General features: G+C 37.5%; 7 protein-coding genes across 15 annotated transcripts; 3 read left to right on the top strand and 4 right to left on the bottom strand.

The window, feature by feature from the left end:
* Nucleotides 1-468: 468 nt before the first annotated feature.
* On the top strand, nt 469-66,085 carry nfatc3a (nuclear factor of activated T cells 3a). Of its 2 annotated transcripts, none has more exons than XM_032560462.1 (10): nt 469-1,083; nt 22,307-23,486; nt 29,188-29,350; nt 41,633-41,832; nt 42,332-42,504; nt 43,146-43,286; nt 46,842-46,897; nt 47,396-47,522; nt 50,467-51,537; nt 63,569-66,085. In XM_032560462.1, the coding sequence occupies exons 1-10, from the start codon at nt 993-995 to the stop codon at nt 63,643-63,645; spliced, it is 3,279 nt and encodes a 1,092-aa protein (XP_032416353.1). In that variant the 5' UTR covers nt 469-992; the 3' UTR covers nt 63,646-66,085. The 2 variants fall into 2 exon arrangements, with proteins under 2 accessions (XP_032416353.1, XP_032416354.1); XM_032560463.1 differs by lacking the exon at nt 469-1,083 and adding an exon at nt 8,669-8,759.
* Nucleotides 66,086-67,116: 1,031 nt separating this feature from the next.
* esrp2 (epithelial splicing regulatory protein 2) lies at nt 67,117-88,823 on the bottom strand. Of its 4 annotated transcripts, none has more exons than XR_004338932.1 (16): nt 88,713-88,823; nt 88,384-88,536; nt 87,785-87,913; nt 81,075-81,188; nt 80,463-80,577; nt 80,191-80,286; nt 79,860-79,914; nt 79,293-79,403; nt 78,410-78,542; nt 78,105-78,147; nt 75,765-76,066; nt 73,874-74,107; nt 73,522-73,720; nt 71,627-71,831; nt 70,295-71,534; nt 67,117-68,455 (listed from the first exon to the last, which is right to left on the bottom strand). XR_004338932.1 is itself a non-coding variant. In XM_032560415.1 (16 exons), exons 1-15 carry the CDS (start codon nt 88,513-88,515, stop codon nt 70,308-70,310), a joined length of 2,175 nt encoding a protein of 724 aa, XP_032416306.1. In that variant the 5' UTR covers nt 88,516-88,706; the 3' UTR covers nt 67,117-68,455; nt 70,295-70,307. The 4 variants fall into 4 exon arrangements, 2 of the variants coding, with proteins under 2 accessions (XP_032416306.1, XP_032416307.1); XR_004338933.1 differs by lacking the exon at nt 88,713-88,823 and having other exon boundaries at nt 70,295-70,990; nt 71,315-71,534; nt 88,384-88,706; XM_032560415.1 differs by lacking the exon at nt 88,713-88,823 and having other exon boundaries at nt 70,295-70,394; nt 71,315-71,534; nt 88,384-88,706.
* A 3,690-nt stretch (nt 88,824-92,513) lies between these two features.
* On the bottom strand, nt 92,514-94,798 carry LOC116719251 (leukotriene B4 receptor 1). Its single transcript, XM_032561733.1, has one exon. It carries the CDS (start codon nt 93,840-93,842, stop codon nt 92,784-92,786), a length of 1,059 nt encoding a protein of 352 aa, XP_032417624.1. The 5' UTR covers nt 93,843-94,798; the 3' UTR covers nt 92,514-92,783.
* Nucleotides 94,799-94,977: 179 nt separating this feature from the next.
* Nucleotides 94,978-98,372, bottom strand: LOC116719252 (leukotriene B4 receptor 1-like). Of its 2 annotated transcripts, none has more exons than XM_032561734.1 (2): nt 98,121-98,372; nt 94,978-96,910 (listed from the first exon to the last, which is right to left on the bottom strand). In XM_032561734.1, exon 2 carries the CDS (start codon nt 96,832-96,834, stop codon nt 95,824-95,826), a length of 1,011 nt encoding a protein of 336 aa, XP_032417625.1. In that variant the 5' UTR covers nt 96,835-96,910; nt 98,121-98,372; the 3' UTR covers nt 94,978-95,823. The 2 variants fall into 2 exon arrangements, with proteins under 2 accessions (XP_032417625.1, XP_032417626.1); XM_032561735.1 differs by lacking the exon at nt 98,121-98,372 and adding an exon at nt 97,245-97,435.
* Nucleotides 98,373-99,988: 1,616 nt separating this feature from the next.
* On the top strand, nt 99,989-109,795 carry LOC116718588 (E3 ubiquitin-protein ligase AMFR). Of its 3 annotated transcripts, none has more exons than XM_032560708.1 (14): nt 99,989-100,156; nt 100,667-100,973; nt 101,072-101,164; nt 101,629-101,793; nt 103,561-103,713; nt 104,292-104,332; nt 104,909-105,041; nt 105,344-105,477; nt 105,810-105,920; nt 106,081-106,277; nt 106,363-106,466; nt 107,289-107,369; nt 107,468-107,658; nt 107,912-109,795. In XM_032560708.1, the coding sequence occupies exons 2-14, from the start codon at nt 100,719-100,721 to the stop codon at nt 108,066-108,068; spliced, it is 1,815 nt and encodes a 604-aa protein (XP_032416599.1). In that variant the 5' UTR covers nt 99,989-100,156; nt 100,667-100,718; the 3' UTR covers nt 108,069-109,795. The 3 variants fall into 3 exon arrangements, with proteins under 3 accessions (XP_032416599.1, XP_032416597.1, XP_032416598.1); XM_032560706.1 differs by having other exon boundaries at nt 99,990-100,156; nt 107,235-107,369; XM_032560707.1 differs by lacking the exon at nt 99,989-100,156 and adding an exon at nt 100,234-100,252 and having other exon boundaries at nt 107,235-107,369.
* Nucleotides 109,796-110,725: 930 nt separating this feature from the next.
* Nucleotides 110,726-114,630, top strand: gnpnat1 (glucosamine-phosphate N-acetyltransferase 1). Of its 2 annotated transcripts, none has more exons than XM_032561234.1 (6): nt 110,726-110,856; nt 111,595-111,762; nt 111,892-111,954; nt 112,493-112,620; nt 112,871-112,932; nt 113,627-114,630. In XM_032561234.1, exons 2-6 carry the CDS (start codon nt 111,609-111,611, stop codon nt 113,772-113,774), a joined length of 555 nt encoding a protein of 184 aa, XP_032417125.1. In that variant the 5' UTR covers nt 110,726-110,856; nt 111,595-111,608; the 3' UTR covers nt 113,775-114,630. The 2 variants fall into 2 exon arrangements, with proteins under 2 accessions (XP_032417125.1, XP_032417126.1); XM_032561235.1 differs by having other exon boundaries at nt 110,746-110,829.
* A 464-nt stretch (nt 114,631-115,094) lies between these two features.
* On the bottom strand, nt 115,095-121,048 carry styx (serine/threonine/tyrosine interacting protein). Its single transcript, XM_032561232.1, has 11 exons — nt 120,838-121,048; nt 120,494-120,526; nt 118,554-118,607; nt 118,355-118,452; nt 118,213-118,273; nt 118,073-118,109; nt 117,958-117,997; nt 116,661-116,711; nt 116,462-116,534; nt 115,885-115,978; nt 115,095-115,669 (listed from the first exon to the last, which is right to left on the bottom strand). Exons 1-11 carry the CDS (start codon nt 120,895-120,897, stop codon nt 115,596-115,598), a joined length of 675 nt encoding a protein of 224 aa, XP_032417123.1. The 5' UTR covers nt 120,898-121,048; the 3' UTR covers nt 115,095-115,595.
* Between the last annotated feature and the right edge of the window lie 23,131 nt (nt 121,049-144,179).

Genomic DNA, 144,179 nt, shown 5'->3' on the forward strand with positions numbered 1-144,179 from the left:
AAATGTCTTTATTTTAAACATTAAATGAAAACCCAAATTAAAGGTTCTGCTCATCCATTTTTGGCAACATCAAAAAGAAAAAAAACTAACAAAAATTATAGGGCAATCTTTCAATGCAATACTTTATATATTGAAACAAACAAAATTACTACTTGTTTTCTGTTTTTCATCTCATAGGAACCTCTTTTTTTTTTTCAAAAACGTGCTAAAAGAAGCTCAAATTATTTTTGTATTCCAGTTTTCCAGAACAAGGAAACTGTGTTTTATTAAGAAGTTTTATTGACAATCTGATGTGATTAATTTATATTAAGGACGTATTATTGTATTTTTTTAATAGTACGACATTTAAACAAAGCTACATGTTTAGTTATGCTAAAGGTGTATTTGCAATTGTTTACTAATTTAATTGTTTATTAAGGCCGATTAAGCGAGCTCGTGTGCGTGTTGTGTTTGCTGACGTCAGCGCTGGAACTGCCTTGTCACGCGGGGTTAGTAAAAGTTGGGATCGGAGCTCCAGGGAGAGAGGCAGAGAAACAGACAGGAGGGAGAGGGGAAACGTACAATTACACGGGTGTTTCTGCAGCCTTACAGAGAGCGTTAAACAAGAGGGAAACGCGGGTTTATTGTTAAGCTTTGCGTGGAAGACAGAAGAAAGCAGACACGGAGAGGCAGAGGGGGCAGGCGGCTCTCTCTGAAAGTTCAAGCCAGAATTTCGCTCGTTAACTGCCGGAGGAAGAGACAGACAGAGAGAAAGAAAGAGAAGAGCCCTGTGAGCTGTTGTGTGTGTTTTTTTTTTTTTTTTTTTTTTGGATTTCGAGTTTAAAACGAGAGCGCGCGTGTTACAGAAAGCTGAGTTAAATGAACAAAAGTTTAAAGTTTTGGCGCCGTGGCAGTCGGTAAATGTTGTGACATTTTCGGACGGCGCAAATTGCTCCCAGCGGTCGTCGACGGTCGAGTGGTGGAGGGGGTGAGAACCCCAGCTGTCAAACCCGATGACTACTGCAAACTGCCCCGGCAATGAGGAGCTGGACTTCAGACTGATTTTCGGAGAGGACGGGCAGCAGCAGCCTTTAGGCCCCGCAGGTCAGTGCGTTTTCACTCTGCACACACACTCAACACTGTGTGTTTTAAGTGTGGGTAGTAAAGTTAGGGCTCAATATGTTATGTCATAACTTGCACATCTGTTTGTTGCCCTAGCTTTGTCCGGCAACTTTTGCTTGCGGTAACACAACAGAAAATAACCAGTCCTTGCGCCATACTGATTATTTATGATGTACACATTAAGTCATTTTATCTGACACTGTAAGACACGTCCACACTCCAGCTGTCATTAGCTTGCTATGCTAAGTTCACGTGTTAGCAAAAATGCACGATTTTGTCACTCAATGACAAAGTTAAGAGTTTTATCTGTTACAGACCTGTTAGTTGCAAAGGCGTTAATGCAAAGTGGTGGCGGGGAAAGCGTGGGAGGCATAACCCCTCTAACAGTCAAATCATGCTCCTTCCCCCACATTACACATTAATTGATCAGTTTACATTCTTCTTTAATAAATGTTGGCGCTTAAAATAGTTTCTTTAAAAACTCTACTAGTTTTTCTAAGACCGCTTTATGTATGCTGGAGATTGATATCCACACACAATGGGAAACTGCTAAGTAAATCTTTATAAAGTGATCAATTTGAAATAACTGATTATTGGATGGCATGTTTGCGTAATTTAATATGTCTTATTCAGAAAACCAAAGCCTAACGAAAAGATTATATTGTGCTCATTGTATGAGTTTGAGTCTGTAGGGGGGTTGCAAAAAATAATTATAATAATAAAAAAAATCCTTTTGGCATCATGTTGAGTTTTATTTTGAATTGTCATCTTTTGGCCATCCAGGCTCTTATACTAATCTAATCTAATCTTGCTGAAGTTAAAGTCATCGGCTGTGTTTTAGTTTGGTTGATGTGGCATATGTGAGGTATGCCTGAGCGGGAACAGCCTGAATGTCATTGTACCACATTTCTGCCTGGTAAGAGAGGCTCTTGTTGTCAAAACTTTTATTACCTTATTTACAAAATAAGTCAGGGCGAGAGCAGAAATGGAGTTGCAGTGTTTTTAAAAACAATTGTGCCTGGAATGGATAACTGCATGTGTGGTTTTCATGTATTTAAAACATTTCCATTGTACTTTTAATGACAAAGAATTTGTTTACATTTCTCAAAACTGTACAATGTTCCATAGCATGTGTAATTGCAAAGATCTAGAAGAGTTAAAAGAATAAACGACTTCAAGGAGAGCAAATTGTGCAGCATTGCATTTATATGTTGGAACTTGCAGAGTGTTAGCAGGTTGCATCTTTCTGTCTTGAAACAAAATGATGTAGCTTCAGTGAAAACCCATTAATTAAAAAAGAAGTCTGATGAAAACTACAATTCTGTTTTGATTTTTAATCAAATCCAAACAGATATTATAAATATGGGGCTATATGAGATTCTAACAGTATGATTACCTTGAGCAACTATATCGCATATAAACTGCACTACAACTGCACTAACCAAAAAATGTATAATATGAACTTATTGCTCTGAATTCAAAACAAAAACAACATGTTTCATACTGCTGCTAAAAAATATAGCAAGTCAGCTATTAACAGTTATAAATATGTTCAAATATTGTAACATTTTTGTTTTGGCATTTTGTCTATGATCGGCAGACTTGAGCAAAAACTATAGTATGAAGGAGATAACCTTTTAGAGTGATGGGGGGGCGTCTCTCAGTTGTCAAAACATGTCTTGTCCTGTGATTAGAAATATCTGGATAACTTTTTTGTGAGCATGAGAATAGTGTTGTAGCCAGTGCACAGCAACATGTAGGGGAGGGGTAGCACTGCATTGTTTTATACTACACAACCAGAAAAAAATTGCTGTACTCTTTCTGGCGTCTTAGAAGAAGTACTTTAAACCATAGGAATGGTGTCATGTAATTCTCTGTGGTTTTCAAACGGTAACATACTGCACGCCATACACTTTGGTATACTTTGATATCATTAAGCGGTCTGTGTTTTATTTCATGATGAGAATGCAAGTAATGAGGAGGCACACAACATAATACTATAACAAGTATAAGAAACATTCTTGTGTCACTTAATACCTCTTTTTATATTTATTATTTCTCCTGTTTGAACTATTAGAACTTTATTTGGAAATAATCTATATTTTATCAATAGTTTGTCGGCTCTACTGTGGTTGCAAGACATTCCATCATGTAGAACTTAATCACCATCACCACTTACTTTTTGTTAAGATTGCTTCCTGAATCTTTGAGTACTGTGCATATATTGTGATGTTTAACCATAATGTTAAAGATGCAAGTAAAATAATACTAGTTGTTTTAAACTGTAAAAATTTAAAACAAAAACTATACATTAAACTAAGCATATTGCTGTGGCAATTCAGTGGATCTCTACAGTTATTCAAAAATCTTCTTTACTTTTGATTTTGGCTCCCAGAGCTCACAAAGCTACTGCAAATGTTGAAAAACAATACAATGTTATTCAAAAAATGCCTCAAAACTTTGCATGTGATGTATTGAGAAAAATGGCATCTTGCCAATTATTATATGCAATTAATCCTCTGTTTTTTAATATTATTGTTATTTCAAATCAAAAACCATTACAAAGTCAGAATGCAGAAAAATATAAACAGAAGAAAACGGTTTTGGAAAATAATAAATTTCCATTTTAAGTTGAATTGATTCCACTTAAAATTTATAATGATGATTTCAGTTATGATCAAAATAATTGCAACTTTAAATGCATTACGTACACAAATCAAACCTCTCTGCACGTCTTTCATTTTATTACGTCTACACATTTTAATCCCTGTGTGTTTCTTTATAAGTGACACACAAATGGGTTAGGACAAAATTTGGACAGGGTGTTGCTCATTGTGACCCTCTTATTGTTTTGTTTTCCTACTTTTTGCACAGTGATTGCAGTACAGTCCACAAAGAATTTGTCCTTGTTATCGTCAACTTTGACCCCCTTTCTGCATCCATACTTTTCCAAACAGAATGGTCAGGGCACAATGGAGGCAAAACATTGTGGCTGTCAAAGTGCATTGTTGAAAGCCTATGATAGCAAGCTTGTCTCAGATGTCACAAGTGTACCATGCTAAAAAAGATGCTTTGGGTTAAAATCTAAATAAAGGTGAAACCATACCTTAAAGAGGAGCCTACAAGGGGAAATTTCTCCTGAAATTTCTCCTTTTTCTACCTAGTTTAATTATTTTGGAGGCCATGGTTGTATAGGTGATGGAAATATTTTACAGATTAATCATTATTTAAAGTAAACTAGCAACTTAGAAGTTATGGATGAAGTCAAACATCTCTGTTAGTTATTGAGCATTTCAGAGATCTACTGTGAAAGAAATCATATATAGACAGAAAAATTAGGATATCGGATGATTTTCCTAGCCAGTAACATTTGTGATACCTGTTTATATTAAATTACGCTGAAGATTAGTCTCAGAATTACTAGAAATTATGTTTAGCTAAAGTTTGCTGTTAGTTTATTATTCTTGAAACAGTTTTTTTTTTTCAGATTCTATGCAAAATTGTATGACTATATAGAAACATGTCATTATTGAAATCAGGATAACACCATAATTGTGAGTCAAATCTCATAAGTATTTTTATTTTAACATATTTTCAAGAGTAATGCCAAGACAAATCCAAAAAAAAAGACTTGTGTGAGTTATGGAGATGATTTCATACCCAGGATGTTTTAATGATGGCAGACAAGCACAAGAGAAAAGGTTCCTTAATTGTAGGATATCTTCAAATTATGAAAATACAAGTAAAAGAATCAAAACAATATGGAAACTTGTACTTTCAGATGACTATTTAAAAAACTATCCTGAGTCAGATGAGCACAGAGTTGCAGTGCATTTGCTTTAATTTAGTCGGAGAAGATTCTTGATTGACTTCTAAGAACATATTTATTAACATATTTATGCGGCCCACTGTCGAACCCGTGTCAGGTTATTTATCAGCACTAAGCTCAAACTTCATTTATTTCATCTGTGGTTTGAAACAAATGGAACAAGTGAATTCCCTGCCATAACCTTTTCATTAAACTTGGATCAAATAAAATAACTCCAAGGGTTTGGCTTTTGCAGTCTTAAATCAACTTTTCCTCTTGTTTTAAAAAAATGAAGTTTGAATTGGCATTGGGACGAGGAGGAAAAACTGCATTTGGAATATGCGTTGAAATAAAACCTCTGCTATGCAATTGGTTTTTGTCTGGTTTTGACTGTATTGCTCCGCCAAAAGTGGGAGTCGGGTGGGGGTGTTTGTCTGAATTAAAAACTGGATAACCCGAGCGCAGTAATGGGGAATTGCTCATTTCTGACTTAATCTCCTCCTGTGAAGGTAAATCTCATTTTCATAACAAATAGGGGGGAAATCTCATGAGAATAACTGACATTTCTATTTCCTTGAGTCACTCGTTAGTTGTTGGTCAAATAAGTTCAAGTCTTCACGACTTTTATTCAGTATACTTTCCAAAGAAGCATTTCCCTTCCTTCATTTTTAGTAGTCTGTTTTATGAATCTTGTTGTTGTTTTTTTTTTTTTTATTCTCAGTCTAAGCTTGTATTTAACACAGTGTCTTCCTACGCATATCTAGGAATGTACTGAACCTCAGAGTGATGGTAGAGTACTGTACACCACAATTGTCTGTTTATCTTTTATGTTTTCTTCTTTGTCTGCTTATGTGCGTGTCTTGCTCTGCGTTTTCTTATTGTTCAGGAAACTGCTTGTTCTTTGAGGATAAATATTCCACTCTTCAATTCACAGACACTGGGCAAACCTACTGTAAGGGATTTCCCCTGATATTTTGAGGCGAAATAAAAGAACACATTTGCCTATTTGATTCATCATTACTCTCTTTTTTTTTCTTTTACTAGTTCTGTAACGCTGCCCTGCAAAGATATCTTACAAAAACAGAAGTCACCATCATATATTAGAAAGTCAGCACAAAATGTCTGAATCTGCTAAATCTGTTACTGACAGGCTTCAATGGTCATTTGTTTTGCTTATGATTTATTAATTTTTTTGATAAGTTTGGTGCTGTAAAACATGATAAAGTTTATTTGCTCTATTATAAAATTTCACGAAGCAGGTTTGAGTTTAGCAGTGCTTTATTATTATTATTAGTTATACAGGTTAGCCTCATGGAGATCCACAATCTCATTTTCAAGACGGGTACAGAATATATCACACATGTATGGTCATCACAGTATCCGTGTACAATATTCGTATTGCAAAGGACTGTTTGAAGTACAATAATTGTTGTATTCCAAGTGTTGAGATGTAAAATGTAATAAAACATTTCTGGTAGGTGGAGTCTGATGGCAGCAGATGTTTACACTGGACACAAATTGCGTCATCCAAAATTCTAAACATCAGAGAGTGATGAAAGTCTAGATGAGAAGGGGAGGAAAGAAGAAAAAAGTAATCACACCTGATATCATCATACTATTGCAATCACAATATTGTCTAATACTGAAGTGAAGTGTTTTATTGGTAACAGAACATACAAGACATAAAGTGTCCATGCTGTCTCTCTTTACTTATTTTAAATATTCAAACACCATAAATAATTGCATATTGCACTCGGGTTTAAGAATACTTCAGATTTCTCTGCATTTCACTTTAATAGGTTCTTAAATGTCTTTCTTGTATTGAACTGAAATTCACTTTGAATTGGTAATTTATTTAAATTAACTCGTGAACTTAGGAATGTGAATCACATTAAATTATGGGTAGGCTAAAGATTGGCTCCCTTATTGTCTTGTTTTGAATGCTAACTTAGTTTTTCAGCCTCTGTCTTTTGGCCACAAACAGTTTTTGAAGAACTGATGACTGTTGAAACAAATAGTGACTCTACATGTGTCTCCTTTGCACAAACAGATGAAAACACTTACCAGGAATTTCACCCATTTATCCAGTCTGGGTTTAGGTGGAAGGACTGTGACTAACTTGTCAATCCCAAGGCTAGCGGAGGAACACATACAACTACAGTATTTACAGTATGTACCGCATGTGAACATAGGAGTTCAGAATGGATATTAACAGCCCACCTGTAGAAATAACATCAAGCACAAATTTTATTTACATTAGAATGCTTTTTGGGAAAAACAAAGACACTTTATGATTGTATTGTGAACCACATGTTCTTTTTGAAGCAGTCAGTGCTTGTTTTATTTTGACAATCTTTAGGAAAATATCCGAACGTCTTTCAACAACTTCAATCAGCAATACATAAAGACACAAGAAACAAAAGAATAATGGAAGAACAGTTAGACAAATATTTAGGATTGGAGAAAAAATCCTGACGAAAAATATAATCAATACATTTATATCTAAATTTCTTTAGGCTAGAGACTGATTTTAAAAAAAAAGGTAGACCACCTGCTGTGATCTTCCTTGATGAATGAAACCACTTGTTAGATGTGAGTCATATAGCATATGTGACTAACTGTAAAAATCAGTGTCGGTTGATGGCTCTTCACTTTGTAAATTTCTACTCTGTCATTGTAAAACAAATTCCTCTGAAAGTGGCAGCACCGATAACGGATGAGTGATGTTTTTACTTACTACAGACAACTTCAAAGTTGTGTTCTTTTCCTTTTTATTAACTGACATGTAATCTAAAGATGTATTTAAATTCCCAGAAGAAATTTCTAATTCTTGTCTTTAAGCTTTTTTGTTACTGTTGATGTACACTTGATGTTTTTCTTGAGGAGAGGAAAACATAATTGATTCAGTGCTGAAGTAGACAAACGTGGATACGGCAGGACAGGATTTTGTGGTGGACTAATTGGGGGTTAGAAATAAAGAAGGGGTGGGCCAGCAGTGCCGCTTATGGGTGACAGGGTAGTAGATCCGGTGTAGAGGTGTCTGGCTTTCTGCCCGATCATACCATGTGGGGTTCAGATGGTAGGGAGGAGTGATAGAAGTGGGGGGCACAGCATGTCTAGCTGGTGAGAGGAAGACAGACTGTTTTTGTTCTACTTAAGTAGCCTAATCTGTCTTTTTTCAAATTTCATATGTACTTACTATTGTTGCTGTCATACAGCTGGAAGTTCCCCCCAAACCCCCATTTATTGTTCGTATGGTAGCAAAAACAGAGTTGCAGACCTGCTACCAGGACGCCTCAGGCTTCTTTCCTCTTACGGCTCTCTCAGGATATGAAAGAAACCACAGGTGACATCAGAGAGGCTGATCTAAGCTAATGAAATATCCAGATGCCAACAGTCACCAAAACCACTCAGTGACTAGTCAGGTTTGATTTGCAACTGTTATTGAGCTGAGGCTTTTTTTTTTTATATACCAGCGCAGTTCTCGCTGTCATGTTTGGATGTAAAGAAATGTCAAGCAGATGATTTTATAACAGTGAAATGTTTAAACTGAGAACAAGTAACGGACAAAGCGCTTTTGCCCTTGTGCCTGTTATTGTCATTGCTTTACTCCTGTGAGCCAAGAGCACGATCCTCCTAGTCCTTGTCGTGGGAAAGACTGAAATTACATCGCTCTCATGGTGGACTATTTTGAGCTCCCAAAGAGAGTGGCAGAGGGCAGGCGGCAGGTTCTAGTGACTACTTTGTACTTAGAGCAGGAGAATCCCTGTTGTCCCAGCAAGTCTGCACTCTTCACCGTTTCATTGTAAGGAGGAGAAGAGTGGAAGTATGCTTTGCGCCACATCACCAGGTGAGTTTGGCGGCAGTCCTGTATTCTAGCCAGGTGTTGGTTTTATCAACAGGAGACAGATGAGTCTTCTAACAGCTGTTTAGTACAACACAACACATTCAGAAATGATCAAAAATTGTATCACATTTTCCTGAAACGACAAGAGAAAGCACTTTTTACGGACTATTTTCTTTTTAAATTTCTGATTCAGAAGTTTTTCTTCCTGGATTGAAATACTCTAAACATATTTTTATTCTCTCACTAAAAGTTTGATTTCAAAAGTTTTTATGTTCCCATTGCTTGTAGAGCAAAAACAATTAAGAATTTTATATAGAAAATTGAAATAATTAAGAAAGAAAAGCAAATTGTATTGATGAACAAATTTTAATAGAACTCAAGTTTTAACCAAGACTGGAGACAAGAGCTTATGAGCTTGCAGTTGTTGTATATCAATTTAAATGTAAACATAGTGAGGTCAAAGGTTGGACAGTATATGGTCAACATCTAGAGTTAGATCATCATGTGGCTACCCCTTAACCCCGCTGAAGTTAGGGGGTCCCGGCACCCAGCATGATGAATGAGACGTTTGTTTCCTGGGGTGAGGCATGAGTAACTATGCAAGGCATCTGTCTAGTTTAAATTTAGTGTAACTCAAGCTACTGTTGGCTGCGCTGCATCAACATGTCAGAGTTTGCATTACAGCAGAGTGAAATCTGTAAAACTTCTGCATCTAGGGATTTTTTTTTTCTTTCTGCATTCTGCCCTTTTTTAAAGTGAGGAAATGACTTTTAAATGTCAAAATGACTTCTTTAAACCACAGACTGTGTGGTTGAAGTATAAAACATGGCTAATGAGCTATTTTAATATTTGCAAGATGGCAACACAACTAGTCCCAACAACTATTCTATGTTTCTATCAATTTCAAGCTATGATTTCGTAATATTTTTCAACAAATTGATGAAACTAGTGTGTCTGTCTTATTTCCACAGGCCATTTCGAGACCCCTTATGTTTAGTCCACAGTGAGGGTCAACTCAAGTAATGGGAACCGATGTTTTTACACTCTCCAATAAATTCCTACATTTACATCTAAATTTGCCTTGTAACTGGCAGCACTGTTTTTGTTAGTTGAAACACCAGAGACATCAAGGAAAAAGTTGTGGAAAAGCTTACAGAAGGGGCGAGGTTATAAAACAATCGTTCAAGCTTTGAACATCTCACAGAACATTTCCTGATCTGTCAACAGAAATAAAAAAAGTTTGCCAGAACACTAATTCTACCAAGATTTTGCCATCCATGTAAACTTTGAAGAGAGAAAGGAGTCTATTAATCATAGGTGCATCCAAAATGACTATGCTAACTCTGGAGGAGCTACATGGAAACAAAACTAAAGTAGGACAACTATCTGTTCAGGGGGATACAGCAAATGTGCTGAGAAAGATGAATTCCTCAAATAAGACCATTGTGTAATTTTTTTGCCCCATATACAAAAAGCATTAAAAAAACAACTAACATTCCTCCTTACCTAAAGACACCATCCCTAGTGAGAAACATTGTGGTGGCAGCATTATGCTGTGGGAACACTTTTATTCAGCTGGGACAGGAATGATGCAGAAATGATGGAAGTAAGATGGATAGAAGTAAATAAAGGGCAATCCCAGAAGAAAAGCTATCCACACTTAAATTTAATTGACAGTCAGTGGCTTGAAAATTGATGCTGTCGATCCAGCTTGTGCTGTTTTGCAAGGAAGAATCTGCAAACTGTTTAGTCTCCAGAATACAGCAGAGACATCCTTCAAAACACTTGCCGTGAAAGGTGGTTCTTAAAATGAACCACCAATTGCAGTGAAAGGTGGTTCTTAAAATGTATGGTATCAGGGAGACTGGATACTAGTGCAGTATACAGTTTTTTCAGATTTTTGTTTGTTGATATAGAGTTTTATTCTCCTTCCTCTTCACAATACATATTACTATACTATACATACATTTTGTAGGCCTTTTGAATAAAAATCCCATTATGTTGAAGTTTAATGTTCAAGGGGTACTAATACTTTTTTAAGGGACTGTACTACTTGAATAATAGGCATTTGAACTCCACAATTCTTAGAACATTTGTGATATTTAGGCTTTTTACATTTCACTGTATTTTAAACTAAAGAAAATGCAACTATACATATTGAACGGTTCTCAAAGTATTTTATGCTTTCACAATAACATTTTAGTCAGAGCATGAGCACTTTTTAAAATAGTTTTCACACTGGAAGTGGGGAAATCCATTTTAAACCTGTTGCTTGATCGTGTCAAGCTGAGTCTTGTACACCAGCGGGTTGTTTCATATGATATGTGTTCATAGGCCAAAAAATCCTGCCTGAAAATGCATCTTCTTTCTCCTCTTTTGACTAAAGAAATATTTTGGAGATATTTCTAGAGACTCTCATGTATCATGTTTAAATATCAGATCCAGCCTCTGAGGTAGAACGATTTCCAAGTACAATTGATAAATGCAGCTACTTTTATTGGAGCCTTCTTCTGATTCAAACTCACTGCTGTTGATGCTAAAGTTATTTGAAGATTGGTTACAGGTTTTTATTGGTTAAGATACACACTGTCTTTTTGCATAGCTAAGGTACTGCCTATAATTAAAAAATAGCAACTATTTCCCTCTAATAAACAATGGATTTTGAATGCAAGTCCTCAGATCTCGGTGGGCTCATGATCTTTTTTTTTTTTCTTTAGCAGTCTTGCTCTTGCTCTTCTCTACATGTCAACAGAGTCAAACTGCTCTCTACTCAGTCTCAAGTAATCATTGACAAGTGCAGCTCCTGAAGTAGTTTGAAGTGTCCTGACTGATGGATATTGTGAGCCTTCTTCTTGCTGCGGCTCGCTCTTCCTCCTAAATGTGATCCCAGGCCCTCCCTTTGACAATCTAACAGATACACACTGCATTCAAGCTGCAGCTTGAAAAACTAGCTACTTCCCTTGGTCTCCCAGCAACCAGTGCCAAACTTGGGTGCAGTGCATACGTGCATGCCCTTCTCCCCTGCTCTGTACTCAACCCCGTATAATGAACTCAACATAACCCTTCCATGGCCCTTTTTAAAGCTTTATTTGTACATTTATCATGCTAAATCAATAAAAATGGTAAAATAATAACTTAAGCTTTAAAAAAGAAACTAATAAATAACCCTGAAGTTGTTATTTTATAGGGTGATAAAGCTGTGGAGTGGGTAAAAATAATCTTAAAGGCTATCTTTACTTAGTTATTGTCATAGAGCTTCCAGTTGTATTTTCTTTGAGTGGAAACTGCAGTCTTCCTGTTTGCGCCATAATTATTTCCTGCTTGTTTTTCTGTCTTTTTTTGGCCTGACTACTGAATGGGAAGTGCTTCTGTTCTGTTCCAGAAATGTTAATGTTTTTTCAAGAGGTGTTTGGCCTACAGGCTCTGATCGATGCATAGACTTCAGAATTTGTGTGCTTTTGTATAAACTGTGATGAAAAAATTAGGCGTACTAAAGCATTTATCAGTGGTCCGTGGATCAGCTGTAATTACTCTCCTTTCTTTAAGTCCCATTATTTTTAACTCTTGTCTCACTTTCCCTCTGATCTGTTTTTCTTCCGACACTTGTGCTCCCTTGCATTCTCTCTCACACAAAACAAAAGCACTATTTCTTTGTATGGCGCTCTGCCTTGCTCTGTCGCTCTCTTTCTCCCTCTTCCTGATTGACTTTTTCAGGCACGTGCACAGTCGGCTTCAACAGAATGTTTAAATGTCACTCCTGTTGGCAGTGGCCTCTGATGTTATGCATGTCCTCGCTGCAGTGACTGTTCTTCAAATGCGCAGATGCTTTCTTCTACTTTTCTACAAACCGATGGAGACATTTAGCAAGTCTTTCTGTTTAAAGTCAGATATTTCCAAGTTGGGCTGTGTGAAGAGTTTATGAACACTCAGTTTCTTACCAGCAGTGTCTTAACTCTCTAAAAATGCTCAGTTTGCAAAGAGGTCGAAGCAAACGTGTCCTCATAGTTGGCCCTGACAAAAAGCACTAAAATGTAGCGCTTTTTGTCGAGCGCTAAATTTTAGCGCTTGACAAAATTTAGTCAGTCAGTATTTACGCAGACTTGTGGGAGAGAGGCAATGCTGCATTACTCTTGGTTCAGGCAGTAGGAGAAAGTTGCTTTCCAATTTGTATTTAAGTGAGAAGGTTGTTATGGAGTTCGGAGAACCTCTGTTCTCATTGCAAATAACTACACTTATATAAATAACCAATTAATTAAACATGACAGTGGTTTAAACTATAAATTTCAGTAAGACTGAAGTTGTTTTTTGTTTTTTTTACCCCTCCAGGGGGTCTTTTGTGGGCTCTAGTGTCCCTTATATGACAGTAGGCTGACAGGAGAGGGGGGAAGACATGCGGCAAATATCGTCGGGTCCGGGAGTTGAACCCGCTATGGCCGTGTCGAGGACTCAAGGCCTCCAAATATTGGTCGCGCTATCCCTACGCCACCACGTAGGGATAAATCAACTTCAAGACTGAAGTTGATTTAAAAACTACAAAAATCCAAAGCAGAGTCTGGGCCCTGCTTCTGACTAGTTGTTAGCTTTAGCTTCAAGGCAAAAATAAATACTAGTTCAAACTGAAGACGCTCAAAGATGAACAGCTCCATGTAAAGTATTGACTATGGTTTCCTCTGTGTGCCTCATAATATAAAATGCAATGTGGCATATTCTTTTGATTTTATTTTACTTTTTTTTTGGTTTAGATGACTGAAAGTTGCATCAGTCTGGGTTTTAGACATGTAAAATAATGACTGCTCATAACCTTTCCACAGAACCAAACCTAGAGAAAAACCCTGTAGTATCCCTTGAAGAAGAAAACATTATTTTCATCATTCATAAAGCTGGGATTCTAAAAATGTCTTCCTGTTATGCTGCACGTAGGAGCACAAGCTCTTTGGTTTATTTTTCTTGCTTTGTGGGTGTCACTTATTGTGGGGGTGTATTTAACTTGAGACATGGTGTGGTTCACCTTTGAAAACAGACTTACAAAGGTCAGTCACTTTTTTGTTGTCTTTTGCGCTCAGAAAAAGCTATTTGACATCTTTCCTCGTTTCCCCTTGCATTAAAAATATAAAGTTGTGTTTTGCCTGAACAAAACTTGGCATTGCAGTGTCAAAGATGTCAAACAATTGTTTTTATGCAGTCATTTAGGATTGTAAGATACATAGTAAAAATCTGAATAGAGACCTTCTCAGACGATCACATTAATCTTTCTTAGATGGGTTGATACTGTTGAAAGATCTTTATCTGTTGGTAAATATTTGGTTCAGATGGTTACTTGGCACTCCGTTTATCCCATAATGTTATCACGGCATGAGATTGTTAATTAGGAGCTTAATTTAGCTGCCGGCATATGTTGGCATTGGCTTAGACTGACATTATTAAGTCTCTACTGGCTACTCAGTCTTAAGGCTTGTTATTATAAACCAAACATACCATTGCAGATTACAACCCCAAAAGGCACTTCTTCATTTGTCAGATTAATTTTGTGATGTATGTCTGCCATTTCTGTTATCCATTATTCTTTTATGTATCTTTTTTGCTGTACTTTTAACAAAAAGTTTATTTTGCCCACTTTTAATGATTATTTTAAGTTTTTTTTTTTTAGCTGGGGTCCCAGGCACATTTACATATAGGGATCAGCAGTGAGTTTGGCCCAAACCCAACCAACAAGGATTAGAGACACAGGTGTAGGCCAAGCCTTACAATACGTGTGTGCAAGTGCGTCACTGGGTCTGTGTTTAGAAATGCAGGGCACCAGCCAGACGCAGGGTTCTTGGAAAACCCTGGGTGATGGAATTAAATTTACCTTTGTGAGCTCTGCCGGTAATCACTGCATCTCTGGAAGCTTAGAGGTATACATCCATAGTAAAAATTTACAATGTTTTTGTAAATAATTTCATAGATAAATTAAAGCCTGTACCAGAGTCATGGGAAAACCTTTTATTATTGGTGAAAAGATTTATTAGTTCAGGGCACGCTGTTAACTTTTTAAAATTTATTTTCTGGTGAAAAAGCTTTTAGTGGTACACTTGCTAAAAAAAAAAAAAAGCTTTTAGTTTCTAACAGTTTTTTGGATTATGACATGAAAGAGGGAAGATAGACTTTCCTCTATGCTTTTCAAATCTGTTACTGTAATAATAGTGCAAAAATACAATCAGCCTTTTGTCAGGGGCAACACTTGGCAGTGGAACTGAATTGGCCAATTTTCAGGCTGACTGGTGAGGGACATTTAACACACCACAGCAGATAATTCACACTTACATTTACATGTGATTGTTGTGGATTTTTTTTTCCAGTAAAAAAGACCTAAATACAATTTTATAACCAACATGGTTCCATGACTTTAAATCAGCACAATCAGTTTTAGCTGCACATTTTTTCTCCTTTGGTGATAAATGAAAAAATGGCAAGGACATAAGTTGTACTTTGGGTGCAGACATATTGTTTTGTGGCTAATTGTTAAGAGGGTTATCATCCTAAATCTGTCTGCTTGGCAACAAGCCTCTGCAGTAGTGGTGTGATATGTTGTAGCTCTGCAGAATAATTTGTTGGGTTTTTAGTCATTTCCAATTTTAGCTTTTGAAACAAATCTACCAGATCAAATGTTTGCCAACACTAAATTAAATTAGCAGATCATTGATTCTTGCAGATGTTTGATAATAACATCTAGTAATTCCAGTTTAATTTGTTTTTTAATGAACAGCTTGTATGTACAGTACTTTATTGTTGCAAAATTAGTTTGAATTTATTGAAAGATTGTCTGTCTGGCCATGTCTTAAAACCAGATAGTTTTTGTTGCGTCGTTTCTTTTGGTATCAAGACTGAAACATTGATGAAAATTTCGTGAATGTTTTTTTGTTGTAATATTTTTTACAGATGTGTATAGGCCTACATATAAAAATTGTTTTACGTCTGTAAAATTTGTTCTCCATCTTGGGTAATTATAAAGATAATTATCCAAGAAAAATAATAATTGCTATTCAATAAAAGAATATAGTTGCCGTCGATGCTGCTTGATGTGTAGACAGACTTGAATTCTTGTGAAGTTAAACAAAACATGTTTTAATTTCTTTGTTTGCCAACCAGATTACTAAAAACCTCTGTCTCAAAACAAAGCAATGTATTATCTATCATATGTTCTGTATAACATACAGCATTTTTACCAGGATCCATGGTGCAAGGATTACTGGGACATTTATTTCTGTGCTCTGTTGACTAGCAGCTCTTGATGAGTGCTGAAAGAGGAGACTGACCAAAACACAAAGCCTTCCGTACAGGGGATGTAATCAGAGCCTTTCCTAATCAACCTGCCTGCCCACAAGAAAGGGAACCCTGGCTTAGATTACCACTCTGCTTCAGCACCACATGGTGTTAGGGCAGGTTGGTAACCTGAGACATTAATATGTTAAGAGCAGATGCACGTATGCATAAGCACACAGAAACAATTCTTTGGAAATTGACACACAGAAAGAGCTGGACTGTAATTTGGTAAATACCAAGTCCTGTAGTATCTAAAAGTAGCTCTGGTTTTTAAAAAAAATGTTTTTATTGTGCAACTTTTTCTATTCCCATTCTTGCTGTGTAGCACCACTCTTTACATGATAGGGTAGAGTTGTTAGAAAATTAAAGAACCCCCTATATAATAAATTAAGTTTCTGCAACAAAAAAAGATAAGGTTAACATATTTATAGCCTAATGAAGTAAAATATGTAACCCCAAATACTTTAAAACAAGAATATGGAATGTATATCTATACATTAATGCAGTAAATATTCACAATAGACCAGCATGAATTAAACTAGATGTAAAGGAGTAGAAAATTAGAAAGTAGAAGCAGAAACGTAAAGCAGTAACATTAGCATAGAAAACAGTGCAGTAGATCTATTAGCCACAAAGATGAGGATCTCTTTTCTAACGAGGTCTCTTTTGTGAGGGCAACAACCAAATCTTTGGATTAGATCTTTAGTACTACATGGATGTTTATAAGACTGATATGTCTCAGCAGGAGCACTAACAAAAAACGTGTTAGTGTTTTATTAATAACCAGGGCTTGAAAAACTCAATGCATAAAGGATTTGTATCTAGGACCTTGATACTGTAAGACAACAGTGCTCACAAGTGCATCTTCACACAACTTTTTTTTTAAATTTATTTTTAAATTATGACAAAAATGATGCATTCAGTAATGAATAGTTCATCTTATTTCGATACAAATCCTTCTTTATCCTTGTAGTAAACCAGAGTTTGTCAGAATGTAGGCCTGTGTGTCATTGCTGGTCACAGCACCCTAACACACTTTTTGTGTAGAGAGAATAGAAAGAGGGAGGAAGAGATTATCTTCCAAGTGAGAATCATCTGGCAGCGTGATGTTCAGCCAGGGACCTGTTGAGCTTTATGTCAAGGAGCTACGGTAAATGCCTCCATCAGCTGCGGATCAGGCTGTTCCCTGTGGTTACAGTGAGAACACAATGGTCTTGGTGGTGTGTCACAAACATCCACCAATCCTTCCTTCACTGAAGCATCTCCCAGTGAGGCGAAACTATTATTAGCTTAGGTACAGCAAAGCCTCTTAGAGATCTTTATTTAACCAGATTGGCTGTCTGATGTATGGACACTTGAGGAGTCTGTGACGCACAGGCCTTTCAGGAGCATTTGGTTTGCAACACTGGCCATTGATAAGGAAATAGTATTACATGGTCCAGTCTGACCTCCTTTCCTAAGGTGACTTTGGCTCCTACAAGGGGGTTTCCCACCACCCGCCCCTTTTCTTACACTGTGCAGTTTTAGGTAGCAACCTAATTTTAACTCTGAGCATGATGAGGGCTGTGAGCCAGGCGGCCTGGTCACCCCTAGTATGACTCCCATCTGTTTACTTGTTTGTCTATCTTCATCATCAAGTGGATAAAAAACATAAAATTAAAAGCTAACGGTTTTGTCATAACTAGTGTTTTGATGCCTAGTATTTATCTAATAGATTTGAAAATGACATGAATACTTTTTGGAAATCAAGACTTTATTAAAGATTTTCCATGATGATTTCAAGGAAGAATTACACCAGCTGGGCAATGTATTAGATATTGCTAGTATTGGGTTAGATTTGTTTTCTGTTCACAACTGTGGTATTGCTTGGTTGGAGCATCACACAGTTGCTCCATATTTGTTGGCTGCACATTAATTTTGACCTTTCCATTTGAATCCTGCAACTGAAACCGAGACTTGTTGGACAATGCAACATTTTTCTAAATCCTTATAGAAGAGTTAAAGTAGAGCAAACCGAACAGGTATAAAGGCGAGACAGAGCAGCTAAAATCTCGAGTAGGAAGTCAAAGAGAGACAATTAATTAGAGCTGCGTGTTAGATAATGCAAGACTCGCTGTCGAGCTCAAAAGTAATACACCTACCCTTACAGTATATAAATCCCTCCATATAATGCCCTGCGGTAATTCCCTACCCCCAACTCTCTCCACTTTAAGTCGTAAATTTCAGACTTTGTAGCTGCTGTTTGGTTTCTTTATTTTTTCGGCAATTTAAAGCTCTTAAGAAAAACATTCTAGTTCCCCTTAAAAAGGAGTAAGTCATTCTACACAGAAACATTACTCTGGAGCTGCCTGAAGTACCTTGTTCATAACTCAAACTCTTTTTCTTCACTCACCATGAAACATTATTTCTATACTTCCTAATTACTGATTATTTTTGCAACCCAATGCATCAGAAATGTTTCGTTGCTCTGAGATCTGTCTACTACTTGTCACAGTAGACTAGGCCTTTAGTAATGTGTGCCTCAGAGATTTACACAGGGCGTTGTACAGAAGGAAAGCTTGTTCAGAATGGGGGGGAAAAAAGCACATTTTTACCATGGTTCAACTGAGCTGTAATTCAAGTTTTAGAAGAAACTCTTCTACAAACAAAACAAATGTCAGTTATTTACAGCAAATAAAGCACACTTTTGTGTATATATAAATTCGTCTTGGCGAAATGTGTGTATGTACATTAAGTCAGCCATCATCATCTTTAACTTTTTATCTTTTTTTCAGCTGCTTTTTAAAAATTGTTTATTTTTTGCTTTCCCTTTTCTGCTTGTTGTTTCTCTTTTGCCCCGTGTCAGTTTGTCTAGCTGGCGGGGACACATTACTGTGTCTTGGGACAGACAAACGGGGCCAGTCAGAAACCGAGCAGCTATAAATATGTACAACTTGCTACTCCTACCCCTGTTGTTGCTACTGGACTGGCTGGAGAGTGGAGAGTACATACATCCTCTTCAAAATCTCTGAGACTTTTGTTTGCTTTTGTCTAAACTTAAATATTTTACCTGCATTCAGTCATATTAGCGATTAACTTTCTATCTAAAGTGAAAGGAAAAAATAGGTTTGTAAATGTCAGGAATACATAGAAGTGTTGTGTAAGGATTTCACAACCGTATCCTGTACAGGCTGCATTGTGGTTTTAGCCAAAACCAGATAATTTGTGCATACTCACTTGATACTCACATTTTTTGTTCTCCAAGGCTTGTTAGTCAATATATTTATGCTTCCTACCTTTAAATAAAATGACTGTACTTGTCAGCTTTTGATAGCTTAAGAGTGCTCAAGTTAGATGATGCCTTCAGTGTTGTGCTTCTGATGACTCTTCTTTTTGCTGTTGGTGAATGCAAAATTATTTTTTATAAGATACTTCATTGTGAAAGTATAATATTGAAGTATTTCTGTGCAATTAACATTTCACATATGAAAAATGTAGAACATGTGGGGATTACATTCCAGTGGGTGCAGCGAAGCATAACCAGTGAAAGTACATCAATAAACTCTCACTGAATAGTGCCAATGAACACAATGGACTCTTGTCTGTTTCAGTGAGTGTGTCTGTTTATACACATATATGCTGCCTGTGCTGAATGACCTTTGGTATAAATAGCCTCCTAGCGCTAGCTGTGATGACAGCCGACAGCACACATTGTTGTGTGAATTTGTTTCCTGAGAAGTGCTGTTAATCACTTATCCTTCCAGGAGCAATGCGTAGATGAGTTCCTGCAACTGAGAAATACCTTCGCCCCAAGTCTCAGGAAACTTGAGGCAAAATTGTGCAAATAAGTTACTGTAAATATAAGAAACAAAAGTTCAAATGTTGGTGATATGTAGAATGCATTCTAAGTAGAACGACATTATTGTTTAGTAAAAATAATAGATCAGTGGTTTCAAAAAAAATTTGGTTTATGATTATCCAAGTATAGAGTGGAAAATGATCATGGAAAAACATATTTATTATAGTACTTATAAATAGATAAAAACAGCAACTGTTGTTAAGGTTGCTGGTGTTGCCATTGCTCAGTCCAAATCCGTTTTTTACCCCAAGTTGCCATTTCATCCCTTCACACTTCCCTTCCGATAAACAAAGGGTTTCCTAACAATGTACTGAAACCTTTGCATATCACTTCTTTTTTGTAGTTAGGTTTCCACATAAAAAAAAAATTGAATTGACGTACAATTTAATTCAATTTTATAACTTTTTCTGTAAACATTACATAACAAGGGCTCCACAGTGGCATGGAGTTTGCATGTTCTCCCTGTGCATGCGTGGGTTCTCTCCGGGTACTCCGGCTTCCTCCCACAGTCCAAAAACATGACTGTTAGGTTAATTGGTCTATCTAAATTCTCCCTAGGGGTGTGTGTGTGTGTGAATGGTTGTTTGTCCTGTATGTCTTTGTGTTGCCCTGCGACAGACTGGCGACCTGTCCAGGGTGAACCCCGCCTCCCGCCTGGAACGTAGCTGGAGATAGGCACCAGCAACCCTCCCGACCCCATTAGGGACAAGGGTGAACAAAAAATGGATGGATGGCATTACATAACAATTTCCATTAATTTAGCTTCTGACCCCTGTTCGGACTAGTTGAACATGACAGATTATGCCCACCCTTAACCAATTTTACAATAACTTGTTTTTACATGTTTATTGGAGTCACATAACCACATTTCCTTAAAGTAGACTATGGGTAGCCAATAGAAGAATACTTTAAGTCATTCGTTACAAAACATCTCCGTGGTTGGTTTTTGCCACTTGCATACGGCTCCATTTTATACTTAGAAAAGTCAGCTACGAAACTACCTAAATTGCTGAGGGAAAAATGATTTATAGCTGACACCATTGTCTATCAAATGAAAATCAAATCAAATTTTATTTGTATAGCACCTTTTACTAACAAGGAATCTCAGAGTGCTTTACATCATAAAACACAAAAATAGAAAGTTATAGAACACAAAGTCAGCAATTGAAACATTATATTTTGGCATTGTTACACATTCAGATTGTTATATCCATTTTATTCACTTACTGCCTGTAAAGAAGCAAGTCAATACTTATTTGATCAAAACACCTGTGATTGTTTTAGTCACAAGTGTCTTCCATAAAGAATAAATATTTTGTAGGGGATGCTCTGATCATGCTTTTTGCTTCCGATTCCAATACCGATCATCCATGAGGTCAATCTCTTCTGATCACCGATAACTGCCGATCGCCTGAAATGGCTGTTAATTTTTCGCTTTAGGTATAAATGATACTATGTTATCTGGCAAAATGGAAAAATGATCTGGCAATAAATTCACCTACTTTAGACATACTTTAATACACATCAAAAATCTTTTTTTTTTTTTTTTTTAAATTTGCATGCTGCAGCTTTAAGCAGACTTTCGGTGTGAGAGTTCACTGTCTGGTGGAGGTTGACCAGCGCTACGTCTGTGAAATATTACTACCAGTAGCACGTAGCTGCGGTCCAAGAGTGAGAGCAGAACCAGCGTCTTACACCGCCTGCTCAAAGACTTAAATTATTTTTCTGGTTATTTGTTTAGCTTTCTGACCGTGATGCTAATCCGGGTGAGTGTTGGTAGCTGTGAGCTGCTTTACTATTATCTGGCCGCTCCGGATGTCCTTTTTTTCCTGCATTGAGTCTTGATATAGCCAAAATCCATCAAGTGCTAATCTTTTAAATGCCATATTAGATTCGTTGTGTTGATGCATTTTGATGTATTTCACCCCGAAGGTAATTTTATGCCGCAACACGCAAAGGTCCCCTTCCACTCTCAGAGCGTTACAGTTCCACACAACAGGATTTGTTGCCACGTGCTTGTGCAGTGTGAAGGAAAGAGGAGATCAACTGCACATGCAGGCTGCAAAGTGAGATAAATGTGATCGGTTTTGGTGATCGGCAACAAGAGACAGTGATCGGCAATCACTGATCATACACTTTTTCACGGAAATCATCTGATTATGATCGGTGGGCGATCGACCGGCACACCTCTAATATTTTGCAATCTCTACTTTTGCCTTTATAGACAAAACTGAGTTGTTAAGTTCCAGGGAAAATATATGCAGAAATACAGCAAGAATTTTCAGAAAGTGTAAAACATTAGTCTTTCAAATTGTATCAGATAGGTTACTTTGCATGAAGCTTGAGAAGCAATAATAGGTCTAAAATGTGTACAGTATGGTAATAATCCCTTTTTTTTTATCTACCGTAGATCTGGAGCCTGATGACAACACATCATTCTACATCCTAAATATGGGCCAGCCCCAGGCTATGGTCACGAACCACCAGTCTATTGGCTTGCCTCGTCATGGCATGCACACCCATCCTCAGGTCATCAGCACTTCACCGCGACTTCCATCACACAAAATAGGAACTGATCTCCTAAGTTACGAGGCACAAGGCTCTAAGTATGGCACCTCACCGTTGCTGCCCTCTGCTCCTGTGGAGGCACCAAAAGCCTTTGAGTGCCCCAGTATCCAGATCACCTCCATCTCCCCTAGTTGCCAGCAAGAGCTAGATGCCAGTGAGGGGGAGCTGACAGCCAATGGTCCTGATGGGGATTACCACGGCGACAGACCCTTGTCCAGAGACCATCTATATTTGCCACTGGACCACTCATACAGGGACTCTTCGCTCAGCCCTAGCCCCTGCAGCAGCCTCTCCTCTAGGAGCTGGTTCTCTGATGCTTCATCTTGTGAATCGTTTTCACATGTCTATGACGATGTTGACTCAGAGCTGAATGAAGCAGCTGCAAGGTTTAGTCTGGGCTCCCCTCTGACTTCTCCAGTTTGTGTGTCACCGCAGGCTGTTGGGGGAGTTCTAGAGGAGCAGTCCCCATGGCAGCACCATCATCCCCCCTTTGTGCATCACTCTCACTCCACTCTTTCTCCTCGACAGTCCCCCTGCCATTCACCACGCAATAGCGTCACTGATGAAAATTGGCTTAGTCCACGGTCTCCTTCCAGGCCCTCTTCGCGACCAACCTCACCCTGCGGGAAAAGGCGACACTCCAGTGCCGACATTTGCTATCCCGGTTCCCTGTCTCCTCATCACTCACCTACACCCACGCCAGGACATTCCCCCAGGGGGAGCGTGACAGAGGACACATGGGCTGGGAGTCCCACTATAGGCATGTCAGCTTTTCAATGCTGCCCATCTGAGACAGACATCCCATCAAAGACAAGGAAGACCTCACAGGACAGAACATCTCTGCAGACAGGGAAAGGAGAGCTGGCATTAGATGACCAGGAAAATCTGTCTTCTAACCTTGATTCTCCTCCAGACGACACGCTGCACAGCATGAAGAAAGATGGGCCTGCAGAACAGTTTCTGTCTGTGCCCTCGCACTTCTCATGGAATAAACCCAAGCCTGGTCATACACCTATTTTCAGGTAAGGTAGCTGATTTTGAAATGGAGAAGCAAAATTAATTGTAGGATAATTCCTCAAAGTATTAGGAACCTTTGAAAGGTATGAAGAAAATATTATGTAAGCATACTGTATTAAAGCATAGGCAGCAGATGACAAATTACAAGTTACCCAACTTGTAAAAAAAAAAAAGTCTACTTTAGTAGACTTGCCGTACTTTCATGAAGACCTTATGAATGTCTCCTAAGCTTTTTAGAGAACATTAGTAAACAATAAGCATAAAGACTAACGGTCCCACCTTACTCATACTTAGATCAAACCTCAGAGATAAAATTGAGGGAAAGTTTGAAGCAGCATTTGGTTATGAGCAAGGTTCTAATCATCATCCAAAAATGAAAAGAGTATGGCACAACTGCAAGCCCACTATGATATATTTGTCCACCTAAACTGACAGGTCAGGCAAGGACAGCATTATTACCTGGATGAATGAGGTGTACGCTCAACAAAGGGATTATTGAAAGTCCCATCTGCAGTTTGCCACAGGGCATCTAGGGTAAGCATGCAGGTAGAATAAGGTCTTGTTCAGATTAAACCAAAATTAAACTTTTTGGCACAGATTCAAATTGCTGAGTATGGTTAAAAAAAAAAAAAAACTAGCACTGCAGATCCTAATGACAACACCCTCCCAGTGGTGATGCATGATGGAGGAAGCATCATGCTGTGTGGGGTTGCTTTCAGGGCTAGGGAAGCTGGTCAGAGTTCATCTATCAACAAAACGGCCTGAAACATACAACTGTAAGCTACCATGGACTGGTTTAGATTAAAAAAAATGTCCATGTTATAGTCCAGACTTGAATTTAATTGAGAATCTGGGGTCCAATCTGACTGAGCCTAATCTATTTTGGAAAGAAGAATGAGCAACAACTTTCAATCTGTAAATATGCAAAAAATGTACTACTTTGTGTTCGCTTATCACATAAAATCCCCCAAAAATGCATAAAAATTGGACTTTTGACACTGCAGCAGTTTGTAACTAACCTGGAGACAAGGTGATTATTACTTAGTAGACAGACAGTCTAGGTCAAAGACTAAGATATTAATTGTGTTGAATTTGTTAATGAGTACTGTGACTCGCCATAAAGATAAAAAAAACACATCTCTTTTTGAAGAGTGAACATTTTATTCTAGTTAATGTGTATCAGTTACATTGTTGGGTAACATGTCTGTTCATTGTCTTTATTGTTCAGTTATGAGGGAACTTTGAGCTGCGTGTTAAAATTCAGGCTTATTAGTGTGAAGAAGAATGCACAAGAAAATTTACACACGCACACACACGCCAACAGGAGAGGAGGAGGAGTTGGCTGTCTGTTCTCCAATGTGTGTGGCAGATGAAGATGAGGCCTTGTTTGTGTGCACTGGCCCCTAGCGCTGTAAATCAGCACAGGGCACATATGGCAAAGAGGCAGCCGCATACACAGAGACAGACACGTCTGCAGACATAACACAAACACTTATTCACATAGACCTATCACCGTCCAGTCAAAAATGGGGTCACATCTATGATGAGTCACAATTTAAACTCAATTGCACCTTTGTTGGTAGGTGTATGTTCCCACAGCAGATGTTGCTTATACAGAGGAAAGTCGAGGGGCTTTCATGAAGCCATGAAATAGGATGTTGAGTTGCTTGCATGTGTGTCAGTCATGTTTTGAACAGATGGCTCAGGTGGAATGGGTGGGGTTGGGTGAGAGGGAACTGAGGAAAGAAATGGCTGGGATTGTCAGCTTCTTACTATGACACAAAATGTCCTATAGAGCTGTAAAAAGTGTTTGCCTCCTTTATATAGTAGATTTAAATTATCAAGGGATTAAACTACCTAAAGCAAACCTCGCCATGTGTTAAAATATACGGTAATATTTAATCATGAATTAACCGATTGACCTTTTTTTATTATTTTAATTACTGTCACTACAATCAGGAGTGACTAATGCCTGATGTTTAGAATTAAGAAATCACTTGAATTGAACTAGTCAGAAAACTTGAAATAGGCTAAAATATCTTGTTCCCTGATCTAAAGAAATTCAAGACAAGAAGAAAAACAAAGTCGTTGACATTTGTCAGTCTGGACAGGATTACAAACACATTTCCAAGGCTTTGAGACCCCAGCAAATCAGCACAAGCCATTATCCACAAAAGATGAGTGGTCAATCTTTCCAGGCGTGGCTATCAAATTTACCCCAAAAGCATAGCAACAAATCATTCAGAAGGTGATGAAAGAACCAAGACTAACATCTAAAGCTTAAGAACAGTGTTTATTGAGTGATAAGAAAGAGAACTGAGAAAAAAGAATCCATAGGAGAACCCTAAGGCAAAACCTTGCACTGTTGAAATATTTGCTAAAGCACATCTTGGTAATCCCCAAAACCTTGGAGTTAAATATTATGTGGAGATTGTCCAGCCATCAGTTCTTAAATTTAAACCTATAACTTGGGCTATAAAGCGAGACAATGATCCAAAGCGCACTAGCAAGGCCACCTCTGAATGGCTCATTTAAACAAAATTAAGAGTCTTTGGTCTGGGTAAAGTTTAAGTCATTGGAGATGCTGTGGCAAAAGGACTCACAGCCACTATTGTAAGCACTTTGTGGTGGATCAACCAGGTTGTAGGTTTAGGGGCAATTACTTTTTCTCGCAGGACCACATTGATTTAGAAAGTTTTTTATCCCTTAAATGAAGCCATCATACTTTATATGTATTATTTATACATTATTATGTTAATAACAGTTTGACTGTGATGGCTAGAGGACATGTCCAGTCATGTATCCAGCTGCCTCTCGTCCAGTGACCGACCGCTGGATAGGGACCAGTCCCCCAGGGAAAGCAGGTGTCGATAATAGTTGGATGGATTTTTCTCTGATTTTTGAGTGACAAAATAGAATCTGAATCAGAAAACAGAATCAGTGAAGGGAAAAAGCTTTTAGACCAGGGGTGTCAAACTCCAGTCCTCGTGGGCCGCAGACCTACAGTTTTTAGATGTGCCACAGGTACAAACCACTGGAATGAAATGGCTTAATTACTTCCTCCTTGTGTAGATCAGTTCTCCTAGTCTTGCTAATGACCTAATTATTCTATTCAGGTGGTGCAGCAGAGGCACATCTAAAAGTTGCAGGACTGCGGCCCTCGAGGACTGGGGTTTGACACCCCTGTTTTAGACTATGCTGTATTATCTTTTATAGCTTTTAAAAATGATGCATAGCTGGTATTAGTTGTGCATCAAAAACTGCATTGAAACAAAAGTAAATTTCACTTAGGAAATGTCAGATGTCTATACCTCAGGACTGTCAATAGGTTTTGTGCTACATTTTGACATTTAGTGGAAATGACAAAAAGGGAAATGCAAAACATAAATAGTATAACATTTAGAATGAAATATATACAGTATCTTCGTGTTGTGACCTCTGGAGTTGGTCTTATTGTTATGGTTCATGTTTGTGTTTTTAAAACTTAATTGTACTGAGTCACGTATAAATTATGAATGAATTTCCGTGATCCAGTTAAAAATATAATTGTAACACAACAGAAAAAAGCTGCAGTGCCCTCAACCTCGTTTATTAATTCATGAGTTTATGTTTTACAAAAACAGCGATAACAGTTTTACCTTGTTTTGTGGAACAAAACGTGTCAGAACATTAATTGAGCTAGGGGCAAGATGTAGAAATTTAATTGCAACTCAGACTGTAGGAAATCAAGGACCTGTGAATGCAGTTGGCTGGGTGCATCATGCATGTAATGGAGACATTTGAATAGGGTTATGCTTCGTGAGGACATGGTCCATCCCTCCTTCCCTCCCATCACAAGCTCATATTTCCTCTGTTCTCTGTTTTTGTTGCTATGGAGGCCATGTAACCACATGCTTCATTGGTGGTTATGTGATGACTTATGCCAGGAGTGGATGACTTAATACCTTGCCTGAGTGGTAGATCCTAATTGTTACCTGCTGTTAGAGAAAATTTTAATTATTTGATGATTGAGACTCAAAATTTGACATTTACAAGAACTGTGGGGCTGCCATAAGAAAGACAAAGGTTAACATTTCTGTTGGTTAGAACACATGTACTGTATGTAGTTGTAAATACTATTTTAAATGAATTGGATGTTCTTTTGATATGGAAGGGCATCTATCATAATTTTAAAAACTTTTTCTTTTAAGTCGTTTTCAGACTTGCAGGTTGGGATATTTCCATGTCTAAAGTCAAGAAATGTGTAAAATTGCAAAAAAGTGAGCACAAAGCCAAAATTGTAAAAGAGGGATGGCGTTACATTTTAAGTGCCAAACTCGGCCATCAATGCATAGCACAATGACTGTAGAAGAAATAAAGTAGTGATGGCAGTATTGATCTCAAATTAAAGTTAATAAAATAAAGATTTTAAATTGTGTTTCATGAGTGAGGAGCAGGCAACTGAGAGTCCCAACAAATACTTTGAAATGACAACATTGGACATGACTTCTTTGTCATCCAGATGTGGTAATGGCTACCTGTTGTAGCAGAAGTGACTCGAAGCTTCTTTTTGTAACTGAGAAGTGTGTTTTAGGATTACTTATGGACTTTGAATATCAATGTATAGGTGTAAGAAGAATTAATTGTCTTTGAAGATTTTATTTTGTTTTATAGCTCTATAATTTCACCATGTATATTTTTTTTACAGTTAAAGCTTCTACTATATGTTATACCCCATTTAATTCATTTGTAGTTTTTTCAGTCAATTATTATAATTTATTACCAAGTCTTATATCTGAGTTCAGAGAAATGAAAGAAAAAATCTTTTCCTGAAAAGTAGTGCCACACTTTAAGTAATGCCACACATAAATAAAGGTAATCCAGGAGGTAGGCCGTGAAACCAAAATGAAAAGGTTAAGGATCTGTTCATGGTTTGTTGATAAATTAATCTATTTCACTCAGGTGGATGGACTCAGTTTGTGTGTGGAGACCTCTATTCAGTGTTTTATATGTACAGCTGTTCAAATATGATTGTAGCCTACTCAGATAAAAAAGAGGCACTGAGGAAAAACACACAATGCCACCCCCTCTGGTGTCCTGGACATAAAACACGCTGTAGTACAGTATGCACACAGACTTAGATACTCATTTATGTACTGTCTAACTCACACCCTTGTCCTTCCACCCATTCTGACCTACACGTTAAAATGTTAAAGACTCAGATAAAAAAGTCCCACTTAGAAAATGATTCACACTTTGAGTCTCAACATGACCTATTACAAGGTTTATGCTTAAGAACTAAGCGAGCAGATGTGGGCATTCCAGTGATTCACTGTCTGATGGGAGAACAATGCATTATATATTACCATTTCTCACCGATTGCACCATGTCAGTCCTTGACAGGGGAATACCCATGTTTTAGACATTTTTTTCAGATAGCCAGTCACTAGTCAGGCAATGGCTTTTATGCATACATTTAAAATTTGGTAAAAAATTTTTATAAGTTTTTCTTCCACATTGATGAAGGTTATAATCAATACTACAGGTTCTATTCACTCTTAGTTTTTGTATTATCTCATGACACTCCTGACCTTTTTGCTAGGGTTGCCTTAGACGCGTTTGACCACATCTGTTTGACACAACTGTTGCACTTGTCGAGTTTACCAGAGGTCTAATTTCCTCTACCACTCTGTGTTAATCTGTATATTTGCGTTTGTGTCTCCTTAGGACAACCTCACTCCCTCCTTTAGACTGGCCGTTACCCAGCCAATTTGGCCAGTATGAGCTGAAGATAGAGGTGCAACCCAAAGCCCACCACCGTGCACACTATGAGACTGAAGGCAGCCGAGGAGCTGTCAAAGCAGCATCTGGTGGCCATCCAATTGTCAAGGTAACAATTTCCCCTCCTCGGTTCTGAGCCTCACATTGTTCACACTTCATTTCTTCTTTGTGGTTTTTAGATTTAATTTTTTCTCCAAGGTGTCTAATTATTTCAGTAGAACAAAATAATGTTTTGTGTTTAGGACTGAAATTGCTATTGTGGCCTACAGTAGTGGTTGTCATATGCTCCATTTAGAGGTGGAAGTAATGAATTAAAAATAAATAAAATTACAAATTTATTTCAGTAATTCAATTCTGAATGTTAAACTTATGTATTGATTAATTATCTAGACGGATACATTTTAAATGTTTATTTTTTTGTTAATTTTGGTTATTTTTCTTATAGCTAATGAAAACCAAAAATTCAGTTTCTCAGAAAATTTTAATGTTATATGAAATGAAAAAATAAAATAAAGAAATTTTAATCCTGTGATAAGTATATCCATACATTCAATAGTGTATGGACTCATCTTTTTGCACAAATTGTTGCATCAGTGCAATGTGGTAAGGAGGTGATCAGCTAGTTTCACTGCTGAGGTGTTAACAAGGCAATATTGCTTTAATGATCTTTTGTTCATCTGCATTGCTGGAACTGGTGTCTCATTTCCTCATGAGACACCTCATTTCCTCATTTCCAACCAATAGAATCCCTATGGTGTTTTATGGCTAAACAAGCACGGTGACATCATTGTCAGTAAATGAATTATTGGTGCATTGGCATCGTGGGTAGGTTCCAAGTCCTGCTGGAAAATAAATTAACTTCTCCATAAATATTGTGTTGTGGAAAGAATCAGAAGAGTCTGAATGAGAAGATTGTCAGTAGAGAAGGATGAAGTGCTCTAAATGTAAAGCTAAGATAACTGTTTTGACTTTGGGACACAGTGGACCAATACCTTCTGTTGACATGGCTCCCCAAATCATCTTAGACTCACTAGGAAACATTACACTAGATTGAAGCAATGTATAATGTAGAACCTGATGCGATGATTATTCTTCCAGTTTCTGGGACGTTAATTTGCAAATGTTGCTTTCATCTGAAAAGAGAATTTGGTAACACTTTATTTGACGGGTTGTGAATAAGACTGTCGTGACACAGTCATAAACATGACATAACACCTGTCATGAACATGAGTAAGTCTTCATGAATATTTATGACTGTTGTCATAAAGTGTCATTCGGTAAATCATGACACTTTTAGTACAGAGTTGACATTATTCAAAATGTCTTTATGACAACTTGTCATTAACCAAGAAATCATGAGCTGACATAAATTTGTGATAAAAGTATTGCTGATTAAATTTTAGCTTTAATAATATAAAGCTACATAATTTTTAAAGTTTAATCAGTAATACTTTTATCACAAATTTATGTCAGATCATAATTTCTTGGTTAATGTCAAGTTGCCATAACAAAGACATTTTGAATAATGTTTAACTTTGTGTTAATGACAGGTGTTATGTCATGTTTATGAATGTGTCATGACAGTCTTATTCACAACCCGTCAAAGTGTTACCAATGATTTTAAACCAATGAGCAGCAGTTCAGTTTGTAGAAGTGGAAGGTAACTGTACAAGTATTACATCTGCTGTCTCCTAGACAATTATTTATGGCGTAGAATAATGCTTCTGTACTAAAAATGTTTTTGTACTGGGGATATATTCTTGGAAACTGAATTTTTGGTTTTCAATAAGAAAAAAAACCCATCAAATGAATTGAAATAAATGTTTTGCATAAAATTATGCTGTAACTACAGTATATGATGTATAAGTTGATCTTTTGTACTGAATTACTGAGATAAATTAACCTTTTGAGTATATTCTATCTAATTTTGGGCCCCTTTAATATGTACAATCAGGGGTCATTATCTGACTGAAAATAGGTCAGTGTGCAACCTGTTGGTTCAAACTATCACTCACATCCCGTTCTACTATAAAACTCACAGTGAGCCTACTGATACGAGTAGTAAGACAGACAGGCACGATGGCATGAAGGGTGTGACAATACCCCAGTCAGCTAGTCTGTCATTTGATATGATGCGTAGATGAGAGATAAAGAGAGAGAAAAATACCAAGTAACAGAAGAAGTTTTCAGTCTAATTAATATTTTAAGAGCCTAGTGCCAAGCTTTTTTTTCACATGTGATTTAGGAAAGGTCTTTGTTCACCATTGTTGCAGAACTTTACAATGGTTGCAAAATAGTTTCCTTTGAAATCAGCTTTTCCATATTTTCCATACTCTGTTGTATTTTTTTCCCAAATTTTATTTTTAGCATTTTATTCTGAATTTCCCTTTTTACATTGTAACCACATTTACTAAATCCTCAAAACTTTATAAAAGTGGACTAAATTAATTTAGCAAATCAATAGTCAAAAGTCCACATTTACTGCTATTAAAGGTTCACAAATATTACAGTGCTGTGGTTTAAAAAAAAAGTGTTTAAAAGTATTTCCATGTCATTTTTTAAAGAACTAAAACATTATGTGCAAATCAAGGAATCAATTTTTTCACATTTTAAAAGAAAATCACCCTTTGAAGTACAGGACTTGCTTTATTCCTTTTTTTCTATGGAAATGCTTTGCACTAATGTTTAAATGTACATATGTTTTGGATATTTTTTACACTTGCTTACTTGTAATTTTCTATGTAAAAATATTTTTTCATTGGGTGGTGGTAAGATATGTTTTAGCTCTTGGTGTCTCCAGATTGGGAGTAAATAAACCACCGGGTGAACTCAGTTCACCACTAGTGATTATGCACATTATGCAAGATTTAACAAGTAAGACAAAATACAACACTTGAACAGCTGTGGACACAAAATTTCCTAAAACAACAAAGACATCCAGACTTCTGCCATTTGTTGCTTTAGAAACAGCCTATATCCTCCTATATTCAGTCATGCAGTCCCCTTCAGGCCAATCATTAACCATTTCCACCTCAGTTAGACCAAGATTCAATCCTGCCATATGTGACAATGCATAATTTAACTTTCAGATTTTTTTTAACCAAGCATTTGTCACTGTTGCCCTCTTTTCTCATCCTGAGGAAAAAATGTTTGGTATTGTTGCTTTATTTGATGTAGCTAGTAATTGAAGAAAATTGTCTTGGATCACAAAGTTATTTAGATGTTGATTTTAAACATCAAAACATGGTCAGTAATACCTTTAGATTTTTTGGCCTACAAGTCAGTTTAGTTGAATACATTTAATTTGACATACGTAGGCACAGTTTGTTAGGTTATTTATAATGCCTAGTGTTCCCTGTTTTAGCAAGAGGCTGTAAAAAGGCCACAATAGCACTGTTGTGATGAGCAAACCATGAACGAGGATAACGTCTATTTCTTCTTTAGATTAGCTGGGTTAACACAGTTTATTTTGTCATATGCATCTAAACCGGGAGGTGTTGCACTTTCTGAGTTACCACTCCAATATATCGGTCTGCAAGAACTACCAAAGATGAAAGAAAAATTGAAAAAGTTTTGACTGAATGCTTTCATAATCAAATTCATAAACTGGTGTGTGTTGTCACATACTGAGTTAGGAAAGTGGTTGAGAGAAGGGCAGATAGCATTTGCTTCTCATCAGCAGCGGTTTGCACGACTCTGCACAAAGAAAATGTGTGGGTGAATGAGGTATTGTGTAGGAACCAAAGTAGGTTGAGCACCAAGTTTGACAAACTTATTTTTTAACTCTTTAGAGATTTATATTTTTTTGCCTTTATATTAAATATTTATTCAATTTTTTTTTCAGGTATAAGAAACCTCTGCACATTTTCTGTGTAGTTCTGGCTTCTTTGCTGTTTAGGCATTGATGATGTCTAAAAGAGCCTCTAATTTGAGAATGAAAAACAGATTTTCTGTTTAGTTAATTAGTAGTAACTCGGCACACCATTAATAATATTACCTGGTATTTTAGAATAATTAAGACCGTTTAATGTAGAAAAAGCAAGGAAAGTAATCAAAGTGAATTGCAACAAATAAAATATGAATAAGAAAATATACAAGCTTTTTTGTAGGAAGTCATGCTGAAACCATTTGATAGGGGTCAAACTACCTGGAACATTTAAGAAGTTTTAGTATATCATACTTTCCAGGTATACTGATGGAAATTAATAAGCTGCTCTCTGAAGGCAGAATATTATAGCTATGTGTGATTGCAACCTTTCTGCTGCAAAATAGCAATTTCCACACTGGATATTTAAAAATGATTCATACAGCAAGAATTTTTGCAGTTGCCAAAGATAAATCTTTTGTGGCATGTTAAACTGTAAATAGTAAATTACTAGATATCTTAAAATTCTGTAAGTTTTTATCCAAAAATATTTGGATCTTAATTGCATTTTTTTTTTTTTTTTTTTTTTTACCCCTCCAGGGGGTCTTTTTGTGGGCTCTAGTGTCCCTTATACGACAGTAGGCTGACAGGAAACTGGGAAGGAGAGGGGGGAAGACATTCGGCAAATATCGTCTGGTCCGGGAGTCGAACCCGCTACGGCCGCGTCGAGGACTCCAAATATGGGTTGCGCTAACCACTACGCCACCATGGCACGCCGGCATTTTGTTTTTCTTTGGTAGTTTGTACATAGTTTGCCTGACAAACAATTATAGCAAACATCGCTTACAATGTGTCGTTTTGATTTAAAATTTTTAGATTTGAAAAATAGACTCCATATCCACTTCTCCACTTCCACTTCTTCTCCTTGAGTCTTGACTTCCAGTGATGTGATGTCACCAAATAACGTCATTGCTGCCATCTGGACCTGGAGATGACTTCCATTTTTTGACCAGGCCGTTGCCCATACCAGTACACTACTGAACTGCTTTGTCTACAGAAATCTAATGTAGCCTGTTTAGGTTGCAGAGCAAAAGTATTCAATCAGTTTTAGGATTCTGACATCTCTTTTATGTTCTTTTCAGAGTTGTCAGCTGCTTCCACATCTTTTTTCTTGTGTTTGAGAACAAAGGCTCACAATCCCTTGCTAGATATAACGTTTGATGAACAAAGTATTATTTTTATCATGCAGTATTGCAACAGCTTGTATTGACTCATCCAGATATTTAAAACTATACTTTATAATCTGTTTCTATGCTATGCAAGGCAGTTTAATGTTGTATGGATGTAGCGATAAGAAGATTTAGTGACATAGTTATTGTGTAGATATTCATCAGGGTTTCCAGTGCCATCACAGGTTTATTAAATTATATGTTGAAAATATGCTAGATGTATTATTGCAAGCTGAAATTGTGTAGCCAGTTAAATTAGTTTTCTTGCCCCATCCATCCACTCATCTATACATTTGATTATTTATATTTTTTTAATGGAAAAGTGTTTATTATTTCTATTATCTAGCTGCTAACAAATATGATTTTGGTTAAGGTCAATGAATATCCAACAATGTTTATTTATAAAAGCTGTTTAGTGGTGGTATTAGGTTTGTAATCCTAGTGTTGTTGCAGCACTACATGACACACAAATTCGGCACTCTCATTTGGATAACAAAACATGGCATTACAGTGAGTCAGGAGTTTGATATCAACTGTGTCTTTTTGTTAGTACAGCTCCTTGTTTCTGACCAGCTTTTGATTACTAATCTTAAGATTATTGTTCTGGTAGGAGTGGCTGATATAATAACATAAGATTATGAAAGATTAAAGGATGCTTTAGGAGTTGCCATAAGCAGAAATCATACATAAACATAAAAACTGTACTCTTTTGTGATTCCCAGTAATTATGTTTTTATTGCATGTTTTCTCGTAGGTGGTCTGGAGTAGTTAGTCTCTACATAGTGAAATGGTGTTAAAACGGTGATTATGATTTTCCTATCTTTTTTTTTTTCTTAATGACAGTAAATTTGTAATTACTTTGACAACAGTTATTGACACTGCTGGGTATTATACGGGATTCTGTTCATACACATTATAAATAATTTTGATAACTGGCCTTTTTACCTGGTTAGGAATAAGGATGGGTTTCTTCCTCCCATTTGTATTTTTTGCCATCTTCCAAAGCGTAACGCTCAACAAGGTAAACACATTTGTTGACATATACTTTTAATTAATTTTAACTTCTGGCTGCCATAAGAAAAAATAGCCGTTTGATAAATTAAGAACATTATAAAATGTGTGGAAGAAAATAGTTTTAGAAAATAGTACTTACATGTGTGTTTCAATTAATTTTATAGGTTAGGTTAAACTTTATTAATCCCATAGGGAAATTGAGGTTATCTCTAATGTCTAAAAATGTCTAAAAATACTCCTGTATTGCTTGTTAATTTTATCCTAAACCTTTTAATATGACTGTAAACTGAAATTTGGCTGCATGTGTGCATAGCTGTTTTAACCATTCCTCTGGGGCTAGCTGCAGACCTTAATCGGTACACCTGTTGCTAGGAGACATATAAGTCCAAAGCCTCTCTGGCTGAAGGCTGAGGTATCCTTGGGCATATTTAAAGAGCTTATTTGTGTGCTGCTGCACCCACACAAATATAAGGAGCCCCTCTGGTATTACCAATTTGGCTAGAAATAGGGACAGGCCGATGCTGCAGAAACAAGCTGACAGACAATGAATATGCTGTTGCACTCACACATGCAGCACACAGCATGACAGTAAATCTAAAGCATACAAATGTAATGGAAAGCTGTGAATTATGGAAAGATAATAGAGAAAAAACATGTATATTGGCGATACTATCATGAAATAACCTTGGATTAATTGCCACAATTTCATAGTATCGTGGTATTTACATGCAAATTTCTTTACCCTAACCCTGGTTTTATTTGAAACATTATTCTTCTTTCTACTAAAAATAACAAATTTATCATTTCAGATATAATAATATTGAGTACATATTATTATGCTGATTTCGATACATAACCTGGTAATTTGCTTATTTTTCAGGGAGCCAGTCTGGAGCTTTACACCATTGTGTTCTTTTAGTTTTATCACAATATCTACTTTTCAGGACCACTTCTCAACAATTTATTTCAACCAGAGAAAACCATTCTCTCAAAAACATTTAGGATTTTGTATGCATTTCCTTTGATCGTGTCCACTGTGAAACCCTTTTTATGTTTCAAATCTCAAGGGATATATTGTGTTTTGTTTATTGTTGAGAGAGTTTATAATTGTTGGGGCCCACAACTACATTCAGCTTGATTATTTTGTCTGACTTTGCAAAAACTTTGAACACACTTGAATTAAGTCATTCTACACTTTGTTTTAGCTGCTATGGTAAATACTGTAATCTTGTGAAATCATGTTGTTTTTACAAGGTCATCAAAGCATAAAAATTTCACACAAGCCCGTGCCTAGCGCATAGCCATGCAGTTTACACTTTATGGACTGGCTGGGACTACTGTTGCCTTGCCCCGGGGTTGTATTTGATGTAAACATATGAAAGGCTAGCTACTTAGTTTTTGTAATCAGGTTTAATACACTGCACAAAAAAAAACGTTGCCGAGAAGGGGGGAAAGAGAAAGAGTAGTGTGCTTAAGAGTGAGTGAAAGTGAGGGAGGACAAAATGGGAATAAAAGGAATTGAGCCTGGAAGTAGAACAGGGCCATATACAGGCCTCATGCTGTATACAGTAAACGTGTCTGCTGCGTGTGTCGGTTTGTGCATGCGCATGAGCGTGCACATGTATTGACCTTGTTTAAACAAACAGTCAACCAGCCCCCTGGCTCTCACTGCCCTCCCTGGTGTGCTGGGCAAACAGCAGGGGTGTGTGACTCTTTCTGTCTGCGTGTGTGTGTGCCAATAGATCCCATGGTGCCTCAGTGCCACACCAGGGAAACCACTGCCAGATAAAATGTGACCTTGCGTGACCTTGACCGCTGTATCTCCTGTTTTTACTTCTGTGGCGCACACACACTAACCAGACAGTTACACACACCATCTCCCTGTTTCCCAAACATTGCAGGCCTTTCCATAAAACACAGGTAGTGTGTTTAAATCCACATTTTTAATTTTTACATCCACTTTCCTAAACAAGCGTCAGGACTGTAGTTTACACCAGCATGGGTCTATGTAGCTGCTCACGCAAACGCACCCACACCGCTGCATACACACGGGGAGTCTCGCCATGGCAACAGCGGAGCAACACAGGGAAACAACTTAGTAGAGTCAGGCGGTCGCTGTGAGAAAGTGTCATGTTACGACAGAGGGCTGAGGCTGAGGAAGGTGAGAGGGTAGGACAGGGACAGAGAGGAGAGAGTGACACAAGGAGAAGTAGAAGGAAGAGTACCAATGACAAAAACAGACTGGGAGAATGATACAGTGAAGAGAAACTGTGAAAGAGACGAACACAGATAATGAAAGACAAAATATCTGTTAATCTGAAAATTGTTCAGTGAACAGGTGGTGTTTTACTGTTAATCTTCACCCAATGGCTGTATGCTGTTGTAAGTCTAAAAAGTCCTGGAGAAATTAGAAGTAATTTTAATTTTTTATGTTTGTCTTTTTGATCAAAAGTCAAAATGTTGTTAACTCTGTGTATGAATGTATGCAATGTTGGGACATGTTTTTCAACTTCAGCTTGCTCTCTTTATTACTGCCTCAGTGGAACAGATGAAGGCCAAAAATAAGTGGGGTCTTTATTTAGTAGAAGGTGAGTCTGTAACCATATCCTTCAGTTTTATTTTAAGGGAAAGGGTTTATCCTAAACTCGTTCCACAATCAAATGCTGGAAGTCAGAAGTTAGTTACGTGCCTCAGCGAACTTGGGCCTCGGGGTCTTGTGACTGCCATTAATGTCACTGTGGTTTAATATAACAACTGATTTCTATCAGGCCTGATTTACTCTCAAAGCTTTCAAATTGAGAGGAGGGAAGAAGTTTAAAAGTGCAGCAACCACCCTCCTGAAGTGTTTTACACTCATCCCTATGTTTAGTATGTGGTGGAAGTGTGGTTTAGGAATGTGGTATAACTCAAGAATGTGTGTTTTGTGCATTCATGTAGAAAAGCTTTCATTAACTTGATAATTCTGGAGCTCAATACATTCTTGTTTACATGTCCTTTGAAGTTTGCTTATACCTTTGATTATAAGAGTTATAGTAATATCTATTAGATTTAATTTGTTACATTTCACAGACGGGTAAATGGCTGCTTAGTCAAGTTATTTACCTGGGCTGTGAGCCTACAGCCGGCTGTTTTACAACATTAGCCAAAAGCAGTGATGGTTGCCTCTTTTTTGGTTTCCCCCCAGTAATGGTGCACAGGAACAGGTGGGGGAGGGGTAAAGCTGCCCTAATGTAGGATCTATAGAGCAATCGAAAACTCAATTTTGAAAACTGAATTGATTTTATTTAATACCAAATACCAGCTATTCTGCTTTGAAGCATTTGTTATAAAGCATGTTTGGTATGTAGAATCAAACTAAGCTAGCAAACAATACAAAGCAAAAACACACTTCAGTACATGCAATGCAATAAACTCTTGTTTATATCCCTGTAACAGTTTTGTTTTTACATCTGTCTGTCCACTTCAACAGATCTCAGCTTTCTTTTAATCCTGTCTGGAGCAGATATGACATTGTGAATAAACTTGTCTTCATTTAAAGCCATGCATATACACACCAAAACACATGATACGTAGTATAGACATGCATACATTCAAACACGAGTCAGGACTTTATGTTCTCACTCCAACAATATGCAGATGTGATTATAAAACAGGAATCAACAACTCAAAGGGCTGTTGATTCTTGCAACTTGTTATTTCTTTGAATCCAGATGTTTCATTTTGATGACCTGTGTGCTTCAAATTAGGTTGGTATGTTGATCTTAGGATTTATTACTTTGTCTGACATAGAAGCACACCCTAAATTAAGGAGATCTGCTACTCTGCTTAGTCATTCATGCCGATTGAACACTATGCTATTTTAAAACTCATTTGGAGTATGTTATAAAGGAGTGGCAGCATACCTCAATGCGCCAATGTTTTGCTTCAACAGGTTTAGTTAAGATTCCATTATAAAATTATAGTTTATACGTTTCATGTAATAATTTGTGAAGTTTGGCATTTCTACTATGATTTATTCCTTTCGGTTTATTTACATATTTCTCATTAATAAAAAGATTTGCAGGTTAATCCATTTTTAAGTACCGGTATGCTCTGAACATATTGTTTTTTTATAGTAGGATATAGGCACCCCCATGCTTAAACATTTACTTTTTTAGCACGTCAAACTGTTTTAGAAACTGTTCAGAAAAATGCAGCAAATAAGGAACACGAGCTACTAAATGTTGAAATTATGTTTGTGGTTTGGAACGCCAAACGACTTATTTCTAGCTCACCACCTTTCTGTCCTTTCATGCATCGATCATTTTCCACCCAACACTGACACCAGGGCGTGTGACGCAAACTGGCAGGAGTAAAACGCCAGCAGCCAGCTGTGGTGGGATTGAAGCTTGGCAGTTAAAAGTGGTGAAATAGCAATGAAAGGCCTTCTTCTTCTTCTCTGTTAGTGTCTATAAGCTACCCAGCATCTGACTGGGGGTGTGGTCACTTCAGAGCAATCCGGTGTGAGCGTGAATGAGGGGGGATGCCATCCTGCTGTCACAGAGTCTTCCAAGTACAACATTACAACAGTGGTGGGATTGTGTGCCTTGTGTGTTTGTTCTGTCCTTCTGTAGAAGAAAGGTCCTGTTCTTCTTTCTATTTTCCTTTAGTTTTTTACCCAACATGCAACGACTTTGCTCCATAAAAGATTTTATTCTCTGGAAAGCATCTAAAGCAGCTGCAGTCGGGGACAACTTGAGAGAGGAAAACTGCTGCTTGGTGCTCATTTTCCAACCATGTTGGCTAAAGTGAACCATTGGAAATCTTGATGACATTCTCACTGGCATCTTTGGTACCATACAAAGAAAAAAAAATCTTTTAAGTCAGACCTCACAGAATGAATTGAGGACCGTGTTTTTTTTCTATTAGATGACTTGATGAAGTACAACTTATTTTATATGTTATAGAGGTTCCCTTTCTCATTAAAAGAGTCAGACATCCATTCATTCAGACATCCATCCAGTCTCAGATGAGTCTTCTGCTCATCTGAGACTGGGTCGTGAGAGTAAGAGACGTCCCAAGGTGTTCCCTAGTCAGATGGGACACACAGTCCTTCCTGTGAGTTTTGCGCCTTTCCCAGGGTCTTCTCTGTGTGGAAATAGAAATTCCTTCTTGTTAGAAATGTTATAGCTCAAAAGTATCGTGCTGTCATGATGCTACTATTGCAAAGTACCACATCAAGTATTATAGCTTTTGATTCCCTAAAGCCATGTTTCTTGAACCTCAAGTAATACTTTGACCACCTTGAGTAGGAATTATTGATTTTGATAACTGATAGAAGCAGATTAGCTATAAGGTAGAGCTAATAAACCAGAACAGAACAGAAAGTCAAGCATATTAATCTTTGCTTCAAACACAGTTTCCATAGGAAGGAGGCTACAGCACAGTGGCCTCACTCCAATCCACAGTTGCATGAACACAGACTTGACTGGATCTTCAGCCAACTTGTTCTACCACCATAGCCACTGCCACCCATGCCTCAAACACAATACTCAAAAGGAAAGGGAAGTCGAGTATACAGACTGAGCTACTCATGCTGCTTTTTGTTTAGCTGTGAAGTCAACATAGGGACATCATTCTCAAAGTATCCTGGTTTTCCGACTTTATGTGCAAGTTGGAAAACCAGTGTGATTTGCTTTCTATTGTTGTACTAAGTGACCAGATTAATTACTATTAGCAATACAAAGTGATAACAATGTAACATTCTAAATTGTATTAATTTAGCACAGATGGACCATAAATATTTGTGTATGTGAAAATATTTTTAATGAAATACCAACTACCAGATATGCACTCAAATTGTTTGTTGTGGCAACTATTCCTATGTTTTAAATACACAAAGGACATACTGTTTTTTGAGTTTGTTGGAACTCAAAAAGTTCCAACAAACTCATCAGCTATTGTTCAAGTTTCTTTCCTTGTGGAATTCAAACTTCAAGGTTCCTTGCTTTTTATTTTTACAACGTAAAGATTTTACTTCAAATTGGCAGTTTAAATAAATATCATGACATATTTCTTTTTAGAAGCTATGTTATTGTAGTTTTAAAACATCGTGGCAGTGTGTTGGTACCTTGGAAATATGTTATTTAGGAAGGGGGTTCTTTCTATAAAAGGTTTGAGAACTTTTGTCCTAAAGTAGAGATATGTACAACATATGTGTATTCTTTCACATCTTTCGTGACGTCAAGTCCAAGGACTCACGTCTGTGTATTTTCTTTCTCTACCTCTGTCTGTTGTCGTTTAGCTCACTGGCTACAATGACAAGCCTGTGAATCTGCAGATGTTTATAGGAACCGCAGACGACCGCTACTTGAGGCCACATGCCTTTTACCAGGTGCATCGGATCACCGGGAAGACTGTAGCAACGGCCAGCCAAGAAATCCTGCTTTCCAGCACCAAAGTTCTTGAAATCCCTCTGCTTCCTGAAAACGGCATGTCAGCCAGGTACATGTCGGAAGTAAAAGTTGCATTATAAGGCTACATGGGCTTACCTCCCTGGAGAAAGGGCTAACCAAGGAAAAATAAACACCCATTTGGTTATAAATGTATGCAATGTCTTCCAAAGTATATTTTATAGATTTTCTTAATTTACACTAACGTAAGGGTTGGTTACACAAGGAAATTTACAGGATTTCCTGTGGAGCATAGAAATAATTTTTATTTATATAACTATGACCTGTTACAGCTAAATAATTATACTTTTTCTAGGATCTGGTTCCATTTACAGTGTGATTCATAGTATTTTTCATGGTATAGGATTTCTTATTTATAACTGTAATAAATTACCCTCGCAGGCAGTTTTAGATGCCAATCTCCTACTGGGTTTGCGGGCTATTTTATCACCCAAAGGCTTTTACGAGAACTAACTAAATATGCCTGAGATGCTTAACATCCTGATGGTGCTGTGCAGGGCCAACTGTTTCCCCCCCTCCTTTCCTTGCAGTATTGACTGTGCTGGCATACTGAAGCTGCGGAACTCGGACATCGAGCTGCGGAAGGGGGAGACGGATATAGGACGAAAAAACACACGGGTCCGCGTGGTTTTCCGAGTGCACATCCCTCAACCCAACGGGAAAGTGTTGTCCCTGCAAGCTGCCTCTATTCCTGTGGAGTGCTGTGAGTGTCCACTTTCTGTTATATTCAAACACACAACAATATTTATTTAGAAATTGTCTTGATTTAGAATGTCTAATACGAGACATTTTAGCCAATGGAAACTTAAATGTCATGTTCATTCAATCCATATTTAATTAAGATACTAAAGTTAAAAGCAGATACTTACTGGCACCATAAAAATAATCTATTTTTCCCACTGATTGTCAGACTAAAGGTTTCTTGTTTTTAGGTCAGCTAGGATTTCTTAAACCATTAATATTTACTAAATGCCAGAATGAAGCATTGTTTTGCCTTCTTCACATTCAGAAATATACAGAACACCACGCCTTAAAACAATAATGTTTGATCTGAGTCATACAGTTTAAAAGGCACATTTTACTAAATAATGAGGTAATGTATGTAATCTCTAAAATATTCTATTTCTCTCTGATCTGGCATTTAACAAATAGAAATAACTGTAGTAGTCCTTTCTGCCCTAGACTAAAATAGAAAACATTGAGTTTTATTTGATATCAGACAGTGAAAAAGAACAGTTATTTGTCATTTTTAACACAGTGTATGTAAACATCTGTTTTCACCGACATAGAAATTATAATGTGAAATTTCATCAGCTATTGTTCAACTTTCTGGATCTCTCCCAGCCCAGCGTTCAGCTCAGGAGCTGCCGCAGGTTGAGAAGTCCAGCCTCACCAGCTGTCTGGTCAGTGGGGGTGAGGAGATGGTGATCACTGGTTCCAACTTCTTCCCAGAGTCCAAGGTTATCTTCCTGGAGAAAGGCCCTGGTAAGAAGAGCCTGTGCAATATCTTTGGATACAGTGTAGTTCCAAGATGGATGGTCATGCTGAATTTTATGTTAGGAAATATTAGGTGCATACTGACCTTCACTAAATGCCTTAAATAAAATGTACGTTAGATAATGTTTGGTATTTTAAGACTGAAAAGTATTAATGGAAACGTTACCCCTGACTTGTTTTTGGCTCTTCATGTCTGACAGTTCGTGACTTGCTTAACAGATGAATAAAATTGTGTCTTTGATGTCACATTTTAATTTAAATAGTGCAGTGGTTTGTAATAATCAGTGTGCCTGGGGCTCTTCTGTGTGGAGTTCCCATGTTTTTTCCCTAAGCCTGCATGGGATTTTTTGTGGACGCTCCTTTTTCCTTAAGCAGTCAGGACATTTGAGGAAACAGAAAACAGGATGTACCAGATCAGAAATGAGCTATTACCTATTACAGTTAATTGACTATTGATGTGGGGTTTTTTTATCTGGTTGTTTGTTAGATTACCTAGAACAAAAATACAAAGGAGGGTTCATTAATTCCAAAAGTGTTTAAAATGTGGTCAGTAAGATTTGTGTTTTTCTCCTTAGTTTATAGAGGAAATATTTATAAATGTATATCAACTCTATTTTAAATGTTAGTGACATTTACACAGCACCTGTATGGGTACTTTAGTCATTTGTTATCCTTAAAAGCTGATTTTATCTGTTAACAAATACCCTAAGCTGAAGATTAGCTTAAATTCCTTGTAGTATTTAAAGATATTTTCTTTACCCATTCTTCTTTAAAAAAGGACGTGGAAGAGTTGGGTGGAAATTTTAAATGGATGACATTTGTTTAACCAGTCCCTACCTGCCCAAGGTACTTTTGTGAGACAAAGCAACAGATTCAAGTTTGCACATGGCAACAAGCTGAGTGGTGTTGCCTTTGTGAGCGAGTGCTGTACTTTAAAATCGTCTATTTAAAAGATCTGCCCTGAGGAATGTATTCAGGCCCTTTTCAGGAGGAGCAAGTGAAGCATGGCAGGCTAGAGTAGTGAGTGGAAACCTCTGAGCGGCGCTTCTTGGTTTGGCAGTAACTTGGGCCCCATATTGCATGAACTCATTGGACTGTGAAAGAGACAGGAAAATGTGAAAGTGGATGGAAATGTGATGTTGATTAGCACTGTGCAAATGGTTGTGCTCATTACCTTCTCTGCAGAAAGACACTGATTACCTTTGGTAAGAGAAGAAAAGAAAACAAAACTGACAGACTTTTTTCTCTACCAGCTTTGATAATGCAATGAAACCACATTAACAAAAAAAATCCAGTGATGATGGAGTGACATTAATTACTTCTTCTTAAATGCAGCACATAAACCCTCAAGTTAGATTTTAGTAAAGCAAATAGCTAGAGGTTTTTTTGTCAACAATTGTACGTCTACAGTGAAAAACAACTGGATATAGTATAGGATTTTGTAATGCATTTCACAAAATTACAACGTTTTTAAAACAATCACACAAATAAAACCCCACATAGTGACCATCCCGGTCACAATAGGTTATAAGAACTCATAATAAATGGCAAAAATAATTGTTGACAACAAGGATCAATGAGTTTTTGTGTGATTTGTTGGCTTTTAAATGAATGCTTATGCTGGATTAGCAGGCTTTGACTGATTCTGAATCTGTTTCATCTACTCTGATTAACTTTTTCTCCTGATGAACAATGCAAATTGAGGGCAATAAAGCAAATAGCACACAATAAAGAGTGTTCTGTTTGCAAGTTATTCAGCGATTTGCATATTTTTGAGCCAGAATGTGACTCTGGCTATCCACCAGCAATGATGGATGCTAACATAAATGTCAAGACTGAGGCAAATGGTGACAATGACAATGACGCAAGTATTGAATGCTATATTTACTAGGCAGATTCACTGCCAGTTGTCTAAAGGTGGTATAGTGCGATCTTTCTTGTATAGCTGAGTGAATCTGAAGTAAAACATGCTTTAACCATTTACTAGTCATAGCAGGTTTTTCAATCTTAACCCTTGAGTTTTTTTCTATCTGTAATTCATACTTCAATATTGTTGTTTGGGGGGATTAGAAAAAAGATGATTTAGTTTAAGGTTTTTCAAAGAAGTAATCAGACAGTGAAAAAGAATAAATCACATGGGAAAGGAAGATATGTGGTATTAGTATGAGGATTTAATGCTTGAGGGCCCAAATATAAACTGCCCCAACATTCATCCTTCTTTCTAGGGTGGATGAAAGAATTTCATTTAATTTTAACATTACTTAAAATGTTAGTCTTGAAAAAGATTACCATGCGAGTTACTTGACTTTGTGAAACTCTGAAATTAAAGTAAGTTCATAATTGGTATAGGTCTTTGACTTTTACAAGGATGGCTGTTTACAAAGAGTCTGACTTTAAAGGTTGACGGTGACTACCTTAAAGAGTGACTAATGCAGCAAGGGTGCTGGTCCTGTCTCATTATAAAACCTCTGCTATTATATATTTTACAACTATGTTTTCTCTAAGATTTGTTTGGATTTTTAGCACAATGGGGAGTACATTCTTTTCCCCAGAGAAATTGTAAGAACAGGGTGGTTCGACGATCCAGGTCATTGTTTTACTGTGGTATGAGGCTCCTGTTGGTGCTTGTTGTCTGACAGAACATGTGGGGCCCTTGCTGCTGCCTGTTGAATGTCAACAAGCTGTGGAGTAATAATGCATTGCTGTCAACTGTCAAGGTCATTGCTCACAGAAAGAAAAAAAAAAAAAAAACTGTCAACAAATTAAGATATAAGTTCTCAAACGAAATGATGTGTTTGAGGTTAGAACTACCTAAAGTGAGGAGATCACTACATCCAGGTTTAATTTTCAGGTAACATCAGAGCATCAGCTTAAATTTTGGAATTAGTGGTTCTTGTAGCTAGCTTAATGGCTTAAATACAACAGGCTTGCAGTTTGGGTGTGCATTGTTTAATCTACATTTAAACTAGGCGTCTCTGCAGAAATGTTGCAGATGCCTCACGGTGGTATTTGGGGGAATCCTTTTGGTTTTGTGGAACAGGCCATGCAGGTGCAGAATATGCATGGTGCAACCATGAAAAAAAGGGAAGCATCTGCAAGTTTATTTACTTCAGCTTAGAGACCAATCCGTCCTATTGCTGTCGAACTTTTTATTCCTCTCAAGGCTGCAATGACGGATTTCACACAGGAATCCTGTTAGTGTTTTCATCCCAGATGTTTCTCCAAATAATAATGTCCCTCAGAGGAAACCTTGCGTTTTTAAAGCACTTTTTATAAATATTCCATTGCTGACAACATTAAGTTAAACAGGCACAGCAAACAGTGGAATTTCTTTTGCCATTTGATTCGTATTAAATAGCTATTAAAGTTTCTCTCACTTACACGGTAAAAGACAGAAAAAATTAGAAGTTGTTTCTATTGTCTGTAATCAAATCGGAATATTTTTTCCAAAGAAACTGTTTAAAGTTAATAAAACTGTGATTTAACTTATTTTGACTGTATGGTGAAGGATTTTTAATTTTTCTGTTTTGTTGTTTATTTTAGATGGACGACCACAATGGGAAGTTGAAGCAAAAATAATTCGTGAGAAAACCCAAGGTGTAAGTATTTTTTCTTTACTTCTATGAATGTACATTGGGTTTCTTCAATCTGATGTTTTTTCTGATTTTACTATTAATATTATAAGTTGTTCAATAAGGAAGGTAAAAAATGGGATCATATGTACACAGTAATTATCTTTTTATTCAAACATAATTTCTACATGTCTTTGTAGATTTGATTTGTTTTTCCATTTTTACTGTACAGATTGTTTAATTACTTGTATTATATGTAAGTGCCAGAGAAAATTTATGGCATTTTTTTGTTTTTTACATTAACTGAGAATCTGCATCTTAATGTATGGGTCAGTACTTTAGTGGAACAGCCCAGTACCATATATGTACAGTACAGACCAAAAGTTTGGACACACTTTCTCATTGAATTCAATGAGAAAGTGTGTCCAAACTTTTGGTCTGTACTGTATGTTGAGATGTATACCGTGTTTCATGACTATAAAAATAAGTCATCAACTTGTTGTGTTTTTTGTACATCTCTTTTAGTCATGCATTGTCGTGGAAATCCCTCCATACCACAGTAAGACTGTGACTTCAGCTGTACAGGTGCAGTTTTATGTCTGCAATGGAAAACGGAAAAGGAGCCAATCACAACGCTTCACCTACCTTTCAGGTTGGTTTGGAGGAAGTAGACATGATTGAAATGAATTCGAATCTCGAAAGATTATGAAAATGATGAGCAAGCTGTTTGTAGGTGTTTGCGTTCTGTATCCGGCTGTACAGAAACTTCCAGGTTAATTTCAAAATGCGTGACTCAGAGCAGCGATAACATCATTGCCATGTTGCATACTTCTCCACATGGGTTTGTGAACCTCCTTTTTGCTTTGTATCGCCAACTAAAATACAAGTATAACTCAATAAAAAATTCAATTAAAAAAGTTAGTTTATCTGATCATGCACACAAAATGATTTATGTTATGCATCTATTTCTGTAGATTTTGATGATTGAGTTGATAAAAATCCAAAATACCAAGAAGAAAGAGTTTAAAAAAAAAATACAGATATGGGGGCCTTCTTCCAAAATAGATGGGGGTTCCTTCTGCATAAATTACTGCATCAGTGTAGTGGGGCATAGAGGGAATCAGCTTGTGGCAAGGCTGAGTTCAAGAATGGGAGCCATTACTTAGTCTTGACAATAACCCAAATGTGCTGTGAGTTTCCTGGTCAAATAAGCCCAGAGCCTCCACAGTCATTGAGCCAGATATTGGTATTTTATCCAGTGGATGTTCCAAATTCTGCTGGTTAAGGAAATCCACATCGGCATAAACACTGTCAGCAGAAGGAAGCACAAATTGCACTAAAATGTCCCGGTTGACGGCTGCTGTGAATTTACCCTACTTGTGTTTGATCATCTGTTGGACAACTCTCAACTCAGCAGTTTTCACCATAATTGGGCATGCCATAATGTATTGTATCATTTGTGTGTTTTAAAAATACTTTTTTCTTCTTTTTTTATGAAGTCATATTCTAAGTTTCAAAAAAGTAGATTTAGATCATATTAATCAAAATTAACAAACATGACATTCCATGTGTAGCGAATCTATGTAATATCAATGTTTTGCTTTTTGAATTCAATGAACTAAATTCTCTTTTTGATGATTTTTTAATTTATTAAGATGCACCTGTATTGTTGTGGTTTAGATGGGAACCCTCCACTAACAATAAGTTTAACACCTGACAACTGTTTATTTTCTGACACTCACAGTGGCATCTTGTTTTTGTTTCACATGCACCGCTGCATTTTGTTTTTGTTATCCAGGAATACTCCACTACACACAGAAAGTCTGTTGTGATCATTTTGCAAAGTAGGCTCAGCTTTGGGTACTTTGATGTGTGATTGAGCATCACTGATAATTTCACTGAAGCCAAACGAGTTCGTTCTTTTCTTTAATGTTGTTATTGTTTTTTTTCCTGTTATAACCAGTCAAACTGAAAACACTGTTGGCGGATTATATTGACATGTGAGCATTTTGTGCAACACATCCAAACCCTGACTTTTACCGCAACAGTGTGTGTATTGTGTGTGTGCATGTTTCGGTGTATGTGTACAAGCGGCCTTGCCCATCCACCCACCCAGCCTTTCTTTTTGCAAGCACGCCCACTCGTCACAGGCAGTTCCTGTTTTCCCCGCTGACAGATCAGTGCAGCCAATCAGAACATTGTAGATTAACGCTGCTCTGTCAGTCAAGCTGGGTCGCTTACACCGCCGGTGTCACCACGGACACCGCCTGCTTTATTGTGGCAGGAGAAAAAGAGAAAAAGAAAGTCAGCCAATCAGTGGTGTTTCATGTTTCATCATGGGTTCCACTACCAAGAGCCTGTTGCAAATAATGTCTATTTTTTAAGAAAATTGACCAAGAAAAAATCTAATATTTTTGCAAACAACCTATGTGTTTGTTTTGATTTTAATTGTTGCTTTGAGTTAAACTATGAATAGCCATACTTAAATTCAAAGTATCGCTCTTTTGCATTCTAATATCCCCAAGCCCTGTTTTCAGATTAAATAAATTGTGTTTAGCCTGACTGCGCCTCTTGTTTTCCTCGGTTCCTAAGGTCTGTCAGGGTGAGAAGAGGGCCCAGTCAGTGCACTCATTTGTTCGTTTCAGTGTGATCTTGGCTGGGGGGCATTCAGTTCCTCATCCCACACATTTCACATGATGGCAACCAGACTGACTACATATGCTCTCTTCTGATTCAGAGCTGGATAAAAATAAAACTTGTGGTCACAAGGCACCAGATTGGGAAATAGGTTACCGATTGGCATAGCAGTGCTCTAAGCTGTCACAGTAAAGAGGAATGCCCCATTTACAATGAAAATGTCAGTCTGTTCTTTCACCGGCTGTTTTAATCTGGAATGAGACCTATTTTGCTGTCACATATTTCAGAGACTCTCCTCACTGCATTGAGGTCCTTTTTTTAGGTTTTACTGCAGAGTTTTTCTATAATAAAATTGGAGTAAGGCAATCAGTGGAGGATGAAAGTCTCCCTTTCGTGTTGACTAAAATCAAAGAACTTGAAAGATTCATAGGTCATATTTCCTTATTTTATTCTTACAACATTGAAAGTATTTCACTTGCGGGTGTCTGTAATACTCTTGAAGTCTTGCACATGCAGACACTTCCTTTAAGAAATGACTTATTTGTACATTTGTTTGCTTCTCTGTTGGTTTTGTTCTATAATAAATATTCTTTTTTCATGTTTTTACATAAATTGCACATTTACTGTACTGTATATGTTCAGATTTTTTGGTCAGTGTTTTTGTTTCTTATTCCCTGACCAAAAATTTGTAATATTGTGCACAGGACTGTGAAATAATATTGAAGACTTCAGAGTCTACTTTGAACACTCCACACAGCCATGCACGCATTGAAGTTGTGCATCCTGCTCTTTTTGACACCACAGCCTCTCACATTGTCCTCCAGCTCACCCATGTTCTGAAGAAACTGCCTTTGTTTAAACATAAACTAGGAATGGATAGAGTGAATGCATACAATCCAATAAAAATACACTGTATGGTATGAATGATGTAAATGCAACTTTTTTTCCCTCCCTTTTAGTGATGGTGAAACAGGAACACAGAGACGAGCTGGACCTCACTGCCGTTCCTCCCATTTCCATGCCCTTGGCACATGCTCCCAGTCTGGTGCACCCTCAGCTGCCTTCTCCTGATCAGGGCCACCCATCGGACAACCTTATGTCCAGCTCTCTTCACAGCCTGGCCACGGGCTCCGGACCTGGCCTGCTACCTCTGCCGGGCCCCTGTTCCTCCCTGAGCTCCCCGCCTTTCCAGCACCTGCCTCACCTCCAGGGTCACAGTTTGCACCACCCCCCTGCAGACTGCCACATGACGTTCCACCAAGGCTCTGCTCCCGCTCCTCCCCGGCCCACCTACCAGCCTTTGCAGCACAGTCCGAGTCACAACCTGTCCTTCAATGGCCAGCCCAGCCTTTCTTCTCAGAGCTACGAGAGGATGCCCTTTCAGCAGAGCCCCACTGCGGCGTCACACCCAATAGGCCTGGGAATAGTTTACTCATCCAGTTGCTCCTCACCGTCTGCCCTTTCATCCTCACCCACCAACCCCATTGTTGGATCCCCTCAGAACCATCAGCCTATGCTGTCCCCCTCATCCCCACACCTCCACACACTCGGAGGCTTCCACTGCTCTCCGAATCCTAGCCAGGTTCCGTCTCAGGGAGGCCACCCCCTAAGTGGGCAGCACTCCTCGCAGCTGCAGAGAGGTCTGGGATACCACCCAGTAAGCCAAAGGTCAGCTTCTTGTCCCACACCGTCCACTGCCCCCCAACAACGGATGATCCCCTCTCCTCATTCTGGACCTTCTTCTCCTCAAGTCCACCCTTTGCCCTACCAGTCTCCCCCTTCATCCTCCCCCACTTCAGCTGGGAGTCCTCTGGGGCCCCTGCAGCAGCATTCAGGACAGCCGTCTCCACAGGCCACGAGTCCAGTCATGACCAGCCTGTCCCCTGCAGCTGTGGGGCCACTGGTTCATCCGCTAAGTCCTCAGGGGCCATTTCCCTCTGAAGGGGAGAGGCTGAATATTAAGCAAGAACCGGAGGAGAGGGAGCCCACCTTCCGCTCCATCGGCCTACAGGATATCACTCTGGATGACGGTAAGAGAAATGGTTTCTGAAAAAAAAAAGTTTTTACTCTGCCAAAATTAAACACCTTCACACACTGAGTTATTGTTAAAATTTCAAACATAAAGGCAGCTTTACATTATATCCACCACATTCACACACAAACTCTTAAGGCATTGGTACAAATTTTAAGACAGTCAATATTTTCTCTTTATTTAGATAATTTTAAGTTTTAGACGTCAGAGCCACTTTACATGCAAACACCATAACAAAATGTAATTTGACCAACCAAGTTTAAAAGGGCAGTGTTATGTAAAATAAACTTTTTTTGAACTTTACATCATGTTATGTTATTCCTTCATCAGAAACATACCTGGAGTGTTAAATGCTCGGGCATCGACTTATTTTGGGGGTGGGGGGTGGGAAATGAATCTACGTAGTTGAACGTCATCAACAACATTAGTAGCCTACAGGGTACTTGTTAACAAGCTTAAGGTGCTGTATTGGTATTAGCTAGTCAATATTTAGCTAATATTAGCTGTATGGAACAGCATTACTCAACTTAGTCGGTTAGTTTGGGAGGAAAACTGTAACAAGTTCTTTGCATTTTGCTGGTTTTCTGCCATGACTCTAACAAACACCTGCGCAGCTCTGCACAGCAACAGCAGGTCTCCGTCGCTCCCGCACAGGTGTAAACCCAGCGCGAGCGTCTCAGCGATCATGTTGTGTTTAAAGGCGGCTCGGAAAAACGGTACGACGTGTTATCAACGGATTAAACAGTTTTAACTGCTGAAAAATAAAGTGACGGAGGACACAGATATGGGAAGTGCAGAAGCCCTTATTGTATCAAATCGATATAGGAATAACAGAGAGTTGGCCACTTTAAGGTAAAAACAACAAACAGCTTCCAGTCCAAAGGGGGCACGGCTGAATCTGTGGGCGGGCAATGCCCCCCAATGCCCGCCCATGCCGCCGGGCCTGGTTGTGATGACGTACTGAAGGCAAAATGTTGCAAAGAGCAAGAGCTTCTTAAAAACAGAGGTCCAGTTTCAAGGTATTAAATTGCAGAATCTAATTTCTTTTAACTCATGATTGATATTTGCAGCATTTTATATCAATTGAAGTTAACATAGTTACTTGATTGTTCTATAAAATGGCACTATGTGCCTGTAGTACACATGGTACTGCCTCTTTAACACGATATGTTGCATGTCCAAATTTAATATAAGTATATCATTTTCTTTATGTGTAAGCTTCAACTTGTTGGCATGTGAATCAGTTACTATCGTTGTGTAAAATTATTGAATGGAAGGTGATTGGGCTCCTGTGGGTGTAGAAAAATCCCAAATATTCTTGGCACCACTATCTAGAATATGCATCTAGAGGTTTTATTGATTGTTCTTGCACTTTTTCTAGATTAACCCTAGAAAAAGTGAGTTAATCCAGTGTTTTACGAACTGCACTGTCATGAACTTTAACATAAGTTCATGATGAGGCCTGTGGGAAATAAATGTAGCTCTTGAGTGTTTTACACAGACCTCAGGGTAATCTTTCTTCCTGAAGATCAGTTACAGAACTGATATTTACCTCTTATACATAATCTATGGCTGTAGGCAGATGGTCAAGATTATTTTATAATCCTCTCCATCACTTCCCCCTTAGCATCTAGCAGAGGTTTTAGTAATACTTATCCCAGTTGTTAATCCGTATTTGCCACTTTGGATTGCATTGGGAAACATATTACAACTCTTGAACAAGTTCGGTTTTAGTCACCAAATTTTGGGCCAGGTTAAGAAACAGATGATTTTTCTGTTCAAACAACCAAAACACTTTGTATCACAATGTTATGTAGCTACTTACTGTCAAAAAGAGCAAGAGTTAGAGGTCACTGTTACAACAACAAAAACTCTTTCATAGCTAATTTAAGACTCAACCATTGGTCCAGCTTTTCACTTTGTCTTTCTGTCTCTGTTTTTAACTAATTCTGTTTGCTCTGCATAAACCTTTGGTTTGGCATTAGTTATTTTAAGCTCTGCCATCTGTGACAAACCATAATGTCTGTCTGAAGCAAGGGACCGCCAAGGGATTAGGTTTACTGTTCAATATGCGATACGTTGGATAAACATGGATCTGGTGTAAAACAATACAGAGAATCAGTTGTTGTGATTTCAGGGGACTGAAACCTTGATGTCTGATAGCAGTGATAACATTTGGACTGACGTTGCAGAGCATAGTTGTATTTCAAGCTTCATTACTGAGGGGCCTGTCACCTGGTATTGGGTATCATAGACACAAAGAGGAGGGATAACTGTAGTATTACATTAAATGGCTAATTGACATATGCCAGGATTTTGTATCTCTGGCAGCAATTTGATAATTAGTTACACTTTAAAACTTTGTTGGCTTCTTGGTTCCAGTGAAGGGAAGTGCATTGCATTATTTCTTGATACCTGCAAATATTGCAGTATTTACGTCATGTGAATGATCATGTTTATGTGCATGTGACTCCCATTTAGAACCCTAATTAGAATAGAACTTGGTGTTTCAAACGAGAAAAGTTGATTCAAAATGCTTTAAATATCAGCTTATGGTGTATTTTAATAAGAGTCTAGAAGATTAAACCTTAGTTAGTACCCTGGTGAGGCTTTGCAGTAGAGGGTGTTATTGTGTGTTAGCAGGGGTCAACCTAATGAACATAAATCTGCCAACAACAGGTCACATGTGAAGCACCAATGTTCAGTGGAGTGTATCTGCAGTCCCTTCATTTTTTTCTCAGTTTACCGCCACAGACAATCTATTTTGTTGAAATTTTAAATGAGACAATAGAAAGTGGTGCATAAAAGAAAAGGAATTGGAAAGTGATCTAGATTTTTTTTCTTTTTTTTACATTTCTTACAAATAAAATTATGAAAAGCTGGGCATGCATTTATTTGACCCCCTTTGCACTGTTACCCATTAATAAAATACAGTGCAACCAGTTGACTTAGTAAATGATGTCCTCCATCATCTAGAGGCACCTATTGTTTTAAGGTCTCCAAGGTCACCACACTTTTCAGTTTTATATATGTTAAAATGTGTAAAATAATATTTCATCTTCGTTCCACTTCACACTTCTGCAATGTTTTGTGTTAGTTTATCATAAATTGAAAAGGTGTAAACAATATTCTCTATTTAGAGTCACACAAGCCATAAGATTCATCAAGTGTGGCTTTCTCCACTCGCCCTCTTCTCCAGATAAAGTTTGCAACACAGTTCAGCTGGGAATGTAAGATCTCCCTTTGAGTCTTGAGCTAAAAATAGTTTTCTGTGCCAGTCCAGTTCCGTAGTCCAGATTTTTAACATAGCAACAGGAAGCTTTGCACAGCTCTGGGTTTTCGGAGGTTGTGGCAATCTCTCTTAATTAGATCACATTCACTCCAGTTTGGCAGAGAAACAGTTCAACAGCTACCTGAGTGCAAACTTGGAGGAAATATAAAGCAATTCTATAGTGACTAAAACCTTATATAGAATTATAGACATAAATCCATGCATTTAATCAATTTTAGAATAAAAAGAAAAACAGAATGCTAAATGTATTAGCACTCTGAATCTACTATCAGCTCACTAAAAAGTTTGGATGAGGGTTCAGGATCTTTGTCACATGATGTTCGAGACAGCGGCTCTTTAATGGTTCAGTTTCTGTCCAAGCTTATGTCAGATTTTCAGATAGGATGCTCCTTCTGCCCCAAGTGCTTTGGAAAATTTCCCTTTGAACATTTTTCTTAAATCAAACTCAAAACACAATTGCAGGCTCATGCCTGTGGTATGAGACCGAGCTCTACATTTAGTGTAGAAAGTGCTCTGGTTAGCAAGCAGATGGCCCTTGTGACGCACACCAAAGCATGCTTGAGATGTGTGTGCTAGTGTGTGTATGAGAGGGGTAAAAAAAAAAGGGTGTGTTCTCTGTGTGTCTGTTGATTTGATGTTTTCGAGGTTTGTGTGAGTCCGTGTGTGTTCCCAGGGCAGAGCACACAGGAGGTGAGAAGACAGACTGATAGACAGATGGATAGACAGGTTCAAAATCCAGTTCCGCTGCAGGGTCACTCTGCTGAGACAATCAGTCTGAAATGCACTTGGTGGTTAAAAGAAACATAAAATATATTTTTACTGTATGTCGGTTATGAATTAGAGAGATTAGTCTCAATTAAATAAAAATGAACAAGGTCGTGGATATTCTTCTTTGCTAAACTTCAGGTGGAGAACTTCATTTTCTTTATGTTCGACTCAAACTTATTGCGCTGCGTAACGGTTCCCAACAACTGCTGCCAGTTTCTGTTTTCATCTTTCTCTCTCGAGAAACTTGCACATGAGCACACCGCTTCATCTGATTGGAAATATAAATGAAGCAACACAGTGAAACATCAGAAATGTTGCTCGTCATACAGGCTAGTTTGTTGGTATCTTTATTTTTTTCTCCAAAGGAATACTTTCAGCAGTGCATTATTCTGTAGTTTTATTCTGGTGGGTCAGGCTTTTGGATGTTTTTTTTTAAATGATCCATTATTATAAAGCATAAAGGCAATATTTAAATAAAATATTTTGTGGTAATTTACTCTATTACTGCTTTGCCGTCTACAATAAAAGGAAAGGCCATCAACTGTCAGTTTCAATGAAAACAAATGATAAAATTTGAAAATATAGGTTGACTGTAGACCTGTTTATAGATATTGATCTTAGAATTATGAATTATATTTTTTTATTTTTTACCTCCTGGTTTTCTGTTTATTTGTGATGATGTTGCCTCCTCATAAACTAAACATGATTACTGTAAAATTAGTTAAGCAATAAGTGGTCAAAAGTTAAATAAAATATATCTTTATAAGTTAAATAAAGTATATATTTAGAAGACTTCGATATCTGATGATGTCAAATAAATTATTCAATTAATTTCTGAATGTGCAGAAAGATGGTAGTATTATTGGTACCGTGATACAGAAGCCTTTTTTTTTTATCAATATAAAGTTCTTATATTTAAAGGTAATGTTATTTATATAGTACATTTTCAGCAACAAGGCAATACAAAGTGCTTTATGTGTTTAAAGACTTAGAAAAAATAATAATCTGCTTGCAGGTCTCTTCGGTGTGATTATTTGTAATGCAGGAGATAAATCACTGGTTGTTTTGTTAATCTGCTCAAGTATGGGTGTTTGTGTGTGTGAGAGAGAAACCAGTAAGAGCAAGAGGCTTTGTGCGGCCATTAATCAACTAGACCAGTAATAACACCGAACTCCTCATTTGATGACAGAAGAAAAAAACTGTGGAAGGAAAATATGTTTCCATTAAGATTTGCCGCAGCTCTTTACAAAAAATGGCAAAAATTTCTGGTCTTTTTTCCCCTTTTTAACAAGTGGAAAACGATTTTTTGTCTCATGTTTCCACACAGTTTAAAATATATGTATTGCAGAGGTTTTCGCTGAATCCAAAAGGTTTGTGCAGAGAAGTTGCCAGAAGTTTTTTTTTGTTATTTTTTAGGCAGGAGAAGCCCAGAACTCCCTCTGTTTAGGTCAAAGTAATGCTTTAACATATTTTACACATTTTTCATAACAGAAATTAACTGAACAGTGTAATGAGAAGTAAATGTGTTTTCTTTGTTTATTTTTGCCTTATTTTAATGTTTTTGAATGTATAAATCAGTACAGTTTTAGTGATGTTTTAGTGCAGACTTGGCTCAGAGAACTGAAATGGATTTTGCTGTTGACATGTTTTTGTGTGTAAAAGTGAGTAACATTATTTTGCTCATTCGTAGAATCTTGTGGTTGTTTTTTGCCTCCGGTTTGGTTTTAACAAACCTAACAAGCCTGTTAAAAAAAAAAAGTAACGGAAAGGAAAATTCAAGCAGCTATAATTTTTTTCCTGGAAGATGAAACACTGGTGTTGATTTATAAGCAAAGTGTTACCTGTTAAACTTTCCAAAATATTTCAGCTTATAATCCCACCATATGCATTACTTAGTTTTTTGCTGTTCAGGCTCCAGACTTCCTTCTTAAAGTTTCGCCTTAACTGATCTTTCAGGGTGGAACAACTTTTGCGTCCCAGGCTGGGATTCTTGTGAATCGCTTACCGTCACTTTAAATGGGAACTCCACGAATGATTCAGAGATGAGTGACATTGAGAAACCGACTCTGTGATGAGCTTTTCTGCTGTGCTCTGCATATTCACCCACTCACCTTCTGAGCCCAACACTGGAATTAAAGTAAATAAATAATAATAAAAAAAAACAAGGAGAACACAAAGAACATAAGAAGAGACCACAGAATGAAGTTCAATTTATTTTCCAGATATTTCTAATGTGTGATTTCTTCAGAGGAAATGTGTGCATGTCATTACAGGAAGCTGCAATTGGAAAATGTTTTCTTTGGTATTCCCTCTTGCAAGGCAAACCCAGCCTTGCTTTTCCCTGTGCACAACGGTTTTCCATTGTGGCATGTTGTCTTCATTTGGTGGAGTCAAGAATCAGTCAGTCTTCAAGTTATTTGCTTAAACTGCTCTGCCAGAGTAATGTTATTATGCCTGGTTGAGGGAACTTTTTTCAGTGTGTCATAGAGGTTTATGGTAATTGCCCATTTTCCATTTCAACAGTAGACGTGTTTATTTTACTGGATGTCCGAATGTCTTTTTCACTTCTGTTTTGCATTAGGGAGATCTCTCCTGTGAGCCCCTTTGAGATGCTCTTTAGAAATGAAGGGGTGAAATTACTCATTTGCCGTGGTCTCCTTCTAGATGTGAAACTTTGGTTTGGGGAAATTAAAGGAACCCATTAAACTTCTCCTTTCACTCTGGGGAGATTTCTGGACATATTGGTTTCTAGTTTTAAAGATCTAAACTGACATTTTGCGAATGCAACCCGTTTTCCAGACTTGTTCCGGGATATGTCTTTATTATTCAGAATTTTGTTCCATGCTGCTTAACACTGCAGTTTATTCTTCCCTTACTCTCTGTGAAGAAAAAAAGGTCACTCCTGCTGCCAGTGAAAAATGCCTTGTGCATGTCAAGCCTTGCAAAAACCTTTTCCTATTTTATTACTTTGGAACCACTAGCTCATAGATATTATATTGACATTTATTGTCAAAGTATAACACAAACAAGTGAATACTTGTGAAGTAGATGCTAAATATATTTTATTTTTATCTTAAAAGTGTGGCATGCATATACATTCAGTCCCCATGAGTCAATACTTACAATTTTGAAGATCTGTAGACTTCTTTTTAAAATCAGTAAATCTCTGACAGATTCTTAATGAGATTTGTGTCTGTCATTTTAACACGTGAATAGACTTTGGTCTTAAACTGAAAAGCACCACCACAGCATGCCGCCGCCACCACCATGTTTCACGGGGGGGGGTAGTGTGTTTGTTTCTACAACATGTAGCATTTTGCCAAAAATTTGATTTGTGGTCTCATCTAGCTGCTTTCTTTGTTTGCTGTGTCCTCTACATGGGATTTCCTTAAGTAGCACAATTTACAGAATACATTTTACTTCTTCACACGTTTTGAGGGTTTTTTTTAAAAGATTTTTTTCAGCACTAGAGACCTTTATTGACAGTGACTAGACAGGAAATGAGTGGAAAGAAAAGAGCTTGGGGAGGAACATGCAGCAAAGGTGTCAGGGTGGGAATTGAACCCAGAACCTCTGTGTTTAGGACAATAGCTTCTGCATTTGGGGCATTTGCTCTATTTCTGCACCATCCCTGGCCTGTCTGGTGGTTTTCTTTGTCTTCATTTTGCTGTTTGTTCTCTGGTGTTCTCTAGTTACAGCATAACTTTAATGGCAGCTAATTACACAGAGTTATTATTCAAGGATGAAAGTGTTTTTAAAGCTTATGTTTTCCTTCCACTTCACTATTATACACTGCTTTGTCTTAAAGATGTAGTGAAAAAGTTCAATGGGTAATGCAGTTTTTGTTTTGTTTTTTTTACTCTTTTTTTTTTTTTTTTTTTTTTTTTCTTTCCCCAATCAGGCATTTTCAGTCTTGTGACACAAATGATAAACAGATTTTTTTTTTCTTTTAATCCAGAAAAGATTAGACATTTAGAAGTCCTTGGTTCACACTGAAAGGAGCAATCTGATGACAACCTACTAGCATATGTAGTAGTAGTAGTCATCGGGTGAATGTAGATGTATATATTTTGTGTAGGGAGCCCCCCTGCCAGTCATCTGCAGAGGATCTCCCTCCGGCTGAGACATTCAGAGCCACACTTACTACGACAGGCAGCGCTGAATCACTGGTTTTCTGTTGCACTGTCATGAACAATACCAGTAAACCCGAGAAAACTATCAGCATATGAAACCAGTCTAAAGCTGAACTCGACTCAAAGCTCTCTTTCACTTCTGGATTCCTGATGTGTGGAGCTCCACCTTATATTGAAGTGCAGAATATCTCTGTCACATTAACAAAAATATTCTTTATTGAGTAAAGAGTTATTTTCAGAGGGGACATTTTAAAAAATCAACATGTTTTAATTAAGGTAGCTTATTGTGAGGTGATGAGTTTTAGGTTTGGGTTTCACTGACAGGGAAAACTACGGAAGTATAAGAGATTAACATCCAGGCCTTTTTGGCTGCTTCAAGACTGAAATGAAAATTCGCCTCCTTTCTAACAGCCCCAAATCAGATCATCCAAATTTGCATTTAGCGCAGCTGAAATCTCGGGAGTGGAAGCGACGTGAAAAGGTTTCTGACAAATCATCTGCAGAACCTTCTCCCTGCAACTCGTTTTATGAGAAAAGCGAATGAATCAAATCGAGAGGAATTACTCTGAGGTTGCTGTTGATCGAGTCACTGGCTTTTGGTTTATTTAATGCCAATTGGTCTGACTTGGCCTTCTCTGAGTGACTTTGGGTTAATGTTTGCCTCTGCAATAATCTGATCAGTACTTTTACAGCGGAAAGTGATATGTTTTTGCAGACGCCCACTTAATGTCGGTCTGTCACACTCTGCTTCATGTCACTCATATTCCTGTGGTATTTCAGCTGATTGACTTTTATGGCCTGTTGTTGCGCAGTTTACCATGTTGCTCTTCAACAATGCAGAATACCTCTAAGGAGCCTTCAGGAACCAGAATTCTGATAGGTGCTGCATCGTATGGCACGTAAAGCATCACATTGTTCAAATTTTCTATTTTCACTCATCTCAGTTTGGGTAAATTGTATTAAATATGGCAGTATCCACCAGCCACTGCTGTATAAAGGGCTGCAACTAAAGAGGAGCCTAGATAAGAGAAGTGCAGCTCTTAATTTTTACAGATACAGCTGCTGTGTCGCTCGGCTGCACTTCTAACAGCTGTAAGATTTTGTTTATTTTGAGCCCAGCTGCACCAGTCGCCTTTCAAAAGGTCACGGCCTTTAAAGGAGATATGCGCTCCTCCATCACAGTTTTATTCTAACCCAGAGAATAGTGTGGCAAAGTGGAGTAGATTATATCCCCATGTTCGGCTGTGTATGTAGAGGTAAATGTTTGCTTCGATAGTTGCACGGTTGTCTCATAAGTGCGTGGTGGTTCTGCGAGTGTGACAGTGTGTGTGTGTGAACATGGTTGACATGGGAAAGGAAGAGCCTCCCACGCTAACAGGATGATGTGAGTGATGGTGGCCAGACACAAAAGCAAAGCACCAAGAAACATAAATAATGCACACTGAGGCGCTAAATAAAGAGTTGGATGCCTGAGCAAAGGCTTTAAAACTAATTTGAAAACTTGTTACAGTGATTTTCCGTTTAAGCACACAATGAAATGGTTTAACTCTGAATATGAAAATTACTGCCCTTTTAAAAGTCAATAAAGCCGTTCCACGTAGCTATTCGGTTTCTCATTTTGCCAGCGTTTTGCTTTGTAGTGTATATTTAAATATGACTTATTTTTCTTCTGGTTTCTCATCACTGAGTCACTCCCTGGTACTTTTTTTTTCAATTAAGTTACAGCAAGAGGTTTGTTTATAATAAAGAGAGGAATGTCTTAATTTTACGTCACAGCGGAGAGATTTACAGCTGCATGTTACCTGCCATGTCTAAACAAGTCTGCCTGCAAATCTCTCTGTGCCAAACTGGGCCAGAGGTCTATACTACACCCTCTCCAAACCAGTTTACCCTGTCTGATTTCTGCGCTGCGTGACTGACCTTTTATTGTCACACTTAAGGCTCTTGGGGAAACCACATGAAGAAGTCGCAGCATGAAAACTAAACACTTTACATGCTGTCACAGTGGAAGCGAGAAGATGTTTGCCATAGGTTTCAGCCAAATGGGATTCTTCTGTCTCAGTCCTCTTATCTTCTTTCCCACGTTAAAGTATTTGATGTTGATTTACTTCAAAGCTGTAGTTTTTTTTTTTAATTATTTTTTTATTAGCTGCCTGCTCTGTTTCTTGTGGTTCTGCTCTAAGCACCGAATGGAGGAAGCAGATGGAAAACAATCGCACATGCTGGCTAAAAAGCAGACAGCAGCACAGAGAAGGGCTTATTCGTTTTTTTTTTTGTTTTTTTTTTAATCGCTCACCGAGTCTGGAGTAATTAACCTCGCTGTGCCTGAGTGCCTCTCACATTAACGACATGTTTTTTACCAATGAGTAGGTTTCACACAGCTCCTCAGCTATGCTTGAAAACCCTATGAAAGGGTCTTGAGGAAATGCACCCAACCACTGTTAATGAAGTAATGAACAAGCCTGCTGCTCTGGCTGTTCTTTTAAGAGTCACTGGAATAACTTATCTAACAGGACTCTTGGACTCAATCAGTTATATGAGCTGGCTGGCACAGCCTGTGAATGGAATAGTTTGTGATTATATCTCACGTCATGGCAATTGACTTTGCGACCTCTGAGTTTGCCACTCTGTTGTAGTTTTCCCCCCCCATTTTTAGCACAGAGTTTTGATTCTGAAACAATTCTGGTGTGGAACTACACTGCCCTCTGGTGGAGAGAGACACTCGTAGCCAAAGGCTTTGCTTTGTTTGTGTGAAAACTACAAATGAATTTCAGTAAGAATGTCATCGTCATTTATTTCAGCAGTTTAATTATTTAAAGTGAAACTCTGAAGCATATATTGATATATTTCAGGTCTTTTATTTATTTTTTTAGAAATAGATATTTAATTCCATACATATCGATTAATGAGTTTATCTAAAGTTGATTGATCTTATCGACTTTAGATTGACAATCGGCTATTTTCTCATATGCTGAATTTAAAAAAGCACATCATTATATTTTAACTAATATTTTTTGTGTCAGCTGTGTTAAATATTGACTGAATAAACTTAGAGGTATTTATAAAAAATAACAAAACAGAAACTTGTTGGGTTGCTGGATAGAGAAATAAAAGAATAAAATAAACCATTAATCAGCATTTGATTGTAAGTAGATTAATTGTTTGCAATGATGTGACAACCACCTAGATAATTGACACCTTTCCAAAGGAGGGCAAAGGGGGTCAAAGGTCATTGCTAACGAAAGTGGCTGTATGTATACAGGTATTTTAATGGAGAGTTGAGTGGAGGGAAAAACTGGTAAACAAAAAAAGGTTACAAAAGCAGGAATTACAGCAGCATTAAGAGGATTGCAAATAATATCCTATTCTCTAGTTTGGGGAGTGTCACTAAGTATGGAAGCTTTTTCAAAGACCAATAAACTTTAATTTTATAAAAAATTCTTACTACTGGAACTGCAAGATAATTTAAATATCCAGAATAAAACCACAACAACCAAAACCAATAAATTAAACAGAAATGAAAAACCCCACTGACAACTAAAACATAAATAAAATCAATTATGAGGTATCTGTAAACAAAACACTTTAATCTTTAGAACAGAAATTATTTTAATCTATCATGTAGTTAACTGATAGTTGTTTATTGCGATACAACAATGTGTCACTCATGTTACCTGTTGGTTTATGACTTGTCTTAAAGTTTGTTTGTGAGCTAACATCAAAAATCCCCGTTCCAACGATAAATACCTTTCTGGCATCTTTAAACTGTATCTGAAGATGGCTTGGAGCGCTTCTAAATTGTTTCCGTCTTTCTGTTCTTGTTTCTCTCCCCACAGTAAATGAGATCATCGGCAGAGACATGTCCCAGTCCCCCAGCGCTCACGGCCCTCAGTCGGCGCACAACCATTCGTAGCTCAGATCTTTGCCTGAACCGTCACACGGTCTTTTTTTTTTTTTTTTTTTTTTTTGTGGCTCACGCAGCATCACCTCCAGCTGTTAAACCCTGCAAATGCTGACCTGGTGGAAGAAGACTGAAGACTGTGGTGAAGGGCAAAGCCACGTTTCTCTGTTTTCAGCCATGAGATCTCTGTTATAGATGGAAAAACACACAACTTCACACAGATGCAGAGCAGAGCCATGCTCAGGACAGAGCAGACATGCAGAGCGGGAGCAGTTTTTTTTTTGCTCTTCACAGCTGTGTGTAGGCTTGTGTTTGAACATCTGTCCATTCGCAGCTCTGCCGTCTTCCTGATGGTCCGCTTGAAGTTTTCAATCCTCTTCTCACCAGCATCAACTCGTGAATTAAAGATGCAGCTCAAAGCTGTGTTGCAGGGATCCAGGGCTGTGCATCCCACTTCTTCAGAAGATTTTTTTTTTAATCTGCGCAAACGTGGACACTTGCTAACGTCACTTAAAGAGAGAAAGAAATTTGAGACTTGATTTGCCATACAATTAATTCAAATCAAACCTTCCAGTAGTGTTAAGAAGAAGTTTCCTCCTAAAAGACGAATATGGTCACAGTGTTGGAGTTCAGCAGCTTGTTTTCCTTCTGCAAAATGCAACATTCCACATACTTGCAGCTGTGTAGGTATCTGTACAGTAATGAACCCCGTTTCTTCCGTTAGAGCTCTGTTTTTCCTTTGCTTCTTTGAACAAATGCCTTATTAATGTTTAGCAAATCTGAACTGTAGCACAAGCTTTTCTTTTTTTTTCTCACCAGACTTTAAGACTGAAGAGTGCTTGTTTTAGAAACAGATGTGCTTCTTTTGGATTTATAATTTCACAGTAAGATTATTTAGTGTTTTACTTTTTTTTGACAATTCATAGAGGGTTTCTAGTTGGTCCTCAGAAATGGAGCTCTCTGCCACTAAAACTATTTTCCTCTCAAATGTGCCTTTGATTTCCTAACGCACCATGCTTTCAAATGACAGCTGACTCAGGCTTCGATGGAAAATGTTCTGACAAAAATTGTGAAAGTATTTTATATATAAAGTGGTCTGTATGTTGTATTTATGTAATGTCCTCATTTGTAAAGAACAATGAAAAATCCTAGAATCCAGACAGCAAAATCTGGACATTTTGGGGTCTTCCAAACCTTTTCTGCTTGCAACAATCGACGTCTGCTGTCTACAATCAGAGTTCTCTTAAATTGTTTCCAGAATGCTCAATGATTTGTTCCTGTATTTTTCCCCCGGCTCGCGCAAATGTGCAGTGGCTGCACTGCAGCAATAAGTCATCCTCCAGGGAAGAGCAGACTGACTGATCCAGGTGCTGGTTTGATGATTTCCACTGACTTTTATTTTTTTGCCTTAAGATTGATGGTGGTTTGAAGTCATTTTCCAGGTGAAAATTATTCTGCTATGCATTGATATTCTGCTTAATGCCTTTAAAAATAACAAAAAAAGACAAAAAAAAATTACCTTGATGCCTCTAGAAGTAGATTGTAGACTCAGTAGACTCATAGATGCTTGAATGGAGGACACAGCATAAGCATCTTAATTCAGTTGTATTTGAGGATGGATGGTAGCTGCTTGAACCAAATTTCTTGTATATATGACAACTTTTCAACAACAAAAGCACACAGGTTTAGGCTATGCACACAACAGCAGCAAATGAGAGGTAAAGGTCTTGTAAAGAATGTTTTTGGACTTCACGTAGAAGAACAGAAACTCTCAGAAGAGAATATCATGTCGCATGAACTATGTAGGATGCCTTAACTCCTCTTTGTGAACCAGTTGGTTTGAGTTTTTCCCCCTTTTCTTCTCCAAAATGACAGAGACTGATCAATAACAGTTATCAATGTTGTACATTTCAGGTTCACAGGGTCAACCAAACAGGGTGGGTGGGAGAACAGAGAAATGTTTGCATTAAAGTCAATTTTGCAGCTTGAGAGACCGGAGTCCACAACACAAACGAAACAAAACCAGCATCGACAATAAACTGAACTCCGGCTGCTGTCCTTTTCTGCCACAACCAAAGATCGAACAATTTGTTCCTACTTTAGATAAGGCTGCAAAGACTGTACAACTCTATTTTTGATACTTTCAAATGGATATGGATGTCATTCCTAAGAGGTTAAGGACATTAACAGGTGTCTGTTGAAACGATATATATATAAATATATCAAATATATTTATATATATATACACAACTTTGTAAAATAAAAGGGAAATACAGGTTTTAGCTGATGTTTACCAAGCCTTGTATTGTCATTTCTTGTATATTTTGTATGTTAAATGTTTTGTAATTTTTAAGACTGCAGTGCTTTTTTTCTGAAATTATTCAAAGGGAATGATACCTTGCATCATACTGTAGGCTCTAACGTAGTGTATCTCAATAAAACTGAAAACTCACTCATGGCTTCGCATTACTGTTTTCCTGAAAGCAGATTTTGTTTCATCCTTTCTTGTCTTTAGCACAATTTCTTCTTCCTGATTTTGTAGATTTAGAATTATTTGTATAATTTTTATTTTAGTCTTTAAAATACCAGAATTTGCACATAACTGTATTTTTGTCTGATGGCATTATTTTTAAACATTAAATTGGATTTTATGATCAGTTATTCAGTAAGTAGGTCACTTTTCTTTTTTTTTTTTTTTTTTACCAAATATTATTTTACTCTAGTAATTTCTTCATTGGCTACTTATTGGCTTGAGTAAAAATGTTAGTGTTCTTTTGGGTTCTCTATCCGCCTCTGCTAAAAAACTAGTGCAAATTTGATTCACAACTTTTTAATTCTTGCTCGACAGAAAAAACTTGCCTGAACAAAATTTATAGATTTACTGACACTGAAAACTACTTTCTCAGAAAATTGGAAAAGTTTATAATGCAGAAGTATTTTATCATCATGGGAAAGACTGCTGACCTGGCAGTAGTCCAGCAGAGTCGTTTTGACATGTTCTACAAGTAGTCTGAAAATGTCATTGCTGGTTGTTCAGAGTGCTTAATCCCAGTGAATTAATGTAAAGTTGAGTGGAGGGAAAAAATGTAGGAATAACTGCACAAACAACAAATACCAATATGTTAGAAAAGAAAAAACAAGCTGACAAACACAATGAGATGACATAACTTTCACATTCCTTGTCCTAAATTGTTCCTGAGCCAGATTCTTCCAGGTAAGAATGAAAAGCATCTTACCTGGATAAAAAGGTAACTTAAGTGCTTTTTTTTTCAGATTAAATCTAATTTTGGAAATCAAGGTCCCAGAATGTGAGTTGTGCTCACTGTTTTCTCAAACCCAAAGTCAGCACCTGGACAGCCACATACCTGTAAAGTTTGCAACGCTTCCTTTTGCTGACAAGCTTTATGAAGATGCTGAAATAATTTTCCAGCAGGACTTTGAATAGTTTAGTGTCCCCAATACAGTAAACGACTGATACATGGATATTTGTTGATATTTTTATTGTTTACATTTTATACATAGACCTAAATTCATGCATCTTTACATCGCAACAAAACAAATCTGCCACCAGAGGCTCCTATGCCTCCTGTGGGCCAGTATTGCACTCTGGGTAATGTAGGCTTGGTGAAGAGAAAAAACTAAGACAATTCAGTAGGCCTCTCACAGGAAGGAAGAAAAAAAGGCTCCTGCAGTTTTACACGTCTCTCTGGTTGTTCACAGGAACTGAATCATGGTGCAGACTGGCTGTTTTAGTCAGAAAACAAAAACCAAAGAAGCAGCTGCTCCGGGTCAATCAATATGCAAGACTGCAGGAAAAAAACCTAAGTAATTTTTACATTTAATAAAGTCTCAGCTTTTGTAAATAAGTGTCAATGAAACTAGAATTAATTTACTGTTAAAGATGTTCAGCGTAGTGTCTCTGCGAGTGGAGCAACCCAAAACATCTGTAGTGCTTAGAAAATACTTAGAGGTTTAGACATGCTGGTGGTCACAAAATAAATGCTTTTTAAAAAAAGTCACAGATTAATTCATACACTGACACAGATGTGCTACACAGTAGTATAAACTAGTATTCCCTGAAGCTTAAAGTCACTTACTAGCTACAATTTAAATCATGACAGTTTTAGCATGCTGATTGACTTTGTTTCAGAAATATAAAGTAGTCCTTATGGCTTAGACATTTTCATCATCATAACTAAACTGCTGGAGAATATTTAGCCTCCAAACATTTCTTTCTGCAGCTAACAAAAATGTTCATAAACACAAAACTCTAAATCTGTAAGTGGTTAAAGTTCAGAAATATAAAGACAAACGTGTATAAATGCATATACAGCCTCAAGCATTTCAGGAGACAGGTCTGTACAGTTTCGAAGAGAATACATTTATCTCCAAGTTTGGCTTTGCAGAGTGGCTGCATGCTCTGTCCAGGCTTCACGCTAATCCTGCCCCACCAGCAGGAGCAAAGTCACAAAGTCCAGCGTCAAGCTGCTTCGTCTGTGGAAGGCCCGACTCCAGCAGCAGCTTTAGGAGTGTGAGGACCAGCGGAGAGGTGTGTGGTCAAAATACAGATCATACAGAGAGGGAAGAGTTCGGCAGGTTCTCTGTAAAGAGTTTGGAGGCGTTTCTATTAGAAAGGGGATGAAAGATGGAGAGCTGGTGGTCAGTTACAGAAAACCAAGTGGATCAGCTGGCCGTAGAAAGGTTGGCCTGAGAACTCGGCTATGGCGCGCCGGGCAATGCCCTCGTTGGGGAAGGTGATCAGGGCTTCGCCGCTGCACTGACCGCTGAAGTTATACAAGATAAGTACGGCGTCTGGTTGGAGCTGCAGGAGGAGAGAAAAAAAAAAGATGCAGTGAGTTTCTTCAGTGTCCCACAAGTGACGGAAAAACCACCAGAGGGCGCCCACAGTGAGCTAAGGAGGAATCACGTTTGATGGGCTCATCAAACTGGTCCAGTTACCAAAGCAGAAAGATTAAAGAGCAGAGAATGAAAACAGAGGACATGCTGTTCTCACACACCTGAAACCAACAAGACCGGCAGAGATGACACACACAAAAAGCAGCTGTTAGTTCACATGCACTGATGTCTTTTACCAAGATCAAATTCAAACAACAAACATACACAAGTCATTTAACAAAACATTTCAAAAAAAGGATAAAGCGGTAAAATCCAAGAAGACGGGGAGTAAAAGGGAAGCATCAGACATTCGACATAAATAGTCAACATCCGTGCTCCTGAGTAAGAAAAGGCTTGAGTGAAATATCGTGATTTTTCACTTCTGGGAACTGAAATCTGGTACTTTAACAGGACCGCTACCGATGTGAAGCTAAAAGATGGCAGGACCCCAATTCAATTAAAATAATGTGTCGACTTCAAATCTGTACTTCACGTCTGATAAACCTTTCAAACATTTAGCAACTTACTAAATCAGGTGGTTGAATCTACATTTCCATGCCAGGAAATGCGATCGAAGCTTTACAAAGAATTCAACCATCACTGCACAAAGCAAACACCTGGACATCTTCACTATTTTTGTGACACAGCTGTCACTAAGGGGATGTGGGTATAAAAATGACAAAGTGAGAATAAAATAGCTAGAAAATGGAATTGATATTTTACATTTCAAAACATGGCAGGAATTGGGAATCTGGTTCAAACCAGGACTGAGGCACATTATTGGCTGTTAATGATTTGATTAAATATTAGATGTACGTCTTCAATAAAGATGTGTTAGTAAAAAGGAGGAAGTTAAAATGAAATGACTAAATATTAAATAAAGAATTCTGAGGTTTGATCATTGAAACTAAGTCAGTGCTCAGGCAAATCAGACAAAGAGCTACGGATGAAAATGGAATCAAAACATTTATTAATGGGGCACAAAGCAAAGCTCCAAGGGATTTAGAAAGCATGCAGGACTGCAAATCACTGAACAGATTAGATGTGTAAAGGGAATTGCAAAAGTATTCAAAACCTCATTTATTTTTACATTTTGTCATGTCAGTCACAAACTTCAATGTATTTTTAAAATAATTTTATGTAGGGGAGGGTTATCGAACCCTGACCTTACCCTAAAGAGTGTACAATTGTGATATCTAAAATTTAATACCCACTTTGCTTTGCAAAAATATTTTTTCAATAGTATTAGAAGGTCTGGAATATGAACCGACAAACTTTCCTCTTCCTGCTAAAGAAAAACAACTTCTGAGCATGATGAGCGAACTAAAGGCTCCGAAAAGCCGTATGGGGAGAAGAAAACAATAAATCCAATGCCTTCAAACAAAATTGACCCTGATCTGATATTGAATTTATATTGCAACTAAATACTATTCCAGTCACTTCTTTAGATGTTTTACAAACTTTATGATTTTCTAAGGCAACTATAGGTAATTGCACTATATAAAAAAAGATAAAAATCAAAGATAAACAATTCATAGTTTCACTCGTGAATGTTTTATTTTTGTCCCACGTTACAAGCATATGCTGCTTTGTGTTAGTTTATCACAATAAAAAAAACACTAAAGTTTGTGGCTCAAACTCGATTTCCAGGTGTATGAACACTTTTGCAAAGTTCTGTAGATTAAATGATGATTAGTGGTTATGCGCTAGGATTTTCTGAGCTGAGGAAGCGCCCCGTCTCCGTCTGCCTCGCTGCTCCTCTTACCTTGGGGTGAGCCCTAAAGGCAGAGCCATTCTTTGGGCTGAATCAGACTCCTGGCCTGTTCGTTCATCTGAACCAAGCCGCTGTACTCGTCAGGGGCGTACTACAGATACAGTACAACGATGAACACACAGTCAGGCTGGAGGGACCTCAACATTGGGTTAGACATCACAATGCACGTTTTTTACACTCACACAAAAGATACAGATGGGTAGAAAGATGACCAAAAAAAAAAAAAACAAACTCAAAATAAAACCACACTGAAACAAAAGAGAAATTCACCAAATACTGGTCACATTTAAAAACAGATAAGAGTATTGAAAGTTTGAGGATCTCTACAAAGAGACAGTTTTCTTTCTCAGGACCTGTGTGTGGGAAATCATACTGGAGCCAGAAAACACACATATCACCTACAGAATCTAGAAAACAACAAATTCATTAAACAGTGACACTCAGCTTTCAAAAAAAAAAAAACACATACACACAAAGCGTACCTACATTTCTCCAAAACTTAAACTTAAAATTGCTTCCTTGTTGGTGTGAATGAACGAAAGAAAGACCAGCAGCAGAGCCAAGATATCTGCCCCAATGAAAAACAGCAGCACCAGAACCTGCCCCCTGCCTCAAACCCACCGCTTTCCTACGTGAAAACATCTGTCATGATTCATACCTGCATCAGCGGACTCCACCTAATTCAGGCTGGCAGCAATAAGTATTGCAGCAAAGAGGAGCAGGAGAGCACAAGTGAACACATGTAACTTAATTAAAACAGTGCAGTTTGCAACACTCCACTGCATGTTGTTGCAAAGTGCGTGAAAAGTTCAGTATTTGGGAAAATAAAAATAAAAATCACTTAAAGTTTTGTGGTGCAGCAGAAATAGGATGCAAAATAAATTATCAACCAAATGAACTAATCAGTTGTCTTTTTTTTCAGGTTCTAAAACTGTAGGATTCTGATTTAAAATAAAAATTGCTGAGCATGAATTTTAAACAAGGAATTTCTGTTAATGCCTTTGTTCTCACCTGATAACCCTGGAAGAAGCTGAGGATGTCTTTGACTCCGGTGTTGTACGGCAGACCCTGCATCCTGACCAGGGCGCCCGGCTGCGGCAGGACGGAGGAGGCAGCGGCCGCAGCCGGGTGGGCCGACGCCGCAACCGGGTGGGCTCCGGCCGCCACTGCAGCCGCCATGGCGCCTGGTGGAGCCGCAAAGTAGCTGACAGCGGAGGGAGAAACCGGGGGGCTGGAGGGAGAACAGAGGCGTCAGATAAACGGGGTGTTGCTTACTTCATGTGCTTTGTTTGAATATGCTTTGTTTTTTTGTTTTTTTTTTACCTGGGGTAGTAAGCAGTGTAATTCATGTTCATGTTCATATAGAGATGGGGCTGAGGGGGGTAGTAGGCCAGAGCGTGAGCAGGGCTGTGCATGGTGGTCGGAGGGCCCCGGGGAGCCGCCAGCAGGGGAGGCTGGTACAGGGCCGCTTCAGAGAGGATGGTAGGTGGAGTGGGGAAGGCAGCATAAGCTGTAGGAGGCGACAGACCTAAAGGAGGACGGACATGGACAGGACAGCTTAGAGACAACCCCGCAGAGCAGTACAGTTTGTGAAAACACTGCTTCACCAGAGACAGAAGAGTATTTCAGTATTTCTGTTCTTTCCTGTTCTTCATTTGTCTTTACTAGAGCAGAATGCTTGTTAAGCAAGCAGACAATCCTCTTTACATCGAGTTAGGTGGAACCACACCCAAGTTTCACCACTTTACTGATTGTTTGAGATTACAAAAAGAGAACTCTGCTGCTGCCCTTTATCTTTTTTCTGCACTTTTTGTCCAAACTTAAAAATCCCTTATGTTTGAAAAGATCTCTGACACATGAGGACAGAACCAAGATTAACAACTAGGACAACTAGCTTAGAGTTTGAATTTCTTGTTGTTACTGCTTCAAAAACAGATATTTCTTCACAGTCTCTTAGTTCAGAGACTGATTATAAAAAGGAAGTTCAACAAGTTGCGGTATGTTTCAAGATCTTTGACACTGTACGTCAATGGTAATTTAACACATTTTTTTTTTTTTGCTTCAGAGATATTTGCTCTGTATTCACTATAAATTCAATGAATGCTGGAACTTCACATCCGTGTAGAACTGTATTTACAACACTAACAGTGTCCTTTCAGCTCTTATACTTGCAATATAAACAGATAAGTGAAGGTATTGACACATTTACATAGCCTCTGCTTGAGGCTGTATGCTGGTCACTGACCCTGTGAAGGCCGAAGCGATTCTAGGTATGCTAAGACAAAATCTACTTTAAAAGAAAAATGACTTAAATTCCAATTGTAAGCAATAATATAGAAAGGTAGAAGAGCTAAACCTCTTAAGCAGCTTTAAATGGTAGCTTATTATCAAGAAACAAGCAAAAGAAAAGTTGTCTTTTTGGTTTCCAATCTAATCTCTTACAGCAAAGGCAGATATGAGTCACAACCGAGCAAAGTACAGTTAGCTGCTTTCAGCTTCATCAAAATCACATTATTGTTTAAGCGGTAAACAAGTTTCTACCAGCAGGCTACAGTGATGTGATGCACTCTTTATATTTGTCTGCAAAACACCATCAAAACAGTCAAACTCCAGGAACACGACTCATAACACATAAGTGTGAGGTCATGTCAGCTTGCTGTAAAAACACCAGTCTCTGTGGTATTAATCTATATAATGTGTTTAATTTGTGAGACAAGTTACGGAAGTACATGAACTTTTCATCAATATTCTAATTTATTGAATACGAGTATGGTTGATGAACTCATAAACATTTAGCTACCTCTTTCATTCAGGCAGGTAGTAGGAAAGGACAGAAGTGAAAATAAATTGTAACATCTGAAATTCTGTTTTTCACAATTGGAGACAAGTTAAGTCTTGAAAGATCCTTTCTGAAAAGCTAAACATGCAAAAAGTTTCATTTAAAACCTTCATTTGACAGAGAGATTGTTATTTTTTTAAGCAAGCTTCAATTTTGTTTGAATCCAATACAACTTGGTGCATATTTTGTATTGTTATTTTCTAACTCACTGAGAATTAGTAAGGAATCAAATTGATATGCGAGCGATAAAGGAATCGGAATTGCTGAAATCTTATCAGTTCCTTTCCCTATGAATTACACATAATTAATAAAATGCTGCAATTCGCAAAGGAAAAAAAAAAGATGGTTGATTGTAAAACAAAGTTGGGGAGGAACTCACAGGGCAGTTTGCAGGGTGGAGGAGAGAGGCCGCTGCGGTTCAGCGTTCCTCCCATCAGAACAATGCTCATCTCCTCTGTGGAGCACTGGAAGACCTCAACATAACGGTCCTTCATTGTCTTTTTGTGGCACTTTTGGGCCACCAAGAACGCTTTGTCAGGTGACTTCATTTGGATGAAGGCATCGCCAGAGGGTCGGCCCTGTATAGGAGAAAATCACCAAAACCATCAGTACAACGCAGAAGGCAGAGAGAGATAAACCTGTCTGCCTTTAAAAAAAAAAAAAAAAAAAAGCACTTGACTTTGTGATACCACAGCTTTAAAGGTTTTTCATGTGCGTCACAAAACTCTGACCTGCTGGTTAAGGACCATGTGGACTCCATGAGTCTTGATGTCAACCGTATGGTCGCCCATGAACTCCAGGATGTCCTCGATGCCGGCGGTGTACGGCAGCCCGCGGAGCCGCACGCAGTCGCGCGTGCTGCTAGCCGTCGGCAGAAAGGGAGGCGTGGAGAGGACTGGAAGCGGTACGATGGGTGATGGAGGCAGCGTGGAGATCAGAGGTGTGGACATGTAACGATTCAGAACCTGACAAACACAAGATCATTCAAAAATAACCCTTCAGTGAGAAGAAAATAAAGTCTTAACTACAGACAAACACTCCAATTAATGAGATTAAAAAGGCAGCACTTTTTTTTTTTTCTTTACACAAGAAATTGGCATGTTTTGGGATGTTTTGTCACTTCTCCCTGTTCCCATGACATCAACTGAGGAAGCAGCTGCTGAACACTGGTTTCACATAGACTCCTCCCAGCTGAAGCCATGGACAACGAGCATGTTTGAATATAAAAACAGAAGAAAACCTGAAAGTTTCACTTCATGTGGTACTCCCAGTAAAATGCTATTATTAGAAACCAATTTAACCGAAAACAATTCTTCCATTTGAAGGGCAGCCTACTCTACAATGTGGCCACCAACAGCAGTCAGATTGAACCTCAAATTTATAGTCTCTTCAAAGAACCTCAAAAATATCCTGGATGGATTCCTTAGATTAGTGATAACCTTTTTTCCCCTCTCAGACGGGATCCTGAACCTTAAAACGCATGAATGTTATGACCCTAATAACTACGTGCAAAATGACGCCTGTGAGTACCTGCCAATAAATCTCTTTTATGCCTGATCTCTTTTTTTCTTTTGTGCTAAAAACTTTTAAAAATTAGCATAAATGAGCCTGTTGGTGGTTAAATACAGTTAAAGCTCCCAAGTTGCCTCGATGTGTTAAAAAAACTGCAATTGGTTCACCACGAAACGGAACATGCATAAAGTTCAAAATGCTGCCGTTCATTTCCTTCTTGCCACATTTCTGCATTCAGTTACAGTAACTGTGTGTGTGAACTAAGTAATGAACAGCATTTACAATTGTCTGTTTTTGCTCATAAGATCATAGCAAATGGTGAGTCTTTATTTATACACTTTTAGGAGGCACCGTCTCTCATTAACTTAAGATCCTCTTCTTTCCTTTACACAGGAGTTTTGACTGCACAAAATAAAAGATACATGAAAACATGGATGCTTGCATCCATTTGCATTTGCTGGTGTTTTAAGGGATGAGTTTGACTTTTCCTCATGTCTACTCAATTTCACATCAATTAGGATGTACAAAGCGAATTATTTCAATGTCATTGTACCCATGCAGCATGTTTTAGTACAAAATCCATGCAAGGCTGTAAGTAAGACCTTGGATATCCAGGAAACTTCGAATGCCTTGTTTTTCTTTATTTCCAGAACATTCAGTATTACTAAGACATGTGACAACTATGGTTTCTTGATGTTAGCCTCTCAAGAGGCTAACATCCCAGGATTTTTGTTTTGTCTACCATTTACCATACACTGGAGTGTATTTACACGGTGGGCTCTAAAACAAGTCTGTTAACATAAAGTAAACCCCCTTGTGCTGAGGGACAGATCTTCCTTCTGTGGTGATCTAGGAACAGATTTCCTCCCTCCATAACAGCAGAATGTGAATGAAATCCCTGCCATCCCACCACAATGCTCCACTTTTAGTTCAGGATCAATCAAGGCAACATTCCAAGTGTGTTTATGATGAGGACATAACATTATAGCATGGCATAAAGCTCAAAAAAGTTGATTTTTATATAACATTGCCCATTTGAGAGTGTACATTTCACAACCCCCCCCCCCCCCCCCCCCCCCCCCCACACACACAGAAACAAAAAGAAGCTACCTGTTGCACCTCGGCTGCAGTGCTCCGAAACAACTCGATATACCGCTTCCCCAGAATCTGTTTGTGCTTCTTCAGAGCGTTCTGAGCGTATTCCTCACAGGAGAAAAGCACGAAGGCATCACCAGTGGGCCGTCCGTCGGGGTATTTGACAAAGAGGAGCCCCTCTGGGCCGTCCGTGACGGGACTCTCAGGACCGAGGAAGGACAGCACTTCCTGTGTCGTCGCCGTGAACGGTAACCCACGCATTCGTATGATCACCTGGTTCTCTTTAGACAGGAACTGGGCCACCTCATTGGACGTCCCTAAAGTAACACATGATACATGAATTATAATGCAGATACTTATTAAAAATGCTCATTTTTATGTTAATGTTACCAATTTGCTTGGACAGGCACACCACTTTAAGTGACCTATTAGGATTCAACTTATCTTTTACAGCAAAATGTATATGTCGTTTGGTTTTTTTTTTAAATTAACTCCAATATAAATGTAATGTCTAGGAAAAATATAATACCCCAACATGTTTTGTCATAAGTATAAACTAATTAAGTACATTTTAAATGAATAAAAACAATATCATGTTGTTAGTTAGGTTTTGTATGCCAATGTTTCTCTCGTGTTTATTCTAGTCTATTTTTAGCTTTTATCATCTGTATTATTTTTAGGTTTTTCGACCTCTACAAGTACATACAGAAATTTCATTTGACTTTATTATGTACTTTGAAAGCACTATATTACGATGATTATGATTATTGTAGATCTTTAATGCCTACAAAGTATATTTTTCCTTTAACCAACAACAACAAAAAAGATTCCCCATTCTTCACAATAAGGGGCAATCTGAAATTCCACTGAGAGTAACAAACAAGTTAAGAACAGAAGTAAGCCTCTTGCTGCATGTACCCATTCAGCACACACCGGTACCATAATTAAACGATTGTAAATCAGTCCCAATTCACTCAAATACACAGATTTTCACTTCACAATTTACGAAAAGTTCATTTTATTCCCGTTTTGTTAAACATAATGTTTATTTATATACTTTTAATGGCGTTGTGAACTCTGTAGCAAAATTAAAAGTCACCATCTAGTGCAACAGCAAACCAGTGGTTAAGATGTAAAGTGGTGTTTAGTTACAAGGAAACTGGCAGCTGTCCATAAAAGCTTGCAGCAGGCTGAACCACTTCAGATCCGTCACACTGCTTTATTCACTGACCCTCATCAGAAAGTCATTTACATTTGGGTGGCAATTTATTTCCTTTAGGTCATGTTCCTCTTTACTTTGATTCAGTGCAAAAAATATATATTTTAGGTTTTAGGCCAAATAAATAAATAAATAAACTGACCACTCAACCAAAGATTACAAAATTTAAAACTTTTGACAAATAAGATTTTTGTATCAAAAGAAAATGAACCCATGTTGGAAGTCACATGACCAGCTGGAGTATTGTTAAACAAGATCTACACAACAAGAATTAAACTTTAAATTATCACTTAGTAGCACCATAATGCAAATTGTCTTTTAGTTTACACAAAAGGCTTGCACACTCTGATGTGACAAACGTAACTTAAAAATATTTCAGAAATCCTCTAACCAATAACATAAATTATTTACTTTTCAAGTTATAAAAAATGTTAGGAAATGTTAAGGATCACATACTGTTCTTTCATGTTTATAGCTTTCACTTAGCCTGAAGAAAAGGTCTCTATGTTGTCTGATTTATTTGCTTAAAGTCTTGCGTGCTTTTGATCTGTATTGATCCTTACTCATAAGTGTAAAGTCCAGGTCCTGACTAGCAGCCACTGTAAGCTATCTGTTGAGAGCTAGTGTGTCTGTTATCTCTGTCGTGTATAATTGTTGGCTGCTGTTCAATGGTCAAGAGGCCCCAGGTTCTGCTTTTGTCTTTTCACACCCTGTTTGTAACAACAGAGAGTTTGTCCTTTCACCGTACACCCGCCCTCTCTGCCTCTCGGGAATCAAACTAGAGGCTGAATAGGTGAGCCGCTCAGAGCCTAGAATGACATTTCTCTGCAACTGGCCTCAGAGGGCTTGGTGATAGTGGGTATGGGGGTGTACCGCTCACAAAGTGCCTTTTATTAGATAGAGAGCAGCTGCCGGAGAATCAGTGGATTGAAGCAAAAAAAACAAGTAATCGGAGAAAGAGCTACTACGCGCTAAGGAGCTGCAACTTTACACACACGTGTGCTTGGGGGTGAGGATAGGAAAGTATGAGAAACCACAAAATAAACTCTTATATAAACAAAACATGTTTGACCAAATTTTTATGCAACTATGTGCACAGAGATGAAAGGAATTTTTAAAAAAATCTGAAATCTGACCTCCAGCAATTTTGAGAAATTCTTCTCCCGTCGCTTTGTAGACCTGAACAATTAAAAAAAGAAGGAGAAAAAGACAAAAACAATATATTCATAAGTGCTAAGTCACATGACTCTGATAAATAACAGTAAAACAACTTGGATACTACAAGTTATTCAGGGTTTTCACTGCATCTGTGTATTTTTGATTGACAGATTCAAACCAAGACTTCCCACACTGAAGATACGGGATCAATGCTCAGTTGAATAGATATAAAATAAGTAATTGGTAACTAAAACCTAAAGAAGCATAAGTTAGCAGGACTAACTTCAATATATCTGCTGCCCATGTGATGTTTGTGGCGCTCCAGAGCCAGGTCTCTGTGCTCTGCGTTGATGAACCGAACCAAGGCTTCCCCGTTCCTCCGGCCCTGAGCGTTCAGACAGAGGGCCACGCCGCCCCTGAAACACACAAAACAGGTATCTCAATAAACATAACTACACAACAAATATCAAAAAGATTCTAAGCTTTCATTTTTTGCAAAGAACAGTACTTCAACATCTTTGCCATCATTGACAAGTGATGATTTTGTAACTTCCACATTTCACCACATATTAACCAATAACTATTACGTCAATAAACATGTTTTTAGTCCACCATTGATCGATTTACTCTTTTACAGTGCTAAAGCTACTCTGGATCAATCATCCTCAGTAAGTTAGAATATTTAATTGTTAAAGCTAATAACGCTTTTCTGTAAAATCTAACAGACTCTCTTTAGATGTGGTTTACCATCTGACTTGAGTTTTTCCTATTTTTTCCCCAAAGCTGCCATGCACACATCTCTGATGACATCACAGGAATGATAAGGCAACTGATCAAAGTGCCTTTGGCATTTCTACTGGCATTTTTCTGCATTTCTACTTCAAAGGGTGTTAATAGGCATTCAGTACAGCTGCCACAAAACACCTGATGTGTATGTTGATAGTGGATTTCTATTTTGCAGTGAAAAACTGCTATGTTTTTATTATCATAATATTAAAAAAAACACCACCGGATCATTGAATTATTAAAATATATTTTGTGGAAGCTCTGACAAAAATAAATCCATCAGCTCCTCTTTGTCACCATTTCAGTTTTAGTAACATGAATTTAAATAATTTATTCATTGTAACAGAGGTTTTAGATAAAAGCAGTGAAGTTGAACATACTTGGCAATATTGAGTCCCTTAAAGAAACGAGCAATATCCTGGTCTGAGGACTGCCATGGAAGGCCCCTTGCTCTGATCACCGTCTCGCTGTCCACCGGCTCCATCTTACTGCTGCAAGAAAAAAAGACATTTGAGAAACTTGAGCAACACAACTAAGAGCTGATATTCTTGGTGCTTTTGCACATGACTGAGATTTCTCCCCAGTCTTGTTCAGTTTGAACTAATTGCCCACAGACGGCAGAAACAGGGCCCTCTCCCAGTAAGTGCCGAACACAGTGACGCTCTTTTGGTTAAATGTCAGAGGGTTGAAGTGATAGCTCTTGGCTGCCTGAAAAGAGCAGGATCTACTGCTTAGCTACTGAATATCCAGCTAAGCACTTGATGGCAAAGTTGGACTGCTCTAATGACACACTTGTGTTTTCCTTGTTGCTGTAATTAATGCTCTCGGACCAAGGTTTGAGATTTGAACACGATTGGAGAGTTTGGAGGTTGCTGGTCTTTAAGCAACAGTGCACTTGAAAAATGTGAAATATATGCACAATTGAGAAACAAAAAAGGTTTACTTACCATGTGCCAGAGTCAAACTTGGTATTCACAGTTTCAGCACAGTAGAATTTGTGATCTAGGGGGAAAAATATATATATTTTAATACACTAAACAAGCTGAAGATAATGTCCTATTTGGCTGTGAATAAGAGATAAAGTCTTGATAGCACACATTGGGTTATAGTTTGAATTATCTCTATATAGAAACACATCTAACATCTTTCTTCAGTTCATTCTGTCATGAGCTGGCTTATTCCTTCCTTTTTCAGAGAATGCTACAGCCAGCTATTTTAAGGATCTAATATTACTGCATTGTAGACTTATTCTGTGTACCAACACTGGTAGTTACTTACTGTATGGCTCATCCAGGATGCAGAGCGTCAGCTGCACCATGCTGTTCACCTCCCTCACACCTATCATCTGCTCTGACACCGCAGGGAGACCAACATCTGTGCCCGCTGTTAAGGCCGTCAACTTTCAGCAGGTTTTAAAATCACGTTCTTTAGCTCAAGATGTTTCTCACTTTTATCTTTAAGTTAAAAGTAAACATTTCAAACAGTGTGATATGTTTGCCCTGTATGCTGTTTTTTTTAATCCCCAAAATGGAAACGAGAACAAAGGATACAATCCAACATGGAGGAGAGTGTGAGCTTCTGCACAGAGCTGGCATTCGGGCAGCATTTGAGAAACTCTTTCCGCAGGTCCACAAATGAAAAGAAACACTCTGGTAGTACAAGATTCTGGACAGAAAATAAAAAGTTAAAGAAGAATAAAGGAATTAATCTTGACGAAAGCATCAATACATGGGTTACAACAAGAATATGTTCCAATCTTCATGTATTATGAGAGACTCAGGAGCCCCAAAATAGGTTTATTCTAAGAAAAACTCTAAGAAAATATAGTGTGAGCACATTCCCAGCTCCTAACCTATTCTTCATGCTTTTAAGTTGTTTCTAACACATCCTTATACAACTGGTTGAGTTAAATTAGTGATATTTCATGACATAACAAGATATATATGACAACCAAAAACATGTAATAAGTACTTACTTCAAGCAGAACCATAAACCATTTTCTAAATATATGACTTTATAAGTTTAAAGCCCCTTAACGCTCACCCCCAGAAAATACAATGAAGGTTAAGGAGATTAAGTTGCAGGTTAAGGGATTACAATAATGTCCTTTTAAATAAACACACACAAAAATAAGACCTAGACAGATTTTTTTCTAACTTTACCTTTTTGGAGGCTTCTGGGTGGAGGGCCTGTCGAATTATTAGAGGACCGTTCACAAAGAGTGTGTACGAACTTCTGCCGAGGCATTTTACTTCTGATGTCACAGACTGCTGAATCTACATGGGAAAACATGGAAAGGACAAACAAGTGTGGGTTACTTTTTATTCATTACATGGGAAACCATTAATTAAACGTGCTTAGCCAAATATATTAAATAAATAAAAAAGAGGTGTCCCATTTTCTGAACACAAATTTGCAGTCAATGTTTTAGATTTATATAATCTGGTAAGAGTTTAAACCAAACAGGGAAATTGGAATTTAAAATGCACATAAGTGAATGCGTTTACGTGCTTGTTATTTGATTTTTTTTTTTTTTTTTTATCTCTGTCTCTCGTCAAGAAAGAGGCATGTCTAACAGGTTTCGTTGTTTGCCGCGAGAGGGGAGGGAGGAAACAGAGGGAAGGAATGATCACACCACTAATCATTAGGATCACAGATTCTCTTTACACAACCTTCAGCCGTTGTCATGAGGAGGAAAAAAAACAAAAGCAAGTCTAACCGGCTCTGATGGCGACAGCAACCAGGCCTGAATGCCAGCACACAATCATGTTTATTTATAACACAGAGCTGCATCAGTCTGTTGTCACGTCTGTAACAGAGAGGTCAAATCTTCAATAGCCAATAGTTTTTACTTTATGTAGTTCTTAGGTTTATCAAAAATTGTGACTCAAATCAACCCTGCTTGTCTTACCAAAATGTGCTAGTAATAATTTTAGAGACTTGAGATTTCAGAGAGTCTACATCACTGATTCATAGACAGAGGACAAAATATCAGGAACAAAGGCCATGGCATAGTCTTCTAAAATCTTTCTGGAGTTTCATGCTTTATGACTTAACAAGCTGAAGATCAGCTACTGCATATTTTGGGCGATTTGCATCTAACACAGTCCCGTGTGAAGAAGCATTTAGACCATCTGGATGTGGAACCACCTTCAACTCAGCGACTGACTGGTTCACATGGCCCCTGGCGATCTATGGCAGGTTTTTAGGCAGTGGTAGAGTATTACAGATCCATGTTGGGGCATGTTTCATAACATGTCTGATTATTTGACAGCTTCAAGTACAGACTAACAAGACCAAAACATGCTGTAGGGTTAAAACGGCTGGACAGAAACTCTCAAAAAGCAGAAAAGGTCAGACTGCTTGTCTACTTACAGCAACCCCTTTAAACATTTGGCATGGTTGCAGGTTTTAAGGTATGCCAATGTTTAGGAAAACAAAAGTTATACTTTCAAAAGCCTTAAAGGTTCCCCTGAAAGTGCCAGGCTGCAGTTTTCTACAGGTGTGTGGAAAATAAAGTAGTGCAATGCTCCCCCTGCCCCTACTTGCTTCTACACACTGCAGGTCTGCTGCCCCTCAATGCTCCCTTGCTTAAAACAATGACAAATTCAGCTGTTTGGAAATATTTCAAGTCAAGAAAAACTCAGTCTAGAGACTAACAGCCTCTTTAAAACTATACCTGGAAAGCCACAAGCAGAATTCTGTTCAGCTTATACTGTATGTAGTTTTTAAATTTGTCTCAATGTTTAAAAAGCACAACAGCATAAATATATGATAATGAACAAGATATATTTGTAAAAAAAATTAGCTTTTTAAAACTACTATTAAATTCAGCAGGTGTTCAGGTCAAATGTTTGCTTTAGCTTATGCATAAAATCTAAATAAATTTATAGATAAAACCTTTAGAGTTGATATAATGGAGGTCATAATTAAAATGTGCAAATGTCATCAAGATGACGTAGAAATGATGTTACAACAACAAAGACAGTACTGTAACCAGTGGCCAGAATTAGATAAATACCAAAGTTGGTAAAATACCAAAGCCTCAGGATCAATGGGACATAGACTTGCTGTGAACATTTTTATTGGTCTCCCAGGAAAATGGAAGATAAGCAGTTCAAACAGAAAGACTAACTGCATGCCATTTGCAAAGCATGGACAACAAAAAAATTTGATCTAAAATCAACCCACTTCTTTTAATTTCCTTGATCTGTGTTTACATAAAATGTTAAGCAAATCATGTCACAAAAGGTAATTTGTCCTCATAAATAAGGTCAAACGTTCATCTTAATTTCTGAGGTTTTTATTGTCCAAACAGTAAACTCAAAGAAAAAAAAACACCAAACAAATCATGAGACGGAAGTTTCTTAGATTAACTAAGCTGCACATTTTAAGTTTGGCAAAGCTGAACGATTTCTTATTTACAGTGATAACAAGAGTGAGCTTCGCTCATACCTGAGCATACAGCCCTGCCTTAGACCATTACTAAAGCTGGATTACTGAGAGAAAAGCAAATGTTAAAGAAAAGGTGGAGACACACCCTCTACTTTTCTCTTCAACTTTAACAAAGAACACAAAGTAAATATGCTTAACATCATACAAATCCCTCACTGATAACCAGCGCAAACCAAACCAATAAACTGACCACATAACTCATTTTACTGTCTCGATACTTTCACTGCACGTTATTGATTGTACACTGAATATGAAAAAGTCTTGTTGAAGTCAAAAATCCAACACTCCCTTGTACAAAAATGCACCAACAATTAAACAGGATAGCGAAATCCCTTTCTGAAGGGCGAATCCAAAGGTGAGGGGGAGGAAGTGGCCTTTGCACATGGTTCTGTGTAGAGTTTACTCTCCACTGAGGCTGGACTGCTTGTATGCAGAGGTGAGGTAAGATGGAGGTGGCTAGAAAAAAATACTCCGATAAGAGAAGCAGGGAGTGTCCTGACAAGCCATGTGGGCAACTGTTTAAACACACACTTGCACCAGCAAAGCTACTGACACAAAGACTGCTCGAGACTGGGTCAAAATCATAGCAGAAATGTGTTGCCTATAATTATCTCAAATATTTGATTTAAAAATAGCTTATAAATATGAAAAATCCAGTCAATCAATATGCATGTTGTTGTCCAATGTTTTTAATGTCTGAAATCTTGAATTTAATTTGTACTCTACATGTAAAAGGTAGTGCTGTTTTGGTGCCAGAAATCTTTACAGCACAGAATCACTTCCAACTATCTGCTATATACCCTGCCATAATACCAGCAAATAAATCAATAAATAAAAAAAAATCATACTTAGCCAACATCATCTGTGACTAAGATACGAAACAGTTGAATCTGAAGTGAGCTCTGAAACTCAATGTTTCACAACAATGTCTGCAAAATCTAAGATAATGTGCAATCTGCACGCTGCAACATGTTGACGTCTGACTGAAAACCCAGCCTGTCAAGTCAGCAGCGGTTCAGCTCAGTTTTTTGTTTGTAGCAACTAAAATAACTTGGCTTTTCTTTGCTCAGAGTAGACAACAAAAGCTGAAATCTTTCAGTTGGAAATAAAGTTAATTGAATCAAAAGATGTCGCAATGACATTTTAGATAAATATATGATCCTTGTTGAATCATCAGCCGTGTGATCAGCAGTAAGGCCTGAATCAAACAGAGAAATAAAAAGATTATCCTCATTTATGCATAAAAGCATTTGTCCCTGCCTTTTATCCGTTTGACATTCAATGTTAAAACATTTCGTCAATATATATGCTGTTTTATGCAGTTAGAGACTGAAAATGTTGAGTTTAAGATGCATTTCATAAATTGATGCTTGATCTGAGCCAATCAAGTGGAAAATTATTATCTTTGCTTCTCTATTTAAAATCGATAAAAGCCACCAACCAAGCTACTATTCACCCAATATTGAAATACAAGTGAAACTAGCAAAAACCCAAGTGATCAATCACACTAGTTTTCACTACATTAATAAATCGTTCACCTAACAGATGCCCTTGGGCCTGTGACTACACACCTCAATATAAAAAGCCCACCTAAAGTGAGGAAATACCTTTTTATATTAATGAACATGTAGACAAATGAAATAATATTCAAAACATCTGCCCCAGACCTCTATGCAGCAAAGGTGTTCAGAATTTTCAAATACCAGGAAAAACTGTAATTTTCTTCTCTTCCTTAAATAAACAAAGTAATCTCAGAATGACCTACAGGGAAGGAAAGTAGCCGGTCACACAGAGGTATGAAAAGGACAAACTGAGTGTTTGGGTTAATATTTGAAGGTTCAGCACACAGTCTCACCTAAATGAGATAAAGCCTTACTCAGTCTATAATCATGACATAATTTCACCGACTTTGATAAAAAAAAAAAAAGCTTTGTCTTTTAGAAACTGCATCAGCAGTAAAACTGAGGGAAAATGGATTGACCAAAACTGGTTTGGTAACGCTTAGTTTATTAATATATCTACTAAAAGAGTGACAAATATCTGCTTAGTCCAAACAAGCAATCCTAACGTTTAGCAACATTTCCAATTATGTAAAGACAAGCCCCTAACAGAGATGACCACAAAAGCAAAAACATTTCTTGCAAGAATGACTTCATGAAGTGCTGCAGGAATAGATTTGCACACATCACACACACTGTGGTAATAAGTTTGCAACGCTAAAGAGGAATCAGGACTAGGGTGCTGACACACCCTGTTACAAGGCAGAGTTGCTGAAGCAGCAAGTTGTTTTAAAAACTGGGCTCCATTAGGAAACGTCCCACAACATTGGGTCATTTGAATCTTCTTTTAAAACAGGTCAGTTTATACCTACAACTGATAGACTACCAATTTTATCAAACATTAAAGCATGGCCTTTTTATTTTTGAGCTTTTTCCAGTCTAACCATGGTGCAGTTACAGAAAGAGCAGCCTAAACTAGGTAAGTCAACACAGCAAACAAACTAGTAGCAGTGTGCCCCTCATGTCCTGCAGCCTAAAACTGAGGTGCAGTCACAGGTAAACACGCTAGCTTCCAGATGTCTGCTGTATGCATTAGACCAAGGCAAGACCAGGCCTGTGATTCCAACTTATCTCCTCACACCGCAGGCTCTGCCCATCCCTCCTGAGCTTCAAGCTGTCAGCGCAGTTCAACTGTCATGGCCAATGACATCTCATGCAGGTGGAGGACAATTTTTCTGAGAGTCAATGCAGGAAATCTGACACTCCTTACATTAGCTTACAGCTTAATACCCAAATCAGGCTTGTTCTGTCACATCTTGCCCTGGGCAAAATGTGTCAGAGGAACGTTTTGGGTTTATTAACCGGCAGACTTTCTCATGCTCTCATGGACTGTTTGAAAAGTTGCTGCGGTTTTCCTTTTGAATGATGTTGGGCGGGTTACTGGTATGAAGGGTTTAAATCATTATGACTTAAAAGCAGCAACATTTTCTCAAAAGGCAAGAAAAACCGCTGGAGTGACTAGAGTGTTACCTGGGCATTTGTATTTAATAAAAACTGTTGAATCTTATTATACGTTTTTGCTTTAAATTATTTTGTAATTACTGTAATATGATGAGGCACTAAAAATTATAATTACCAAAGAATATAATAGAAAGTATGTTACTATTGGTGAGCTTTTGCTGCCATTTGGGTTCTAATCACTTTATCGGTAGTTATTATACAACTGGCTCCATTGTCCCCTCAAAATCATTTTATTAATACTATTTTTGGTTGGATTATCAGGAATTTCAACTGACAAAATAGACGAGCCTACCCTGACAAAATGGAAACAAACCCAGAATATCTTTCATTTTCTCCCCATTCCTGTAAGCAATGTATCTGAGAGAGGAGAGGGTGAATTTTCCTGATTTCCTGACATGATTTATATATCAGAGATCAGCTCAGAGATTATTATCTGGCAAATTTCAAATGAGTCAACTGGGCCAAAGGGGAAGCATGGTCATAACAGGGCATAATGTATAGTCTTCAAATATAGCATATAATTACATTAAACTAAAACAATTTGAACATTGTTATTATCCATGTCCATAATTTATGAAAATTAAGCAATGCTTTAGATAGACAGGTGTAGTAGACCCAGATCCAGCAGGTTTTCTTGGTTAGTCGAACAGGTATCTATCAGTAATGTACTTCGATGTAATAGTAAGGAAAACATATTACTTGAAAAAACTGTTACAATTGGCTTTGCTCTGACCAACATGGCTTCAGCGAAGTTAAAGCAATTGAAATTGGAGTGTATACAAATAAATAATAATGTTATTTTCACTCTTTTCTTCTACATTCAGTTAAGTTTCCACAAAAACAGTCCAACAAGAACTAATAGCTGTGTTTGATTTGTTTCTTACACACTTGTAAGCAAATACCATGTTTTCAACAATGTCAAGAAAACTGTTGGGATTAGAGCTGCAGTTTCACCCTTTAGATGGAATCTGATCCTGATCCAACCCATTTAAACGCCTCATTTTGGCATGACAATAAGCTGAGGTTCCTGTCAACAATTTCTGACATAAATAAAATCCATTCTTTGAGTTCTCTCTTCAAAGTTTCTATGTTCCCTCCCAATCTCCATCTCTCCCCTCGACCAGAGCCAATATACAGCTTTGTAGTGGAGCTGACAAGTAGTTGTCAAGTGCAAAGAAAATGTACTGTGACGTTAAGTACTTGACCACTAACAATAGAAAAAATGGGTGGTGCTGTGTTTTCTGAGACCATAAATTTCCAAAATGGTAAATTTGTTCTACCTGTAGCCCCTGTTGGAAGCATAATGCGGGCCAGCTGACTGACAAAACACAGCAAGGTATGGCAGGGAGGGACAGAGTCTTAATCACAATCATTTTAATGTGACCTGTTTGACTCACCTGTTCCAGAACTTTGTCCAGGGGCTCAGCATCAACGATGTCCTCCAACGTCAACCCAGTCTCTTCTTTACACTGATCTGTCAGCTCCAAAGTGTCTGGCTTGACGAAACATTTATGAAGCTTCCCAACCTGTGAAAGGAGTTTAGGGGTTTCATGTAGCAGAACAGAGCGTGGATGGAGACATAAAACGGCAGCAAAAAGCCAAATTATGGCAAAAGCCCATCACATCATACAAAAAGTGAACTCTTTTCAAAAAAGGTCAGACAATTGACAATGTAGTTGCAGAAGCAGTTAATTGTCAATTAAGTCAAGAAGCTTACATGCTAAACCAAAAAGGTGTGTTTTCTCCATTACGTGAAATTCCACCTTTGACAAGTAGGAAACAAAATTTGATCACCTGTTAAAAGGTGAACTTGTAGCGTTAGCATTATGAGAGCCCCAGAGAGCACTGCAGGCGGTAACAGAAAGCACACCGTGTTGATTTAAAATGACAAACTGTTCAACTACCAGGTGGACACTGCGCCACAAACACTCTGAGCTACACACACAAGAAACCATATAACTGACGAACGAGGTGGAGGGGTCAGAAAGGTCCGTACCTTTTTCTCATGTAGATCCACAATTTGCCACACCAAGAGAATTATTTCCCTTTCATCCGAACCCAGTTTACCCCCATTTGCACCAGCTGTTGCCCCAAAGAACACCACCAGAGTATCACTGTGCGAAGCCATCAGGGACCACAAGGGTAAAAACTACAATTAGAGCAAAGATTAAAATAAAAAAATAACACGAGGGTTCACCTTTTCCAAGTGATAAGGAGAGCGAACAAAAGGGCTGGAAAGTCAATTGAGATACACGCAGAAAGAAGGAAGAGTGGGGAGATTACTTTCAGAGGAGCCACGGAAGAGTTTGCGGTCAGAGACTCTACCTGTTGCTGTACTTGAGCGTGTACTATCCAGAGATACTGGTTTGACTGGTAAAGAAGGGTGGAAATCCGTGTTTCCTTCACACGAACTCCATAACAAGCCCTGAAGGTTTTTTTTCCTCCACTCCCATTTTTTTCCCGAGTTACCTGTGTGGCTCTGCCTCTCAACGAAGAGACAGGCCTCGCCTATTGGCTGGATTACAAAGGTGAGGGCGGGACCTCATGATGAATACTGGAATATCATTGGATGGCTACTTCCTGTTAAGGAAGTAGGTATAGCACAAAGGCTCATCCATGAAGCCTTCCGATGTTCAACACTGATAGAGAAGGCAAAGTGCAGGTAAATGAGGAACATACGCTTAGCTACTCCATAAGGTGGCTTTTGAATATTGTTAAAGTTTATACGTGTGTAGATAATTTGCATTAAACAAAAATATACAAAATACTACCCCGAATCAAACTTACCCTGAAAAAAAGTATTTCAGAATTTCAATATAGAGACACAAAAAGTGATGTATTTAGTGACAAACATGTATTAGAGTATTTTCACTGCGTTCGTTTTCATTATTATTTCTTACAGTAAATAAAACTCAAACTTATGTTTTTCAGAGATTCTAAATAAAACACAAGTGCAATAAAGAAATTATTTTTAATACATTAATATCATTTTATGTCATTGTATAAAATTACCTCCATGTACTGAACAGTATATGCACTTTGGTTTCTTTATGAATTACACTATCAATGATGTGTGGCATGGAGGCCATACCTGCAGCACTATTGATGGCTCAGGTTGAATTGTATTGAATTGATTTTATTTCAATGCGACAATTCATATTAATGAATGTACAATATTGCCATCCATACACCAGATTCAGCAATTTCTAATTTCCATCCATAGTTTCATTGCTTTAATAAGAGGCCTTCAGCTTGTCTTAATTGTTCGGTCATCTTTCTCGAGACGAACTCAGTATTTTAAAGTTTATTTATTTGTAATTTAACCTCCATACTATAACAATCTGAGTGACCTAAAGGCTTCCTGCTAGTTGACTGGAGTTTTTCTGGTTCTCTCCATGTCGCTGCTGCCGACACGCCTTCCCCCTCTCTTCCTTTATCTCATTTAAATCCCTGGTCTCATATTTTTTGTGTCTCATCCTGTGTGTGTGGATTCATCATTTCTAGTCAAACCAGTCTGATCACCTGAGGCACACATACGGAGGCTGCCAAGCTGAACGCCCATGTTAGATAGTAATTTTTACTGTCATGCAGTCATAAAGTGAGCAAGCTCAAGCCCTGATTGTGATATAAGGCGACAAGTATAGTCTTTGGTTCAGTAGGTGCAATTGACAGAAATGATAATTTAAGACCAAGTAGTAGCTTTATAATGCAAATAAATGTAGTCTATATCTTGTATATCTTTGTCCTGACTGTGTCATATATGCACTACATGCTGCTTCCTATTTTAAGAAAATACCTTATGTTCCTTTTTCTATTCTCTTCTTTTCATGAGAAAATGCCCTATATGTGTCCCTCATCTTTTGGCTTTGTGTGATTTCATGTTTCTCACACCCCTTAACTTGCTGTGATTTGCCATTGCTATAGTGAAAAATATCTTTACTCACCAATAATCAGTGAGTAAAGAATTTAGGTGCATATTTTACATTTTACCAATATTTCATTAAAAGTTCAAAATCATACATGTTAATAAATTGAGTATCTGCATGGTTGTTTGTCATGTGTTCAGGATGTAGGATTGAAGGACTTATTTTATATGACGTATGTGACTACATTTTCGTTTATAAGTCGTGTGTTAAACCTTATGTTTATAAAATTAGTAGAAAAAGTAAAAGAATTATGGTTTATTGCAGCTGATCCTGACCTGCAGTGATCTTCTTTACTGTGTAGGTGTGGTTGACAGAGCTTAAATATGCTTAGCCTTTTTCTGCTGCATGAATAAAAAACAGAAAATAGTTCTTCTACATTTTAACCTGGACATGGGAAGAACAAGCAATTTGTGTTCAGCAGGTCTCAGTGACCTAAATAATCTATAGAGTTAAAAGATCAGTGAGGTAATGAAGTTAAGCAGTTGTAAAATGTAAAGCTTTTTTTTTTTTTTAATATTCATTTATTTTAGAGCAAGATGTAGTTTTTTTCCCCCATTATATTTCAGTATTTAATAAACTTGTGTGTTCTGTGTAGCTTTAGCCTGGATGCTTCAGGTCGTTGACTTGCTGGAAAATAAATGTTCTCTGTTTCTGTAGTTCTATGGCAGATTGAATCTAATTGTCCTCCAGGATTTTCCTATATTTGGTTGCATTCATTTTACCTTTAACTTTTACAAGCCCTCTAAGGCCTTCTGCCACCATGGTTCACTGTGGCGATGGTATGTTGGAGGTGACGTGTAGTGTTTGTTGTCTGATGGCCAAAAAGCTTGATTTCGGTCTCATCAGACCAAAGAACTTCCTTGAACCTGAGCACAGAGTCTCCCATATGCCATGTGATTTTTTTGTATCCATCCCCTGACTTATGCTTTTCACTAACCTTTTCTCTGATTTGCTTTGAGTGTCCTTTTGTTTTCATGTTGTAATGGCAGCCAGGGATACTGATACCAGTGAATGAACCATCCAAAGTCCGGTGTCTGTACACTACAATCACTTGAAACACACTTACTGCACTCAGGTGATCTCCATTCCAGTCATTGTGAGACTACCAGCACCGATTGGCTGGGCTTCTATTGATTTCAGTCAATCACTTCAAAGAGGGTGAAAATTTATTCAGTCATTTATTCCATGTTAAAAAAAAATCATTCTTATTATTTTTGTTTAAATCAGTTTTTAATTTGACCTTTAAGGTGTTATTTTAATTTCTTTTGTCAAAAAAGCAAAATTTTGTTGATTATTATTAATTACTAAAAGCACTGGAAAGGGGCAAACCTCCAGGGGGTTTAATACTTTTCATAAGCACTGTATAATGTAACTATAATGACAAATTAAAAAGACAGTGTTAAACTTAAACATGTTTGTGTCTCCCCAAAGGCATTAGTGCCATCTACAGGTTTATTCACTTATGTTGGAAAAAAAATGGAGCTAAAAAGATACAGTGTATGTTATTTGCATTACTGACATCAGACCAATATACTTTGTAAAATAGATATGTGATTCTAAATAGCTGAAAATATAAGTGCAAAGTAGAGATTATATTTCCTTGTCCAAAGTTCATTTTTGGGTTTATAAGCTAAGGACCAACTTTAGGTCACTATTCCTCTTTTTGCATGTCAACAAAGGAAACATGCAGTTTTTCATTTGGCAATCTTTTCAGTGAGGGGAAGTTAAAAGCATGACTGCATTGTGGGACACAAGAACAAAAGTGTTGCTTTTTCGTAAAAAAGAAACAAAAAAAAACCCCGTTCATGAAAGCAGTGTAACATGACATACATAAAAAGCTAAATTAATTACAAATATTTTGAAGACTAACTAATTATATTTTTAAAGACAGGTAAGGTGCGGAGAAAATAAAGAAGTGTCAAACCAAATTGTGAGAACAGATACTCAACAAACTCAGTCTATAAAACTAATTTATAGTCAGTGCTGTATGAAGCTATAGACTAATCTAGAAAGTGAAACAACTTGAATTGTTTTGTTTCCCACAGCATTCAGTAACAGCATACAACCACATCTTAATTTGCATCAGCAGCAACCACAAGATTACTAACTTTAAAAAAAAAACGAGCATTAGCCAATCTAGTTCCCAAAGTGAAGTACCATTTTATTTCAATTTAATAAAAATTAAACAAAAGGAAACACCTCATTTAAAAAACGTTTTAATTCATTTTCGTTCATATATAAATGTATTGCTTTTTATGATAAAAGATATTTGCACAAGGGATACAGCATACATAATACTTAAAGTTTCATAAATAAATTAAGAGCAGAAAGAAATGTAAATGCACTGGATAGATCAACAGAGACATGTTGTTTATCTGTTGTTTTTTACCTGTTGAGGGTTTGTTTAAAAGAGGGTTTAATGCAAAACACCTCACACATTTCATTGGAAAATGATTATTTACACACAACTTCAAGACATATTAGTATCGTCTTTTGACTCTGTCATAAGCTGAGAGCAGTTCGTCTGATTGCTTTGTCTCCTCGACACAAAGGATATCTCCCTGTTTCCCTCACCCGGCGAGGTGCTGGAGATGTGGCGGAAGAGTTTCTGGATGCCGGTGTCACGTAGCGACTCCCTGAAGGAGCGGGCCGCAAACATGTACAGGACAGGATTAATGCTGCTGCTGATAAAGACCATTGCTCCCGCTACAAATGCCATGGTTTGTCTAGCAGCTTCCAGGTTAAGTGCTATATTACTCTTTGAGTCATCAATGGCCAGAATAACGATGGAGATGATGTTTCCTATATGATGTGGTGTCCAGCAAATGGCAAACGCAACCACTACGCTTGCAATCAAGACAGTGGACTTGCGTTTGGACCTGAAGTTCATCTGAGTTATACGACTGCACAAACACCCATAACAGACCACAAGAATGGAGAAGGGCAGCATGTATCCCACCACCGTCTCTAGCAACAAACACACCAGCTCTTGAGTGTCAGAAGTATACTCGCGATACAGGCAATGCGTCTTACCATCGTCCACCCCGATAGTTTGAGTCGGAATAATAGGTATGCTGAACAGGAACCCTGCTGACCACAGGGCAAGGAGGACTTTATTCAAGGCTTGTTTCTTCTTCCAAACTACAGAGACGAAGGGATAACGCACGGCGACGAAACGCTCCACACTCATGAGCGTGATGAGGAAAACGCTGCTGTACATACAGGCGTTGATCACGAACACCATGGCTTTGCAGCATGTCACTCCGAAGACCCAGGACTGTGCGAGGGAGTAGATCCACAGAGGGAGTGTAATGAGGACCACCAGATCTGCCGCCGCGAGGTGCAAGATGAGAACCACTGTGTGTGAGCGCTTCTTCACATGCTTCAGGATGGTCCAGATCACAAGCAGGTTGCCAGGAGCACCAACCAAGAAGGACAGACCCAGGATCACACACGCCACCACTGTTCCACCATCAAATTCCTCAAGGGCCATTTCCTCCAACGGAGACCGTGTATGTGAGATGTTCATTCTGCCAAAGTATGTGTGCTGACTGTGGTGTCTGGGTGCAAAAAAACCCTAAAGTTTTCACTTCCTCTTTATGGAAGGACTGCACAGGAACAAAGTTTACTGACATGGCTTTTTAAGACACAGAATGTGACTCACACATGTCATCAAAATTATGGTAAAAGATAAAGAGTAAATCATTAGGAAATCATACATTTAAATGAAATTACTTAATTCTTTGTAGACAAGTTGCTGTATAGCTTCACTAAAAGGAAAGACAGATGAAAACCTTAAAGCTGTTTACCTTTTTTTTTAAAGAAATTCAGTCAAACTTACAGTATATATGCAGTACTGGAAAAGTATTTTCTTTTTTGCTTGGTTACCCTCTCACCCCGTCTAAATTTTCCAGATCTTCAAAGACATGTTTGTATCAAACAAAAATACCCTGAATAAATACAAAAAGCAGTCTTCAAAGTTCATTAATTTATTTAATGTGCTAAAAGAGAAATCCTAAACAATTTGGCTCTACACCTGCAACTTATGGCCCTCTTAGTGGCACAAAATAACATGAAGTATTTTGTTTTACTACAGGCAACACTTCAGACATTGCTGTGTAGGAATCTTGGCCCACTTGTCCTGACTGGAGTAATTTTAGTCAGCTGCCCGCGCTTTATTTTCTGTATTTGTTCATAATGGCTCTCAGTGATTTGCTAGATTCCCAAACGTGATAGATATGATTGATAGATATGAATAACTTTTGTTTCTTATTAAATTCTTAAATTTAATTGGATTGGAACTTAATGTATTGATTGATTGTCACAACTCTTTCTTTCTAGAGTTGTGACAGTAACTTTATATAGCAAATTTGGGAATCACATTTAATGAAATATTTATTAAAAGGGTGATTAGGTGATTTTTGGCTGACATTCAAAATAGTTTGATGTGCCAAAATCATTATAGTAAATGCTCCAAAAAACCCCAACAAAAAGAAAACAAAACAAAAAAAAAAAAACCCTCGTCCCCTCGTCCCCACACACACCCACAAACGTACACACAAAATAATAGAACAATTCTGAAAGAGGAGAAATAAGTTTTCACTCTATTGTATTGTGGGTTGTCACCAAGAAAAACATGCCAGGGTCAGTTTTTCTCTTCCTGCTGCAGTTTTATTATGAATCTTTATTTAGTCATAACACAATACAAACAATACATCTCAAAAATAAGCTTTCAAATGCATCTGCGTCTGGTGACATCAAGAAAGGTTTAAGCAAGGTTGCAACTCAAACCACAGTGTTTGCTAATATGGGGCGGTCAGCTTAATTCCCATGCTTCTTCTGATGTCTTCAACAAGGGAATAAAAAAAGCAGAATTCAGGGTTGTTGCTTTTTTTCTGTACTTCTGCACTCTGTATGTTGTGAAATCTTACTTTTGTGCCCAATGTACATTTTAGTGGCAAAAAATATACAACTTGATAATATCTTTATTCACAATAACTGAAGCATCTCAGGCAGGAATAAAATAACATACTTTGTTATGCAAGACATTTCCTGTTTCTAAAATGGAATAATACATTTTTGATACGTCACCAAAGTTATAAAACAGTAACAAACTGCTGTCCTTGTTGAGTTTCATTTGCTTTTAAACTACATATAAGCAATCTGGTGATAAGTAAGCAAATTGTTTTTGTTTTTTTGTTTGTTTGTTTTTTTTACTATGAAAACACAATATATATATAACAGAAAATAATGATAAATTTAGAATTTCACAATATATTCTTCAGCAACAACCATAAGTTCTTCTAAACATTTCTAACATATAGTAAGAAGTTCTATTGTTTTGACTGAATCTCAATTAAATCAAGGGCACAGCCATGTGGTAGTAAAGAGAAGTGCAACTCAATATTATCGTCAAACTTCTTAGATCACATTTGGTGTCAGTACTACAGAAAACATTCACTTCTCAGTCCAGTTTTCCCATAGCTGGAGTACTACCCCCAACAACATTTTTATTTGAAAGTTGTAGACGTGAGCTCTGTTTCTGCTGATCTCTGGTCCTTTTGCTGCTGTAATGCGAGGTCCTTGAGTCGATTTGTGTTTGAGGCCAGTTCCTGAAACAGTTTGACCAGACCAGACTCTCCAAGACTGCCTCTGAAGTTCCTGGCGAAGAAGGCGTATAATACAGGGTTCACTGAGCTGCTGATAAAAACCAGGGCTCCAGAGCTGAAGACAAAACTTTCCGGCACGCAGCCATGCCCTGTGTCTGTCCCAAAAATGCAAACTACATCAATAATATTAATAACGTGGTAGGGTAACCAGCACAGGAGGAAAACAAGCACTACAGTGTGAATGAGAACTTTGGATTTCTGTTTTGAATGAAATCTCATTTTCTTGAGCTGCGCAGCCACAAGACAGTAACAGATGCTTAGTGTAATGAAAGGCAGCACAAAGCCCAGCAACGTCTGCAGGCATAAAAAGACAATTTCTAGAGTATCGCTGTTGAAGTCTCTGACGAAGCACTGCTCGTTTTGCTCGCTTCCAGCCAAGGTCTGGGTTAAAACATCAGACAGTCCAAGAAGAAGCGCAAGAAGCCACAAAAATGCAATACATCCATTCATATTCTTTTCAGTCTTCCAGCGCATCATTAGAAATGGATGGCAGATGGCTAGATAGCGTTCCACGCTCATAAGAGTGATGAAGAAGATGCTGCTAAACATGCACACAGTGACAACACAGATTAAGATATTGCAAACTACCAATCCAAACTCAAAAGTGTGCACCAGGGAGTAGATCCAGGCAGGCAGAGTGATGAGGACCATCGTATCTGCCACTGCCAGATGAAGGATGAGGACCACAGTGTGAAAGCGCTGCTTGACGTGCCTCAGGATAGTCCAGATTACTAGCAGGTTCCCTGGAACTCCAACCAGGAAGGAAAGACCCAGTATAACACACGCCACTGTTGTCCCGCTGTCTAACTCCTCCGGGGCTTCTGAAGGTAACATCTTGATGGAGGGGTCCATGTCGGGAATGTGTTTTTGCGGCAGAGTTTGCACAAAAGAATTTAACTGCTGTTCAAGCAAGGCTCCACTTCCCTTTCTGAACAAATTGAAGAGAATGCAGATTTTAGCATGAGAAACAAATAAGGAATTTGTGCAAAGTTCCGTCCCTAATGTTGAAACTTCAGACATGTGATCTGTCTGACTTTAAAATTACGAATGCAAAGTGATGGTTGATTTTTGATTAAATTAATTTATTTGAAGTTATTCAATTTCAAGAATTTACATACTAAGATCACTTTCTCCACTTTTATGTTCTTTGTTTTGTTCTCTTTATTCCTGAATGAGATATGAATGCAAAAAGCATTAAAAAAGGTTGTGACAAAATAAATATAACAGCCATAATAGTTACAAATAAACCAAATAAAACTTACTATTAGAAAAGTTTAATAATAATAATAATAATAATAATACATTTTATTTGAAAGGCGCCTTTCTGGCACTCAAGGACACCGTACAGAGAACGAAAAATAGCAAAAACAATAAAATATAGCAATTAAAAATGGGTAGAATAAATACACAACAATGTATCTATATAAAATCTATATGTAAATCTATGTAAAAATCTATATAAAAATCTATGTAAAAAATCTATATAAAAATTAAGCAAACCAATTGTGTCATGTTGAAAAGGCAGATCTAAAAAGGTGTGTTTTAAGTTCGGTTTTAAATTTAGGGAATGACTTTATGTTTCTAAGGTGAGGTGGTAATGAGTTCCAGAGAATGCGATGACAGTCCCCGCTGTTGCGGTAGAAAATAAAAGGGAAGCTGGATTTGCTTTAAATTTCTCCCAACAAGTTTAACATTGGGATTTGTTACATCATGACCAAAGACTTTAACTTTGGACTCTGTCAACTTCATTTGTTGAATTTATATTTATCTGAAGAGTTAATTATTACCTTTAGCTACTGGGTATATTCCTCAAACAGGAAAATCTACACAAACTTGGGAATTAAATCAAATTTAGTCTCGAATACAAATATCTTATCATTAAGTTATCATATAAATATTTAAATGATAATTGTTTTTGATATACAATTGCTACAACACATATTACACAAGCACAATTAACTAGACTACATCCTTTAATTGTTTAGGGACTGAATTTTAAGTACATTTTAGTGGTATGTCTGGGTTTTATGTTATTTTCTTCTCTCTCCTCTCACCTGGGTTTCATCTGACAGTCTTCATACCTGCCCTAATTATGCTGTTTATCCCTTATTGTACATTTAGTTATAATATTCTCTTACCTCTGTGTCTTGATTGTTGCACTTACACTTGGTTTCTGTGGAAGGATTTCTCATTTCAGCTTTTGGTTTTGCTTTAGTTTCTTTAAAGGTTACTTTCTGACCTAAGCTGCATGACTCCCTTATTCACTCCTGCAATCAGTTTCTTTTCAGTGATTGCAGGAGTTGGCTGTGTCACATTGACACACCCAAAGTGACATCATAAAGTCTCCCTAATGTTTTTACATTGTGATATAGATGATTAATAGAGAAAATATGTACTACTATTATTTTAGACACATTGCTTCAACTATTTACAAAATTATCAAGCTTAGATTTGGGGTGGCTTCTAGGACTTTTCAGATGATAGACTGAATTAGGAAGACATTCGAAATTCCAGCTTTTACCTTGGTTGGGAACCACTAGATGAAGTATCTGGAGGACGCAGTATTTGGTTTTTACATAAGTATTGATTTGGATCCTGATCAGACAGGTTTAAACCCAGCAAAGGCCTACAATTTATTTAAGAAATTAAAACAGACAACTGATTAATGTGTGCAAAACACAAATATTAGAAGGTGGAAAGGAAAGCACAAATATTCAGATACACTAAATTACTGGTTGTCTTTTCAATACTACTGCCTAAGTACCTTGGTGCATACTTTGGTTTGCTTTGTAACTGTGTTACATAACTAATTATTTTTTTTAATATTGACCTGTTGTCCAATAGATATAGTTAATATGTTAGTATTTAACTAACAAACACTGACATTTCCTCTGAAACCCACTATAAGCAACTGTAGTACCACCAGCAATATGTGAAGAAAGACTCTACGAGGAAAACACTTAAAACTTGAGGAATTACTGTTATGTAACAAAAGGACATTTAGAAGTATGTAAGTATAATCCAAAATATGTAATCAAACTATTTCTCCATGCATTCTTTGTAATCCATGCCTTCAGATTTCTTCATACTTTAAAAGAATTCAGCATTTTAGCTGTATTTTAACTCCTCTTATCTAAAAGCTTGGAGATTTTTAGACATTCAAACCTTCATGGTGTCATTCAAATCTTGGGATGTGAATAGCTAAATCACTTGATCACATTTTTATCTTTACTCATCACAAATCACAAGTGATTTTCATCCCTCAGATATCTCAGTAACTATCTTAAACCATTACTGTTCTTTAAATGTATATAATTAGCCAACTCAACGCATGTGTTGTTTGCGGTAGCGGAAATAGGTCACTCTTTTAAAAAATGTGAACATTCCTCTAGAATTAGGTTGCTTATGTTGCAGAGCTTGTCCTGTAGGTTTTTTCCCCTAAAGAAATGACCCATCCTTTATTGTCAGAGGCTTGTTGTCAGTGTGTTTGCAAAGAAAACACAGTCAAATGTTCTACATATATTCTCGGTGTATTTTGTATTTTTTAAATAATGCAAAAGAATGAACTCCATTAAAATCATGCTCTATTTTGTATGATATCGCCCCCCTCAGAAAACCTTGAAATAATTGTAATCAGTTCAATTCAATATACCACAGCAATATGTCCTGGATAACATCATAATTTGTTGCCAAGCACTTCTAATCCATTTCACTTGCTTTCCCTTCTCCTCTTTAAATCTCTTTGTGGCCATATGGTTATATAACCGGGCAGTTTATAATCCAGATTAAATGTATCCACATTTTCTTTTCGTCATTTTGCAAAACAAAACACTTTTGAAGGAAATGTGGTGTATTGCTTCTTTTTTTTTTTTTTGGAGAATCTGTGTGAAGCTTATTTTTCGGGAAATTGTTCAAAATGTGTTTTCGTACTGTTAAACAGCCATTGAATTAATATTTAAAATGACACAGTGAGAGCGGTAGGTATTTTCCATTACTACGGCTTTAAAATCGTCCTGATGACGCTTGCTGGTCTTCTTCGTCCAGCTTCAGCCAGTGCTCCGTGGAATAAACACGACGATGTTGTTGACTGCTGTGTTCTTTGTCAACTGAAAGAACGGCTCAGTTGAGAATAAATAATCCTGGATTTCACGTCTAATTAAGCTGGAGACGAATTGTAAGTGACTGTTTGAGTGTTGTTTTGACGTTTGCGCACACTGCGAAACTACGTAGCTAATATTACAGTAAGCTAGTATGGGGTAACGTCAGCCAGGTAAATAACCCATGATCAGGGCGTTAGCATCTGTTATTTAACGTTTCATCTGCTGTAGTATTTTCGTTAGAATTATTGGAGATTGTAATCGTATTCTCGTTGTTTTTATGGTCTGTCGTCGAGTGAAAATGAATGGTTACACTTCATTTATAAGGGAAGTGTTGATGCTTTGCTAGGTGGAAGCTAGCTTCGTTTGGTAGCGCTAGCTACTGTATTTTTATTTTTTGGCTTATTCTTTTATCAACATTTTGCGCTATGTGTGTCACACTTGAATGTTGCATTATGTTTTATTGTTGATATAGAAGCAGGCGTGAAATTAGCACAGCAGTTTGATAGGTGGTGTGATTATGTAATATTTTCGCTTAGCTCTTTTAAGTTGAGCTAACGCTAGCCGTCTTGTTTGTGCTTTTACAGGCTGGTGGACGCTCGATTTTTACAGCTAAAGAAGTGGACCGGAGACCACGAAATGCCTCTGCTGTTTCTGGAGAGGTTTCCCTGGCCCAGCCTGCAGACCTACACTGCACTGAGTGTGGCTTTGCTGGCTGGCAGCATCTTCAGTGCCTATACTACTGTCACTGACCCAGGGTTTGGGGCCTTGGAAACTGATGACACGCCAGCTCCCTCTGATGTTGATCTTGAACATCTGAGCAATGCAGTTGGTAACACAGAACTGGCCAGAACTGTCTTGTGGTATCTAATTACAGACAGTCTGTTTGTATGGGTGAGTATCATCCACTTTGCAACTTTGCTATATTGTAGTAGCATGTTTGTTTATGATCAAAATTAATGGGGACTTCATTTTTTTTTCTGTCCTGACAGGTGCTAGTGAACACATTTTGCTGCTCTTTGATGTTAATTGCAAAAATGATCCAGTATGTGGTTTTTGGGCCCCTCAGAGTCAGTGAGAAGCAGGTGAGTTTTGTGTTGCCGTGGTCCAGTGTATTGTGTTTTTCAACATTGCAATTTTGCAACGCAAATGTTTTCAATCAGTACAACTCCTATGTTTGAAAGTTAATTTAAGAAGATGTCAGAGAAAGTATTCGGGTTTTAGTAAAACACGGGTAGACAAAATACAAATATTAAACAAGCCTCACCCATTTCTCTGTTTAAGATTTGCTATTTTTAAAACCAAAGTTTGTATGCGGATCTGCCATAAAGAAGTTAATGTTTTGGTTGAATCGTTTTTGACAACATTAATAATCAATATAGAATATTTGCACAACCATAAATTATGTACAAGTATTATGAATAGTTTCCTTCCAGTGCATTATATTTTGAGAATCGCATACTGACCTATTCATGGTTTTGTAGATCACAATAAACATTTGGGAATGGGAATCAGGACCTAATCTGTGTCTTGTCTTTTTGTGTATCAGCATCTTAAGGATAAATTCTGGAACTTCATCTTCTACAAGTTCATTTTCATATTTGGAGTGTTGAATGTGCAAACCGTAGAAGAAGTGGTCATGTGGTGTTTGTGGTTCTCAGCCTTGGTCTTTCTCCATCTCATGGTTCAGCTCTGCAAAGATCGCTTTGATTATGTAAGTATGTTCAAATGTATATGTTTTCACTACGTGACTGGTTGCGTTTGAATTTCCCAGGGTTTTGACAGATTAAGGCAAAGTAGTATTTTTTTTTTTTACCATACAGAATGACCTCGGAATAATTTACAGAAAGTTTTTATAACATTGTATTGTGTTGTAAAAACTAACCCTGGTCAGGAAAATTATCATGACTGTTGGCAAATAACTACATGTATTACTGGGGCCCTGTGACTGTGCTGTGGTTCATTTCAATGCTATTGCTTGTAGAAAAACGCCACAAAAAAGACAGCTGCTTATTAAAATGCCATTTGTGTAGATGTCACTAATTTGTGTATTTCAGTGATGATTTGAATATGCAAAAGCAATGCACATCCCTAAAATCTAATTTGAAAACATTTAGCACAGGTTAGCAAAAGGATTTACATTGAGATTTTCTTTCATTATGTGTACATATCAGTAATGTTTGTTGCCAAATATAGTAATGAAACCACAAGACCGTTTGGTTGCATGGTGTATCACTATCATGTATTACGTTTCAAAAGGTTCTAACTGTGAGGAAAACTGTCTGGCAGATGGGGGACAGGCTGTCTAATAAATTAGACTAAAGAACTCGGGTGACAGTCATTCACCGTACAATGGGTTTAGAGATTGGTACTCTACAAACCTTCACATTACTCTAAGTTGTTGTTTTTAAAGGTTTACAGAAACTCTCCATGTAGATGTTTGTACTCTAGATCTATTAATAGCTCAAAGCTCTGGCCTGTTTGCTTACTGATACAGTTTCAGTCCCAACATTGACTTGTCCTGTACTAGTTTGTGCTGTCCAGGTTTAAGGGGGTATCAGATGTAATTCCCTACTAGCATGACATTTTATACAGAGTTTTTAATTGATATTGTACATACAATGGCAAGTTGACTGGCTTGGTATGTTAGAAAAGTAGTTTATTCCACCAGTTCTTATCGTGTAATTACGGTAAATGTCTTGCATGAACATATTTTGCTTTGTATGCATACATTTACCCATCCCTCATCTTTTGGGTTTTATTGTAGACTTGCTTTTACTCATAATGGTTTTAGCCTAAAGCTACTCTCTTGTTGTCACACACAGATGCTTTTCTGTTTTTCTCTTCATGTACGTTTTCAGTAAAGATCAAACATTCAGGTTAAACAGCTGTAGACCAAAGATAAGAACGTTTAAGTCGTGTGAGAAAATATTGTAACCCACAAGACACCTGTGTACTTTCATGTAACTGAGCTGTTACAATATGCAGAAACTGATCCACTTTTGCCTTCCATGCGTAACAGATATTTAGATTAAGCTTACAGTTGTATAAGCAATGTGGACCTTGAAACATTTCAGGACTGCATGGCCTGTGGGAAACCAGCCACGATGAGCTGAAATGAGCACACATAAAATTGTGAGGTTTTTAGTTCTGATGAGCCAGAATTACTTGTGTTTTTAAAATTCTTTAACATGGTGGGCTGCTGGTGGACTGCCCTAGCGCCCCCACCACTGGGCATAGCAGGTTTTCTGGGGGAAACCCTGACCTGACTGCAGTCGTTACTATTACAGTGGTCTGACCAGGTTATTACTTTTAGGGGAAATTTGTTTTTCACATTGGGTTAAGCTAGCCTAGAAAATCAAATAATTTGAAATCTCAATTTTGTGTTGACATTAGTTTGAAATGAGTGACCTAAAAACACTAGCTAAAAAGAAAAAAAAAATCCCAACATAGTAATGCTTTTTGTTTTTCTTCTCTGTAGCTTTCTTTCTCCCCATCAACCCCGATGAACAGCCATGTGAGAGTGCTGTGCCTGCTGGTCTCCCTGCTCCTGGACTGCTGTGGCCTGGCTGTGGTCTGTGGCCTGCTGGGAGCCTCCCATGGCATGCACACACTCTCCTTTATGGCTGCAGAGGTAATGGCCTTCAGTTACACCCCATTTAAAACATGGGAGATCTGCTTTTTTAACATTGGAGAGCACGCTTTGTTTATTTTGCAAATCATTTTTATCAATCTATATTGATCATATTCAGAGTTTTTCTTTTGCAGTGTCTGGTAATTTGACAATATATATTTTGATTAATCAGTTAATGTTTGATTAAAATATTTTGCATGCGCTCAATCAATACATTTAATTGTTTAATCAATTCGTAACGCCGTGAGATAGAGGGGCCTGTCATTTGAATAAATGAACTTGTTCCAGCTGTTCCTCAACTATGTGTTGCAATACCCTGGGGAAATTAGTGCTATTTTTATTGGTTATTAATATCTAAATCAAAGGTGACATCATGGAAAATATCTTATCTGTAAATAATCTCATTAGCTCCCCCTACTCTCTCTTGATTTACCTGGCCCCAAATTTTATGAACATTTCTGAATATTTTCTCGCAGTTTGTTTGAAAGGCAAAATGCAGTTGTAAGATTTGTAGTAGATTAGAATGGAAAGTGATTTACAAGAAATTACATTGTTGAAATTTATATTTTTTTTCTCAGTGTCTGTTGGTGACGGTTCGCACTGGACATGTCATTATGAGGTAAGTCTGTTTAAAACCCTGACAGTCAGCCGCCTCCTCATGGGAGCAGCACCGATGAAGCCCAGCTCAAATTTAGAAATGGGCTAAACTTAGCAACCATGTTTATTTTCTTCTGGTTCTGTTAGTACCTGAAGACATTCAGCAGAAACTCTGACATAACTTTTAAATTTAGCAATTTCCTTTCTTGCATTTAAATATCATTCAGACCTGTGCATGATTTTGAAGTGGAACGAAAGGAATAAATGAGCTTAAGGTTATTTTTGCTTGTTTTTGGTTTTTTTTTTTTAGCAAATATAAATCTGAAAAATGTGGGTTGCCCTGGCATTGAGTATCTTTTTACTCTGACAGCCTTAATTCAAATTATTATTATTAAATTAAAATCCAGTATAATTGAATGCCTTAATAGGTTTCCTCATTTGTGAATAGAGTTCCTGTGTATGTAATTTAAGCTTTATCTCGGAAGAGCTGAATACAAATGCCCACAACAGATTCAGATTATTTTTGAAAATATAAAACATTTTTTAACAAAGTCAGTGAATACCTTGTATGATTTTAACAGTTGTGTTTTATCCTCAGGTACTCCATCCATCTGTGGGATCTGAACCATCCAGGAACCTGGGAGAGCAAAGGCACATACGTCTACTACACAGACTTCATCATGGAGCTGGCTATGCTCTTTCTGGATCTGATGCATCATATCCATATGCTGGTAAGGCAGGACATCAAACCAGTTTCTGAGCTAGAAATGAGAGTCTTGAACAGCCAACTAAGAGATCAACTGTAAGAATAGAGGCATTCACTGCATGTTGAGTCATACAACCCTCCAGGTGCATTTACACACCAGGATCACATGTTCAAATGGAAAACTGCAGAAAACAACAAGTGTTCATTATGTGCTTTACTTTCACATTCAACATTTTGTACCCAATACAGTTCAAAAATGTAATTTAAAACATTGTTCTACTGTTTGTCTACCTTACCTATCTACAGTATATGTTCATCTTGTTACAGCTGTTTGGTAACATCTGGCTGTCCATGGCGAGCTTGGTTATCTTTATGCAGTTGCGATATCTGTTCCATGAGGTCCAGCGGCGCATTCGCAGACACAAGAACTACCTTCGAGTCATCAACAACATGGAGGCCAGGTACTGAATCAAATGATGCTCTCTTTATTGATCCCGTTATTTAACTTGTATATTTCAAATGTCCTTAAGATTTAACAAAAGGTGTTGGCAAAAGCATGGCAAAGCTGTGTTTTTGATTTTTCTGTCAATAAGTTTTTATACTTTTTAAAAATATTTTTGTTTTGTGGATTGTAAAGAGATCTCTCAACTATGCTTTCCTTTTCTAAAATCCAGTACTTTAAAAAGTCTTAGTGCTAAAACTGTAATCATGTGATTGTTAATCCTTTATCTACAGTAATTCCCATTAATACTTGCCCTTACAAATATTTGCGTATAAATTGCATTTTGTGCAGGTTTGCAATTGCTACTGCAGAGGAACTGGCTGCAAATGATGACGACTGCGCCATCTGCTGGGACACCATGCTAACAGCACGCAAACTGCCCTGTGGCCATCTTTTCCACAAGTAAACAAGCCAGTGTTTCTGTCTTTTACATTTGTTTTTAAACCCTGTTTTGGACCAGGAGATTAAACCTTTGGGATGAAGTCTTTAACAAAGATGTGCTGGCCAAAACAGGTCTTATGCAATAAGTAAATGTAGTAATATCTGCATGATGGCTTTACAGCTCTTGCTTGCGTTCGTGGCTTGAGCAGGACACGTCATGTCCCACATGTCGAACATCCCTGAACATTAATGGGGACGGAGCTCCGGGTGGAAACCAGCAGCAGGGTCCTGGGTTGGAAGACAACATTGGCCCAGTAGGTGCTGCTCCAGAAACTCGGCCACACATCAACCAACACAATCACTTCTTCCACTTTGATGGTAAGTCTGCCAGACACAGATCCAGCAGTGAGTTGTGGAGGAAACCAAGACTCAGCTGTTGTTTTCTGTCTACGTGTTCTTGCAGGATCTCGCATTGCCAGCTGGCTGCCCAGTTTTTCTGTTGAAGTAATGCATACTACTAATATCTTGGGCATGGCTCAGGCTAACAACTCCCAGCTTATGGCCATGGTAAGTCCTAATTTATAATCACATGTACTTTAACTGAGGACAGTCTATTGTCACTTTGGCCTATCTTCAACCCTTGTTGAAACATTTTCTTAATTTGATGCAAATGTATCGGATGTTGGATAGCAACGGTTAAACACTAATATCATAAGGGCATTTTTGTATTAATTATTTGTGAGATATTTCTGAACAAAATAACTGCTGTAGAACTCCTAAGCTTGAACTTTGGAGGAAAAATATTTTGTAGTCATATTGATCCTTGTGCTTCACTTGAAACGTCTAAAAGGAGAAAAAGAATTGAGAAATTGTCCAGAACCTGTTTTTTTCCCCCCCATTTGGTAGAACAAAAATAGTGCAACCATTTTTGGTTGTGGCAAGTAAAAGACTTGCAAGGTTCATCGCCCTCCGTTCACATGCTACGCATTGCAACCACCAGCTTAGACAGTATCTGTCATTCTTCTGTTTGTATGAGCTACCTGGACATTGTTAGAAAATAAATCACTGAACTATCTGTTAATCTATCTTTCTAATCATCCATTATTAGCATTTCTTACTTCCTTACAGTCTGAATTTTTTTGTTCCATTTACAAAACCTGAAGACTGTAGAAATATTTGCATAATAGTGAACTTTTGTATTTAATACAACTTGTTAGGAAACTTTGGAAATTTGTTTCTGAAAAAGTATGATTTTTTATATTATATATTCTAACACACCTGAATAAAATAAATAGCTCAACAAAAAACCAAAATAATGTGTTTCTGGTTCAAAAGGCCCATCAGATTCAGGAGATGTTCCCTCAGGTGCCCTCCTACCTTGTTATTCAGGACCTGCAGCTGACCCGTTCCGTTGAGGTCACTACAGACAACATTTTGGAAGGACGAATCCAGGTGCCTTTCCCTGCACAGGTTAGCGAAGCCATATTTCATGTTGAGCTTTCCATATGAACACACAGGTTTGCTTTGTAGATATTCTCCTCTTGTTCTTATTTTCCTCTTGTTGTTAGGCCATAGAGCGCGGTCCGCTCCAGGGGGGCCAAGCAGAAGATGAGCAGCCAGGTCCCAGCGGAGAAGCAGAGCAGAACCCCAGTGAGTCAGATAACATGGAAGCCAGAGGCGGCCGCTTCTCCAAGTCTGCCGAGGAGAGGCAGAAGATGCTAAAGCTGAGAAAAGAAGAAATGCTCCAGCAAGCGCGCAGGTTGGCTTTATTACATTTGAGTAGAGATGCACTGAAGTTCAAATCCGATCCAATTTGTTTTGATGTTGAAATGCATTTAGTGGAAGTAAAATAGTAAAAAAGTGATTATAAAACATTTATCGCATGTTTAATTTCTTTTATTTTAAAAAGTCAGATCTACATGAGATGTCTTAGGTTTGTGCCATGACGGTCACCTTTTTCATGTTAAATTTGCTTTCATAACGGTTCTTCCTGGCTCTCCTCCTCCACCTAGGAGATTTCTAAACAAGGGTGAAGAAGATAATGAGGAGGACTTGCCCAGACTGGAAGAGGACTCACTCACACAACTGGACTCCACTGTGCTGAGGCGTAGAACCATGGCAGCAGCTGCAGAGAGACGCATGCAACACCAAGAGGAACCTGCGCCCTGAAACACGTGAAGGACTTGAACAAGAAAGTATACCATTTCATCATCCTAAGAGGCAACAAGACCTATTTCAGCCTTTCCCCATTTGGTCTAGTCAATAGTTATCACCTTTGTAAAACTCTTAATTAAAAAGCATTGCAAATATGGCCTGTGGACTGTTCTGGGCAGCCTGAAGAAGGTGAGACTATTGAAAGTGGCCTCTGCTATTCTATCCTGAATATTTGGAGCATAATAGAAAGTGATGGGTTGTGGCAAGTAAAAGACTTACAAGGTTGCATCGCCCTCCGTTCACATGCTACGCATTGCAACCACCAGCTTAGACAGTATCTGTCAATATTTGGACTCTGTCAAAAACGAGCACATTTTGCATTCAGACACAATTACAAGAACATATTTTTTGAGCGTTGTCAGAAAGTGTAATTTCTAGATGAAGCTCCTACGAGTCTTTTTATTACTTTTGGTCTCTTGCTTTGCTTATGGCAGAAACACCATATTCCTGATGAAGAAATTCATCTGATCTATTTGTGTGTACATTTTAATAGTTTCAACTGTGAAATAAGTAGCAAAGCTTTTATTTCTTACCTTGGAGTAAGAGAATGTCACTTTAATATTGGTCAGCCTTTCAGTCAACCATGAATGTTTCTATCAAAAGAAATGCTGCAAAGTGTTTTTGTTTTGACCCGCAAGGGTTGTTCTGTGTTACGTGTTATATCACCCATTGTAAACAGTTTGCATTTTGTTATTTAACAAGATGGGGAAAGTTTGGCATGTAAATCTTTTTCTGATACTGATTTTCAGCAAATGGGGACAGATAACATTTTTTGTGCAAGTACACTGGGTATTTTCCTCTCTTTTAAAAATGACCCTCAACTGATGAGCAGGTAAATGTTTTCAGCTGAGTGTGGGGTTGTAAGTGATATTTGTAGGGTTTAAAGTTGTTTAATCTGCAGCAGCTGCACTTGCTGCATGTTCCTGGTGGATGTTAAGCCACTCGTGAGAATCTTGAATACCTTACCTATAAAAAATTATTTTAGTACCTCAGCAAATTACTGGACCTAAAATGTTGTGCTTGTTTAACTTCTATAAATGGATTGAATTAAGATCTATAAAGAGACTTCTGGGTAACTCATTTGAGCTGCCATTGTGTAATCTGCAAACTAAAAAGGAAAACTTTAAAAGCCACTAACTTCATTTGTTTCAAAAGTACACCAATGGAGAAACTTTGTCTCTTGAACAAAGTTTGTCGCTTGAATGCGTTCCTGATTGAGACATATCAGTAGACAAAGGAGTGGAGATTGTGGATCACTGCAGTGTATTAAAAAAGACAGTTTCAAAATGCATGAAATGTTGACAAGCCATTTTGTGTCCATACACCAAAGATCAGCCATAAAGCTTACACTAGAAGTTAAAGTGTTGTAATTCTTTATTTTGTATTAATTTTAGTTCCCTTGGTCAGGAGTGCTATATAAATATATAATCCAGAAACTGGAATTTTTTTCAGTTTTTTACTTAGCAACTTTAAAAGCCCATTACTTTTACCTGCTCATGGTTTCCTTCCATAACTATTACTAATTTAATCAAGAATCAGATTTTTTTTCTTTTTTTTGGATTGAGCTTTCCCATATTTTGTGCCTAAATCAAGGATGGTTTAGTTAATTTCTGTAAATCTAGTTTTTGTAAAATATGTTGATATGGAAGACTCAATAAACAGAGCTACAGCTTTTCAAGAAATGTGTATTTCTTTCTTTTTCTGTTTTAAAGAGCATGGTATTGTAAAATGAAATTCCTTCAAATGCATTTTGCATGTACAGTACAGACCAAAAGTTTGGACACACCTTCTAATTCAATGGGTTTTCTTTATTTTCATGACTATTTATAAGGCAAGAAATCCCACTTATTAACCTGACAGGGCACACCTATGAAGTGAAAACCATTTCAGGTGACTACCTCTTGAAGCTCATCAAGAAAATGCAGAGTGTGTGCAAAGCAGTAATCACAGCAAAAGGTTGCTACTTTGAAGAAACTAGAATATAAGGGGTATTTTCAGTTGTTTTACACTTTTTTGTTTAGTGCATATTTCCACATGTGTTATTCATAGTTTGATGCCTTCAGTGTGATTCTACAATGTCAATAGTCATGAAAATAAAGGAAACTCATTGAATTAAAAGGTGTGTCCAAACTTTTGGTCTGTACTGTATGTACATCACCTTTGGGTTTATGGCTCCAACAAAATTGATTGATGGATGCCAAAGTTCCTGAGGGCCGACTCATAAAAGGACACAGGACTACTGTAGTATCTATTTAGATTGCCATAGTTGGATTGTTTCTTATGTCACTGGACTGCACCCTTAAACTCATAAAGATGTGTTGGTCATGACTGATCCAACTCAATGTGCCAGCTCAAAATCGTTTACGATGTTAAACAATTCCTTCACTCCATAGTAATTTTATTGAGATGCCACAGTGCACAGATCATTTAGAAGTCCTAATTTTGCGAATCTATGTATTCGTGACAAAGCATGGCTAGATGTTGACCCACGATGAAAGGAGAACTGACTGTGAGCGAGCCTTCGTTTGAGCCAAATGATGCGGATCCCAAACGAAGAGCCGCAATTCTCATCACCTCAACATCTATGCCACGTCATACGCTGTTGGGCGGAAGCGGCAGCCACAACACCCACGGTGCTCTGCGTAAGTATGAAGCCCAGCCTCATTCAGAACTAACGCGGATCCCTGTTCATTATATCCGTGTGGGAATTCAGCTGGACAGTATCTCACTGGGGTTTTCACTGGTAAGCTAACAGTTCTGCTCGGTTATAAACATTTAGTTGTAGTTGTATTTTGTACACTGGGAAGTAGAAGTTCCTGGAAACGGCTCGGTTAGGTCTGTTTGCTTGAGTTAAAGTGGCCTCGTGTAGGACAAAAGTCATTGAAAGCTAACAAATTTTACTTTTTTAATATTTATGTCAATGAAGGCGTTGTGTTGTCAAGGATATTTATTTTACAATGCGCTACTGGTAGACTCGCTTTCAGTTATTGATTTACACAGTACATCCTTGTGTACTGTGTATTCTGGCTCATAGATGGGTTAAGAGCAATAAAGTGTAAAACTACATTATTATTATTATTATTTTTATACATTATTAACATGGAAACTCAACTTAAGGTAGGGCTAAATCGGGAAAAGAGATGAACCACTTAAGATTGCACATTGTGGACTGTGCCTGGCCTCATCCTGGAAACTTAGAATCATGAATGGAGCGTCATACTGTCAAAGGATGTGTGTTAGTTGTAGGTGCGACTGTAATCTCGTTCAACTTGTTTCGTAATCTTCAGGGCCTGAAAATGTTTCACAGAAGGAAGCTATAGTGGTCAGGTCAAAGTTTTGTGTCACCGAGCAAATATATTCACTCTCTGGACTGAACAAGTTGACATGTATGTGTTTTACAATTAAACTGAAGAAAACTGTATAAAGGTTTTGTGTCTTAAAATACCACTATTTTTAATTTGATGTCTTGTGTGTCTTCTAGACAGAGATTGTGGAATGCTGCTGGACGAGTCTCCACTTTTTGATCCCTCTTTGCTTCAGGAGTTGGACTGGAACAGCAACACCGTGTCCTTCTCTCCCCCCATCTCACCAACCAACCCAGGAGATGACCTGGAGCTCAGGCCGCTGTGCACAGCAGATTTTAATAAAGGTCAGTCAGGATTACTTATTTCAGATCTCTATATATACCTAAAAATCTGAATACTTCATTAGACACGAATCGTATTTTCAATTTGACAGGGAGATGTAATCGACTTCCTTTGTTGCTTTTGTTTTCCAGGATTCTTTGAAGTTTTAGCTCAACTTACCAAGACAGGCGATGTCACGGAAGAGCAGTTTGTTAGTAAGTGGCACTTAATGCTGCAAAATAATTAATCTCTTAATAATTTTACCATCAGTTTTTTCAAAGTCTTTGACTGCAAATCTTGCTACCACTTTTAAATTCATTAAAACCTACATCTGCAACATTGCCACACACATGAGCAATTAGGTTAAAAAAATGTTACTTGTCATTTAATTCAACCATATATATTCATATACTTTATGGACTCATTACACACAGAATTCTATATTTCAGCAACAAGTGAGAAAAACCAGGTAAGGCTAGACGAAACTATACTGTAGTCAAAACTCAGACATAACACAGAATGATATGTTTCTGAGAAAAAAAATCAAACTTCCTCCTGTGCACAAACTAGTTCCAGTTCTCCTGAGAAGGTACACCACAATAGACCATACACACTGAGAAGGGGTGGAAAAGGCCTTGGGGCAGTCACAATATAAACATCATAGCACACATTGTAGAAAACACACTAGATGGAAAACATTAATAAAAAAAGGTTTGTCTTTTAGAAAGGTGTTCTGTTTTCTGTTTGTTCTAGGTAAGTTCAAGCACATGAAGACAACAGGAAACTACTATGTCGTCGTCGTCGAGGATAAAAACCTGGGACAAATTATCGCCACAGCCACGCTGATCATTGAACACAAATTTATTCATTCCTGTGCCAAGGTACAGCACACTGATCAGGAAGCTTGGGTAGTCCAGAGCAAAGAGCCATGATCTCTTTCGATTCTCCCTATCACCACTTATTAGTTACACATTAATGCACTGATTAGAACCCTAATATTCAGTTTTTTTTCTTTCTTTTGTTACATATACATTGCTTTTCTAAAATCAAGACAAATAAATTTCACCTTGTAAAAACAACAGATTCTGAAAATGAACAAAATGAAGATCTGCTGCTTTACTTTATTTGTAGAGAGGCCGGGTGGAGGAGGTGGTTGTCAGTGATATATGCAGAGGAAAGCAGCTCGGGAAACTGTGAGTAGGCCTGTGCAAACCTGACAGCCCATATAGTTTTTATACTTATGAAAGAGATAAAGGGTAAATATTTGCTTTACTGCTGCAGTAGCATTTAGTCAGAGTAAATGTGTAAGAAAGTACAAAATTGATGAAAACTTTACTGGCTTTCAAAAGTATGCACAATCCTTGTAAAATGCCATGTTTTCATCATGTGAAATAGTGAGATCAGGATAAATCATTTTAAAGTTTTTTCCTCATGTAGTGTGATGTCAATTTAATTATAAACTGAAGAAGGCATTCTAAAAATTTAATGTTTTTCCCAAAACTTTAAAAGATCAGATACAGAATTGTTAGGGAGCTTCCCAAAAATTTCTAGCAAGTACTGGTTATGTTTAACATACAAGAGCAATCTCCTGTACCCTGTCTGGATCAATAAATTGAATATATCCACATGAATATCTCATGTGGAAGGATGTATTTATAGTCTGATGAAACTAAACTTTGTGCCACAGTTAGAAAATGTTTGACAGAAACATAACCAAAAGTACCATTCCCGGAGTTGAAACATGGTGGTGGCAGCATCATAAAACAGGGAGACTGTTTTTTAATTAGTTGCAGTCTCATTACATCACAAGACCTGGTATATTTTAAGAGGTATTTTGACCTTTGACAAATGCTGTACATAAAATAGTTTGTCTCTTTCTTCTTGCAGGTTAATGTCAACGCTTACTCTTCTCAGCAAAAAACTTAACTGCTACAAAATCACTCTGGAATGTGCGCCCAAAAACGTGGCTTTCTACCAAAAATTCGGATATGCCTCCTCGGATGAAACTTACATGCAGTGCAGATTCTTCGACTGAGGAGAGCTGCAGCTTTAACCACCTCAGTTTTTGGGGCTTGGACCATTTTTACATCTGATATCAGCACTTGCAATGGGGGTCTTTAGCACTAGCTCCCAGGGATTCGGTTTGATCAAGGTATCTTAATTTCTGAAAACTTGAGCGTCAGTTTATTGAAGCTCAGTTTGACAATAATCCACCCTTTGGTAACCGCTGCTACCTCACCAGGGTGGGTGTTTGCTGTTATTTTACCTTCATCCGTCTTAAAGAATGTATGTATTGTCTTACTTTCTCAGAGAAAAAGGGTAATTGAGTACAAAAAGGACAAAGAACATGATTTTACTGCTACACTACAAGTAAAGACAATCCTACAAAAACATTAAATTTGGCTTTTATCATATGGAAAAAAAGTAAAGCTTTTTCCCCATGTTTCTTTTAAGCTACACATTCTCATTATCCAATTTGGCCTAAAATGATAGTTTTCTCCCACCAATTAATAGCAACTGTTGACGTTCATGAGATCTGGGTTTCACTTTTCTAGTCTGATTGGTACGAAGTGCTCTTTTTCTCAGCATATTGGTTTTGTTGTTGGGTACCTATAATGAAGTTTTGAATACAAGAAGACTGTTAAACTATTTCCAGTGGAGAAAAAAAACATTTTCAAAGGTAGTGGTAATAATTTGATAAGGGTGTTTTTTTAGTTGGTTAACTGGATTTAGCATTAAGCATTTTGTAAAAGAAATGACAAGTGATTTTTGTAAATTCACTTTTATTTAAGCTTTTGTAGTTGTTTTATAATTATGCTTTTATTCTGGGGCACGTATTTAAAATAACTTATTTCCAAATGTAAATCCAATAAAATATTCTATGATCAAGAGTTTCACATTTTTCTGCTATGAGATTAACTCAACGGATCAAGTTGTTAGTCAGGGCTCCTTTTGCATGAATTACTGCATCAGTGGTATGCACTATGGACACAGAATGCTTAAATCTCTGCTTCATTTTTAAAAGCCTAATTCCTCTTGAGGCTCATTCTGCATCTGTCCATCACACATTTCTTTCCACTCAGCTTTCAAGTCATATGCTGGAAAAAAGCACCATAGTCATTAAAAATAGCTTTTTTTCTGGCAATTTGAATTTGGTATCTTTAGATGCAAGCAAAATCATGAAAAAAATATATACACACACACACTTTTTGAACTGAGAACAAACTTTTTAAATCTTTGATTTGCACCTGAACACTAAGCATAAAGGCTGACTGAAAAATGTTGCTGTCCACCAATTGCTGGAAAACAAGCGTTGAACAAAATGTAGAACCAAAATAAATAATGAAGACATTACTACAGTACTTAGGACTTGTTTTTATTAAGCAGTGTTTAGCATTTTTCTGTTCTTGACTGTTAGGCCTTATTAGTTCATCACCTTATTACTCCTGAAATAAAGGCATAGCTACTCCTTTTGTCCTCCGCTGGGTGACATCTTCTCTTCGCTCCCTTATGCAGACATCCCCAATCAGATTATTTTCACTAATTCAAGTATTCAAAGTGCATTATTGCAATACTGTCCCGCTGCAAATGCAAAATGCTTAAATACTATAAAACTGCGAAAAAAAAAAAAAAAAAATCTCCCATCAGTGCATCCTGCTCAAATAACAAAACAGTTATCAATTTTGACCCTTGTTCATAAGTACTCCATGTCTCAGACATGGGTAAGCTGTCCTCCCACCCTCTTTCCCATTCCCCTTAGAAAAATTCAAATATTTACATTTTTAATCCCATTAAAAATGTAAAAAAACATGAAGAAAAGAGTGCACAGTGCCACACAGCTTAAAGTCTGTAAAGCTCAGCCGTTCTGTGTTGCTGTGACCTGCATTGCTCCAAAATCTTCATCCTCCTCCAGGCTGCGTTTGCGACTTCCTGTCAAATAAATGTTGTGATTTGGTCACAAATAAAACTTCGTACCATTCACATAACGATTGTTTTATATGAAAAGACACAAAAAGAAACTATATCTTTGCAGCCAGCTTGGAAGAAACCTTCGTCACCACTGCTCTAAGCAATAATTTGAACAATTATTTTTATAAAACACTGGTCCATTTTTACAAACCAGAGATGGGTCATCTTGAACAAACCTGGCATCCCAGCTTGTAGAGAGAACGACCTGCCCAACTCTATTGGTGACATCATTTTAATGGTCAGTTTGGCCAGATAGATTGCTTCATATTCCTGCAAAAAGAACCAAAATAATTCCTCATAACTACAATAATCAAATAATTCAAGTGACAGCAATCCTTTGGCTTATACTCCAATTCACTGAGTCTCATACCAATACTGTTAATTTGTATTTTATCATCAGTTTATGGGTTCATAAACTCAAATATGTACTATGGAAAAAGTATCCAGTCTCTGGTTATTCAACATAAATATATTCTTAATTGCCATTGCAATAATAACTGTACATTTTTTCCAACAAATTAAAAAACTGCACCAAACAAACCACAATCACATTAAAAAACCCAATGTATTTACATCTACATAATCTCTAGAACACAGCAAGGGTGTTGTATTACCACACATCTTGCTGTTAAACAAACAAATGTTAATAGAATCCTAAGACTGATGCACATTAAATCATAACCATATCAAGATTTTTAAGTATGCTGACATACAGTACTTGCTAACTGGGTAAATCAGGTTTAATAGTCTTACCTGCAGTTGGTGGACAAAACCTACGTTGGGGTTGATGCAAAATCTCCTCTCCTGTACGTAGCTGAATGCGTCCCTGCGGTTACAATCACAATTAATCTGAAAGCTTTATAAACTGCAACGATAAAAACTTTGTGGCAAGAGCCGTAGGTGGCAGTTCTTGCTTACTGGCTTTGACTAAAAATGAGAGGAAACAAATTACCTGTACTTCATCCCAAATGTTTCCATAAGGTAGGCAATCACTAAGGCAGCACTACAAGAAGTAAACATAATAATGTTACTCAGACAGATGATTCAGTTGTATTTTCTGAATAGAAAACTACTGATCAGTGAATAAGTAAAACATTACGTAGCTAAAATTTTTTATATCATAATAAGAATCTGTTTTTTTAATATACCCAAAATTCTAATATACATAGATTATTTTTTTAATGTTGTAAACCATACTCAGTAATATTAACAGAGATAAACCCTGAAAAAATCTAATTTGAATTAGTGAGTTTCTTTAGTGAATTTTTATTTTTAAATCCATTTCCTTTTCTTGAGATGCAGCAGGGGCAGGAAGATATCGCTGAAAACATATCACAATATAAACGTTTCATATCAGTCAATATAAATAATAATTGATTAGTTTGTTTTAAATATCTGAAATACTAAACTGGTAGAATAATCTTTCCTATTTTGAGCACACCGTTGTTCATTTTTAAGCAATTATGAGGGCGAATATTAAACTGCTACTGCCAAAGTTACTCAACAGGTTGTTGCTAGGTAACCAGAGAATGGGTGAGTTGCTAGGTAACCGAAGACTAAGTGAGTTAGTTGATGCCATCAACCTTGCTCAGCTGGCCGTCAGTGTCATGGTGGTGGTGTATGGTGGTGAGGAAAACGCAGCAGGCTCAGGATGAGATAAGATATGGTGGTTTAATAATAATCCAGGAAATAAACACAGCCCAAAAACGGTCCCAAAGCCGGGCAGCACGGCCGAGCTGAAGCCAGGGCTCGACGCCGGTAGCAACCGGTAAACGAGGGACGAGAAAACAGACTGGGCACATGGAACGAACTAACGCCAAGAGCGGCAAATACCGACAAGGACCCGACAAAGACACAGAGACACAGGTGACACTAAATACACAAGAGGTAATCAGGGAACGAGAAACACCTGGGAACTAATCAAAGGGAGACAGGACAACACGGAGACACAGATACACAGGAAACTCAAAATAAACACACAGAAAAACACAGATCCTGACAGTCAGAGGTTGAGCAGCTAAAGCCTTTCCTCTGCCTACATCCCCAGAATGCTGTGTGGTTCTGGGTCAGAGTTCAGTAAAATTATTGAATACTGTAACAGAGGTATTATGTAATGACATTGATCATGTGGCTATATACATATTCTGTTATTGATTTGCTATCTAGACCTTAATGCACCTTCACTTTAGGAGCCTCTTGTGTTTTTTTGGGCCTGAAATTGCACACATACAACAAAGTAAATGCCTCACCTTCTCGATATCCCTGCATTGCCATGAACCAGCACCTTTCCTACAGGAGCAAAACACAGGTCACTTAATTGAACAGAAAAATATTTAAACCATGACAAACAGCAAGGAAACTTACCATCTGTTGCCAAGCAGCTATCAATAAACTCTTTAGTCTGCAAAAAGGAAATAAAAGACAAATTATTGTAAATAATGTCAATGCTCTTTGAGTGAATAAAATGTTTTTTTCTACAGGGCCACGCCTAATCCATGACTTACCATAGGAAAAAAACGAATTATATTTTCTACTGGATTGTCAGCAATATCTAAAACAAGATATCTACAAGAAATATATGAAATTAGATTCACTCAAACAATAAGCATATAGTGTTCTGAGCATTTTATATGTGTGTTACCTTACCTAAATCTATGAGAGAAATTGGGTTTGATAAAATTGGCTTCAATGTCTTGGCGGACACAAATGATGTGTGTTATGCCGTGTCTCTCAAGAGTTGGCAGCTAGAAGAAGACAAAACATTGAGAGGTCCAATTAAAACCGTGTTTATTTTCTTTTAGAAATGCATGTGTTTATTCAGGAGGATGATTCTTCAAAGTATTACCTTGCTTTTCATTGCAGCAGAGTAGGGCCCTAAAAACAGTCCAGGTAAAATCTCCTGAACAGAAATATACATAATGACACACCATCAGCAAATACAGCTACATTTCATGGTTTAGCTGCTACGCTGCACACCAAGTACAGTAGAGCTGTGCTTGTCTGACAGATGGTATGATAAGATTTCTATCTTTTAATATCACATTTATAAGGAAACTGTTTCCCACCAATAATTTCAGACTGTGACTAAAATGAAAAGTAACATAAATTAAATGATGCTCTGCAGACAAAACGCTGATCAGGCATAACATTATGACCACTGAGGGGTAAAGGTTGGCCTGTCCAGTCTGAGTAATCTGCAATGGGCACAACAGCTCCAGAACCGGACAGAGGTGCAACAGAAGAAGGTAGCCTTCATTTTCTGTACAATCATGTAGACAGCAGGGTACATTTCTTATCTGGGAAACACACAGCATACACTAACAAGGAGGATTTTAACCATGTGACCCAGAATGTTCTGATTTAACCTTGTACGGTTTTAATTAAAAAAAGATGAACATTTCTGTAAATACATTGGATGCTTCATAACTCCTCCATCTGCAGGCATTTTAATGAATGTCCAGGACAGCCACTGAGGGAGGGGCTCCTGTTGCAATAAAAAGCTGTGATTACAGAAATAAAACTACAATTGCTAACCGCGATTAGCCATACCAGCGATTAGACTTCTGTAAATTTACTACATACAGGTCTAAGTATCTGTAACTAATTTTACAGGAATTTGACAACATATAAAACTCTCACTACTGAAGTGATTGCTCCTGTTCTCACAATTATAGCCTGGCATCAACAATGAGACAAAATTTTAATTACTTCCAAGTTAGAGGAAAGGTTTAATGATAATTAACTTTTAATTTGAATAATTAAAGCTTAAAAACAGGTTCTAAAGAAATATTATCTAGAGCAGTGGCACATTAAAACTGTTAATGACCCACCAGGGTTGTTCTTGCTTTTATTTGTGCCTCAGAACATAATTTATCATCTTAAAATATTTCTTTGAAGAAATTATTTCCTTTTTACTAAACAGATAGCTGTAATCTGTTAAGAGTTAAACTTAACAGAAACTACGAGATAATGAACTGGAAGCCTGGAACAATTTATGGCTCTCTCTCCACAAAACTCCATCCAAATGTTCTGGGTGAGTAAAAAAGTACTACCAACATTTCTGAGGTAAATTCCTATGCTGGTGATTTGTTTTTACACTGACAGATGTAGTTGAAACCAAAAGGGTTAAAGAAAGGGCCCAGAAAGCATTCTTATGCTTGAAACAAACATACATGCAGTGAGACATGTTTCACTCTGGTCCAATTTTTGTTACAAAGCTCTTGATTTACCAATTTGGTAACCTTAGGGTGGCTGGAGCATGGACTACTAGATCCACCGTTGACATGACACTGAGGAATATCATCTCTGCTGCCAGGATACTGAGCATGTTGTGACAGACAGGAAACCGTCATACAGCAATATTCTTTAGTCAGAGGCCTCTTAGATTTGTTGCAAGACTGACTGCTCCTGGAGATCCATCCTGCCCACAGCATCCACATCTACAAAGACTCTTTGAAGATACTTTAATGAAATTAGTTCCACCAACATTTAATTTCTCTTTGGGATAAATAAAGTATTTTTAAACTGAATTTGAATTACAGTGAATGTTTTTAGCCGCAATGTAGGAACCAACAAACTATTAGGCAAATGACTATAAGGTTATGCCTAATCTTAATTGGTGAACATTGAACATATTGCTATCTACCCACTCAATATTTAGGTAAATGAAGTAGACAAGTGACTTTGACATAATGTAAATGTGTAGCTTCTAGCTACGCAAAGTAAAATGTTTGTTTAGGCGTAAAAACCTTTTGTAAATTTCCCACATGCAGTAATGTAACATACCTGCATTTCTCTTCTCATCGGATAAGCCCAGTCCTGCAACAGGAAGATGTATAAGCAAGTTTAGAGCCTGAGAGGACAATTACTCCAAGTTTATTTTGATGTGTGCATTCGTGGCTAATGCTTGTTAGCTTCTCGGTGTTGATTACGTCAAGAAATTAATCAACATTAACGGTTTTAAACACAAACAGTTTTTCGTGCATCAACAACACTCGGTCATATCTGCAAAATGTCCCACAAAAAGCCCATATGAGTGCATATTTTCTCCTGCTGAAAATAAGGCTGTTTGTTAGCTTAGGTTAGCTGCTCACAGGCAGTGTACGCTAGGCAAGCTGGTGGTCTCTCACCAGAAGCTCCTCCTTAGTCGCGGGTAGAGACGGGAACTGCAGTTTGTTTTCCTCCTCCATTCTGCCGTGTGTTCGGGCTTCACCGGCTGAAAAGATGATTTTCTTGTCACAGCGGGGTTAGCTGGATAAGCGATACAATTTGTGAAGAGGCTCAACGTGCGAGTCCGCCATGCTGTTACCTGACAACAGTGTCACGTGACCCTTCAGCCGACGGCAAGAAGGAGGAGAAGAAGTGCAAGGATGGAATAAAGGCAGGTAGAAATGGCGACATCTAGTGGCCATTGCACGCAAGAAAATCACGTTTTGATATTTTTTCTCTTGGTTGAGCTTTGACCCATTTTTTCATATAATTATGGGGTACCACTTGTAAAGTTAAACAGGAAGAAATTAACAGTAATATATTTGGTTTATTTAACCTGTCATAGAGAGAAAAAGATGGGTGTTCATTTTTCAAAGCAATATTTTCATCATATTATAATTTTTATAATTCTAAATGTTATAGTTCCCAATTCAACATTTAATTGACAGACTAAATATTTAGTTTACAAATTAAATATTTAAATTGCAAATAAAACATTTAGTTTCCAACTAACTGTTTAGGTCTGAACAAAATATTTTGTTTACAAACTAAATATTTAGTTCCAAATTAACTAGTTAGTGTGCTAACTAACTATTTAACCTTTGGGTTAAATACACATTGACATTTCTCAATGAATGTTATTAACATGGTGAAGATAGGACTTTGAAAAATGAACACCCATTGTTTTTCTCTATTACAGGCTAAAGAAACAAAAATATTGCAATTAATTTTTATCTGTGTAACTTCATAAACAGCATCCCATGTATAACCTCATCAAAAATAACTCTCATCAGAATGTGGGGTGTTTTGGAAGATCTAGAAAGAACCCTATCCAGAAAGAGCCTTTCATTGGTGAAAAGTTTACTTTTTTAACGTTTAGAAAAAATTCTTTACTAAAAGTTGAAATGTTAACAGAGGATATAAATAACATTATCATCATCTGTTATTTCCTTACTGTCCCAGTTTGTTGTCACAAGACAGATTCTTCACACTTGATTCTATACTTTCGCATTAAGAGTTTGGTATATTTAACATTTGTCTCGATTAAAAACTCTAAAAAATGTCCTTTCCTCCACTGTTCATTAATATGAAGACTTTGTGTTAATGTGCTATGTAGGTATTTGTGTTATGTGGCTTTTTCACATAGAGGAGTTTCTGAGGACCAATGGTCTAAATAACAAGCACAAAACATAACTCCTCTACCACTTGCTTGGCAGTTTGTAGGTGCATGGCACATGTATATTATGGCCATAAATAAATGTTATTCTCCAATGTGGATTGTTCTAGAGGTTATAAGGATCATCTTGAGTACTGTTTTTTTTTCTCCTTGTATGACAGCAGCAAGGGAATCCTGAGTTTTTGTACAATTTTAATCATCATGGGAATTATATTTCACATGTATTGCTTGTCTGGACCTCTTGGATCATGCTGAGTTGACCCTGGTTGTTTGCGACACAGACGGTCCTTCTGCCAGCAACAGACTCCACGTTTATCTTTAAAGAATACATTCTTTCAAATACTAACCTCCGGTATTTTGTTTGTCTTGCGTCTTTCATTTCTTTGTCTTTAACTTCTGTGTCAGCAGCTTTCAAGTAGCTATTAACATTTCTTTGTAGGACACAGACAGACAGACCGACAACCTTGTCTGTGTAAGGCAAAAACACTCAAGCTTCAAAGTTCACACAGATCTGCTTGGTGTAAAAGCAACACTGAGCAAACCTTCAAATATGCCAAGTGAAAAAAATAGGCATTGCATAAAAAATAAATCCAAGAAAAATGTTTAATGTAGGAAGACATTCCACAGGTGTGCAATCTCAAATACCCGTGTTAGAATGTTTAATTACAGGGGTTAGGTGCCTGACTATTCCTTCACAAGTGTTTCACAGGTGTGTAAATATTCTCAATGTTTGAGTTTCCTAATATGTGAACTGCACCTGCAGTAAATCTTGGAAAGTGAAAATAATTTGTGTGAAGCAAAAGCTTCTTTGAGTTTTTAGTTATTTTCTACCTGTGACTATCTTCTGCATCCAAATATTTGTGGAGCAATATTTCTGTGTTCAAAAGTTTTGTTTGTTAAAAATGCTAAATGTCATAAGCCTGTCTGAGAAGAAGTCACGTGGACGTATATGAGGAGTGGTTTTTGGCTTCTTATCCATATTTTGAAGCAAGCACAAAAATCTTAATTTCAAAATAGTCTATACTTAGTGGCACTCATAAAAGGAGTGTGATCAAATCTTTCCTTCAAATCTCTTTTGTCAAATGTTTGCATAAGTTTTCAGTTTAAGTTTTTCCCTGCATTATATATTAATAAGTGGGAAAGGAAAACAACATTTGTAAAGTTGTGTGAATATTTGTACATGCTTGTGTTGTTGTCTCTGAGTCGTGGCGTCTGTTGCTATCTTATTCTTCAGTGTTTTGTTTACCATTGGGAGAAGATCTCCCTTTGTTCACATATCAGAAGAAGATGAAATCTTTGTATCTGACACAGGATTGAAAGTGTGTGTTTATTTGTCTTTGGCTCATGAGTAAGTTTGTTCGTGAGTTCATGTAATGGACCATTGCTTTGCAGCACAGCTGGTCAGCATGCAAGGACACAGTAAAAATTGCTTCCTTATCAGATACGGAGCAGAGATATTTCCTGCTGCTTCTATTCCGCTGGCACACACTCGTCCCAAATTAGTCTTTGAAGAATATCAATTACACACATTTCAGTTTGAAACACATTCCTCACCTGTTTTTTTTTCTTTCCAGCTTCAGCTTCTGCTTTCTGGTTCCCATGTACAGTGCAAATCTCCCAGAGTTAGCTGCTTCTTATGATCAGCCCTACAAGATGAAAAATGAACAAAAATACAATTATGCAAACATCACTAGCCCTTGAAGAATGTAGGTGCCGTTTTAGAGGAAATATATAGATTGCACCTGTCAGTGTGTAAACTAAAATTGTATTTATCCACCCTTGGATCCAATGGTCTTTTCTATGCCTCAATGTTTCTCTGAGGGGAACAATCAAACCAGCAGTCTTCTGTTGTTGCATTTTAGATAAACAGGTGGCGGACATTCATCACAAGAGCAAAATGGACAAAGGATAAGATTGAAGAGCAAGTTTGGTCATAATGAATTGGCTGAAATTGCTCTACTAGAATTGCCATGTTTAAAAAAAGCCATTTTAAGAAGTTTTTAAAAAAAATCCACATTAATTTGTGCCATTTCCCCTGTCCCTTTTTTCACCAAGACATTTATACTGAAAGCAAGAAGAAAGGGGACTGCAGTATGTGTGGAGTCTTAGTTCCTTTATAAAAACAATGCAATGTTGGTAACTACATCGGCATGCTGCCTGGAAATAAATCTTCTATTCATTTAAAACTGCATTTTCAGAACAAAAAAGAGCTCCACACTCTGCTGAATGTGAGTATTTTGTGTACAGGTAAAACAGTTCCTAAACAAAACTTTGACAGAATGATAAAAAAGACAAACACAAACTCATCTGATTAATGGTTGTTTTCTGGAAGGAAACTGAAAAATATTCCTATTAATAATGAAAAGACTTATCCACAAGGCTAGCTCAAAAAATAATATAATTATGAGAGTGATATCATAGCGATTTCTCTTCATAAGGGTGCAGCCAGACAAAGGGAACACCTAAAACATTTTTAGGTTATGTTTTTAGCATAACCTAAAAATCTGCCTCAAGTGTGGGGACTGTACTTTGTCATAACTTATTTTTATATTCAGTGATTTCACTCATGCAAGCCAACTTTAATCCCCAAAGAATATTATAAAAAGCCCCCTGCCTCTTCAAAAAAGCTTCCACTACTTTCATTAATAAATGCCATCAGCATCAGTGAAGAGAAACTTTGCTCTCTTGGGAAACTATAGTCCCACTGTGAAAACTCATCATGCATTCATCCGTGCAAATGCTGAAGGTGTTAAGGTCCTATTCAATATTACTTTGCAGTTCATCACTAAGGCATTCAATAAGATTCAGATCAGCAAGGTAAAGAAGCTTTGTGATTAACTTTGTTTTATCCACTGCTCTCTGCAATGTTAGGCGGGTCTCGGGGGAGAGAAGGGCTAAAATAGTTCAAGGTAGGAAATGCAATCAGGTGTACAGGTTTCAATAAATTTCTAAAAGTGGCTGTGAGTAAACTCCAAGCACAAAATACTTCCTATAAACACATTTTCATCCTAATGCTGTTGCTCTAGCCTTTCACTGCTCTCCCACAAAGTGCAAATAGTGCATGAGACCTGAGTGGAGGAATTTTTATTGTGGTGTCCAAGAAATCATCAATTTGAAGTCAATGCTCAGACTATATTATATGCACAAATGATTGACACCTGGCAGAAGACAACACATATAACACAAACAGATGCACAACTTTTTAACCAGTTGAACCTGGAATATGGTTTGAGCAAGGATGAGTTTTAAACCACTCCTTTTCTAAATGTCTGTATTTGCTAGCTGTGCTCCAGCACCAACATTTAAAAGGGAACATCAAGGGGAATATTTTTTTCGTTCTCTTTCTGTTATCCTTTATGAAAGCACAATAGCTATTGTTGTCTCAGTTGTTCACTGCCTTGTCCAAATCTTGTGCAGCTAAGTTTAAAAATGCTAGAAAATGCTTTTTCTTCAGCAGTGGAGTGTGCAGAGAGGCCGAAGTGGTTAAGGTTAGTATTTTTTGTTTTATTGTTTGATAAAAAAAAAAAAAGTACATCCCTGCTACCCTGTATGTAATTTGGAGGCTCTCTCTGTTCCTTGACTCTTTAACAAAATTTTGATTATTATTTTTTATTGTCTGTCATAGTTTTTTTAAGGGGGTCTGGCTGTGGCTGGTTTGTAGTGAAATTAACTTCTTTCCACTTTCAGATTAAAATGGTCCAACAGCACACATTGGAGGATTTTGAAGTTAGTATTACAATTAGTATGTTTTGCAACAGCAAGACTTTTAATTGTCAAGATCTCTTTTCAATAATCACTGTGTTTAATAGTTGAGTAATTAGAAACCTTTTTATTGGCCATCAGTTGGTATTAAACCAGTTGAGACTGATTTGCACATATAGCAGCAGCAGTACTTTTTAAATACTGACAGATTCCAGACGATTTCATGCCTTTTTGCATATCCTTTCTTCATGTCTTCTACTCTTTCGGCTTTTCCCTTCAGTGGTCACCACAGCGAATCATCTGTCTTCATTTAGTCCTATCCTCTGCATCCTCTACCCTCACACCAACTGACATCATGTTGTCCTCTTTCACCACATCAATAAATCTATTTTGGTCTTCTATATCATTTCTTCATGTACTCATTACTTATTCTCTTTACCATTCTACTTATGTGAATTAAATTGTTTTAGTTTCTTTGCATGTGTGGATTATTTGGGTTGCTACCAATATTTCATGTCAATTGAAATGTTAGAAAGATATTCACAGACAAAAACATAAATGTATTTGATCTTTATTTTATCCATTGTTTGTTTCCCCCTGTGATGTCTCTGCTCAAGAATAGTAAAAGTGATATTTTTTGGCAGTATTTAAGATTTAACCCTGGCCCTTGCCTATTCATCACTAGAAAAAGACAACAGTGCACTGATAAAAAAGCTTTTGGACCAATCCTTTTTATTTATAGAGCCCAAAAAATGGCATTATCTAAAAATCCATCAGAAAAGCTTCCCGATCCATTTTCCAATCTGGTACACTAGATGGCAGTCAAATATAATCATTTAACATGCAATAAAGATAGACGGACTTCAGTTAAAGATGGCTATCACTGGAAAATGGTTTGAGTTCTGTCCCTCTAAGAAAGATGATGGAAAAAATTTTATTACAGCAGAAATGTTATTATTGTTATTACTATTACTACTGTAAGTGTTTAAATACTGGCTTCTTTAAGGTGACTTCTTTAAGTTTGTACATGCTTCAGGTATTTAGTATAGTGAATTTCTATATCTATATTGTTATAACAAGTCAGTGACTTTCCAACATGTCTTACGAACTGAAACGTTCAGTATTCTTTAGCCTAAAAGTGCTATAAGAGAGTCTCAGCTCCACCGCCTGAACTCCACACTTAATATTTTACTGCTCTCAAAGTTGACAACACCCTCCAACCATCCCCATCACCCTTTCCCACCCCCACCCTGGTTATTGAGCCTGCAGCAGAGTCTCAGCAGATCATTACTAAATTACTGATTACAGGCGTAAAGCGATACAAATGAGGAGGTTGCCCCTGATGCTTAATTGGTAGGATGTAATAACGGAGCAGTGATATGTGGGCCCTTAATTGTGTGTTTACTGGGCTATTTATTGGAGGGTGTCCCTCCCCTGGCTGGTCGCTGATGAGGTGAGCTGCGTTTCCGCTGGTGTGCTATCAATCCTGCTTCATTAAGGACGCGCAGGATGGGAAGTGAGACCGGCGCGAAGATTGCCTTCCAGACTGACGTGGGCAGAGGAGTCAGCCGTGTTTATGAATTCTAAATTCCCACTGACAGAAAATCCATGTAGCAAAGCAACCATAAATAAAGAGCCTAACTTCTCTGCTGATTCTTGGCTTTCGAAAGCAAAATTAGGTTTCTAAATGAGGGAATCTGGGAAACATTTTCAAGTTGAAAAGTAATATTTATGCAAATTTTTATTTTACTTTGTTTCCCTATATGTCCCTGTAATTAGAGAAGAAAACGTAATTAAAGCTGTATTATGAAATTCCTTTATGCTTGACATTAATTTCAATAATTCTTGTTTCATCTTCTCAAACTAGATAAGAGTGATCTTGAGTACCATGATGAGTTCTGCATCTTTTAAAGTAATATCAAGGAGGATGGTTTCACATGACAACTTTTGTAACCCCATCGTTTCTGTGCAGATGTGGAGATTTGAAGCATATCCACACTGCCAGTTGTAACAAATAGGAGTTGTCAAAAGGGCAGTTATTATGCAATTGTATAATTAATTGTAATATGGATCACAATATGTCAATACAATGTGTAATTCTCGACCTATCATATACACATGGATTATGATTCACATTTTCCACTACTACAAACGTTCACTATAAGAATTGGTATCTTTGCTTTTTGTTTTACAATATTTACTGTGGAGCCCTCATTCTTAAATTCTGGCCCAAGAACCACTTGGGCTGAACTTGGGCTGTCCGGAAAACAATTAGGGGTTCTGAGATAATGCACGTCAACAGCCAAAAAGACGAGTTGTTCAAGACTTCTCCAAAAAAGATAGAAACTCAAGTGGATAACAGTGCATCAGGAAAAAGTACTGATGTCTTCTCTCGCTATGTTCCATTAACTTCTGAGTTCACAACTTTGGTCTGGGAATGTTATCTCACCCAGTTAGCCGTGTTCCAGTTCCAAGTACAAGAACAGTGGGATTTGATATGCTCCTTGGTTATGCTAACTTTGTGAAAAGTAATATACAGTATTTCTCTGAATTGTGTACATACCATAGAAATATGTTTAATAAACAATATTGTATATAATTGTGTGTGTGAACAACTTACATTGCCAACAACACAATGCATTATTTTTGTGTGGGTTGGTGGAAAATATTTTCCACTCAAATATTTGACTTCTAAGAACCTTTCTGGTAATTTTCCAGCTTCCAACATGAAAGTTTTTACTTCTGGGTAAAAATGGAGGGATAAGGGATGCAGTGACTATGCATGTTTTATTATTGTTTTGTTTTTTAGGACATGATAGAAAAAGATAAACAATTTAACCCCTTAACTGTCAGGATGACACCAGTGTCCTCATGAATCCATTAACTTACATGTGGGCATTTTCAGGGTAGCAGTTAAGGACATTTTCTTTATTTTTCTAAAATCTTATCAGTATCCCACAAAATGTAATACTTGTTACCAGTCTAAAATCAAACAAAAATCAGTCTAAAAAGTAAAGTATTTTTTTTAATGATTGAGGTCTTATTGTAAACTTCAAAGATGAATACATTAAATGTGTATATTTTATAAAATATGCTTATTTTTAAATTTCAAAATCATGATATTGACACTTGAGTGGGAAATTGAATTACTACATTGGAACTATTTGCCAAATAATGTGACAGAGTGGTGAGACAGGAACTGTGGTATTGCATGAGGAGGTCTGGAGTGGCAGAGAAGTATGTTAAAGTGATACAGGACATACAGTATATGATAACTGTGAGACAGCAGTGAGGTTACTACAAGTGTGCTGTAGTGACAGGAATTGTAGGTGGAGGTGGGACTTCATCAAGGATCAGCTCTAAGCCCCTATGTGTTTGATTTGGTGACAAACAAGCTAACAGATTAGTTTAGACAGGAGTTTCCATGGATTATGATGTTTGCAGATGACATTGTAATGTGCAGTGAGAGCAGGTAGAGCAAAAGCTAGAGATGTGGAGATGTGTATGGGAAAAGAAAGGAATAAATATTGGCTGCAGCAAGTCAGAATACATATGTGTAAATGAGAGGGACACCAGTGTAAAGGTCATGTTACAGCAACTTGAAGTAAAGAAGGTAGAGAACTGTAGATACTTGAGGTCCACTGTCCAAAGCAATGGAGTGTGTGGATAAGTGTTGAAGAAGAGTATGCAAGCAGGTTGCAATGGGTGGAGAAAAGTGTCAGGTGTGATGAGTGATGAAAGTGTAACAGCAAAAATGAAAGGAAAGGTGTACATGAAGATAGTAAGTGTGAGAATAGAGGATGCAGAGGATAGAAATAAATTGAGAGAAATGTTTGGTGTAAAGAACTCTGAAGGGAAAAGTTGAAAGAGAATAAGAAGATTGGTACTATTTGCCTTTGGTAGATTGGTGCTGTTGTTGCTGCTATTCAAACCAAGAATTGAATTATTAAAAAAAAAAACATGAAACCTTGTTTCAATATGAGAAATAATGAAGGAAACAAAAATAATTAGCTAATCAGGTCTACCTTTTTTTTCTTACAAGTATATTGGTATCTCTCGCCCTCTCTGAAATTCAATGACTAAGGGAATAATTTGGATTTTTTTTTTTTGACTAGACATAAATCAAGATGAAATATTTGGATGACTACTCTTGGATTATAATGGATTTTCTATACCAGCAGGATGAGAAATGTCACAAATGTTGCACATTTTCCAAATCTTTGAAACATTACCAGCAACATAACACATTTCAATCATGGCAAAGTTTTCTGAAAAGTCTTGGGAGAAGGGTACATATGTGCAAAAACAGATTTCTGAGGGTCCAGGTCCTGTTCAGCTATTTAGTAATGTCTTTTAACATTGTGTTACTTGTGTATTTACTGGAGTGGTGCTCATCATAAAAAGTTGAAGAACCACTAATGTTCAATGGGGACGCTGTTAAGAGAGTGGAGTCGTCCTGGTGTATGCACATCTTTTGGTGTTTCCAAATAACAAGCTTTAATTTGCCAGCTTTATGGCTAAATAAACACCTTATTTTCAAATCCAGCCTTTCCAAGCTTCTCTGTGTGAAACCATTACTGACTTGTGTGCAATTTGTATTTTGCTAAATAAGTCTCAGCTCATCTGTCTGTAATGATATTTCAAAATATGTGAGAATGTAATTATTCTTGCATGCATATTTGCTTGGGGCATTCTTGTTTACTGTGGGTGGAAGGCTGCGTTGTTTATCATCTATTTATCATTGAAACAATATTTGCAGCCTTCTGAGGCCCAGTACAGTAAAAAGTCAGGGCCTTGATAATGACAGACTACTGTCATCTTCTGACTTCTTTAATCATAGGCCCACCCCTGGACCTTTCTCTCAGAAAATTTGCTCCCCTCCAGCCAGCATCCCTTTTAAAAAATTCAACACTTTATATCTGAGACAGACAGCTCAGTGCTATATGTTCTTTTAATATTCAACATCAGTTGCTCATCTGTGCCTGCTGTGTGGTGTATGATCAAAGACAGTGGCGAGAAATCATAATCCATGGCAATGTGTTTGAGTTGAAGGTGATTTGCGTTGTCAGGGAAACCATCATTCTGTTAGTTTATTTTTCAATCTGCATCAACGAACCTTCAGACATAGTTTGGACCTGTTAATGAGACTGCTGATGAGGATCACACGCCTCCGTACAATGTAAACTATGTGGGTTTAAATAAATTACAATATTGGTCAGAGTGATTGGCCTCTGCAGAAAAATATTTAGAGGTCTTTAATGAAGTTCTCACACAGCAAACTCTCGGCTTTGTTAAAAGAGCTAGACTAAACTAAAATCAGTCACCATAGCCTGGGCGTCATGTTGCATTTACGGTCAACAGCCCTGAAAATACAAGAATATTTTCACCTGAAGGTAACTAAGAGTACTGTCTTAAAAGAAAATTGTCTTCCAAATCTCAAAGCAACCATACTGTACAACCATATCTGCTTGTTTGATACTTTTGGTTTCTTTTTGAGTAATTTTTGCTGGTGGGCAGGCATGTTTTGAATTTCCCAGTCCTGGAGAGGATGCACGCTTACCCCTGGGAAATTTACCCGAGGCTTGCATAAAGCACGGCCAATCAAAATAAATTGGGAGGGCTCGTGTCACATCAAGTGCAGCTGTTCTGCAGTCATGTTTTCATTTCTGACCTGCCTGCAGAAGGGTGAAAAATGACTTTATCCAGCCTTCCACTAACTCAAGCTATACAGCATCTTTTTAAAAACATGTGTCCATGTCAACATTTATTTGGAAAGATGAAAGATGTGAGCGGATAGAGTTTGGAAGTCATCCTTTTAATGACCATGACATCATTTTTATTCACTGGATATGTGTCATCTGTCCAGGGTTTCTGGACAAATGATCTTGTCCTTACTGGATACAAATGATCTAAATATAATCTCAAGTAAAGTATGGCAAACACTAAGGATTCCCCCAGACATTGCCAAACCGAAAACCGTATTTCTGCACAGCCCAGTTGGACTTGCAGTTGTGATACTCATAAAAACACATTTAAATGTGAATCAGCATATACTGTATATGAATATTTATTTAACTGAATATAAACCGAATAATCAAGCACAACTAGAGGGGTGGAAGTTATGGCTGGACTGGGACTGAAAATGTCAAGTTTTGTAGGTTGTGAGTGGGACCAAAATGCAGACAGAAACTTAAGATGAGCACAGTGAAGAATTTAATAATTAACACAAGTCTACAGCTCTCATGCAAGGTGAACAGGCTTAGACACAATAACTGGAGGAAGGAAGAACAAGAAAAACCAATAGGATTATATGCTGAGGTGAGAGTGGAGAATGACTTGAATATAGGTAAGATAATCAGGGGGATTTGGAACGGCTGTGGAGGAGAGAAAAAACAGGAAGATTGAGACACTCCAATCATTTAGCGAGATAAGATGAGTGTTCTTTAGACAGAACTTCTTTGTAGCTCTGCAGGAGAATAAATTATGTTATTTTGTTGGTGCAAAGACAGTATACATTGTGAAGTGTTGCAAAAAGTGTATTAAACGTATACAGTGGTGTAAAAATGTATTTGGCCACTCACAGATTTCTATATTTAAATGTTTCAGAATATCAAACAAATTTTAAAAAACAGACAGATAACCTATTTAAATATACAAACAAAATTACACTGATTATTTTATTAATTAAAAGAAAATGAACTATCGAAAACAATTTGGCTCTAACTGAGTAGTAAGTGTCCAAGGATTTACTAAGGTAAAACTCCTATTTTGGTTCAGTTTCACTAGTGACACTAAGACTTGATTACTCCCAGACATGTAGAACCCATCTGACATCATGAAGTAGGCTTAAAATATCAAAAAGCAATACATAATGCACAGATCTGAAAAAATCCTGGAATAGATGACAAAAAAAAAAAATTGAGATAACAGTCTGGAAATGGTTAAAAAACTCTTCTAACCACTTTGGGGCTTCTTGAAAACAACAGTGGGAGCCATTATCCACAAATGGAGAAATGCAAAGGTCCATTTCACATTTGGCAAAAATAACTCAATGATTCTCAAAACATTTGGGAAAATCTTCTGTGGACTAAAAGGGAAAAAAAGGAACTTTACACAAAGATCTGTGTTTAGCTTCATCTGGCGTATCCCCAAATTGGCAACTAACATCAGGGACGGCATGCATGAGCTAGCAAATACTCCACTGTTACTTCAGTCAAATAACCCACACCTGCAACGTCTGGTAGGTAACTGATGCTCGAAGCGATTCTTTTCAACCTGTGCTATCCAAAAGTACCAAAATCTCTGAATAATCCAGCAAAGGTTAACGTGCAATAATCAGTCTTCTTTCGACACACTTCAGGACGACCCCTTTATGTGTAATTAAAGGTGGCAATGGACATGCATTAACTCTGCATGTGTAAAGAGGAGCTTAAACAGTAGCTGCCACTGAGATGCTGGTGGGAGCACCACAGCGGCAGCTACTGCAAAATGAAAGGGTTTGGAGTGACTTAGTCAATGTCCAAGCCTGTATCTAATTAAGATTATGTGGCTGTTCATGCTGGAAGACCCATAAAGGTGGATTAATTAAACAAATCTGCAGTCAAGAGTGGGCCATATTCCTCCACAGTGATGTTTCTTGATGATTCTTAATGGACTGAAAACTACCATCATCTAATAAAGTCAGAATAGCAAAACACTCATGACTAAGGAGCCTTTTTGTTGAAACAATGTGACAACTACTAGGATGTGGTTTGAGGAACTACCGTATCCGATGTTTGAGCAGCAGCTTGTCAGAACAAAATCAAACACAGCTAGATATTGACCTCACACCTATCAAATATCTCATCCTTCGCGCTGTAACGCATAAAAGAACAAGTAGGGATTTTTACATATATTTTTTAACTACTCTTTTTAATAGTACTTTTGGTTTGTCCAGTTAAAGAAAATCTGAAACTTCACTTGTTCTGAATGAATGTCACAGGTAGAAACATGCAAATGCAACTATCTTGACTAAATGCCCCCTATCATTCGTAACTTTGTTACTTAACCATATGAGTTTTAAAAAAATCATATAATAGACTTTAATTAAATTTAGAAAAATTGAAAAATGGGACTAAAATAGTAAAATGAAACATGGACATGTATAAAGATGAATAAAACCATTTTTTTTTACAATATGCCATGTTCCTCAGTGAATTTTCTTCCTGTGATTATTCCTTTTGTGTCTTGCATCACTTCATACCACTTCCTTTTGTCCCTTATTTCCTGTCATATTTCCGCCACTTTTTTTCCTCTCGCTTTCTCCTCTCCATTTCTCCTTGCAGACATTTCTTTGATCCGAGGATCCCACGCCTTTTATGCCCCTCTCCAATCCTCTCGGGGTCTTATTAACAGACACGCAGTTCTCATGTTTTATTGTCCATGATAAACCTTGCCTCTGATCTCTCATTACCAACCGGCTCTTTGGAAATGGGCCCTCAACCCTCAGGCTTAATTTTGCCCGTAATGGGGCAAAAAGCTAAATGCTCAATCTGAATATGTTGTGAAGCAAGTCCCTGTGCGTTAATATACCATCAGCTCATCTCAGGTTCTTGCAAATGCTGGCTGTTTTTTTCAAGTACATTGAATTCAAAGTATCTTAAATCTTAACATAGTGACTCAAATATGCTTGGACGAGCACATCCAGTCACTTTAGCAATTGTAAAGCCAAGACACACTTTTGCTCACATGCACACCCATAGAGGCTGTATTATACGGACTGACGTGTATTACACATCTACACAAATGTCTTACATGATGTATTTCATGCTGAGTCTGTCTTTCAGCTCTGTGGGGGATTCTGCTATACTCTCAGTCTCTGCCACACATCCTTTAAGTCCCTGTAGGCGACAATATGACAGGAGACCATGGACTTCCAAAACTACATTTGGCTGAATTCTTTTTCTTTTTCTTTTCAACTCTTCCAATTCCATCCCTGTAGGTTTTGATCTTTTTTCCATTTGTAGGTCGTACATGCATGAAGCAAGTGCATTAATACTATATCATATAGGAGAAGGTCATTTATCATGTTGGATGATCCAGTTATTTTGTCCTTACAATCTGCTCTGTTTTTGGAAAGTTAAGCTCGTTTTTGTCTGGTGTCTTTAAATATTGCTAAATTTCGCTGTCAATTTGGACAGTTGTGGGATATTGAAAAGTTCAAATGATAACTTAACCAATAGGCCTGACGTATAGTGTAGTTTTTTAGAACTTGCCTTTGGCACTATAATGTTAGAGACACTAAATGAACTGAATTAAAATGCTAGAGGCATTAGCATCCAGCTTTTCAACTATGCCATTCAACTGTGGAGCCAATAACAAACAAGTTACAATGCTGCCTTCATCATGCAAATGCATCTTCCCAGGATAACATAATTTGTACAGCAGTGCTGGCTCCTAATACAAATAACAAAGAAATGATGAGTTGAGGAAGTGAATTCATTTTCTGGACACCAAAGTTAAAAAGGCAAAGTGCCATTCGAAAGGATTAAGACCCACATCTTTTACACGACATGAAGTTACAACCACAAACTTATATTTTGTTAGAATTTTAACGCAAGTGCATAATTGTGAAGAGGAAAATTACTGAATTTTCATATCTTTAAATTAAAAATGTGTGGTATTAATATGTATTAAGTTGCAGCGGGAAGACTTTTGGCTTCTGATGATTCTGATAAACTCAATACTTTCTTCTTTGCAAAATAGCTCAAACTCAGCATCAAGAACATTTGTGAAAAGGTGTGTCTTTAAGTGTTGCCAACTTCTTTTTTTTGCATAGGTCTAGACTTTGACCAGGCATTCAAGCGCATGAATGTGCTTTGTCATTTGTGGAGAGGGCATCTGAAAGTTTCTCCCTCCCGAGTTGTGGATCTCTGCAGCTCTTGTAGAGTTAACATTGATCTCTTGGCTGCTTCTCTGATCGCTGCTGTCCTTTCCCAGACGGTCAGTTCAGGTGGACGGCCATGTCTAGTTAGGTTTACAGTTTGGCCATACTGTTTTCATTTTTGTGTTATGGAGTAAACAGAGCAGCATAAGATGACAAAAGCTTAGGATATTGTTTTATAACATAACCTTGCTTTAATCTTCTCCTCAGCTTTATGGCTGCTCGGTGCAATGTGTTCCTGGGGCTTAATGAAGCCATTTATTCACAAATGCTTTTTTCAACAAACTTCCTCACAGAGCAGCTGTTTTGATACCGAAATTAAATCACACACAAGTAAACTGGGCATACTAATTAGATTACTTCTGAAGACAGTTGGTTGCATAAGATTTTATTTAGGGATATTAATTAAAGGGGACAGAAAATTAAAACTGTATCTGCTGCTTTCCACTTCACTATTATGCACTTCTCTAAAATCATAAAAATCTCCCGAAAAAGGTCTTAAAATTGGTGGCTGTAATGTAACAAAATGTGAGAAAGTTTAATGGACATGAATAATTTTGCTCAGCTCTGTATCACAGATGGTGGGCTTTGCTTTCTACTTAGAAAAGTTTATTTTTTTTCTTATATTTTCCTCTTCTTAGTTTTTCCCCTGCCTCTTTTCCTTTCTTTTTTTCCCTCTTTCTTTTCCATGATTGAAAATAATCCCAAAGCAAATACTAATAAATGTTTCTTTAAAAATATATAAAGTGAAGCTTTATAGCTCCATTTGTCAAAGAAAAACTGTTACGCTTCTTTTTGGCACTCAGACAATAACTCTGATTGCTACACTGCCGGAGAGGACACAGTTTAAAAAAAAAAAAAAAAAAAATGTTTTGCTCAGTGGATGTTATTTTGTCGTGTTGAGAGTCTGTCCGGAGAAGAAGAAACCAACAGATAAGCTGCTGCTTCTCATGGCTATGACTGCTTCTGTATCCCCAGGCAAGAATAAGATCTGAACTGCCAATTGTTCCAGGCAGAGAAGTTCAAGTATCTTGGTTTCTTGCTCCCTGGTGATGGTGAACTGATGGAGGGAAGAATTGGACTGATGGATTGGGGCCTCACCTGTTGTGACATGGGTGTTGCTCCAAGAGTCAGGTTTAAAAGAACAAGATTAGAGATCAGATACAAACAACCAACATGAGATTCCTTCCTACTGTGACTGGACTCAGAGAGTGATACAGGCGAATCCTGGAACAGAGCTGCTGTTCGTTCACATCAAAAGAAGTGAATTGAGGTGGTTCAGGCTTCTGGCAAAGATGCTACCTGGGTTTCTACCTTTGAAGGAATTCCAGGTATAGCCCATTCGGAAGACACCCAGAGATAGATGTAAAACATGTTTTTTTTAATAAACCAACACACAAATCAAGAAAGTCTGTTAGCCTACATAAAGAAATTTCATAGAAATCATCAATTGCCATTATCTGTTCAGCCTGCCAGAGATCTCCAGATCATTTTTCTTCCTTGTTCATTCCTGAATTTTTGAGACTGCCTGAATTGAATGCAAAGATGACAAGAACCGTGAGGAAAAGCTGGAGAATAGCATGAAGAGATTTATCTCTGTATGAGCATCTCTGGACATGATATCTCCCAAACTAGCTCCAACATGAGACAACATGGAAGGAATGGGAATTATCTCGAGATAGAGAGAAAGTTGCAAACGAAGTGGCAATAAAAGGCAATGTTCTGTTTTCATTTACTAACCATTGATGTTATAATTATACCAGAGCAGGAGAGTATTGTTTTATGCATTATGTGTCCTAACTGTCTGTTTTATGAATAAGTTTCCCTTAAACATGTTTGACCTTTTAGAGCTGATTAGCAGGAAATAAAAGCCTAAGGAATGACCCAAGCTTCGCCTCTTTCTCCTTATAGCTTACAGCCTGACATGTGTGTCAAGTCATTTTTGTTTTCTTTTATTTTATGGTTGAGTTGGGTATTACTGGAAGTGACTGGATGCTGTGGTGTGTGAAGGTGGGCCCAAATGCAGAAGGCAGAGGCAGCTTGTGGGCAAAGACGTTTTAATGAAAAAATGATGAAAAACTTGCAGAAATCCAGAGAGAGACAGGGAGCCAGAGCAGAACAAAAATTATAAATCCAAAGGAAAAACCAGGGAGGAGAGCAGAGAGTAGAGCAAGGAAGGTACAGGAGGAAACAGCAAGGAGTGTGAGGAGCAGAAGTATTTAAGTACTGGGAGAGTGAATATGGAATAATGGACCTGGGCTGCTTGGCTAGATAATTGCAGGTGTGAGGGGGGAGAGAGAGAAAGTTGTACAGGGGGCGAAGGAGAGTGCATAAGGCTCTAGGAAATGAATCTAACACTAAAGACTAACTAGACCCAAGAAACATACTGAAACTAGAGAATTAAGCAATAACTAGACACAAGAAATAAACATTATAAACTAGGTACACTAATAAAAGAATAGAACCGAAGTAAAACAGAAACATGGCTGATCTAATCAAAGAAAAGGAAGTAAGGAACACAGAAAGTAAGAAAACCAAAAACCAACTCAAAAGAACCCAAAATCCTGCCAGGCAGTCCTGCTCTTCAGGTTTTGGTTGTCAGTTCTGGATAGGAAGGTAAGAATTTAAATGTCATCAAACCTCTGACCAACCGTTGCTATAAATCTTTACTTACGTTATGTTGTCTTTGAGCCAATTTAACACATGGACTGTAACACATGAAAAGAAAGAAGAAATCCCTCCAAGTATTTCTGTTCTATAAAAAAATGACTCCTTATCTCTCTTTCTGGGTTCTGCAAAATGTTGTCATTTCCCATTAGTTGATCCGACTGGCTGAGTAGAGTTTCTGCCACTGATAGATTGTTCAAGCTTCTTTGGTTGCTATCAATTCTTTGATTGGAGACTTATCAATTGATGAGTCTCCAACTTGTCTTAGTGTTCTGTTTAAATCTATCATGTTTTTCAAATTAATTTATAGGAAATTTCCCTTTTATATTTTTTAGATTATTTCTATAAATGCACCTTTACATTTTATATTTTAATTTCCATTGTACCATATTTTTTTCAGTGAATTGTCAGCCTGTCAGCAAGGGAAGAAAAAAAATAGAACTGTAGGGAATAATTAAGGTGGGATCTGGCAGGCGGTTTCCTCTGGGGGATTCAGTCCAGATGTTTGATTGACAAGTGCAGAGAGAGGGTCAGCCTTGTGTTTCCTCCTTTTCTCTCATTTTTGCCTCTATCACTTGGCTGTTCGAACGTTCTTAAATTGCGTAGTTGCTGAAGCGGCAGAGAAAGATGACACACAAAGGTCTAAGCCCAAAAAGAGTCCAATGCTTGCTTGTGAGCTGTGTGGCTGTATTTGTTGCTTGTGCTGAGAAACAAACAACAGATTCAAAGCAGTGAGGCTCCTTCAAACGCATATTCCCTGGGACTCAGCCTCTCCACTATATTTTTTTTTTATTCGCCCAGTTCAAACGCAGTCCATCGTTATGGCTTATCTGTTCCTCTGCAGGTACAGTGGACTTAGTTTTTCTTGTTGTGTGTGTGTTTTTTTCCTTTAAGGGAATGTAAGTAATTGATGGTAAAAAAAAAAACCTTTGAGAAATTTCTCTACAACATGAGAAACTCCAGCAAGCTTCAGTAAATTGTCGTCTCCATCTCTTGCTGTAGCATATGGTCCTCAGCTTTGACTAAGTGTCTGCATTAGGCGCTTTCCTTTGGAATCCTCTCATTTTTTAAAATCACCACATCTACTTATGTGCCACAAAATCACAAGGGAATATCTCTTCAGCTGCGAACAGAAAACAATTAAGTAACCTGTGCAGCATATCCATTCTCCACAAGAGTTTTTTCTGCGTCTTTTCTCTGATTAATAAAGGTAATTAAATCAGGGAATAAAACACATTCATTGAAGGGGGCTTGGCTTTAATTATTACTGCTACCTCTGTGCGGTCTGTGCACACAACACAATAAAGTCAGGGAACCTGAAGACTTAATTAGAAAAGGTGGCATATATACCAGCGCCCACAACTCCGCCGCCACCTGAGATTTACTTGATTGCAGTTAGATTGGAGAAGAAAATGAGAAAAGGAAAAACGTCTTTGGTTCCGCAATTACTTCACAGCTTTCCTGGTGTCATTGATGTGATATGTGGGTATATCCCTGAAGCATCTGGTTCAACCCGAGGCCTTTGAGATGCATAGTAACACACATCAAGGAAGAGTAGAGGAATTCCCAAAAGGGCACATGGAGACAAAATGCCTACACACAAAGAAGCAAAGTACACCAGATGCATTTCAGTGAAACTCTGCTCCTGTGTGATCAGAAATCTTAGAAAACCTCTGGGGGGACAGACACATCCAGAGACAGGTGGGGTTGTAGGTCAAAAGCTTATGCATGCAAGATTCAAATTCATAATCCTATGCTTAAAGAGGAGTTATTATGCATTTTTCAGGCACATAGTGACATTTTATAGCACAATAAAATTACAGTATGTGCCATTTTGTTGCGCTTACTATGTTACCGTTGTTGTAAAAGTTGTGTTTTCTATCAAATGTGACTTAAAAGAAATCTGACTTTTCCTCTTTAAGAAGCCTTTCTTCAGTCAATCATCACAACAGTGCTCCTACATTATGCCATTTACAACCATTCTTACCAGCATTGCTCTGAGAAGTAGTTTGTATGATGAATTCAGCAGACTCAGCGTACCACCAGGTGTTTCCTAATTGCTGCTGCCGCTAGTCTGGAGGAGCTTTGTGTAGAAGGTGCAGGGGAGGGGTGCTCTGTGAGGCGAAACATGCTATAAAGCTCAAAAAGTCGACCTTACATGATAACTCCCTGCTCACCCCATATTGGTTTTAGTTGGCTGACCAAGTATGCTGCAGTTAGTCAGCAGCAGCGTGCTGACTACCCGAAGCTATAGCTGATTCCTTTCCATTAATGTTTTTGTTTTTTTGTATCTGTTAGCTCACAGCTTACAGTGCATATGCATTTTTGTTCACATTTTGTGAGCAGCAGTGCAAAGCTGGTGAAGACTTGCAGCCTTAATTGCAATGACAGGTACAAGGTATTCACGTAGAAGAGTCATAAAACAATGTTTTTTCCAGATTTTTAATTGTGAATAATTTTTGTAAACAATGTTTAATTAGCTTTCCCGCTTGCAATTATACATCACATTGTGGTGATTTATTACATATAATCCCAATGAATTGCATTTTAAAACCCAAAGCCTTCGTCCTCACCCCTCTCTCACACTCTTTTAAATTAAATGTTTTAAGCGAGCATGTGTTTGAACACTTTTCCATCATCCTTGCCTGCGTTTGCTTGCATCTCTGTGCAGAATCAGTAATTTCAACCTTCTTTCCCTTGCTGTAAACTCTCTCTGTAGACATTGAAAAAGCTGAACTCATTCATTCTGGGATGTGGTTCAGTAATAAAATATTGTAAACTGCTGACACACCATGGCAATGAATTTTCCTTCAACTGTTACTACTTTTACTAGAATCAAAGTCCTACTCAAAGTTTAGCGATGAGGAAACATTCATAAAAAAAAAAACCTCATACAAAAGACAGTTGATTTTTACATATCATAAACATGAACACCTTTAATTATGGAAAACAATTTACTAAAGCATCTTTTGATTTCAGAACAAATCAACATTTAATTGTATTAGTTATTGTTTATAAATAACTTTATAACATAAGTTGTAAATATTGAAATTTTTATTTTAACTTGGGCACAAATGAGGATTGATTTATAGGTGTCCCTGAAGAATATCTCATATACTATATTTAATTATGATGCAGCTGCTTCTGTTTAAATAGGCAGCATTTTTACTCTCTATGTATCTCGGGAAAGTAATCATCCTCAGATTATGAGTGTGTAATGAGTTGTGATATGATTCAGAGACAATACATTTTTAAATAAAACAAACTGCTGCAATTTGATACAAAGCAGTCTGATACAGTTCTTAAATATGTTTATCAATAATGCTGATTTTCCCTTCTAATTGAAATGAAAACAAGCTAGTCCATAAGGGACAGACAAATAGATTTATTATACAATCCAGGTTGTAAATTGAATACAAATTTAAGATTACCAGTTACCGTAACAACAGTTCAGTTACAGTTTATTGGGTGGAGGCATAGTGTTAATGCACATACTTTTTAAATTAATTTATGTACAGTTCAGCCAAAGTCATGAGAGCTCTAGTAGATTCATGAGAGTGAAATTACTTGCTGTAGGCCTATATACTATACCAAAACAGGCGAGAAAAACACTGAAGCTATCTATTTGTAGAGTTATGAACAGTGCTGTCAGAGCTACAAAATGATGTTTAAAGAAAAGTTTTAATTACTGACCAGTAATTAAAACTTAGAACCTGCCTGCGGATGCACAGGGTGTAGCTGTGAACCAAAAGCTGTGCATCGACCGCAAGAGTTAGTCAGGCATTTGGGGTTTTTTTCTGTGGTGAATCCCCCCTTGCAACAGAGAGCCCCCTGCATGGTAAAACACGGCATCCTCCACAATTAGCATGATGATGGGATCCATGATAATGAGACGACTTAGTGCCAGCAACACATGCTAATGATAATTGTAATAGCTGCAATCATTTTTGCAATACTCTCCCCTGTCATTTGCATTCTCTGCTTGCTTCCTCTCTGCTTGGTCTGTTATTTGTTCTTTTACACTTTTTGATATTTTTGCCTTTGTGTTTTGCCGTACTTTTCGTGAAACTTGAAAACCCATCTTTCTCTGTTTCTCCTCCTATCCTTCATGTCCTGTTGTTTTCATTTATTGTCCTACAACTTCCCTTGACACAAACTGCCAGCCAGGCAACAAATCAACAACTCTTTAACTTTAGCACCACTTAACTCGTATTGTGCTTATTCTGCAGCTTGTTTTGTTGTGGGAGATGGATACTGGGGATGATAAAGTAATACAGCTCCGCAGCATGAGAGCTGGCTGGTTCAGACAGAGACTTAAATCAGTGTTATGGAGCCTTGCGTGGATGGGTCGTTATGAAATACAGCTGTCAAGTTGCTGTAGCTCAGCTAAATTTCCACTGAGACCCAACATTACACAAATCATGATTTGTTAACTGTTCGAACGTCATAAATAAAACCATAACACATGTAATACATTGTTAATTGTCCAGTTTATGCAAGACAAAGAGAAGCAGAGGCGTGGTGTTCATCACTCTGGATTACCATGATGTTTCGACATCAAAGAAAGGAATGCTTTCTGTGCTCGTAACAAGAAGCCCAACAGACGGTAATCAGAGACAGGATTTCATTCTGCAATATGATGCATACAGTGTTTCTAGTTTATTATGTGCACCTACATAGAGAAATGCAATTGAAATCACTCCTGCAACAAATCTTGTTTGCAAAGTTTGCAAAAGAAGCCGCTGGTGATGAGTCAGAGTGCTTAGATTTCTTGTACAGACTCCAGAAACATGTCTCAGTTGCCAGAATATAACATTATTTTGTTTCTCAAAACACAAAATGGCAACATTCTAAATGCTCAAACATGTTGAAACAAACAAACCAAAAAACATTTGCATTTTCACATTGCAAAACTGTGCAAAACATGTTTGGATGGCAGCCACTTTCTTTTAAAGTAAATAGTAGGTAAGTTTTAAAAAGTAACAAACTTGGTCAATTTGTCACAATGTCCTGGGAAAGGTTTTTACATTTGGGTTAATGTTTATTAACCCATAGTCGTTCATATGCTGAGTCAGTTAAATTAGAAGTTGGAAAAACTTAAATCTGTATGATGGAACCAGTTTTTTATCCAGAAGCTGCTGTGTTTTCCAAACCCCTTTTTATTTATTCAAGAAATTAGATTCATTTTGCAGTATGTAATGGACAGTCATTAAATTTCCCCTAGTGTGTTGTGATGTTATAATAATAATATAACAGTTGTTATGTTATGTGTTGTATAGATTATACCTTAGGTAAAAAACATAACAGTTACATGGCTATTTATTTGGGCTAATCTGTAGCATGGTGAGGAAATTAATGAGAATATCCAATTAAGATAAAATAAGCTAAGTTAAATTATTTAGAATTACATGGCAAATAAATACTCTTCATGTAAAGTCTCCACATGTTGTCTGCTGATAAACTCGATCACATGCTTCCTTTGAAATCTGATTTATTCCTATCAGGAATCACATTTTCCAGGCTGTGAGCCTGTGACTTCACTTCTTCTATGAAACGTTCCACAACGATGCTGAAGACAACAGACTTGTTTTCCCATAATTGAATATCTCTCCCTCTCCTGCCAGTCAAGATCTCTCTCTCGCTCTCTCTTCCTCTCTTTCTTTTTTACTCAAGTCATCAACCTCCAATGGCACTACGTCTTCTCTCTCCACTCATCCCCCTGGCTCTCTCTGTCGCCCTAGAAGCTCTCCATCAGTGTCAGCCTGTGCTCTACTTCAGTGGACAATTGCCTTCAA

This window comes from Xiphophorus hellerii, chromosome 4 (genome assembly GCF_003331165.1).
Source record: "Xiphophorus hellerii strain 12219 chromosome 4, Xiphophorus_hellerii-4.1, whole genome shotgun sequence".
In the NCBI taxonomy this organism is placed as follows: Eukaryota; Metazoa; Chordata; class Actinopteri; order Cyprinodontiformes; family Poeciliidae; genus Xiphophorus; species Xiphophorus hellerii.

What these genes read in the sequence shown, in the direction of transcription:
- nfatc3a (XM_032560462.1), top strand. Translation starts at nt 993, where the DNA reads ATGACTACTGCAAACTGCCCCGGCAATGAGGAGCTGGACTTCAGACTG. An exon ending in GTGGCCATCCAATTGTCAAG is followed by an intron (nt 29,351 to 41,632) that starts GTAACAATTTCC and finishes GTTGTCGTTTAG; the next exon opens with CTCACTGGCTACAATGACAA. An exon ending in ACGCTTCACCTACCTTTCAG is followed by an intron (nt 47,523 to 50,466) that starts GTTGGTTTGGAG and finishes CCTCCCTTTTAG; the next exon opens with TGATGGTGAAACAGGAACAC.
- esrp2 (XM_032560415.1), bottom strand. Translation starts at nt 88,515, where the DNA reads ATGGCTTCGCACAGTGATACTCTGGTGGTGTTCTTTGGGGCAACAGCT. An exon ending in CTGCAGCCGAGGTGCAACAG is followed by an intron (nt 74,108 to 75,764) that starts GTAGCTTCTTTT and finishes TGTGTTTGTCAG; the next exon opens with GTTCTGAATCGTTACATGTC. An exon ending in ACATGGTCCTTAACCAGCAG is followed by an intron (nt 73,721 to 73,873) that starts GTCAGAGTTTTG and finishes TCTCCTATACAG; the next exon opens with GGCCGACCCTCTGGCGATGC.
- LOC116719251 (XM_032561733.1), bottom strand. Translation starts at nt 93,842, where the DNA reads ATGAACATCTCACATACACGGTCTCCGTTGGAGGAAATGGCCCTTGAG.
- LOC116719252 (XM_032561734.1), bottom strand. Translation starts at nt 96,834, where the DNA reads ATGGACCCCTCCATCAAGATGTTACCTTCAGAAGCCCCGGAGGAGTTA.
- LOC116718588 (XM_032560706.1), top strand. Translation starts at nt 100,719, where the DNA reads ATGCCTCTGCTGTTTCTGGAGAGGTTTCCCTGGCCCAGCCTGCAGACC. An exon ending in TCTCCTTTATGGCTGCAGAG is followed by an intron (nt 103,714 to 104,291) that starts GTAATGGCCTTC and finishes TTTTTTTCTCAG; the next exon opens with TGTCTGTTGGTGACGGTTCG. An exon ending in TGCATCATATCCATATGCTG is followed by an intron (nt 105,042 to 105,343) that starts GTAAGGCAGGAC and finishes ATCTTGTTACAG; the next exon opens with CTGTTTGGTAACATCTGGCT.
- gnpnat1 (XM_032561234.1), top strand. Translation starts at nt 111,609, where the DNA reads ATGCTGCTGGACGAGTCTCCACTTTTTGATCCCTCTTTGCTTCAGGAG. An exon ending in CACGGAAGAGCAGTTTGTTA is followed by an intron (nt 111,955 to 112,492) that starts GTAAGTGGCACT and finishes TGTTTGTTCTAG; the next exon opens with GTAAGTTCAAGCACATGAAG. An exon ending in GGAAAGCAGCTCGGGAAACT is followed by an intron (nt 112,933 to 113,626) that starts GTGAGTAGGCCT and finishes TTCTTCTTGCAG; the next exon opens with GTTAATGTCAACGCTTACTC.
- styx (XM_032561232.1), bottom strand. Translation starts at nt 120,897, where the DNA reads ATGGAGGAGGAAAACAAACTGCAGTTCCCGTCTCTACCCGCGACTAAG. An exon ending in CGATGAGAAGAGAAATGCAG is followed by an intron (nt 118,608 to 120,493) that starts GTATGTTACATT and finishes ATTTCTGTTCAG; the next exon opens with GAGATTTTACCTGGACTGTT. An exon ending in AATTTCTCTCATAGATTTAG is followed by an intron (nt 118,274 to 118,354) that starts GTAAGGTAACAC and finishes TATTTCTTGTAG; the next exon opens with ATATCTTGTTTTAGATATTG.